The sequence below is a fragment of the Dipodomys merriami genome, unplaced genomic scaffold (genome assembly GCF_024711535.1).
Source record: "Dipodomys merriami isolate MVZ:Mamm:240054 unplaced genomic scaffold, mDipMer1.0.p SCAF_153, whole genome shotgun sequence".
Classification (NCBI taxonomy): domain Eukaryota; kingdom Metazoa; phylum Chordata; class Mammalia; order Rodentia; family Heteromyidae; genus Dipodomys; species Dipodomys merriami.
Window position 1 is genome coordinate 2,814,237 of NW_027202860.1, and position 144,179 is coordinate 2,958,415.

The following is a 144,179-nucleotide window of genomic DNA, read 5'->3' on the forward strand; positions in this document are numbered from 1 at the left end:
GGAATGAGAGAATTGAGTGAACTGACTAAAGTAGCTGAAATATGGGACTCCTACAATACCCAGTTAGGAGGCTTGGAGTAAGGCACAAGGGCAGAAACTATTCCAGTCCAGACAGCTGTCCTGGCCACACCCCTCCTACTGTCCTTAACTGAAAGAGCTGGTCCAGCCAATCACCTACTAGATGCCTGGTTTGTACCAACTGCTTCAGTTGATGACAAGTAGCATCCCTTCTATACTTAATAAGACTAAATGTTTAAGGCCAGATATGCTCAAGGACTTGAGTTTAAGGATTTACTATTATCAAATTGTATAAAGCCTGTCAAGTCTCAAACCCAAATGGTAGAAGAGAAAGAAAAAGGCAAATGTTTATCACAGTAAATTTAGAAAAGATGAAAAGGGGGGCTGGGAAAATGGCCCAGTGGTAGAGCGCTTGCCTTGCATGCATGAAGCCCTGGGTTCGATTCCTCAGCACCACATAAGCAAAAAGCCGGAAGTGGCGCTGTGGCTCAAGTGGTAGAGCGCTAGCCTTGAGCTGAAGAGCTGAGGGACAGCGCCCAGGCCCAGAGTTCAGGCCCCACAACCAGACCCCCCCCCAAAAAAAAAAGAAAAGATGAAAAGGAAGCATCCCGAGTTTCACCACATAAAATTTGTCACTGTCCATTTTACAGGGAGAATAAAGTAAACCTTACCTGTCTACCTCTCAGGGCTCACAGCCTATACCATACCCTCACACACCTCACCCTCAACCTGTGCCCTGAATTGCGATCTCAAGTCTGTCTTGGCTACTCCTCAATGCCTTGTTTCCTACAAGGTGCTTTGATAGTGAAATAAAAGCCCAACAAGGAGAATCAAAACAAATGGGGTTCTAAGTTTAGGACTAAGCAACATAAAAACTTAGATCATCCTGGGTTCTTAATTTTCATGTCTTCTCTTTCCACACATTTGCATATTAGCTTACCCAGTACCCCATGTAGAGCACTTAGTATGGTCTTCCTCAGAGCAATGCAGAGGTACTGGCATGAAACCCGGCTACAAATGTTAGAACAAGTCTCAGGGAGGTCAAATGTCTCCACATGTGTGGCATATGACACACACTCTCTCTCTAGAATCTGTTGTGCTTGTTCCTGCCAGTGCTGTAAGATTTAATATAAACTTAGTGGCTTCAATCCCTTCTCTCAGGGTTCTTTTGAAGTGAGATCTAACATCGTTTCATAAATGCTTTCCTCCTAGAAACACAAGGAGTCATCATCTCCAGTAAGTTGGCAGTACTATTTCCCATGTGGATATAGGACTGGACGAAGATTCCCATTTCCCTGCTGGTTTTCAGCCAAAGGCTTTTTTTGAGTTTCCATATTCCTTGGCTTATAGCCCTTTGTGCTTCAAAGCCAGGAAGGGTAGGTAGATCCTGCAAAGTTTACCCTATGTCTTGCTGGCTATCCTTTCTGCCTCGTGTTCTGGTTTTCCTAATGCTTTTGAAGGGCTCCTGTGAGCATACTGGGCCCACCTGGATAATCCAAGTTGATCATCTTATTTTAAGGTTAGCTGATTAGAGAACTTAATCTGAGAAATCCCTCACAACAGTACCCAGATTAGTACTGAAGAACCCAGAAGAAGGATTGTGGGAGGATTTAGAACTTTGCTTGTCAAGTGTATCTTTAGATGTGTAACTTATGCTGTTATTCTTTCTCCATTACTTGAAAAGGCTTGTTACTTTGTCATTCACTTACCTTCCTTAGAATTGAGTTACTCATAGAAGTGCATAAGTAAAAACTGACCACTAGTTTTTTACATTTTTTATAATAGTTGCATTAAGCAGAATGAGTTCATTGACAATACAAATCAATGTAGGTAACTATGAAGACACCGAAAAAAGTGAAGGTGCTGAAAACAGTGACAGAAGGCACTGGTGGCTCAGGCCTGTAATCCTGGCTACTCAGGAGGCTGAGATCTGAGCATCACGGTTCAAAGCCAGCCCAGCAGGAAAGTCCATGAGACTCTATCTCCAATTAACCACCAGAAAAACAGAAGTGGCACTGTGGCTCAAGTGGTAGAAATGCTAGCCTGAGCTGAAGAGCTAAGGGACAGTGCCCAGGCCGAGTTCAAGCCCCACGACAAACAAAGGAAAAAGGAAAAAAAAAGTGTATACCATGGAATGGAAACTAGTTCAGCCACTCTGCCAGGTGGTTGGTTTGGAGATTCCTCCAAAAACTAAATAGAGAATGTCCCCCTGACCCAGCCATGCCATTCTTGGACATCTACTCAGAAGGTTCCAAGTCAGGCTATTCTAAATAGACACTTGAACATGACCTGGTTCATTGCTGCACTACTCACAACAGCCAAATTATAGACACAGCCCAGATGCCCCACAACAGATGAGTAGATCCAAAAATGTAGTATAAACAATGGAATTTTACTTACCCATTAGAAAGAATAGGATGTCATTTGCAAGGAAATGGGTGGATCTAGAACAAATCATGTTAAGTGAATAAGCCAAGCTCAGAGAGAAATGTGCATGTTTTCTTTCTCATATGTGGAAGCCAGATGTAAAATATATACATGACTCCAGGCATTCACACATGGTCAGGCCAAAGGAGGATACCTAGTGGAGAAAGCCAAAGGTCTAACTCTTGAACATGTAAAATACTATTTATCAAAACAAATTCCAGGGAACTGAAACATGGGTTATTTACGTTGCTATTGGTACTTTGTGTGAGCTTTTTTAAAAAATTCTTGCGGGAGGAGGAAGTACAGAAAAGGAGGGAAGAAGAGTAAACAAATGCAATCATGGTATTCAGTATATACTGTGTGGTAAATGAACTATGGAACTTGTGGGCAGGCACAAAAGAGAGAAAATGGGAGAAAGCAAAAGGGGTGACATTGTACAAGAGAAATGTACACATTACCTAAATTATGAAATTATAACCCCATAAAAATTATATATTATAATTTTTTTAAATGTTGTATGCCAACCAGGCACAGGTGGCACACACCTATAATAGCTACTCCAAAGGCTGAGACCTAAGGATCGCAATTCAAAGCCAGCCAGGGCATGAAAGTCTATAAAACTCATCTCCACCAGAAAACTGGAAGTGACACTGTGGCTCAAAGTGGTAGAGCACTAGCCTTGAGCACAAAAGCTCAGGGACCATGCCCAGGCCCTGAGTTCAAGCCACAAGAATGACCCCCACCAAAAAAAATTGTATGCTAAAGATCACCCACCCAAAGTTATTTGCTATAAGCAAAGAAATAATCACATTTCATTATAAATACACACATTTTCACTAGGCAGTTAATTATTTTTCATCTGTACAAAATATCCCAATAGCCTGTGACCTTAAACAAGACTGTGACATCAAAAATGAAAATTAGTAAGTGGCTTAGTCATAAGGTTTATTTTATTACAACTGTTTTTAAAGTCAGTTATGATCTTGACAAATATTATGGGTAAATCTAAAGCACGTCTCTAATTTCCAAGGTACGAAAGACAATAAATATAGATTCCAATTCAGCCAAAAAACAAGACACTAAATCTAATTGAGATTAGGTAGTGGAACTTAGTTTCAGTATTTCAAATATAAGTCTTATATAAGCGTGAATCTTCAGCTGCTACAAGAACTCATACAATAGTTATTGCTTCATTGACAATTCGGCTAACAGTCCTTCGCTGACAACACATGAGGGTTGAGCACCGATGAGCCTCACTAGAGCCAAGTCTGCTGGTGATGGGGGCCAGTGGAGAAGTCTCCTGATGGCACTGGTCCTTCTGGTAGGAGGACTGGTGTGGGAACGGTGCTGAAAACACCCCGGGTGGAAAGGAAGCCCATTTCCCAACAACCCAACAAATGACCCTGTTTCTTGTAGAAGCGGGGCTGTCACTGTACCGCGGAGGCCTACTTGTGGCAGGTGGCTTTCCCAGCAATGTGGTCTGCTTCTTGAGGAACTCCTTCCATGCTGCTCAGTGTCTCCTAGGAGCAGTGAATTCGCCAATCCTTCATTACACCCAGAACACATTCTTCACTGCTTTCTGTCTTTGTATTAAAGTGAGTCTTGTGAAATTTTTGCCCAAACAATCATTATTTCTTCTTAGTCGTAACGGAGGTTAAATGTTCATCAACTAAAATTCTACAGAACTTCAGGCCAAGCTCCTTTGTCTTGGTTTAATTCTTGGGTAGAGCTGTAAAAAAAAGTTGAAACAATATTTACATACTCCACAAATCTGGGAGTATTAGAATATTTCAGGAGCTATGGGGAGGAGGGAAAGGAATGTGACAGGGAAGAAATTAAACAAAGAAAAACAAGAAAGGCATTCTATGATGACAAGCCACAGAGCTGCCCAAGTACACAGAGGCTCACAGTAGCTCTGTTCTCATCAGCTACTCTGTAAAGGCATTTGAAGGTCACACAGACCCGTCAGCTGTGACAAGACCACAGAACAGAGGTATGAAAACCTGACAGCTCTGACCGCTTGTTGAACTGCAAATCCAGCCTAAAGCACGCAGAGTGCTGACAATGGTCTGCGATATTCGTGCAATACACATGCCAGTATTGGGAACATTCACTGCCATGGAAGAAAGAGATGAGCTGATTACTTTGTGTGTGTGTGTGGGGGGGGTTGGATGTGTATGCACGTGGGCACACATACTGTACTAGGGCTTGAACTCAGGGCCTTGTACTCTTGGGTTAGTTTTTTCACTGAAGGCTGTAGCTCTATCATTTGAGCCATAGCTTCATTTCCAGTTTTGTTGCTGTTGTTGTTATTGTTATTGTTGTTTTTAATGATCTCTCAGGATCTCTCTGCCATGGCTGACTTCAAACCATGATCTTCAGATCTTAGCCTCCCAAGCAGCTAAAATTATCACATGTGAGCTACCAGCACCTAGTCATGCTCAAGGCAGGCCTTGAATTCTCAATACTCCCACCTCAGGCTCCAGAATACTAGCCTGTGCTGCCATACTGGCTTACAGCAACATTTTACTTATTCACAGTGAAGATAACATTATGCGATGGGACTTGAGACTATCGAGAACAAAACGCCACAGAAGCACAGGGAGTGTGCTGCCTTCAAATTCTGTGGTTTTGTGTTTTCTATAACAAGGGCTGAGAGGAGAAGGCTTACGAAGGCTATAAAGTCCTGTCCTGAAGCCCACAGTGAGTCAAACTGGTAATTCAACTGACTAAACAAAAAGCCCTCCCCCTTCCGTCTCCAGACAATTGGGAAAAAAAGGGCTATTTAAAGAGGTCAGGCTTCACCCAAACTGAAAAACTAACTGGTTGATCCATGTTGCATAAAGAATTCTTTTCCTTGTCTGAGAAAAAAGTACTAGCCAATACATTTTCTAGATTCATAGCCGAGCCTCTGTCTGAAAATTTGACATTGATGTACTTTGTTTTCTTTTTAACTTCAAAAGATACAAGAAAAAGTTATATAGAGGACAGTTGTAACTAGAAAAGAATTCCAAAGAACTAAGAATGTCTATTCTTTGCACTAAAATGAAAACATTCATTCTGCTAATATAGAAACCTTTGTGAATACAGTCTTTTACCAGCTGCTTCCATGCTTGGGAATAATTCTCCCCATTTCATTAACCATAGCACCTCTATGCCAGCAAATTAATATAAAGGGTTTTGTTGTACAACATGGGGCCACATTACAAATGATGGTGGTACTTGAAAACTGCCAGGGGCATTTGCTCCATGCACACATGAGTTAGCTCCATGAGGTGCATGTATTAGCTTGGCTCATCACTGTGTGTACCATGTTATAGTCACAATGTCCAAGTATTTATTAACCTAAAGAATGAAAAGATTCTGGTTCTAAGAGGTAGTACTTTTTCCAGGTAAGACACTATAAGATCTAAATGTGCTTACTGTTGATATTGATTAGAAAAGCAAGTGTTTCTCTGGTGCTAATGGGTGTCCCTTTGTGGTGGTTTGAATTTTTTTTAATAGGACACCACGGTTTTTTGTTTTGTTTTGGGTTTTATTTTTGGTGAGAATGGGTCTGAATTCACATTTGTTAAGCAGATGTTCTACAACCTGAGTCATGCACACAGCCCTTTTACTTTATTCTTTAGATAAGGTCTCAGTTTTTTGGCCCAGGGCTGGCCTTGGACAGTGATCCCCTAAGTATGCTTCCCAAATTACTAAGACCACAGATAAGTACCACGGTATCTGGCTTCTGCATTATAAGGTCTTGAGAACTTTTTCCCCAGGCTGGCCTCAAACCAAAATCCTCCTCATCTCAGCCTCTCAAGCATCTGGGATTACAGGATTATACCCGACTAGGTCTCTCATTCTTTAAGATCATATAAATGACCTCTCTCTCTCTCTCTCTCTCTCTCTCTCTCTCTCTCTCTCTCTCTCTCTCTCTCTCTCTCTCCTTTTTCTTTTAAAGCAATACTGTTGTTTGAACAGCAGGTTCTGATTTCATTAAGGAGATGCTCCACCACTGAACTGTGCCTCCAGCCCCTTAGTATATATGTACCATGCTAAAGTGAGCACTGTGAGTGACTACTGTTGAAACTTCCAAATAACAATAAATATTGCTCTTAGGAAGGCAGTGGTCAAGGTGTCTGAAGTAATTTATGCTGCACACAAGACAGGCAATCATCGGGGAGGGAGTCAGAATCCAGACTGCAGATCTCAGCACTGGAGTCACTTAAAGAAACTCCCCAGTAGAGGAACAGGAATAGACAGGACCCTGCTGGTGACCCAGATGCCTAAGTAGATATTTCATGCAGGTAGGGACCATGTCTACCTGACACTTGATGGAAATACCTATAGTATCCACTACTGTTTGCTATTAGACTGTTGTACTAACTATCCTAAAGACAATTTCAGGAGGCAGGCTTCTCTGCCCTCTCACCTTCCTTCCACCTGTGCATCTCAAGGGATGTGGAATCCTGAGCTTGTGACCTACATGCCACACGCTGTCTATCACTGGCTTTCCTTTCCCCAAGACTTTCCTACTTCCTGAACAGATTTTGCCCTTTAAACTTTACTCAATTTTCCTTATCACTCTTCTCTTTTATACACTCAACACACACACACACACACACACACACACACACACACAGAGGAATGCATGCACACATGCATGCAGGTCCGCACGTACACACCTATACACTTAGAACCACACAATAAAATTCTGAATCTACAACAGAACTTAATGCAAAGTCTTAAAACATGCTACTCTCACTTTCTCTGGCAAACATATTAATATGCTCTTGCACACAAAACGTACCTTAAGTCTAAATATAAGACCATTAAAACTGTAAAGTTCCCTGGGCACTGGTGGCTCCTACCTATAATCTTAGGAACTCAGAAAGCTAAGATCTGAGAATTACAGTCTGAAGATGGCCCAGGCAGAAAAGATCCCAGAGACTGACCATCTCCACTTAAAGTGGAGGTATGACACAAATGGTAAAGTACCAGCTTTAAACAAAAAAGCTAAGAGAATAGCATTCAAGCCATGAGTTCAAGCCTGAGAACCATCAGAAAACAAAAGTTCTGAGTTTCTTTAGAATGGGCATTAAGGGCTGGGAAGGTGGTTCAGTGGTAGAGCACTTGCCTTGCATGCATGAGGCCCTGGGTTCCATTCCTCAGCACCACATAAGCAAAAAGAAAAAAAAGCCGGAAGTGGCACTGTGGCTCAAGTGGTAGAGCGCTGAAGAGCTGAGGGACAGAGCCCAGGCCCAGAGTTCAGGCCTCACGACCAGACCCCCCCCCCCAAAAAAAAAGAAAGGGCATTAAGCTACACTGTATTCACAGTATGCAGCAGCGTCTGCAAAGCGCTTCTCTGGAACACCAAGGACAGAATAAGCACTGGGGTCACTCACGCCCAGCAAGTTGCGAGGCACGTATCCCTCCTTGTCGTTGAGGCGAGCCCACCACCACTCAATCTCATCTTCATCTTCCCTGCGGACGATGGTCATGCAGTCTCCCTCTTTCAGAAGAAGCTCATCATCGTTCTGAGGCTCATAATCCCACAGTGCATAAATGACTCCTTTATTCATTATGCCCATCTTCTCCTGAACTCCTACAATCAGGACAGAAAGACACAGCTTGAGACATCCCACTTGGACATTAACATACGTAAGAACGTTTAGCTACATGAAACTAAGTGGGAAAACTCAATGACTCCATTTTCAGAGCAGGAGGGAAAGGCAAGCAGCATATATGTTACTCTAAAAGCAGTTCTAACAACTAGCACCTCATACCTATCTCTCAAAAGTGGCCTTATTCAGAGAACAGAAACTTTTGCCAGTCTAGGAACTTAAAAAAAAAATTAAAAGAACTTAATGTGTCTAGAATATTAACAGAGTAAATGATATGCTTGTCAACTTTCAGCATACTTCCAAGTATAATGACCGAGGAATTCTGAAAGTATCACTTCCTTTTTTACCTGACATTCAGAACAGACAGGAAAAGAAATAAGAAAATCCCACCTATTAAAATGTTCTCCATTGCAGGGCGCCAGTAGCTCAATGCCTATAGTCCTAGTTAGTCAGGAGGTTGAGATCTGGGGATTACAGTTTGAAGCCAGCCCAGGCAGGAAAATCCATAGACTCTCTTATCTCCAATTAACCACCAGAAAACTAGAAGTGGAACTGTGGTTCCAAGTGGTATAGCTTTGAGCAAAAAGAGTTCAGAGATAGCACCTAGGCCCTGAGTTCAAGCCCCACAACCAACTAAGAAAATGCAAAGGTCTCCATCAACGCCCAAATGGAGAAAGAAAGGAAATTCATATAAAATATGTGAGGATATAGAATATAGCATCTCTGACATAAAAGTCCATGTAGCCACTCTAAAAAATAATGAAAAGCAGAATCCTGAATGACTTTGAAAACCAAAAATTGGGGAAAGAAAAAAAACTCAAAAAGCTTACTTTCCACACGAGAATTAACCAAGTTTCAAATTAACTTTTTTTGGGGGTCAGAGGGGTGCCAGAACTGAGATCCAGGGCACCTTCCTTTTGTACTTTGTACTTAAGACAGGTGCACTACTGCTGATTCACACCTATACTTCTGGCTTTTTGCTGGTTAACTCAAGAGCCTGACTTTTTTTGCCTGAGCTGGCTTTGAATCACAATATGAAGATCTCAGATCTCAGCTTCCTAAGGATCTGGGATTAGACATGAGCCACCAGTGTCTAGTCCAAATTAACTTTGAAGCTGCACCTTTCTCCATATATACCTTCCAATCCTACAGGCAGAGGTCAATGAAATGATAACCAGAAACAACAGTCAACTTGCAGGTGATAGGAAGAAAGGAAAGGGAAAGGAAGGGAATTAGACAATAAGGTTTTCAACAATTCCAAGTTAACTTCCATGAAAAGATACATATTAGTCACCATTAAGGCTAAAACCTCACTGCGGGGGGGCGGGGGGGGGGGCGTGGCGGTCTTTTGATTATCCAAAGATTTAAAATCAGCCTACTATGTCAATAGCAGCATTAGCATTTCGCAGCTGAAATAGCAACAGCCATTTCAAGACACACACAAAGATCTGTGACTAGGCTGTCCTACGTTTAGCACCTGGAACCAAGCAAAGCACAGAGATTTTTCCAAAAATTAACACACTTATTAAATCATATCACAGAAGAAGGAGGGGGGAGAGGTAAACAAATGCAGACATCAACACGCTGAGCCTTATGGGTTACGCACCATAGAGAAACTGAGAGCACTGAGTGTAGCCTTCCTCCATTTCCTCACACTTATCTGCAGCAGTCTGCATGTCACTGTAGGTCATAGCGAACACCGCCGCTCCAGATTCCACCAAAAACTTACACACCTGGACATTGTTACACGAGGCAGCACAGTGCAAAGGCGTCCTGTGAAGGAAACACAGCAAGAGTTAAAAATGCTCTCCAAAGTGATTGCCACCTGTTTGGTAAGTTGTATATAAGGAAGTTTTTCCTTATATTTTAACTGCCTTGGGGGCATGTTGTTCTGGGGTTTTCTTCTTTCTCTTTCCTATTGCAAAGTATTATTCCTAGCTCAGGAAACAATAGCAATTTTTTATTTTTTATTGCATGGCTTCTAAGAGTAAAAGAACTGTATACAATCTAAGCTTCCAATATTAGGGAAACAAGGACAGTTCAATGTAATAAGGATTTGACTTATTTATAATGCCAAACCAAAAATTAGGCTACAGTATCACAAAATCACAAAATCTATTATTAACAACAGTAAGAGCTTGAAGGCTCAAGGAACAAGTAGAGCATGTGTGTAATATGCACAAAGCCCTGGGTTCAATCCTACCACCAACGTCTGGAGATGGAGGGGATGGGAGTGTTAGAGCAGCTTAAAGCAAATACATTCAAATCTATCAATGGTGTTCACTTAAAAGATTATTGGAGGTGCAGATAGCTTGTTTTTCTCTTCTATTTCTCTATTTTACACATTTTCCAGAATGGATACATGTTACTTCTATAATTACTTTTAAATGCAAGAAAGTGTCTCCAAGCATTATTTACAACAATGAAAAACTGGAATGATAAAAAGCTAATTCAAATTTACTTTTATGTCTTATATACAACTTATATGAATCTGAAATAATTATTTGTACATAGAAAGGGAAAACAAGCTATAAAAAACTAAATACTAATGCAACTTTTAAAGTTTTTTACTAGTCCACAAAAAGAACTTTCAGCTGTCACCCCTTATCCAGTTTTGCTTTCTAGTTTCAGTTACATGAAGTTAATCAAGATCTAATACTACTAAAAGGAAAATTCTAAAAATAAACCGAAAGTTTTCAATTGAGCCCGGTTCTCAGAAGTGCGGTGAAATCCTGCACCACCAGCCCTGGGACGTGACCACGCCTTGTCCAGTGCGTCCACAGTCAAGCCACCTGTGCTTCGGCACCAAGTAGCCAACTCCATACCCAAGTCACTTTCACTGTATTCCAGTCCCTGTGTCCAAGAAACCTCCATTTTACTCAATCGCATCAAGGGACAAGAGCAGGGGTGCTTTATTACAGTATATTATGTGACTATTTACTTTGTTAAATCACAGGTATGTATGCACAGATTCAAAACACTAGTGCATGTACAGGGCTCAGTGCTACCCTCAGGTTCAAGCATTCCCAGAGGGTCTTGGAATATAGCCCCATATTATAAAGTTTAACTACTGTACTATAATTTAAAGCTTAAATCTTCCTTCTTTTTTAAAAACAAAATGCAAAATTTACTATCCAGTGTATTGTAGTTATTGGGAATAACAGTACCTCATCAGGACCATTATTATTATCATTATCGTTATCGTTATTATTGTTATATGCCAAGTAACATTTTGTTATCCTTCAACAATTATCAGTGTTTTACTAACATACGAGGTGCCACAAAATGTCCCATGAAAAATGGATTCAATGGTCAAATATATTGGTGGAATATTATAAAATTATAATGCCTTCTTAGAAACATGAAATTCATATCAGTATATTAAACACTCAAAAGTTTCAAGGATTTAGACCATGCTTAAATCAGCATTTCTCAAATTTAAGCATGCTTATTTATATATTACTTGGTAACACTTATCTTTACTATAACTTAATTATTAAACTTTTTTTAAAAGTCCATCTACTACTTCCAGAAATGGACAGAAATGACTGCCCTATGAGACATGCTAACTCCTCAAAAACACATAGCATGTCTGTCTACTAACAACAAGAATGGGAGGGTATACACTCACATACTTCATCTTCTGCAACACTGCTCATACAGCACACTCTCACAACTGAAGCTAATCTATGTTAAAGGAGACTTACCATCCATCACTATCTGCAGCATTCACATTCACACCAAACTGTACCAGGAACTTCACGATTTCTGTGTGGCCTGCGCACACAGCATTGTGTAGGGCTGTGATGCCTTCATCATTGGGCAGACTTGGGTCATCAACCTGTAGCATCAACCAGAAGGGTAAGTAAGCTTCACTCCAAGTATTGTCACCTAGTTCCTTGGGGTTAAGATAACAGTAAGAGACTTTGGGGCAGTTTTAAAAATCATAACTAAAACTTATAGAACTAAGAAAACTTTATTAAGAGAAGTTCTAAAAATAGAGCAGAGAAAAGCCAAATTGAAGTAGTTGTTCACTATAAAAATATTTTTAATTAAAAAAATAAATTACATCCTTATAGTGATTTTTATTTATCCTCTGAACTTGGCATCATAAATAAGTCACATTTGCTATGGAAAGGAAAAACAAAGATCACATAAAAATGTTTTAAACGGTAGGCTTCTGAAAAGTAAGTACCATATCAGTAATTCAATACTGTACAAGAAAAATCCATATATGAGCAATGTTTATAGCAGAGAATGTTGTCCCAAAGAAAGAAAAGCACTTTAAGGTTCTAAGTGAAAACTGAACTTCTATGTATCCGTATTTCTATTACATTTTTAAAATAGCACAGCCTATTTTAGAGCATAATTAAAAGTTCCTCTCCACATCCCAAAAAAAGAAATTTAAAAACAGAATTTCTCTATGGTTTAAGTTTTTAAAGGGTCTATTCTGACCCTTAAAAAAATGAAACACAAAATCCTATTTATAGCCATACCTCATAAATAATTCTCTGTACTAGGTCAAATTCCCCCTCCAAAGATGAATCGAGGAGTAGAGCAAGAGGGTTGAATTTCACTCTCATCCCGTGGGCTATGCGCTCAGAGCCGGCTTTACGTAAGTTTGTCCTTTTACCCTGCAATGGAAATGCACAAAAAAATTAAGCCAAAGAAAACAACAAAGAATGAACCAATGCAACAGCGATACTCACAAGACACTATGTTAGAAATGAACTTTACAACTTGGGGGAGGGGAGTCAGGAAGAGGGAAAGTAGGAGAACACGAGGAAGGAGGTAACACTGTTCAACAAGAACCGTACTCATTACCTTATTTAATGTAACTGTAACTCTTATCACCTTTACAATAAAATAAAGTTAAAATTTTTAAAAAGGGCAGAAAAAAGATTATAAAAATATTCAAAAGAAAATAACAAAAAGCTAAAGTAGTGAAAGGAACTTTAGAAAAAGAGAAAGCTTACATATTATAGTACACTGCTTAATAAATTTTCATGAAGTAACTATCCACATAGCCAAGTGGGAGGAGCTTAGCCTTACAAAGCCTGATGGAAGTCCCGGTGAGGACATGAGAATACAAATGGAGCTCAGTATAATCTGAAGTGACAACTAGTCTGGCTATCCATCAAGCAGCACAATCAGCCAATAGTGGTCTTTAAATCGCCCATCTGAATACAGTACAGCAAGCCTCACACTCAAGCTGGGTAACAGCCAAGCTCAGGACTATAATACCTAAGATATACAAATGACCGTTCACTTACTCTTCACAAAAACCCCACTGTCCTTTATTTTACACAAAAGAAAACCAAGGCACACAGCTGGTAAGCAGCAGAGCTGGATTGTAAATGCAGGTAAAGCTGGCTTCCTCGAAGCCCTGCTCAACCCATTTCATACCTCAGTGCTTCCTCTGGCAAATGCAGGCCATTAAGCTAAATAATAAAGTTATTACTTATTACTAGGTATACACAGGAGGATTCCTACCCATCTTAGTATGTTTTTTCAGGCTGAAAAAAAAAAGACATTAAAGACTAGCTCTAATATCTATTAAACACATTCAACAAAATAGAAACACTTTCTAAAGTATGATATATATACTTAATATGCATATGATACATACATGATACTGTGTTTTTATTATATGCTTTTATTTCAAATTGGAAAGCCACAGGTGAATGAAGAACACAAAGTGACGAGCAACACCTCGCAACTGCACCTACAACCCTCAGGCTGGGAATGCTGCTAACAGCTGTCATAAGTGACCAACTTTGGGGGAGAGGACAAGACAGTGCTTCACACAAGAAGGAAAAACAGTAAATCACTTTCCTAGGAAGAAAGACACAGTATCTTCCAAACAAAGTATGATCCTTTGACAAATTCCAGTTTCTTTTCTCCTTCCGTGAAAGTAAAATTTATTTTGACATAACAACAAAAAAAGAGGAGAAACAACAAATAGTCATGGTGAGGGGTGGTCTTGGTCAGTATGGTTTAAACTCTTCTCACATTTAAGACTAATATGAGGAGAATCAAGCCTTAGGACTTAAAAGACAAAATGGTTTAAAAAAATGATAACTTCTATTTTAAAACTTTTTCTTCTCATTTCAAATGTTTTCTGTTTTGTAAGAGTTTTAAATAAATGTCTACTGTAACCAATAGAGTAACTTTGGATAGCCAGAAGATATATTAAGGGATCCAACATATAAAGTATAATTTTTAAACAATCATTTAAAAATGCTATTTTGCTTTTAACACATTTTAAATTCATGACTCAACTATATATGTGAGTATGTATTATGTACCTATCTATCTATGTCTGTAGCTAGATATTCTATGCTTAAAGAATCCAAATGACTTCTAATCAAAATATAGAAAAGCAGACTTTACTCAGACATTATGGAGTTACCTAGTTCTCACCTATTTCAAAGTGACTCGACAAATTTCTAGATAAAAGCCTAGTTCTTAGAAGCAGTAGAGAAGGCACCCCAAAGCCCAAAAAACATATAGTTTTTAAATAACAACGTTAGAGTACAAAGGAACTTAGGGATCATGCATTTGCTAAAGTTCTGAGCTCTATAGGGGAAGGAAGACCTAGAGATGCCCACCACCTTCTGCCCAGTTACCTCCCGGCTACCTTTTCACCAAACTCTTCCAATTTTATACTATTGTAAGATTTCACCTAATACTTCATTAAAAACAAATTTCATTGATAACAAAAAGAAATGTTTGAGAATGGGACACTGCCTAGAAGAGATTTATGCTATCTGCCAGGCTTTACAGGGCTAAGCTAGGAATCAAGTTCCAATCCGGGTCTTTTCATTCCAGTGTTGCTGCCCTAATGTGGATCAGCTAGATGGAGAGGGAAACAGCAAATGAAGCATTTATAGAGATAAGAACAGTAATTGTTTCAGGTTCTTTTTAAAATACAGAAAGTCTTTATACTGAATATACTACATTTTACGGCATCTATTAAAAGCCACTCTGTGCAAGGGAAAGACTTGGAAAAAAATTATATTAAGTGAAGTAAGCCAGGTGCAAAGAAACATAGGTCCCATGGTTTCCCTTATTTGCAATAACTAGTATATGTCTGAGACAAGCAGAAAGGGTCAGATAAGTTGATGTTAGGTGAAATGAACCCCAAGATAAGGATTAAAATGTTTTTTTTTCTTACTGTTTTCTTTGTTGCTTTGTATGTTCCCTCCCCCACGGTATAACCCCTGTTTTCACTGTATTTGATGTAGCTATAATTTGTGGAGGGGAAGGTAAACCCATTTGCAACCGTGAGATGTATAAGACGTTATGTTGAAAAATGAACTTTACAACTTTGGCGCAGTGGGGGGGGGGGGAGGGTGGGAAGGGGATGGGAAGGGATGGGAAGGGGAAACAAAGGAGAAGCAACAATGCGTGATAAGAAATGTACTCATTACCTTGCCCATGTAATTGTAACCCCTCTGTATGGCATTTTCACAATAAAAAATAAAATAAAAAATAAAAAGGCAAGCTGGAGAAGACTATGACCATCTAGTAGGGCATGACAAAGTAACACCTTCCCTAAATGGCCATGAGGCATGACGTTACTTACAGGAGGTAGAGAGACCTGTCCAGTGATCTCAGGTGGGCGCATGCGCACTGAGTCTTCTTCAGGCACTTCAGGCTCCCCGGATGGGTAAGGTGGGGGTGGGTAAGGAGGGTACTCTTCCAGGTACACTTCAAGCAGATGAGGAGCCTCTGGGTTTGCTTCTTCTGCATTATTCTGCAGATTTGAACTGATCTCTGGGACTCCTTCAGGCACATAATCAAGGCCTGGAGAAGGAGCTGGCATGTCACTGTTCTCTGTACTGGTACTTCCCACCTCCTCTGGGGGCAATGACTCAGCAGCCAGGGAGACATCCTCCTTTTCTGGCTCTCCATGTAAATAGGGATTCACGATATCGACCGGGCTTTCTGGGCTGACAGTTACTGAGGTGGATGACTTAGACGGAACCGAGATGGTCTCCATGGCAGCGATGGTTGTCCGCTGGTACAAAAGTTTCTGAATATTTGGTCCATTGGGACCCTCTGGCTCTGTAATAGAGCTACGCTTCTTTAGAGGCCTTGGTGCATTAGATAGTTTCTTTCGTAGGGCTTCCAAGTCAGCATCACTCTGGTTTCGATAAGGATTAGATAAGAAAGGCAGCAATTTGGTTGGGCTGAGTGGTCGAGGAATTCTTTCGTTTTCATGGTTCTCGTGGACTGAAGAAACAGGCTCTGTTTCAGGTTCTGGACTGCCAGGCTTGCCCTGGCTGTTGGAATAAATGTTCTCTGGGTGCTGCTGTGGATTTTGGACAGCTGCAATCACAGGCTTACCATACACTAGTCAGGAAAAGGAAGAGAAAAAGCTCTCATTAGCACTAAACAAAACTAGACAGGAACAGGAACAGTTAACAACTAAAGTCCCTCTTAATTTCAGTCACCACACAACTGCCCCTCAAGCAGAACTGACTTCTTAAAATAACAAAAGACAAAGCAAAGATGAAATCTTTGCATATTAAGCATATTATAGAATCAAAATCCCCTCTGATTTTAAAGGGCACCATTATTTTATGAAACAGTAAGAAAATCTGGCCAACTATATATAAGCAATCACTGACTGTGCTATCCTAATTTAAAATGACAACATGAAAAAGGCTTAGAACCAATAAAAATTTTAATCCATTACAGGCTCAGACCAAATACAAATAGGCACCATCTCAACTTTATACTGTTCAAAGTGAATCACTGAGAAATTATGTTTGGCTTACAAATTAAGAACCACTGTCTTTACCAAAGACATTCCTCTTTAACATTCAATTCTATCAAAATCATCTAGTTCCAAATTATTAGTGATGTTTTCACCGAAGATTCATGATAGAACATGAAGTGGCACTACAATGATTCTTAGATAAGCTAGTTACGGTTTCCTATGTAGCATTGTGTCCTCATTAGAATAGCTTAAAAATATAGCTGTATCGCTTCTGAAAGTACAAGACACAGAGCACTACTGCCCCGGCCCCATTCTCTGAGCACCAACAGTGCCTGGGCACGGGAGCAGAGCAGGTTCGGCCACCCCACCCCACCCCCACCGTGTCAGAACTGCCCCTGCACAGTGCAGTACAGTTTCGGCTCTCAGCAATCGCATCAGCCAGCCAAATAGAGAGCAGTTATTTTGCTGTCTGCTGGCAGCTCTGGGGAAGGACTTCAGCATGCCATCTATTTAGGTAGAGGAGACCAAGAACGTTACCGCTCGCAAAGTGTGGGCCTCTGCTCTGCGTCTTGGTCAATGCACTCTGCACGGCCTGCTGGAAATTCTTTCCTGGAGCCTGATGCTGTGTATACATAGAGTATATGGAACTTGCTGCCACGGTCTGTGGTTTTCGGAAGGCTGGAAGGAGGGCGTCTTTAGAAGGCTGAGGAGTAAAGGGCCGGACTGCAGCAGCAGGTGGACTCTCCTGCTTAGACCCTGGAGAAAGGGTTTGGTCCTGACCTGCAGGTGTGCTGGGAGACAGTAGCACCCTCGGCTGCTGCCCTGCAGCTGGCTTGGGTTTATTTCCCATGGATGTAAGCACTGTTGGCAACTGCTGAGGATTTCCATCGAGCTTAATGTCTAAAGGTGGCTGATTCATTTGTCCAAAATAAGGCAAATTAATCTGTTTGGGTTTTGTAGGAACAGGAGGTGGTACTTTAGCCACATTTTTATTTGCAGCCTATAAAACACACAGACACACAAGGGGAGAGTGGGGGTAAGTTAAAACACTGTATAACTGAGTATATAGGACATCTCAGACAACTTAATTGACAAATATAAGTGTACCATACAAGCATATTAACTCTTTAAAGATATAACAAGTTAAATCCTTTAAAAAGCCTCAAATCTCTGTATTTAAACATATTTCTTAGGAGAACTCAGTGATGTAAGATCCTTCTCCCCCTACATGACTTCCTTCTTGTTCCTGCCCACTTAAAAACTTTTAATAGCTGTCTTTCAAATTCTCAGGTAGCACCAAGAAATAAAGGCCATTCTTGTTCACTAGAACCTCATGCAATCTAGCCAGGTGTTGCTGTGCATGCCTGTAACCCCAGCATCTGGGAGGCCTTACACAGAAGAATCATGAATTAGAGGCCAACCTGAATGACAAAGAGACCCTGTCTCAAAAATAAATAAATAAACTCGGGAAATATTTCTCTACTTCTATTCATCCCTACTTTAACCCCATTACACTAAAATAAATCGCTGTTAACAATTAGAAAGAAGAAACCCACAAGCCAGGTACCGGTGGCTCAGGCCTATAACCTTAGCTACTCAGGACACTGAGCTCCAGAGGATCACAGTTTGAGGTCAGCCCAAACAAAAGACTTCACTAGACACTATCTCCAAATTAGCCAACAAAACACAGGGATGGAGGTGTGGTTCAAGTGGTACAGCAGCGTAGTAAGTATAAGGCCCTGAGTTCAAATTCCAGTACCATCAAACCACACACACACACACACACACACACACACACACACACACACACACACACACACACACACACACACACACACACACACACACACACACACACACACACACACACACACACACACACACACACACACACACACACACACACACACACCCAAAGAAAATTTAAAATTCACCTCACTTGTCACGTTCACCCTAACCTGCTTATCCAAAGTTTAGATCCTGATGGTTAAATAACAATGATTTGTTATGAAGTTGTTTGACCTAACTTCAGCTCCAAATTTCAAATGATTCTCATAAAGCACACTTTGTTCTTCAATGTGCTTACATTCTTATAAAAATTATGACATATGAGTAAGAAGCAAAAACATCATTCATTCTCCAATACAGTGCAAAAGCAAATATATTCAGGCAAAAAATGTGAAAGTAACAGAATGCTATTACATTTTTCTTTTTTTTTTTTTTTTTTTGGGGGGGGGGTCCGGTGGGGCCTGAACTCTGGGCCTGGGCGCTGTCCCTCAGCTCTTCAGCTCAAGGCGAGCACTCTACCACTTGAGCCATAGTGCCACTTCCAGCTTTTTTCTTTTTGCTTATGTGGTGCTGAGGAATCGAACCCAGGGCCTCAGGCATGCAAGGCAAGCGCTCTACCACTGAGCCGCCTTCCCAGCCCTGCTATTACATTTTCTAATGTTCCAGATACACTTTATTTCATTTGGTCTCTTTCACCAATTTTATTTCTTCTAAAACATATGCTGCAGAACTACCACTGCATTTTAACAACTGGAATACTCCTAAGTACCTGCGCATCCCGCAAGATATCCTCACTGCTCTGGTTCTTCCGCAGTGTACCAAAGGAGGAGGGGGCAGCACACTGGTCCACAGTGTCGAACATTGAAAAGGGACGCACTTTCTTCTCTTTCTCCCTCAGTGGAACCTCCCCATCATCCACTGAAGATAGAAAACACACTTTGATATTCAAACCATTTGGACTGAAATTACTTATTCGTTCCTGAGTTTCTCTCTCCTCAATCTCTATTGAAATTCTGTACTCATCAACTCCCCTTCTATTTTGAGCTAAACTGAGAAAAGGATAACCCAAATGCTACAATGCTAGCCCCTTACTTCCTCAGCTAAATGAAGGAGTCATGGACATAAACTATGGTTTATAAACTGTCCCTGACTTTATGACATCAGAATATAAACTATGTAGAAAACAATATCTAATACCTTTTCAATGGCAAAAACAGTAACTATCTGGATGGTGCAGATGAACCTCACCTTGGTCCAGGGCATTCCCAGCACTCTGAGGTACAAGGGCAGCTTGGCTTGGGAAAAGATCTGCATTTGAAGGGCTCCAATCAGGACCACCTGGATGGATTTTAGAGCCTAGAATGCAGAAAAACAGCTACAAATGACAGAATTCTAAAAGCACTTTTACTTATTCTTTCTGTTCAGACTTTGCACCTCTAAAATCAGCTTTAAATTCCAGACTCAATTACCTATTAAAATTTATTTTAAAAAGACTTTTTTTTTCTAATTCCAGGTTTTTCCCACATTTCTCAATGTAACATTAGTTACAGCAGACAAAGAGTCTGAAGCAGCAAAGACCCACGCTAGGCATGCCTGTCTAGCAAGCTCAAGGACCTGAGTTCAAATTCCAGTACGGAAAAAAAAAGCCCAATGTCATTATTCTTTATTTTCTTCATTGTGGAAGAAATAGTGATCACCTAGAAAATAATTTATAAGCCCTGCAGACATACCTTACACACAATACCTTAAGTGACATGTATACAACACAAAGACAAAGAGAAGACTTTTAACCCAAGGCCTTTCACAAATCAGTGTGTTCAGGACTTTTACACATTGATATTTAAATTTCAAATGCCAGCCTTCTTTTAAACTTGGTCTTACAAAAACAAAACTGTAACTCTCTAAAATAAAATTCAACGTAGGTGGCACTACTGATTCACAGCACTTACCATGGCAAAATAACAAAATACAATGAGCTATTTTTTGCATGTTAATAACAGGTTGAAGAAAAAAAAATAACACTGGCTACTACCTTTTCCTTCTGGAGTTCTGAACAGGGTAAAGAATGTTTATGGCTTTTGCCTCCCACAACTCCCCCTTCATTTTTTTTCTTTCTGTTACAAAGTCCTGGCCTGCACCCTAGGACTACATAGAATGTAAAGATTACTAATGCCAGGACCCTGTTACGTTCACTTTTCAACGCTCAAATTGTTTACTTTTATTCTAAAAATCATCAGTACGTAAATTTCCATGCAAAAACAAATGAATATGTAACATTATTCATTTAGAAAATGGATTTAGCACTTAACTTTCTTTAAGATAACACTATTTATATATATACATATATGTATATGTATATATGATCTTTGTACAAAAAAAAGAAATGTTCTCAAGTTATTGACAAGAGATAGAAATTTTCTTTGAAAAGAAGGAACTTGTTTTGTTGTCTTGTTCTGCTGACATAGTCTCTATGTACCCCAGGGGAGCTTTGAACTTGAAATCCTTCTGCCTCTGCTTCCAAAGTGCTGAGATTACAAGTGTGCACCCACCATGCCTGGTAGAAAGGAACTCCTAAAAATAACTTTCAGATTTTATCTTATTTCATTTTCTAAGTGGAATTTTTTTACTCAGGGAAAATGTAAGAAAAAAAAACAAGAACAAAAAAAAAAAAAACCTTTTAACTCAGGCATGGGAAAAATAAGTGTATCTAGGAAAACAAACTGTGTAAAGACTTTGTTTTTACCTTTACTTTGCAAAGCAGCCCCAGACCTCATATTGGGTAGTGTCTGTATCTTCATTGGGCCCTCTGAAGCCTGTAAGACCAAGGAGCCATCAGGCAGGGCTGGTTTCACCAGTAGTTCGGGCCTTGAGGGCATCCGTGGCATGGTAGATGACTGGATATAGGGACCCACAGCAGCCACGCGACTCGGGGCTGACATCACTTGCTGGGGAAGATTTCCATCAGATGAAACCTCAGGCAAGAAGACAGGTCTTTTTGTATTACAAGCTGTACTGGATGATCACACTCAGAAAAGCCTGTGACATTTTCATAATGATTGCTTTCAGAATCTAACCATAGATACCTACTCAAAACATCCCTTTACAAAAACACTCCACAATGTGCTCTCTCACCCATCCTTAATAAAAGTATAAGCAGGACTACGTAAGTAAAACTTTTTAAAAAGTAAAAAAGCAGTGAGTTATCTTCCAAAGATCTAAGACTACTCTTTTTTTTTGTTGTTTTTTTGGAGGACACGCTTACAGGAGAATTCTCTCCATTAGCTGCTTAAGAAAATCTGAACTCATTGGGCAGGTCATCCTTCTCTCCCCTTCTCCCCTCCCTCAACCTGCTCCCTCCTCCCTGGCTCACTGCCCTCCCCCAAACCAGGTTCAGGAAGCCCACTCACTGGGAGATTCTCCCTCTGCTGTAGTGCTGCCTTCTTCTTCCACAGCCGGTCCCTCAGCTCATTAACACGCTTATCCATGATGGCCACTTCTGAATTGCGCTTATTCAAACACTCCCTCTGTTGTTGCAGCTTGGCATTCTGCTCTTGATTCAATTTGTTTCTTAGCTGAATAAAATAGGAAGGAAACAAAAAGAAAGCCGAAAAATAAAATTTCTCCAACAGGTGATCACATGGTTAACTATGACATAACTTCTAAAAATGCAAGTCCTTCTCCACATGCCTCACCTCCTGCTTTAAAATCAAGTGACATGTGTGCAAGTCCATTGGCTGTGGTTATGCCTCAAGTTTCCTGTGTAAGGTAACATCAAGTTTATTCTGGATTCTCTGGGGTTTAGGGCTCTCCTCTCCTTCTACCCGAAGGAAGGCAGCTGTAATCTAGCAACTTCCTGCCACTTCTGAGGACAGAAAGCTCTGTGTTTCCTCCCAGCACTCTGCATCAGGAATCAGCAGCTGTGGCCTACCTGCAGTTCCTTGTAGAGGCGATCGAGCTCAGCCACAGCAGACTGGTTGTCATGGTGGCCGTCGATCCTGCCGTTCTTGAGCATCTCTAGCTGCCGGGAAAGTTCTTCTACTTTTGACACAGCCAGAACGAGCTCCCTCTGTTTTTGTTGGAACAAACTATTCATCTGTTCAATTTCCTCCACTACAATGAGAGGGTTGAAAAGAAAAGTGAGAATGGATTACTTCCCTGGCAACCAAGCTTTACAAGAAACTTTCCAATTAAAAGTAGAAAACTCTCAGAATGTCCTAAAACCAGCCTCACTTCTTTTAGAAGCAAATGAAATCAACACAGACATCTCTAAACGTCTACCATCTGGATGCAGATAGTTGAAGGATTTGGAGAATTTATATATTGACTACTATTAAACATTCAACTCCAAATTTTGAAAACAATGAAATTTGTTCAGTGCTTTTTTTCCCAATCTTATAATGATGGTAGATGGAACTACGGAATCACTATAATTGTAATTAAAATGGTATTATTATAAGTGGAGCTATCATATGAACAAAAATCCTTACCTTCAACAAATTCTTAATTTGAAAAAAAAAAGTTAAAGAAAACTTACAAATTCAGAAGCAATTTTAAAACCATGTCTAAAACACTTAATGCATTCCACTGGGAGAAACTTGTAGTATCAAAATTACATGTAGTAAATTATACTTTTTCAACAAAATCTCTCCCTAAAGTTTAGAGACTCAGCCGGGCGCCGGTGGCTCACACCTGTAATCCTAGCTATTCAGGAGGCTGAGATCTGAGGATCGTGGTTCAAAAGCCAGCCCAGGCAGGAAAGTCCCTGAGACTCTTATCTCCAATAAACCACTAGAAAACTGGAAGTGGTGCTGTAGCTCAAGTGGTAGAGCGCTGGCCTTGAGCTGAAGAGCTCAGGGACAGCGCCCAAGCCCAGAGTTCAAGCCCCACGACTGACCAAAAAAAAAAAAAAAAACCAATAAAGTTTAGAGACTCACCTTTATTCTTACTATAATTCAATATATATTTCCTATACCATTCTGCTTTTTAATGCCAAAATGGCTTTCCCCAAAGATGTCCTGTCTCCTGGGAACAACTTACCAAGTTTCCCATTGCTCAGCCTCTTCTGTTCCACATGCCCTTTAAGTGCTCTCACTTTTTTGAGCTTGGCTTCCTGATTCTCAGCTATTTCTCTGAGCCTCTTAAGTTTCTCCTGCTCAGCAGCTTGTTGCTGTTGACGTTGATCTTGTTGTTTCAAAAACTTCAAGCGTTGTTCCTAGACATGAAACAAATCAACCATCAGGCACAGGTAAACTACTGATCTCAAAACCATCCCACAACCGAGGGTTCAGAGACAGGCGCAGGCTGGGTGTTCTGCTCCCCTACCTATCCCACACGCTGCCGTCCCTAATTCCCTGTTAGGTTCTTCAAAACAGACCCTCCTGAGACCGCACTGGAAGCTCTGTGAGACAGCAAATAGTGATTGTTAAACTAACTTTCATAAAGGAGGAGCTGATGAAGAGTTGGGAGGCAGTATAAGAACATAAATTCAAAAGATGTGGATTCAAATTCAGATCCAAACCCAAGTTCTGACATGTATTCCCTATGGATAAACTATACAGCATCTCCAAGTACAGATTGTGTTTCTTCATCTACAAAGTAGAGAGACTTGGTGATACTTGTTACTATGGTGAAGATTAAACGATCTAAGAAATGCAAATCTCTTATACTACATAAAAGGTAACTGGGAAGAGCCACAGAAAAAACACCTTTCGAAAACTGCTATTATAGTCAGGTATTGTGACTCAGACCTGTAATCCTCAATATTTGAAAGACTCATATTTTGGCGAACCATAGTTCAAGGCCAGTCCAGGAAAAACATCTGCAAGATCCTAGCTCAACTGATAAAAAGCTGGGTGCCATGGTACATACCTGTCATTCCCGCTATGTGGGAAGCTTAAATAGGAAGATAACTGACCACACTGGACCAGGCAAAAAGTGAGACCCTATTCAAATACTAACAAATGCAAAGGGTTGGAGACATGGCTCAAATGACACTGCTAGGCCCCTTGCTCAAACCCCAGCACTAATAAAGAAGCCTACAGCTAGCAAAAAAGCAGCAGTGAGACTGGTTTTGACAGTATAAGCGAGGTTTCGTATAATAGTCTTGTCAAGGCCAAAACTAGGAGTAGTCTATTCATAGAAATTAATTCCCCCAAAATAGCCCCAAATTAAGAAAGATGTCTACTATTCTTATCAAGCAGCAAAAGGAGACAACACTAGCATTGGTGAACTTTAAAGCTGCTCCTGCTGTAGCTCAAAGTGGGTCTTGGCAGTAAAGCAAAAGGCTCTTTATAACCTTCCTAGTTCACTGCCTCTCAATGAGACATAATTCATTTTAATTAAAATGAGGGGTCAGCTCAGGCACAGTGGCATGAACCAATAGTCAACTATTCAGGAGGCTGAGGCAGGAGGATCATGAAAGCCCAAAGGTTGACTCCAGCCTAGGTAGCATAGATACTATGTCAGAAAGGGTGGGGGAAGTCATCATCAAGGGTCAGGAAATTTTCAACATTGGAATAAAGCAAAGATTTCTACAAAGTGCTAAAGCAAAGGAAGAAAGAGCCATATAGCTTATGACTTTGGATTGACAGTATCACGTTCAACGTGGGAAGCTGCCAACTTAATAAGGAATGTGGACTGGAAATGGCTCTACGCTTATGTTAACAATGATGGACTGGTAGGTCTTTGAAAAGAAGATCTTACCTTAGTAGCCAGCATCTGTTGCTGGGCCTCAATCTGTTGCTGCTGGCGAGACGCCATTTCCTGAAGTTCTGCAAGAGTCATATCCATCCTAGGACTACTAACCTATAGATAAAATCACAAATCCAACTTACTATAAAATGATCACAGAGATTTTCTCAATGGTCTACTTGGTAGCTTCCTGGGGCTTGAACTCAGCCTTCTGAGTAGCTAGGATTACAGGTCTAAGCCACCAGTGCCTGGCTCATAATGTTAATTTTTACATTAACATTCATTATGTTGACTTATTAAGAAATAAAACATACTAATATTTAAACACTGTTTTGTTGTCAATTTAAATTGAGTTGTTTCAATGAATAGGGATATAAACAATGATTTAGAATTATTCTGTTCTATAGGTAATTTATAGAAAGATTTAATTTATATAATATCTGATCATATTAAACACAGTACTAGGGTATTAGCAGCAAACTAGAAATCGAGTCATTGAAACATTATTTAAAAATATTTTAGTAGTAAAAAATTCAAGACACAGTGGATCATCAGGAGCAGAATGAGAAAGTGTACTCTTTTAACATTTACTCAATATTGTTCTAGAGAAACAGTGCAGCAAAACAATACATAAGCAGAATTCTGAATGGCAAGGAAGAAACCAAGTTGTCTTTACTCAGAAACAACATACTCACCTATGAAAAAAAAATACTATGAAATCTACAATAAAAGCTATCCAAACTAGTAAGTTACTTAGCAAGATTGCTAGATTTTATATATATATATGTGTGTGTGTATATATATATATATATATATATATATTCCATATTCCTACAGAAATGGAACATTTTTAACCTCGTAATCTTTTTTTTTTTTTTGTCATTCATGGGGCTTGAACTCTGGACTTGGGTGCTGTCCCTCAGCTCGTCAGCTCAAGGCAAGTGCTCTACCACTTGAGCCACAGTGCCACTTCCAAAAATGGAACATTTTTAAATAGAATTAAAATATGAAAGCCTTAGGGATAAATTTAACGTATATGCAAGACCTGTGCACTGAAAATTTCAAAATACTGCTGAGAGAAAAAAACACCTAAATAAATGGAACAATATACCATGTTCTGAATGGAAAGTTCAAATTATCAAGGTGTAAATTCAACAGAATTCCAATTAGAATCCTAGCAGGCTTTCTTGTAAAAACTGATAAACCAAAATTCATAGAGAATGCAAAGCATCTAAAACAGCTAAAACTAAAGTATACAAACAGGAAAAATAGGAAAGTCTCCTGCCAGAATAGGAGCAAATGCTAATAATCTGGATTCTAACATAAAGTATAGACAGGAGAAATATGACTTAGCTAACTCTAATGGTATTAGAAATTCTGAATTATGAAAGGAAACATTTTGATGGTTGCCAATGGCTCACACCTGTAATCTTAGCTACTCAGAAAACTAAGATATGAGGGTTGTAGTTCGAAGCTAGCCCAAACAAGAAAGCTTATGAGACTTATCTCCATAATCCCCCAAAAGTCAGAAATGTAGCTATGGCTCAAGTAATAGTAGAATGTTAGCCTAAGGGAAAACAGCTCAACAGCATTGCCCAGGCCCTGGATTTCAAGCCCCACAACTGGCAAAAAAGAAAGAAAGGAAGACAAAAAAAGGAAAAGGTATGTTGAGAAACTTGCTTACCCAAGCACCAAAAGCCCACATCTATAATCCTAGCTTCTCAGGAGGCTAACATTTATGGATCAAGATTTGAAACCAGCTTAGTTAAGAAAGTCATGAGATTCTTATCTCCAATTAACCAGCAAAAAAACAGAAGTGGAGGTGTGACTCAAGTGGAGGTGTAACTTAGTCATTTGTGAAAAAGCCAAGCAAGAGCACAAAGTTGCGATAGCAACAACTATTGATATGTTTCCATTTTTCTAAAAGTAATGATAGCAATAAATAAAATCACAAAAAAAAACTCCTCTAACTTGCTCAACACTTACAAAATTTAAAGGTTAAAAAGCAGGTTAAAGGACATGGATTTACAATGCCCACTTACGCCATTTTCCTTTCTTCGATGTTCACCAGTAACTTTCACTCCATTCCTCTTTAGATTTGGATCCTGAGATCTTGGTCCACTCACTATATACAAAGTTTAAAAACTATGTGTTAACATTTGAGTTGACAGATAACAGTATCAGTTCCTTTCAGAGTTCTGTTATTATAACTGTTTGATACTTAAAGTTGAATGAATACTAGCCAGGCACAGTGAGTGGTGAGTGACTCACACCTTTATTCTTAGCTACACAGAAGATCAGGAGGATTGTGATTCAAGGCCAGTCCAGGCAAAAAGTCGGAAATTCTACTTCAACCAGTAAATAACTGTGTGGTGGTACTTTCCTGTCATCTCACATAGAGGGAAGCATAAATGGGAAGACTGCAATTCAGACTAAAGTGGGTTTTGTTTTTTTTTTTAAGTGTGGCTTAGTGGTAGAGTGCTTGCATAGTGCTCATGAAGCCCTGGATTTGATTCTTCAGTACTACATAAATAGAAAGAGCCGGAAGTGGCACTGTGGCTCAAGTAGAGTGCTAACCTTGAGCAAAAGAAGCTCAAGGACAGTGCCCAGGCCCTGAGTCAAAGACCTAGGACTGGCAACAAAAAAAAAAAGTAATAAATAAATAAAGCAAAAAGAGCTGGGGACATGGCTCAAGGGGTAGACAAGCCACCTAGCCAACGAAGCTCAAAGCCTGAATTCAAACTGTGGTTACTGCCAAAATACTAAAAATAATTAACTTTAAAAAAAATTTTTTTTTAAATTCTTGCCAGGCGCTGGTGGCTCATGCCTGTAATCCTAGCTAACAAGAAGGTTGGGATCTGAGGATTGCGGTTCAAAGTCAGCTCGGACAAGAGTGTCCATAAAACTCTAATCTCCAATTAAACACAGAAAAACTGGAAGTGGCCACGCTGTGGCTCAAGTGGTAGAGTGCTAGCCCTGAGCTAAAGAGCGCAGGGACAGTGCCCAGGCCCATAGTTCAAGACCCATAACCAACAAAATAAATAAATTTTTAAAATAACACATACTTAAAATGCTAATAACAATGAAGTTAGGTCTCATAATTCAGTCCATTTTGGAAAATCAATTACATGGAACAGTGACTATTAGTAATAAGTGTGTGCCATCTTGCCAACTACTCAACTAGAAAAGCTTCCTAATTCACATAATGAAGGTGGGAAAGTAAATGAAAATAATATACTTGTACCTTACACAGCATCTACAGTTCTTGCTCCTAGTTCTTAGTAGTGAAACCAAAAATAGCACCATTGAAAGAATAGAAAATCACATCTATACTCTGTGTTCATTGTCTGTGTACTACATAGGAATGAAGCAGTTGAAAACAGGACATTTATGTTTGGAATATTTTGTTTATTGGGGACATTCTGTGGTAGTGTATTAGTATGCTGTGAAGTTCTTTCAACATAGTATTCTGCTTTTTTGGTTAAAAAGAACTTTCAAGTGAAAACTCACGTGAATCTCTGTACCACTTACACATCATAAAATGAAAAGTTTGCTGAGCACTAGTGGCTCATACCTGTAATCCTAGCAACTCAGGAGGCTGAGATCTGAGGATCATAGTTCAAAAGCCAGCCCAAGCAGGAAAGCCTAAGAAAATCTTATCTCTAATCAACTGCCAAAAAGCCAGAAGTGGAGCTATGGCTCAAGTAGTAGAGTGTTAACCTTGAGCACAAAAGCTCAGGGACAGCACCCAGGCCCTGAGTTTAAGTCCCAGGACCAGCACAAAAGAAAAGATTCAACTAATCTACACAACACTTCTGTAAACAAGAAAAAAGAGGAGGGGGGTGGGGAACCTGTTCAACTTTAAGACTAATTATTTTCTCTGCTGCCCCCACAGAGCACTTTACTAGTTTCTCCTTAATGTATCAATTACAGAATGAGGGTAAAAGCAAGTACTTTAAAAAATAATTTCATACACATTCTAGGTTAGAAAAAGGACATGGTCAAAGTCTCCCAATCCAAAGCTGGTAAATTAACACCTTCCCAGAGCAGACTGAAGCAATCCTGCTATATATTAATCTAAACACCATGTGGCACTGGTGCTTTGCAACAATGTGCAAACAGCTCTGTTATCTGAACATTATATTTCTCATATTACAGATACATTGAAACTGCCTATTGCACTACAAGAGACTATTCAATAATTTACCCAGTACTGCACAGCAAGATCTTTGAATTACTAGATTACTTAGAAAAGGATATATGTAGTAATGTAAACAAAGAATATAACAAAAATAAGATACAAATGCCAACAACTTAAACATAAAAGAGCTTAGGAAAAAATACATGCCTACCAAGTAAGAGGACAGATACCAGAGATACTAAAAGTCAGGTAAGCCAGCCTGGCAGAGGTGATTCAGGTTCCACTCCTGGCTCTGCCTCTAGGTACGGCCTCTGACGAGTCACTTAACCCTAGCTATCAGGTCTGCTCTCCTTACAGAGGAAAAAAAAAGGCCGGACTGAATTCTGGCTCCCTATTCTAAATTTCATCATTTCTAGTAGTCAGGTTATATATGGACCCTTCTATTAAAACAAGAGTTACTATTAAAACTAAGATTTTATAATTTCTACTAATTAACAGGTTTTACTAACAAGAAAAATGCAGTATGTTCCATTTTTAGTTTAGCAATTCTAGCGCTTTTAGAATTACATGGTAATCCTTCTAGCCATGGCTTTCCCTGAGAAGGGCACGTCTTCACGGATCTCCAGGTGAAGTTACTCTTTCCCTCACATTTTGAGACCTCCAAGGTCACAGGATGGCCATGCCTTCAAGTCTAGTGCTTCTTCTAGCCCACAACTCTCTATTCTATGTATGACTTTCTACCCCTTCCTTACATCCAAAAACTCGGCTCATAACCATCGGTCATTAGTTGTGATTGCATGATTCCATTACTCTCTCAAGGTACAAGTCCTGTCTTCTTCTGGATGACTTTGCCACCAAAAGCTAGCCTCTCAGTTCCATAGCTGAGTGGTCTCCATGCTGAGGCAGGCTCATTTTTAAGGTGACCTAGAAACACCCGGCCTCTGAAAGTTCAAATTCCAAATGTTCTGCTTTTCACCACAATTTATTTTCCAGCTACTTACCTCATTCATTTCTTCTCCTGCTATACCTGTTTATTAATCCAAGTGATGCTTGCGGTCTCTGAACTGTCCTCTTGGCCCTCAGCCCCCTCAGGAGGACATTCATGACTCCGGTCTTCATGTTTCCCACTCAGATTAGATGTTCCCTTGCTAGTGCTTTCTCCCCTGCACACACTTCCCAGTGGGTTTGTTGGGCAAAATCCCAACCAGGGAGGGGTCAGTCTAACTATCATCTCTCACAATCTCCCTGGACAAGCAAAGCACTAGTGCAGAAAAACTACACATGGTTCAAGTCTCTCATCTCAGCTGGCCCCAAAGCTTGCAGCAACCTGGCTTCCCCGTAAGCACACTCTCTTCTCAACAGCAGCTGTCTCAACCTGCCAGCCTATCTCTCTTACCACCACCCCATATGACCACCTCTACTAATGTACCTGTTCCACTGGTTCAACTTCCTAACCTCTCCATCTCAAAGCTCTAGGCTCTTCCCCAGGCATCACATGTCCGTGTCCCCCTTCCCCCCCCCCTCCCCTGGCAACTTCTAATGTACAAAGCTCAACTATGAATCATTCAGAGAATATTACGTACCAGTGTCCCTAATAGGAGGGCATTCATGACGAAGGAAGAAACGAACTTCATTTCTCTGACTTCCAAGTCGCTGAAGAACATCAAACATTCTCTCATTATCATCAACTGGACGTTCTGAAAGAATTGATTGAGAAATCATATTATCGGTAGGTAAAAGGAAGAGAACATATTTGCCACCTATCCTTGATGTAAATTATGGATGCATGAGGTATTTGGCATCATAGAAAATCGTTTTTTCCATTAAAAGAACTCAGAAGAAGCAGAAGTGTCACAGATTTCCCACACTTAACAATCATTGTCATGCCAAGGTGGAGTACTAGAAAGAGATTCAGATCTAGGCCAGCTGTCAAGAGCTCAAGAGTCTAATCTGGAAGGCTGCTCACTCACTGTAAGCAAGCTGTTTAACTTTTGCAATGTATTAGATCACAGGGTCTCCTTGTGAAAGCAACTTTCTAACTAGACTATTATTTTTTAATTATAGTCTTTGATATAGGCTATTTCTAAACTATAATTTTGTAGATATTACAAGTTTAAACTTTCCATTTCCTAACAAAAGGCTGTTTATTGCAATGAAAATATATATATGGCTCTCCTGCAGCAAGATTACCAGTTTTTTCAGTACTTATCTAGAGACAAAAAGAAGGGCACAAGTAAATGCTCCACACTAAAAGGGAGTTTTAGGAGAAACAATGTACACTGAGTTCTCAGAAAAGAACACAGAAAAAATCTTTCACCCTCAGGAAAGGAAGCTGGGTGTAAAACCAAACATCCTCATTGAGAAAGCAAGTGCTTAAAGAAACTACAAACTACCAAAGAAACTACAACATGTCGATTAAATTACACTTAATCAGCCATCAAAGACATGATTTCAGTACCTCAAATAAACAAGGGCACAGAGAATGTGGCAGCCAAACCTTTGGCAGATAATTCTGAGAATTAACTCTGAGCTTAATCTGGTTGTTTGGAATAAACAACTTGTAGTTCTAGTTCTGGCTCTGCTTCCAGTACGTAAAGTACTGGAAAGTATGTAAAGTACTTTTTAGAGAGGTTTTTCTGCTTTAAAAAGCATACAAATGTAAGATTCTCTCCAAAAGGAGAACACTCATATCTGAGGAAATTCTCTTAGTAGGAATGCCCCAAAAACAAACACTGTACTCAAAACACATGAAGTAGATACGTCCTTCCTGCTCGCTCAAGCCTATATTGCAAACTACTCAGGAGGCTGTTATGTGAGGACGAAGGTTGAAAGCCAGCCCCGGCAGGAAAAGCCATTTATTTCCAAGTAAGCATCAAAAAAGACAAAAATGGCACAAGTGGTAGAGCACTAGTCTTGAGCAAAAAAAACCTCAGGGGGCTGGGAAGGTGGCTCAGTGGTAGAGTGCTTGCCTTGCATGCATGAGGCCCTGGGTTTGATTCCTCAGCACCACATAAGCAGAAAAAGCCAGAAGTAATGCTGTGGTTCAAGTGGTAGAGGGCTAGCCTTGAGCTGAAGAGCTGAGGGACAGTGCCCAGGCCCAGAGTTCAGGCTCCACAACTGACCAAAAAAAAAAAAAAAAAAAAAACCTCAGGGACAGGGCCCAAGTCCTAAGCCGCAGAACTGCACACACACACAAAAGACAAGAAGTAAAGCAGGCCAGGGGTTAGGGATGGAAAACTGAAATCTCCAGGACTCTTAAGAATTTACAATCTAAGGCAGAGTTTTAGACTTCCCTATATATGGAAGCAAAGCGGCTGAAGAGTTTTAATAGCAGGAACTGGTATTATCCAGTTCTCATTGTAAGAGATCACTGGGCTTCATTACACACCAACAGTCTATTTGACTCTTACATAAAGAGAAAAAATAATTCAGAGAGTGCAGAAGACCTTCTAGAACATCCAACTGTGGGAAAGTCAACTAAAGATGAATAAAACTTCCTACCCTGCCTGGTAAGAAGTGAGGGCTCAGCTAAAATTAGATGCCATGAATGGAGCAATCTCATTAACACAGTGTATACCTTGCTCTGCAGACATTCTGGCACCTTCAGAGAAGGAAAAGGAAACAGTGGCAGTTGACCCAGCCGTGCAGGAACAAGGCAGAAATGATGGAAACTGCTCCCACCTCTACAAACCCCACTGGGGCCCAAAGGAAGCAGGCCACCCCATTTTAGAGCTCCAAAGAGCTATTGTAAAGAATCTCTTCAAGGCTTCTGATACTGCCTGTGACAGCACCACCACCTCTGCCCCTCTCCCACCTCTGTTCCTCAACAATGACAGCTGTCCCTAAAAAACTATAAATAAAAAAAAAAAAAAAATGAGAGGTCAAGATGATCAGGATCCCTCAAACTTCTAAGAACACCTAAATATACAAAAACTACTTTGAAGCACTATACATTTGACTGTAAGACACACTGGGCACACCGGCCACCTATCCTGACTTTTTGTTAACTTAATAGTGCTCGGCTTCATTTCACTGCAGAAAAAGGAATCAGCAAAGAGAGAACCCTGTCACAAAAGTTGGGTGAAAGTATTGTCTCCTGATGGGCACGTTTCTCTGTGGGTCACCAGGAGTACCCACTGTCACTCCTAGAACCCCAAAATAACAGTCAAAAGAAGTGAAGCACAGGGGGGGCTGGGAAGGTGGCTCAGTGGTAGAGCACTTGCCTTGCATGCCTGAGGCCCTGGGTTCCATTCCTCAGCACCACATAAGCAAAAAGAAAAAAGCCAGAAGTGGCGCTGTGGCTCAAGTGGTAGAGCACTAGCCTTGAGCTGAAGAGCTGAGGAACAGTGCCCAGGCCCAGAGTTCAGGCCCCACGACCGGACCCCCCCCCCCAAAAAAAAAAAAAAGAAGAAGTGAAGTACAAAGCCAGGTAGCATACCAGAGCCACACCATACTTCAGCCAAATGACAGTCACTCTCGCCGGGCTCTTTGCACAGGTCTACCACATCTCTGCAGATTGTCTCAGGAGTCACGGGAACTTCTGTGAAGTGCTGCTCATTGTTACTGAGGTACACAGTCAGAAACATCTGGAAACAACAAGAGACATGTTAGTCATTAGTCCTGTCTGTTGGGTAGTACTCCCCTCCCCTCAACCCCAGCCCTTTCTCTACATCACCTCACTTGGAAGTTCAAAAGTACAACACAGGGGCTGGAAGTTGGCTCAGTGGTAGAGCACTTGCCTTGCATGCCTCATGCCCTGGGTTCGATTCCTCAGCACCACATAAGCAAAAAGAAAAAAGCCGGAAGTGGTGCTGTGGCTCAAGTGGTAGAGCACTAGCCTTGGGCTGAAGAGCTGAGGGACAGCGCCCAGGCCCAGAGTTCAGGCCCCACAACCGGACCCCAAAAAAAAAAAAGTACAACACAACAGCCTGGCTGCCTCAGGCTGAAGTGGAGTGGGGATCCTTGTTTATCCATGGGCACTGCCTGTGGAAACTCTGGGAATCCTATAGTTCAGTCAAAACAGTTCATGCAGAAGGTCAAATCTTTTTCTGCCAGTTTTATTTTTATGCTATTTATCTACCAAGTAGCAAAAATGTCAGAACCATACCTCAAACCAGTCAATCCCTCAGGATTGAACAGATAAAAGATATCTAAAAATATAGTATGTACTGCTTATATGCAGGGATGGGAAACTGGAGACCTATCTTAGAGAAAAATTTAATATATATAAACCTACCTTACCAGCATGAATTAAATAATAAGCAGAAATAATAGCTAATATACTAAAACTTACCTAACCTTGCATATAAACATTTAAGCTAATAGATATAATAGATAATTAACCAAAAATCTTTCTCCTAGTGAAATTAGATTGTGTGTGTGTGTGTGTGTGTTTCTCTTAGTGAAATTAGATATATACATCTATAGATTATATACATACAAGGTAACCAGAAAAATTAAGAGGATATACTGTAAAAACCATAAGGCATATAAAAGGGGGGAAAGCTGTAGAATTTCCCAGTATAAGCGAAGAAACTTTCCCACAAATGATCTCAGGTTTTTCACATTCTGATAAGTGGTACAGCATAAAGATATACAGTTCTAAGGCTTCAAATTTAGCCAACAGGGAAGCACTTAAACTGACAATGGAAAAATCATAAAACCTTGACAACATCACTTGAAAAAAATAAAGATTAACCAAGTTTGCAGAATTCTACCCAGTTGCTGCCATGGCCAAAATACACAGCACAGTTAATGATGGAAACAAATTCTTTACACTTTTGTATTAAGAAGTACTTCGCCAGACTCCCCACTAGCACCAACACTTTCTCTGAAGTTTATCACTTCAAAAATAGTAATTTCCTTGTCAATGAGATTGAAGGTATTTATTAAGTTACAGAAATACTGGCTATCCAGTATATACACTAACCTGTGCTATATCACAAATACAAAGCTATTATGTAACCTAGCAGCACTGTACCTTAGCACACATCATTTTGCAGTGTACTTTTACCCTCTCTCAAACTTACATCAACTCAGACAAACAGAGCAGGTATTCTTTGATCATTATAAACAAAGAAAAAAAAAAGACTTGAGAAGTGATCTACCTGGCTGCTAAGTGAGAAGGTCAGGGTACAATTTTGTTTTTCTGATCTGTCATCTCCTCATGAAACTGTCCCTTCTAGCAAGAAAAATCTTAGGAAGTATCCCACTTAACCACAGTCACCCAAGTTTGTTGGTTTGTTTTAATACAGACCTAGTCTTTTACTTTCTGAAAGACTAACAGCTTTATTTACTTAAAAGCCTAGCTACAAGTCAGAATGATGAACTGTGGTCCTACCAAGGAATCCCTTCCCAAGGGGAAGGCACTGGTCTGCCTGGTCTGCCAGACTCCATTTCTTCTTCTATGTATGAAGATCAGTTCTGAACTGGTTTTAGTAATTATTCTCAAACCTTTGGTGCCCAGCCAGCAATGTGACATTTCCCAGGCAGATCTGATTTGAATGCTAGATCCACTTTTTTTTTTTTTTTTTGGTCGGCTGTTGGGCCTGAACTCTGGGCCTGGGCACCGTCCCTGAGCACAGTCCCTGAGCTCTTCAGCTCAAGGTTAGCATTCTACCACTTGAGCCACAGCGCCACGTCAGACTTTTTCTGCTTATGTGGTGCTGAGGAATCAAACCCAAGGCCTCATGCATGCAAGGCAAGTACTCTACCACTGAGCCACCTTCCCAGCCCAGATGCATGCATATTTAAGACTGCCCTAGGGAAACAAGGACACCTCTCTAAAACTCAGCCTCCTCATCTTCAAATGAAAGTCTGCAAATTCCCTAAATGTTTAATAGGTGTCCACGTACGACACTGACAAGGTCCCAGGTGATCTGCCGGGACGCACACTTGGCCCATTCCCTTTACCATCCCTCACACCGCTTCCCCCACATCCTCGGCTAGACTAGTATTCCCCTCACTACCAGCAAACATACCAGGCAGGGTCCCACATCAGGCTTTGCACTTGTCATTCCTGTTTGGAATGCTCTTCCCCATAGGGCAGCATAGCTGACTGATTTCCTCATGTTTTCATGCAATTGTCACCCTCTCATTTAGGTCTTCCAGCCCCACCCCTACACACTACTCCCAGCTTTGTTTCCTCTACTTGAGATATAACAGACATAGGGGAGAATTATTTGACTGGATTTTTTGTTATGGACTCTGCTCCCCGAATATGAATATCATAGCCTTTGTCTCTACACAAAGGTGTTTGTCTTAGTTTAGGGTTTTATCAGCCCAAAGGGAAATAAGCACATGTGTTATACATCTTGTGCATGCTACTGCATTTTACAGCTGGAAACACTGAAGTGCAGAGAGATGAAAGTGACTTGCCCCGGTCACACAGATAATTAAATGGCAAAATGAAAGAAGTCTGAAACCCAAGCCAGGTTTCCTCCATAGCCCGAGCTTTCAACCCCTGTTATCTTCCAGCGCCTTCCTTAGCAGCACATGAGGATGGGCTCTCCTGGATGTGGACCACCTTCTGTCACTGCCTCCAGGTCTGCCTTTTACACTGATGTCTACCCACATCTTAACTCTGATTTGTTTCATGGTAAATTTTCACTTAGGTATTGCTAGATGGTCTTGCCCGGAGCATACAAACTCTATATATTCTGATCCAAGTGGATTCTCTCATTTCTTCAGTTCACTGAGTCATGTGACTTTTGTCTCAATATTCTTTCTATTCAGTCAACAGTTAAACACTATCTGCAATATGGCCTGAGTTTGTGTGTACAAATACTCTTTCCTCAATAGCTAACACTGAATGCACACAGTGCAAAATTCAGAGAGAGAGGAATAAAGAGCAATTGCTGTGTGGAGAGGGGCATAGGGATTCCATAGGAAGCACCTAGGAACCAACAGCCCAGGCTGGTTCCTTCTTCCATTCTCCTACTCTCTACCTCCTGCCCCACTGGAGCAGCCAAGTATCAAGAGAGCCTATAGAAGTTGTCCTCCTGGCCACAAGGCAAGGCACAGGAAAGGAGAGGAGGAACCCAAGTTCCTAGCACAGGAGCCTTCTGTCGTACTATGCAGAAGGCTCCAGTGCAACAAGCAACCACCTACACAAAGTAGACACATAAGCCTAGTTCTGGGAAATAAACACACCAAACTGAAGGAACCAATAGAAAAGCTGCCACGCAAGAATAAGGTGTCACTGCAGAGGGAACAAGAGGGAAGACTACAGAAAATTAGTTCAATGAGGCAAGTAAGAAGCCACATCTTTATGGGCCAGAGATTCTAAAACTTTGACAAGGACAGAGGGTTGTTGAGATGATTGCTGGCCCCATCCTGGGAGTTTCTGATTCAATGGATCTGGGAAGGGGACTGGAGACTCTCCATATCTAATAAGCTCTCAGACGGAGTGGACACAGTACAGAAACCACACAGAGAACCACTATCTAAGACCATTAACAAGGAATTCAGATGATATGTTATGACACACTGGAGGCAAATCATTTAGAGACAAAGTAGATTAGTAGATACCATGGGCTTGGAGAAAGGAAGAGCTTGAGGAGTGACTGCCAGTGAACATAAGGCTGCTCTGTAGAGTGACAAATACTGAATCAGGGATGGTTGCACAAACCTGTGAATACACTAAAAGCACTGCATACTTCAGACTGGTCAATTTTAGTTATGGTATGTGAATTCTCAATCTAGAAAAGAAATCATGGGGAGGTTTGAATTGTAAAGTGATTTATGTCATTACACACACACACACACACACACACACACACACACACACACACACACACACACACACACACACACACACACACACACACACACACACACACACACACACACACACAGAGGCTGTTTTACATGAAGAGACTACAGGAGAAGTAAGGAAGACCAGTTAAGAAATACATACAGCACATATGAGCTAATGTAGTAACACAGACTGTAGGCAGAATGAAGATGGTGAAAAATGGCTAGATCTGAGTGATACTCTGCAAGCAGAGCCAAGAAGGCTCAATTAAGAGGTAGGATGTAAGATATGAAAGTGGACAGATATTAGAAATGAATCTTGATTTGTTGCCAATTTACTGAGATGAAGGAGGAGGAACAGGCTGGAAAAGGGCCCACAGACAAGGACATGTCACATTTGAGATACCTCCCAGACATTACATAGAGGTCCTAAGACTGGATGAGAGCAGCTAGTGGCAGAAAAGAAAGCTCATTTTTAATGCCTTGAGCAAGTCAAACACCCAGAAGAAGTCCCATAGAGACAAAGATTCATCACTATCACAAGGAAGAAAGGGGGGGAAAAAAGAAAGAAAGAAAGGAAAGGAAGGCAGGTGCATGGGGGGGGGGGTGAGGGAGGGCAGGGAAGAGGAAGAAAAAGAGAGTGAAGCCAGCCAGCCTTGGGAAGTGTAATACACCAGAAACCAAGCAAAGAAAGAGGTTCAGGAAGGAAGATAGGATCAACTGAGTCAATGAGACTTAGAGGTCTCAGAAATGAGGGCTGAGTCATAGAATCTGAAAAGATGCTGTTGACTGCCTTACACAGGGCCTGGCTGGAACAGGCTAGAGAACCTGAGGAAAGAAAGGAGCATAGATAATCAGTACCGATAACTCTTCTGAGGTGTTGTGCTTTAACACAGGTAGACAACTTGGAGCTATACATGAAGGAGATGTTTAGTGAAGGCAGGGTTTTGTTATCATAAAATGGAATAAGCCCCTGTTCTCATCAATAGGTGAAAGGATAAAGAAAATGTGCTCTGTACACAATGGGATTTTATTCAAGCATGAAAAAGAATGGAAAGTATATCATCTGCAGGAAAATGGACCATGCTAAATGAAACAAGCCAGATTCAATAAATCATTGTGTATTTTCCCTTATATGTAGACTCTAGATTAAAGAGAGAGTATTGGGGGAGAATAATGGAAGAGGGGCCACTGATCAAGATGCATTCTGCTCATAAACTGACATGATGAACTGAAACCCCTTTGTACAACTACAGATAATAATTTTTTTAAAGATAGGAAAGTATAGGGGGGACTATTTGAGGAGAAGATTAGCAGAGAAGGGGAGAAGAACAAAAGAGTAATGAGGGGTAAATATGATCAAGGTATATAATATATGTATGAAAATGGCATAGTGAAGCACATTACTTTTTACAATTCATATATGCTAATAAAAAATTTTAAAAATGCTTTCAAGAAAAACACATAGGTATCTTAAAAGTCTACTACATTAAAATGGAATAAAAGTTACTTCCAAGAACAAGGTGATGGCAGAAGCTACAACATGGTTAAACCTTGAAAACATTACAAGTGGAGCCAGGTGCCAGTGGCTCACGGCTGTAATCCTAGCTACTCACAAGGCTGAGATGTGAGGATTATGGTTCAAAGCCAGCCCGGTCAGGAAAAGGTCCCTGAGACTCTTATCTCCAATAAACCACCAGAAAATCAGAAGTGGCGCTGTGGCTCAAGTGGTAGAGCGCTCACCTTGAGCTGAAGAGCTGAGGGACAGCGCCCAGGCCCAGAGTTCAAGCCCCACGACCAACCAAAAAAAAAAAAAAAAAAAATTACAAGTGCTAGAAGTCAGACACAAAACCATATAGCTCACGACTCATCCATATAAAATGTTCAAATTATGTAAACCTATGGAGAAAAATAAATAAACTAATGGTTTTTAGGAGCTAGAGACAGAGGGAGGGAGGGATGGGGAGTGATTAACCTTTAGGAATTAATGGTAATGGTTTGCACAGCCCTGTGAATATACTAGAAACCAATTAATTGTAATTTTTTGTTTGGGGAAGGAGGGTTGGCACCAGGACATGATCTCAAGGGCTATCACTTGAGTCACACTAACAGCCTTGCTTTTTCCTAGTTAACTGGACAAGGCAGACTTTTCTGCCCAGGCTGGCACTGAATTGAGATCCTCCAGATCTCAAGCTCCTGATTAGTAAGGATTACAGTCCTGAAGTACCAGCACCCAGCTGAACTGTACACTGTCTCTAACACAGTTTTCTTAAATGGAGCTCACTGCATGCTGCTTATGCAAAATATAAAAATATCCTGAGGAAAAAAGTTACTCACAGAACAGCTGGAGAATAGTTTAGTATAAATTATATGAAATTGTACATACAATAAAAATTTGAACAAGAAAAAGATTAATGTGACCAGAAATAGATTGAGGTTTTGGTAATGAGGCATAAACTAATGGAAAACATAAGGAAACAATTCTTTAAACTATGTAGTACTTCCAAATACCATCTTCATAATTTTTTCAAACCATATATTAGTTGTACGAGGGGGCAAGGATGGTAGTGCATTGTGACATTTCCATATATACAATGTACGTATGGCTTCTTTCCCACATGGAAGCAAGCAAAATGGTGTTTCCTAGAGCTAAATCCTCTGGGAACCTGTGGCAAGAAACTGACTTTCACTGACTAAGCCATAGATGGGTTTCTGAGAACCTTTGATGTAAATTATTTCCATCAAGAGTCTACATCAGCATTTTCAGGCACACTCATGTCTCAGGACAATAAGCCACTGGGCTTTGGGAAATGTTCCCAATGTGTATAGGTCAGGTAGCAACAAGAAAGATGCTTCTGTTCCCTTGCTGGCAGATGTGGATGACAGATAGCTAAGCTCCTCTGTGTGGCCACGTAACACTGTTAGCTTCTTTTCAAATCATAAGCAACACTTTTTACAGTGTGAGCTGTATGGAAAAGAGATTAAACAAGCAAGCATTTTTAAGAGATAAAAGAACACTCAAGACAACACAAATAAATGCACTAGAAAATATAAATTAAAATGAAGTACCATGTATAGCTATAAAACAGTCTTCAATTAAAAATAGAACCCCACACAGGTGAAGTAGAAGGGAAGTGATTCACTCAAAGACACAATGATGGTATTATCAACTGTTAAAATCACATCTGGAAAATGAAATTCTTTGTGACCTTATTCCCGGAATTTATCCCAAAGAACTGAAAGAAAAGCATTTAATGCTTGGAGATTTATTGTTTCATCTGTAAACAATAAAATGGAAAACTAAATATCCATCATCATGAAATTGTTTAAATTAAAATACACATGCTAGAAAAACTATGTCAAGATACTAATTACCATTTGAGTTAACAGAGTGTTAGAAAAATGTTAAGCTAATGTTATAAAATAGAACTTTAAGTCATAGAGCATAGCCCTTTAAAATAGATGTGAATGTACAAATGAAACTACTTGTATAGAAAACACAGAATTGGCTGGGTGCCAGTGGCTCATGCCTGTAATCCTAGCTACTCAGGAGGCTGAGATAAATCTGAGGATCGCAGTTCAAAGCCAGACCAGGCAGGAGAGTCTATGAGACTCTTATCTCCAATAAACTACCAGAAAACCAGAAGTGGCACAGTGGCTCAAGAGGCAGAGCGTTTGCCTTGAACTGAAGAACTGATGGACAGCACCCAGGCCCAGAGTTCAAGCCCCACAACTGACAAAAAAGAAAAAGAAAACACAGAATTGAAATCAGTGGTATTAGGAGAGCAGATACAGATGTCAAATTAAGTCAGGAGGGAAAGATTGGGAGGATCATAGTTTGAGGCCAGCTAGGGGGGAAAACTTCACAAAAACTTATCTCAACCAACAGCTGAGCACTGTACATACCTGTCATCTTTCTTATGTGGGATCTGGAAGTTCATGGTTCCAGACCAATTAGAGACAAACAATTAAAAATCTGTAAGATACCCATCTCAACAGAAAAAGCTAGGTGTGGTGGTGAATGCCTGTCATCTCAGCCACAACAGAAACAATAAAACAGAAGGAGCACAGTCTAGGCAGGCCTGCGTGAAAACCAAGAACCTACCTCAAAAATCCCAGAGACAGGAACTGGGAAGATGGATCAGAGGTAGAGTGCTTACCTTGCACGCATGAGACCCTGGGTTTGATTCCTTAGTACCACATAAGCAGAAGAAGCAGGAAATGGCACTGTGGCTCAAGTGGTAGAGCATTAGCCTTGAGCTGAAGAGCTGAGGGACCATGCTCAGACCCAAAGTTCACGCCCCACGACTGACCAAAAAAAAAAAAAATCCCAGAGACTAAAGGTCTGGGGGCATGGCCTAAGTAGTAGAGCACCTGTCTAACAAATACCAAGCACTAAGTTCAAAGCCTAGTACTGCCAAAAAAAAAAAAAAAAAAAAAAAAACCTTTAAAAATTTTCAAAGTTGAAATATTCATAAAATAATTTGCACCTTAAAAGTCACACTTAATGATTAATGCTTGTTTCTACCTTTTTTTTTTTTTTTGGCCAATCCTGGGATTTGAACTCAGGGCCTGGGCAGTCCCTGAGCTTCTTTTGCTCAAGGCTAGCACTTGAGGAATCGAATCCAGGGCTTCATGTATGCTGGGCAAGCAATCTACCACTGAGCCACATTACAGTCCATTTCTACCTCTTATTGCAATCAATCTCCAAAAAAAAAAAGCTCAGGAGAAGATAAAGCACCCTCACATATTCTGCATAGTACTTCATGCCAAAGGTAGGCTTCATGCCAAAGACGTAGACTTCCAGAAGTCCAAGAACACAAATCTGATGTCGAATTTTAAGAATCCAAGGGCACAGATAATTTTCATTTAAAAAGCATAGGTCAAGCCAGGGGCCGGTGGCTCACACCTGTAATCCTAGCTCAGGAGGCTAAGATCTGAAGATCGCAGTTCAAAGCCAGCCTGGGCAGGAAAGTCTTTGAAGCTCTTATCCAATAAACCACTAGAAAACTGGAAGTGGCGCTGTGACTCAAGCAGTAGGAGCACTTGCCTAGAACTGAAGAGCAAAGGGACAGCGCCCAGGCCCAGAGTTCAAGCCTCACAACCTGGGGGGGGGGGGGGGAGCATAGACCATAGATTTATTTTATAGCTCCATTGTTATAGACTCATGGTAACTATTATGTCACTGATGGAAGAAGTAATTCACTTTCTGTTTTTTTTTTTTTTTTTTGGTCCGGTTGTGGGGCCTGAACTCGGCCTGAGCACTGTCCCTCAGCTCTTCAGCTCAAGGCTAGTGCCCTACCACTTGAGCCACAGCGCCACTTCCGGTTTTTTTCTTTTTGCTTATGTGGTGCTGAGGAATCGAACCCAGGGCCTCATGCATGCAAGGCAAGCGCTCTACCACTGAGCCAACTTCCCAGCCCAAGTAATTCACTTTCTAAGAGACATTATTAAAGATTAAAATTTAAATGACCTCTCCAAGAGCAAATACCAAAAAAAAAATTGGCTAGAGCATTTACAAGAAATTTACTTTCAGTCAGAGACTTGTTTATTCATTTGATTATAAAAGTCACATGAAACTCCACAGAAAGAAAAAAAGGAACTTGAGGTGAAGATGCTGTGATACAGACAGGAAATAAAGCTTTTAGAGTTGTCACCGATGAAAACTGGAATTTACCCAAGGTTTACTTAGGAGAAAAACATATATATATACCTTGAAAAAACTGTCCTTTAAAGAAAAAAATGAACCATCTATGAAAAGAATACCACAAATCCTCCTCCTCAACTTCCACAACAGGAAACTCCCTAACACCTCAAAGTATGGAGTAGTGAGATTAGAACAAAGCCTGAGGGGGGTGGGTTCTGAGTCTGGTAGATCCTCAGTGGAAAAATTCATGGGAGCTAGCCCTTTGTTTTTGTATTTTGTTTTATCCTCATGAAGGTTGAAGGAAGGTTCCAGAGTGCTTTCTGGAGAAGAATGCTACCGAGTCTCCTTTACGTTCACAGACCATAACTCAACTGCTGTCTTAACACTGACAGAAAAGGGACTGAACTAAGAAACAGCTACATCAGAGGAGAGTGGTTAAAGTTCTTGTCTAGCACATGCCTGGGTTCCACCCCCAGCATCAAATACACGTACGTGTACACACACACACACACGCACGCGCACGCACACACACACACACACATACATACACACACACACACACACACACACACACACACACACACAGCGACATCAAACAGCTTCTATCTCAAACTCACACACCAACATTCTTCCCAACCAAAGAGATCTAGAAACTAGATCCAAACCATCCTAGTCTTCTGGGACATTCTGCCTCCTGCTCCTCAGGGATGAGCTGGCTGTCCACTCTGCTCCTGTGGCCACTCTGCCTTCAGGAAATGTACACAGGGTGGGGTGCTCAGGTTCCCTACCTTGAGCATGCTCTGCCCTGGTTACAGATGAGGCTGCCCTTTCTATGCAGCTCAGGATCTCAGCCCAAACTGTTCCTTTTGTCCCCAGATTCTGAGTGGACAAGCCCCTGACACATTCCATCTATGAGCCTGTCTCTTGGAGACACTCTCCAACCTTCCCCATGATGGGTTCCAGCTTCAACATGGTTACTGGACACCACTGCTCACAAAGGCTTGGCATGCTGTCCGAGTCTTTTGTCCCACCTACTTTACTCTTCAGGCCACTGAACTGCTTTTTAAAATCCCCGTCTATTTCCACGAGTGACATCCCTGAGTGGCCTGGTTTCTTTCATGGCATACTTTCTGCATACATGCATCAGTTTCTACCAGCCAGATCTGCGTTAAAGCAAAATCATAGATTCACACCCAGTGGATTTTTTAATATCATACACTATTCCTTTGGGAACCAATTGGGGAACCAAAAAAAGTATGTAATCTTTAGTATTAATTGGATCCATATTCCATAAAAAAATTACATGTGGAAGAAATGTCCTGACTTTCCATTCACTTAGAATGCATAATCATTTTCTAAGATAATTAACATTTGGGTGAGGGAGAATACAGCAAGTTTGGTTAATTGAAGCAAAATGTCAGTGTATATTGAAAAACACAAGCTACCTGTTGATCATAGCCACTGGTTAACATAACCACTGCATATACATAGACAGGCTAACAGTCACCTCTGTACTGAGACTTCCACGCCAGACACTCTCTCTCTCTCCTGATTCTGCAGCTTTCTCAATCACAACTCCTGACTTTAAGGTCTTTGATTCACTTGTCCATTTATGTTTATTGAGCACTGCACATATGTACAGTTTAGGTCATGAGAATACAGTGATGAGAAAGCTTGCCTTCTTTGGGGCAGAAAGAAAAGAGAGTGCTCTATAAATTAATATGATGGGAATCAGAAAAGTGAAGTGAGAAGAATAACAAATTGTGATAAGAAAAAGCCAGCCAGTCTGGGGGAAGACATTCCACGAAAAGGCCCTGCAGCAAAAAGAACAGATAGAACCACAAAGAAAAATCTAAATAACCCATACTTTCCATCGCTTCTCTCCCCAGAGTAGCTTAATCTGTTTCCTAGATAGGCACTGTCCCTTAGTGCCCAGGATGACTCAGAGGTTATAAAACTTCTTCTGCTACAAAACATCCAGCTCCAGAAGTAAATGTTCTCTTTGCCTCTGTGACCACCAAGCACTGCTCCCCTATTCTATCCACTCCCCCCCCAATATACTCAGACTTACCCACAACAAATCTGCAACATGTATCTACTCAAGTACACTAAAGATACTCTGAGTCAAAAGTCTGTGGAAGATGGAGACCTTAACAGAATACTAGAACAAGACTGTCAGTACATTTAACCAAGACACATTTATCCATAAATGGTATGTGGTATTGGTTCAAAGTGAGCTTTTCTGAAGCCATATACTGTCTCAGGTGACAACATGTTCCAGACTATTTGGACATAAACCAAGAAATGATTTTTCTTTCTTTTTTACTTATTTATATTTTTGATGGCACTGAAGTTTGAACTCCAGACTTCTATCACTTGAGTCACACCCCAGATGAATTTAGAGAGAGATCTAATTCCAAAGCAGAACACCTAGAAGAAGCTACACGGCTTTCACTGGCTATCAGAAACAATCTACAAATAAATTAAAGACCCAAAAATATGAATTTAATAATGAATTCTTGCCCTGCACAACTATTTTATAAGATTAATGTAGGTATGCTTTCTCCTAACCTAAGCCATGCTGCTTATGTGTCTTACATTACATACAAGTGTTGTTATATATAGCATTCTGGTTTTCACATTTATTCACTAATAACTCTAAGATGCTATGAGTTAGCTAATCCATTACTTCTAATTCTTTCCCTTCTACCCACCCTTCACAATGGATGTGAAGGCAAGAACTGCCAGCACCAAAGAAAATAAAGAAACAACAATACATATCCATTCATAACTTAATAAACAATACTGATTATATCCTTACAACATGGCAAACACTGTGCTAAATGCTGAGAACACCGGGATGAAAAGGCATGAGGCACCCACACCCTGAAAGAGCTTACAGAGCCATGCCATATGAGAACTTCCTCATGGTATACCTAAGGTCCAATGAAAACAGAAAGACACAGAATCAAAGTGATTCTGGAAATACTACTGAACCAGGCATGGTGGTGCTCACCAATAATCCCAGTACTCAGGAGCAAAATGAAAGAAAGAAGTGTAACTTCCCAAGTTAGCCCAGGGAATCCTCAGAGACACAAAGGGGGCACTACACAGATCTCCCTACATGGTGAGACACAGCTCCAAGAAAGGCTGAGGGAAATGGTGACCACGTGCCCTTCTGTATGGGCAAGGCAGGAAGGCTACTTCTCTGGCATCACAGCCCAGCATAACTACCAACTCTAATACTGAGTTTTCTGACCATTCCACAATATGGCTGAAGCTTCTGGAATGGAAATGTATCCTTGAGACAAAAAGGCTGAAATCCACTGGGCTAGATAACAAAGAAATTTCCTTTTATGCCCTTCAAAGTCTGTCTTAAAAGAAATCTGGAGAGGGAATAAAAAACGAAGTAGCTGGGAAGACCACCAGGGCAGCACAACACTGAATGGGTTGAAGAAGCAGTAAACAACAGTTGGAGAAAAAAGGTATAAGGTATATGTATGTAAGAAAGAAGGTATAAAACAGATTTGATCAGAAGCACCAGGACTGAAGACAGGGATTAAAGGCATGAGTATCCAACAACTACAGGAGAAAACAGGAAAAAGGGCTAAGGTAACACTCTGGCTAATGAAAAACTACAAGATTCTCGCTACTTAAACAAATGTTATCCAAAACAGCCCCCTTCTTTCAAGAAATCAACCCATTTTTTAAAAATGACCTACATCTAACAATTACCATCTAGTTCTTTTTGTAATTCAGAAAAACATGTACATGAAGAGACCATTAAATTAAAGTAGGCTCTGGTCTGATTTTCTTCAATATGGAGGGGGGAGAGGAGGAGGAGGGAAAGTCAAAGAACATTTAGGTGGAAGTAGCCAGAGTATCACAGAGTGGTCATGAGTCAAGAGTAAATTGTTCTAAAGCATAAGGCTCCTTTAAGAAACCTGATATGCCTTCTGTAGCTTGAAAGAACACAGTGACAAGCTTAAATTTAAACTGCTCTGTGTAGCTCTCCAGGGCTCTCAGATGAGATTAAAAGGATGAGTTTTCCCTTCCATCCACAGGACAGGATCTTCTACTATTCCTGGGTTTCACCAGTCACTTAGAGCAAATCAGTAAAGCATTATAAAAAGTAACAGTTTAAGTCCACAACCAATTTCTCCCAACAACTGGGCATAAATATCTATTTTCAACAGCTTTCCATAGACTTTCTATGGTGGAATTCTAAGCCTTTCCCACTCTTGCCCTTCCTTGCCTATGTCTTTCACATTGGTGCTTCTAGGTCACATTAATCTTAGAACAAAGCAAGCTTTCCCTATCAGATTATGCTACTCTCCAACCTAAAACAACTCCAATGTCTACCCTACTCTTTCCCTAGTCACAGCCAGGGAAAATCTGCTGCCAACTCTTTTACTTCAGTTCCTCCCACTTCTCCCCTGCCAACTGGCCTCCCCTAGCCTCCAGTCCAGTGGTTCTTCTACCCCGATCCCTAGGAATTCTTCCCTACTGAAATGCTCTCCCTGCACATCTCTAAGGACTGACCGCTTCTTAGCAGTCAAGTCCAGCTGAAATGTCACCTTCCTGACCACCTAAAGTAGCCATACCAGTCACTGAGCCCAACTCAGTTAAGTAGGACTCATCCTTTCACATTTTTCATTAATGGTTATTTCCTGTCTCCCTCACCTAAACTCCTCATAAACTCTATGAAAGTTAAGCTCTTCAGTGTTGTGCTCTTTTCTGTACTTAGGACATTTAGAAAAGGAACAGAAATACAGTGGATACGACTAAATATTTGTTCTACAGGTGATACTCAAAATAGTCATCAGAAAACAATCAGTAAGAAAGAATGAAGAGATATGATTTGACATGATTTCCTCTGAGATAAGTTCCTAGCGTAATCCCACAGAATTTGTGACACAAACAATCCTGAGGCTGCAGGCAAAATGTCACCCATCTCCATCTTCAGGTCCTCTGGCACCATCCAAACAACCGGAAATGGCTGGGGAATGGGGGTAGCAATGATTTCCCAGCAGACATTCTCTGTTTCTCCAATCTCCCAGCATCCTTTTGCACCTCTGCGCTTTTCCTTCCTACCTTCCATCATTGCCCTCAAGCCCTACTTAAACATACCACAGCAAAAAAAAAAAAAAAAAAAAAGAGTATTGTTTAATACCCCTCCTACAAAAGCTAATTCCCAAACCTGTTTCACTTTACCTGCAGCTGGGGAACATTTCAGATCTCCCCAGTAGTATGAGTTAGAAGAAAAAACACCACCACACGAAGTTTCTTTGCCCATGGGCAGGTACCATCACATCATTACATGAAACTCCTAAGGGACTGACCAATGTTAATGAAGATGTCTGTCTTCCTTTTTCTACTTCAACAGTAATTACAGTTATAGTCTGAAGTGCAATATTTGAAGCTACCATAGCCAAAAGATGATATCAAGACTACTGATTGCTCTGCAAATATATCTAAAAACACTATAACCCAGGTATTTGTGATCTTGAACAGGGTATGGGTTTCTATCTGGACCCGGCTCAAATCTCATTTCAGAAAAAAGACCAAGAGCAAATTACTTAAACCCTCTAAGCTTCAAATTCTTTATCTGTTAAGTGAGAATGAGAAGCTCTACTTCACAGTATGTAAAGGGGATCAGATAAGACAACCAAGAGAAAGCTCCAGTAGAAGCCTTTGGCCTAATCTGGGAATGAAGTTAGAGAGCAGGGCTTCCAGCCCACCTGGGGCTGGAAGTTTCTTGCACAAAGGAAGATCCATAAATTGCTGTAACCATATTTCTTTCACTATTAGTAACTCAGAGTGGTATAATCATGACCTATCTACTATTTTTCTATGCCTGTGCCCTAAGAGATATTGAAACCTACATAAATCGAAATAAAGGTAGTACTGTTATAAAGCTGATTCTAGAAAAATAAATGGTGTTATGTGTTCAAAAGTTCACTAGTTATTGACAAGAAAACAGGCATTTTCACTGAGAATTCGGTTCTATTATCATTCAAATTAATCACTATTTTAATACATTTTATGCAGAAGACAAGATAAAAATAATTACAGTCACTAACTCTATGAAACTTTCTTCCTTCTCATTGTTTAGAATTTGCCTTTCAGAGGTGGAGCTGTAGCTCAAATGGTAGAGTACCATTCTTGAGCAAAAAAGCTGAGGGAGAGCTCCCTGGCCCTAAATTCAAGTCCCAGTACCAGCACAAAAATAAATAAAATATGCCTTTCTTCCATAAGACAAATTTCCTCTGACAAGTCAGTATGCTCAGTGTTTTACTCTGTCCCCTAAGTACTTCCTGCTCATCTACAGATCTCTTTAAGGACCAGAACTTCTTGGCTTACCCCAAAGAGATGTACAATTTTCAAGTTTCACCCACCACTCCAACCTAAGTATATATTTCATACATAGCCATACTATCTGTTTTCTTTTCTCAATTCCAACTGATTAAAGAAAAATGTTCTGTGCGGTACCTAGCGCGCTATCAAAACATAAGTGTTTAAATAGTGTTTGGCAGCATTAAACGGTATGAGCTGAGAGCTCCCTGAATTCCTAAGCTCTTACATTACATTCCTATTCTTTGAGATACCTGCTGGTTTACAATACACGATGAGAAATCCCAGCAGCATGTATTGCTAGTTCCTCCAATTAAGCTTCAAGACCTGTTCAGAGTTAATGTTAAATCAGCTTTAGAAAGACATTTTAAGGAGTGGCACACACTTGGTAGATTACCAAAGGTGATAAAGTCACAGTATTCCTTAAAAGCTTCACAACAGAAAGTTTTGTCTTACTGTTTTTACTGTCTGTTGGGGGGAGAAAAAGGGGAAAGAGTTGCTTCTAGGAGCAGTATATGAAGAAATGACCGGGCGACATTGTCCAAAAAGAAATATCCTCACCACCTAAATTATAAAACAGTAACCCCTCTGTATATCACCTTTATAGTAACAATTTTTTAAATTTAATAAAAAAAAGAGTAAGAGACCATTCCAGATAAGGAAATTCTCTTTAATTCTGAAATCAAAAGTAAATGCACTTTAAGTTTCTTTACACAATCTAAATTTAATTTCTCTGAGACAAGCAAAATTACAAAAAATTTAAAATGTGTTCCATATTTAATATAATCAAAGTCATAAGGCAACAAGGCTACAGCACATGAACTGTGAGATATTTTTGCATATTTTAAAAACAGATGACTTAGCAACCCTTGACAATTACAATTATATAAAAATAGGAACTTGACAACCTAATCTACACTTTATTCTGAAATAAAACCTGGTCTAAGCTAACTTTCTACATTATTACTCAATAGCAAATAATTCTTTCAGAAGACCTCATAATTATATAAATGCAGTGTTCTGAATCTGTAACTTGAAAGACTTTGGTTTTCACACACAATTTCCTTTTGGAAAATATGTACAAAGCTTTGTTGTTCCCAAGATCCATCTTAACCAACAAAAACCTGTCATTTCCACCATCCCACCTATACAGGTGACATAAGTAAGAAGATCAATGTCTAGAACCAGCTAGGACATAAACACAAGACTCTGAAAATTCAAACTCCAATACCACAAGAAAACACACCAAAAAGGTAGAATTTTGAAATTAACCAAAGTGTTTAAAGAAAAATTACCAGCTATAGTTGTACAAGTTACACAAAGTCAATCCATAGAAATAAAAATTCTACTGATTAAGTATCAAATTGCTAAGAACAAAAAATATACAATGTCCCAGTCAGATCTTAAAACATATTTTAAAAAATCACATCTCTGTATGCTGAAAGGTAAAATGCCATAAATTTTCAAAATAAGCCATGATCAGTTCAATTGGGCTTTTTAAAACAAACTAGTATAGCTGTGTGCCATTGGCTCACACCTATAATCCTGGCGACTCAGAAGATAAGAGACTGGAGAATCATGGTTCCAAGTTAGTCCAGGCCAACAAATACAAGAGACTCATCTCCAATTAACCAGCAAAAAGCTAGTAATGAAGGTCTGGCTCAAGTGGTAGAGTAGAAAAAGCTTCCAGCCTTCAGGGAAAAAAAATATCTAATAAGCAACAGTTCAAGGACCCAAGTTCAAGCCCCAATACCAGCAAATAAGTAAATAAGGTATTATTTTCTGGAAACTATTGTCTTTGTAGTTTGTGTAATGACACTGCGTTTTATTGCATGTTCTACAGTCACCACCGAGCACATGAGACTAACAGAATTCAAATTAATTTCTTTAAGTTTGGTCCCTTGGTGTACTTAGCCACATTTGCAGGGCAGTAGCCACATGAGGTTGGTGACTATTGTACTAGACAATTCATACACAGAACATTTCTAGTATAGGTATACATATGCCAAGTACATGTCATTTCTTACCAGTAAATGACACACACAAATTCAAGCACTCTGGCAGTCTACTGTATTTGGCCTAAATACAGCATGTCGTTTGTGAAATTTAAGATTTTGGGTTTTTTTTTAATTTATCATTTCAGCAGCAGGAACAGTAGGAATTTTCATACAATTATCTGAAAAGAGCAATGGATGCTTTGAAAGTTAGTCATGCTCTAACATCAAAACATACTTTGATTCGAATCTAACACTTCACAAAATGAAAGTAATAAAAAAAAGATACCTAACATAATTCAAATGGCTGAAAAAAACTTTGGATAAATGTCTCCATCTGAAAAATCAAATGCAAAGACAGAATACTACAGAGCACGCTCTCAATGTACAAATAGTTCCCTTTTTCTGAAGAAAAATAAGGTGTGAAATTTGAAAGATTAATCAGTTTCTCCTACTCAGCTATAGAAACACCACAGAATCAGAGATACTAAACATGGCAGGTATCTGAAAATGAGAGTAATTATCATTCCCTCTGCAGTACCCTATCATTATCTCTATTGTGGTTAGCAGAGCTTGCCTATTTATTTTTAGTTATCCTACTGAAATGTGTCTTCTACTTCTGGTTTGGGGTCCAATTATCACTTCATGTCCCACTTACACCACTTGATTCTGTGCTATTTGGTGAGAAAACACATGAACACCATTTATTTGCACATTCTTAATATATAATGCTTTTCAAAACAAATCAGAGAATGCACTTAATTCTACAGAACTGTATGTTTAAAATGGTTAGAATGGGCTGGGTACATGGTCCAAGTGGTCCTAGGAAGTGTAGGCCCCGAGTTGAAACCCCAATACAATCCCCATCTCCCAAAAAGGGTTAGAATGGTAAGCTTTAAAATTATACATATATATATACACACAATAAAAAAGTATATCATGGCAATTAGTTACATTCTGAGATTATTCATCTTTTCATATTAGGCATGCTTTTCCTGAGAAATTGGTTGGGGTTTTCCAAAATAATAAATACAACAAAACCTTATTCACTATAGAATAAGAATCCAATCACATTAAAAGCTAAAGATACCAACAAAACACCTTTATTTTTAATTTTTTGAATTATCTTTAGTTTACAAAGAATTTTTTTGGTCCAAGACCAGAACTCAAACTGAGTACCAGATGCTTTCACTCATTTCAGTCATTAATACTCTACCAACTGAGTAATGCCTCCAACCCACTGAGTATTATCAACATTACTCCCACCCCCCATCCCGCCCCCATCATTCTCCCTCCATCTCTCCTAACCTCATCCATATAGTCACCTGGTTTCATTTCCAGTCATCTTGTCTCTCCTTCCCCTACACCTCCCTCCTTGACAAAATGTCTTTCAGTTTCCAGGTATTTATTTTGTTAAACTGTTACTTAGTTGTTCAAAGGAGTTACACCATTGGAATACTTCCCACCCCTTAGTCAGCATGGGGGGGGGGTAACTGGGGGGGGGGGGGTAACCAGGCTGGAATTTAAGGCCTTGCACTCTCATTTGTTTTATTTTTGTTCAAGGCTGGTGCTTTACCAACTGAGCCATATCTCCACTCCCAGCTCTAACTTAAAGAGTTAGAGCACTTGCATGTGCAAAGACCCTGCTTCCCACCAATGAAAAATAATTTTTTTCCAAGCATCCCAAATACCACAGTACAAAAGCCCATATAGCATGAATAGAATAACATGAATAACATAAATAAAATTTTTTCCCATATTTATGTATCACAGCATAAGAATTTCCAGTTTAACCAAGCTAATCATTCAGGCAGTTTTTATCTAAAACACTCTAAGCTGGGCTGTAACAGTACCTCTAATCAGAAAAAAACACCTAACTGGAATTAGCATCCCATCCTCATTTGGGAAAAGAAAAGAAATAAAAAATTAAAATAAAAATAAAAACCTTTGGTCACTGAAGTTAGTAGGAGCTGTTCAATCTTAAAGGGGTTAGTCTGACTTCAAAGTTGGTGAGCTTGCCACCACAACACATCAAGTCTGTTAAGATTTTAGCCTAACATCAGAAAAGCAGTCTGAAAAATCTTATTCGTGAACTGAATTTTGTCTGGAATCCAATTTTTTAAGAAGTCTAGTGATATGATATGAAAGAATATGTAGTTGGGGGAAGGAAAATGTCCCCACATTTTAAAAGAAACCCCAAGAGATACCTTGACATAGAACTAATCCCTAAAGAAGCTATACCACAACAAACACCTGTTCTCTCTTCCTTGTTTTACACACACACACACACACACACACACACACACACACACACACACACACACACACACACACACACACACACACACACACACACACTGCTAAAGCAATTTCATGTAGAAGAAAAGTAAATTCAAGGGACAAAAAACCCTTCAGCCTTACTCCTGGCACAGATTTTGAGCATTCACACCATAAACCTAACTTCATAACCCGAAGAGGCAAAACGCTTTTACCAATTCCAAATTCCTTGATTCCTAGCCGGACAATCCATCCCAAACCAATCCAAACCACTTAGGGTTTAATCAAGCTATGTTTGTCCAGTACGTTCAAGTTTTGGGTTGTCCTCCATGACACAAGTTAAGGGGGGCCAATACGTGGCTGGGGGGGCGGGGGGGAACGTCCATTGCACAGGTTCTGCAAAAGCAAAATGAAGGTCGGTCTGTTCCTTTGTTTTGGACAAACGGAGCCATAAAAACCTGGGCTTGCTGCCCCGGCTTCCGTGGGAACGGAGCGAACGTAATTTCCACGAGGCTTCGCTCTCCCAAACCCCTGCAGAAAGCCACCGCGACCCGCCAGATTTTTCTGAGCTCGCTTAAGAAAAAAAAGAGAGACATTTATTGGAGTAGCGTCTCAAACGCACAGTTCACCTGTGACCGGGAGGCCACGCCAAGTGCCGGCGGGGCACCTACAGAACGCACTCATCCCCCGCCCAGCTGGGGGGGGGGGGGTCCGCGGGGAACCGGGCCCCGACGGTTCTGCCGAGAACTCAAACTTCAGAGGTTGCCTCGGCTAAAACTCGTCTCCACCGAGAGGTGAGAGAGACCGGGCTGCGCGGTCTCAGATCGAAAGCCAAGGGAAACGCCGGGCACCCTCTTCCCAGGTGCTGTTCCGTCCGGTACCAAAGTTTAGACAATGAGAATGATCCAGGACCGCGTCCACGCCGCCCGGCTCCGCTCCCCTTGACCTTCAAGACTCGGGGCTCAATCCAGAGCCGAGAAGTTTCGAGGGGCGACCCCACCCGCGCGCGGCTCAACTAACTCCTGGGCAATGTTTGGTTTGGGGGTGGGGGGGTGAAGATCCTCCCAGGGTAGCGCCGAACCCCCCACGCCAGGGATCCCGAGAACTGGAGTTGGCGCCTCAACCTCGGCTCAAACTCCGGGGGTTCGGATCCCCTGACCCCGGGGACTGCACTCCAGGCTCGCCCGCGACGCGGACCAACTCCGCCCACGGCCCCCCGCCCTCGCGCACTTCCGGGCCCGACGCCGCGGTCCCCCCCGCACGCCAACCCGCTCACCGGCATCATTGTGGATCCGAACCGCATGGAAGCCGGCGGCCGACCCGCCGCCCGGACGAGCGGAGGCGCCCCGGGGGGCGGGGGGCGCGGGGGAGGGGAGCGAGGGCGAGGCCACGCGCGACGCGGCGGACCTGTTGCGAGGCAGCGACGTGCGGGTCCCCTGGCGGGCTGGGACGCCACCGAACCCGGATCCCACCCTCGGACGAGCCCTTCTTCCCCCCGCGACGAACGCGGCTTTGTCTCCGCACGGCTCTCGACAGCCCAGGGGTTCTCTCCGTCCCTCCGAAACAACTAATCCCAGCCAGGCCCCCGCGGAGCTGCCCTGACCCCGCCCCCCGCCGGCCCCGCCCCTCGCGCCGGCCCCGCCCGCGGATCGCCGCAGGCGCATGCGCGCACCTGCCGGTGGGCGGGACACGAGGGTTCGCCATTGGCCGAGAATGCCGTCGGGGGCGCGCGGTGGAGAGGCTCGGGGACGCGCTTTCTGGCGGAACCTGAATGCTGGTAGGCGGAGCCCGGAGAACCACAAACACCGAAGACAACAAATGAGCCCGTGGATGCGTGCGGCCATCATCAGCTTGGGCTCCTCCTTTGAGCACGGTAGTTGCACCCCTTACCTTCGGATCCTTGGGCTAGGTGGAAGCGACTGCCGGAGGCGGCGGGGACCCGAGTCGTCCCGACAAAATGGAGATTGGCGAGTGTCTGGATGCTTCCTCTCCATTGCCATCGTCCAGATCCTAACTTAAAAGTTCCATGGTAGCAGATATGTCAAAAAAATGTTATTTTTAAAGTACTTCGGTTAAAGTGATGGGGTTTTTGTTGTTTTGTAGTCGGGTTTTTGTTGTTGTTGTTGTTAGGTATATGTTGACACAAAGTAAATAATAGATATAAAGCGGCTTTCTGAGGAGCTTTTGACCTTCTAAGGCCGTGGGAACACACTCCCACATGGGAGATCCTGGCCTTTTGTAGGATGGAAAGCGAAGGCCTGGGAAAATGGCAATGACTTCCTTTAAAAGAGTAGCCAAGGTACTTACAGAACCCTCTTCCATCAGGTGCGGACAGATGTCATGCACCTTTCCTCCTAGAAGCTTAGTTCTGGGTAAGTCATCCACTCAGAATCACTTTTCTTTGTTATACATGATTCTAGAAAATTAAGATGAGTCGAACACCAGAATGTATGTAGTTTCAAGAATGGACAACACAGGTATGGTGCCACTGCTCATGCTTTTGGAGATCAGGAACATCAAGTTGGAGGCCAGCCCAGACCAAAAGTTCCCCGAGACCTCATCTTAATGAAAAAAACTAGGCATAGTGGTGCACAGTTGTCATCCAATGGAGTTGGGAGCATAAGTAGGATCCAATAATATACCTCTCAGAGCAAGAAAAGTGAGAGCCTACATGAAAAGTAACTAAAGCAAAAAGGAATGGGAATATGGATAGTGAGTGGTGGAGAATCTGTCTAACAAGTAAGAGGTCCTGAGTTCAATATTCAGTATCTAAAAATACAAATGACAGCTTTTTAACCCTACATATCCCTCACCAAAATCCTCATCAATCACCCTGTTGTGCCATCCCAACTACTATCTCTGGAAATACAACTTTTGGCAGATTCAATTAGAACATAGCATTCTCAAAAAAAAAAAAAAAAGCTGAAGTCTAAGTATTTTAGGAGGATTATACTTAGTTAAGTAAGAGAAAATTGTCCCTGCATTCATTATTTAACAGAATCCCAACCTAAGTACTGGAGATAAAAGAATGAAGAAAACAAAAATCCAATAGATAATAAAGTCAATGATTAAGAACATTAATAGCTAATAAACCTCTTATGGCTTAGGATAAAAGTAAAAAAGAGGGGTGGGAAGGTGGCTCAATGGTAGAATGCTTGCCTTGCATGCATGAGGCCCTGGGTTCGATTCCTCAGTACCACATAAGCAAAAAAGCTGGAAGGGGTGCTGTGGCTCAAGTGTAGAGTGCTAGCCTTGAGCTGAAGAGCTGAGGGACAGTGAACAAGCCCAGAGTTCAAGTCCTACAACTGACCAAAAAAAAAAAAAGTAGAAAAGAGTAGGAGGTTAAAGAAAGAAAGAGTCAAAAGAGGCGATTTTAAATAGTTAAGGCAACCTTACAGAAAAGGTGCTGTGGGAGCACAGACCTAGGAGATGGCAAAATGAAGAACGTGATTACATGAGAAAAGACCTCCAGGCAAAGGGAGGAACCCACACACCCTGAGAGAGGAGCCTGCCTGGTGTATTCCTGGACCATTTGGGAGACCAGACTAGCTAGCACAGACTGGATAAGAAGGGGAGTTGTAGAGATGAGGCAAGGTGATACAAAGGATCAGATAATGTAGAGACTAGTGAGCTATTATAAGGAATTTGGCTTTCACTCTGAGTGAAATGAGGAGCCCTGGGAAGGTTTTCAGCACAGAAGTGCTGTAAGCTGACTTGTATTTTAATAGGATCCTTCCAGCTGTTGTAAAACACAGACTGAAAGAGAACCTGTTAGAAATTTTTACATTAATCTAGGTAGAAAATGATGGTTTGGACAAAGGTCATATTAGTGGCTGTGGGGGAAAAAAAAAATAAATGGATTTGGGGTATATTTTAAAAGCTTGAGACCACAGAATTTCCAGACAGATTAAATATGGGATATAGGAGAAGTCCAAGATTTTTTTTTCTAAAAGGTGAAGCTTACCACTAGTTGCTAAGGACCGTGTTTTATACTTAGATAATCCCAGCTTCTTAGGAGGCAGAGATAAGAGGACCATAAACACATTTGGAGAAAGCAAGTATTCTTTTGTTGTTAACCTGCAAGTTGATAGGATCTTCCTTGCACCAAAAAAGCAAATTCTTACCCATCACTAAACCTTCAGTTCTGAATGAAAAAATCCTATCTCATTACCACCTCAAAACTGGTCACACACAATATCAAATTATATTTACTATGAACATTTAAAACCTTGGCTTAGCAATAAAAGTATTCCAATGAAAGCAGAAGTAAGGAGGAAAGACCTGGAATAAAATTCTTTACTGTTTGTTTTTACAAATGTCCTGCCCAAGGGAAGGGAGGAAGGACAGGATAGCAGCTGGCAATTCCTCCTGAAACTCATTTCCAGCCAACTGAGAATTCCCAGCTGCCATGGAGCAAGGTATGTTTCTTGTTTTTTTGTGGTTTTCATCACCCACTGCATAAAGCCAAGGAAACATTGTGTATTCTTTGGTCCCATTCCCTTAGATTCAGTAGCACTCCACTCATGACCCTCCAATGAGTTAGCTGTACCTCTCAGGTTTCACTTTCTCTGCACCCCTCACCTTCACCTTATTCTTCCTAGGGCCTTTACTTGGTTCTCCTCACCCTGTAATTCTTATGTGACTCCAAGAAAGATAAATCAAATTACCTCACCCCTCCCATGGACACAGTATACTTAATCTAGCTTGAGTTCAAATGTCTCTCTTCCCCTGTCACTCTTTGCCATTTCCCTTCGATATTTCAAACGTGAATCCCTCCCCTCTCTCCATCTTACTCAATAAAATAGAGACTATAAGGCTTGCATTCCTGCCATTTCATTCCTTCAGCCCCTGACCGCTGCCCCCCTCCCCACCCACTTTTGTTGATTTGTTTTATTAACACACTCTTGCCTCTATATCCAGGAGAACAACCTCCAGGACTCCCCTTGACACCCAAATCTACAAATGTTCCAAGCTTCTTACATTATGAAGAGCTAGGAGTGTTGGTTCACACCTGTAATCTCCTTGTGATCCCAGTACTAGGGAAAATCTAAAGGTTAAGGCTAGCCCAGGCTATGTAGTAAAAAATACAGCTTTTGCATCTAACCTGGCACACATTCTCAAGTATATTTGAAAGCATTCCTGATGCAATATAAATTCATCAGAAATACTTGTCATACTGAATTATTCAGAAAATAATGCAAGACCAAAAAAAAAAGTTCATATGTGTTTCAGTTCTGGTACAATTTGTTCTCTGGGTGTTTCCCGCCCCCCTCCCTGGAATATTCTCACTTTGAGGTTGATGGAACCTGCCTGTTCTAAGCCTGTGGACGTGGAGTGTACTCACGTGAGCCAAGTTCTGTTCCAGACACTAAGGAAATAAAGACTCTTCTTTATCTGAGCTTATAGTCCTAGTTGGGAAGCTAGCTGATAAGCAAATGAATGAGGTAATAATAAATGCTATGGGGGGGGGGGTAGGTAATCAAACAAACATGAGAACAGTGTCTGTTTTCGACAAGGTAGCCAGAACAGGCTTCCAGGGAGTAAAGCAAAGGTGAAGCCAGACTCTGGCCAGTGGGAACTGCAGGACAATGGTCCCGAGACAGTCTTGTCTTTGGTACCTTAAGGGAATAGTGAAAAGGGCAGTGGGCCGGGGTGGAGTGAATAGGAGGGGAGGGGTAAGAGAGATAAGAGAGATGGAGGAGGTAGCCCCGGCCTGGAGCAGGAGGGCATTTAATGTTCCAATTATTCTCACCAGGCACTCTACCTTTACACATTATGTGTGTGATACATATTTTTGTTGGCTTGTATTATTAGTTATCCAAAAGGGGATTTCATCATTATATTTCCATATTCGATAGACTGGCACTCTAGCACTTGATCCATAGCTTCACTTCTTCTGTATTATATTTTTCAATTCATTTTTTTGTTTGAATTTCTTTGTGGTACTGGGGATTACACTCAGACTTTCGTGCTTGCTAAACAGAGTCTACTGTGCTTCTAGTCCATTTTCACAAGTTGAGGTAGGGTCTCTCTTTATGCCCAGGTGAGGCTGAGCTGCAGGCCTCCTACTTGTGCTTTCCCAAGGAAGGCACCAGCCTTTGCAACCCAGCCATTGTGTGTCCGTCCCTCATAACTCAGATAAATGTCCTGTCATTGTTTGGGAGGGAACTCAGATAAATGTCCTGTCATTGTTTGGGAGGGAATCTCAAAAACATTGATGCCTAGGCTGACTGACCTCAAACCCAGATTCCCCAGTCTCCACCACCAAGGTAGCTAGGGTTAAATCTTGATCCACTATTTGACCTGTTATTATTTTTAATTGACACATAATAATAGTAGACATTTACAGGATAGAGTGTAGTATTTCAATCCATGTATAAAATGTGTAAAGATCAGGTCAGGGTACTTGATATACCATCGCCTCAGACACTTAGCATTTCTTGGTGTCAGAACAATGGAAATCTTCTCTGCTGGCTATTTTGAAATATATAATCAATTATTGTCAACCATAGTTATTTGACAGGTTTCTTGGCCTACAAATTTGTTCAGTTCCCTCTTATATAGCCCTCAGTAAGAAAGAAAGATGGAGCTGAAGTTTATATCCTTGCCTTAAATATATACTCCCCACTTACTCTATATGGCCATTTCTACTCCTGTTTTAAGTTCTTACCTAAATGTTGCTGTTGAAAGTCCTGTATGACATTTCTCTAAAGGAACCTGTCAGTACATCTCAGCTACGTTCCATACTACCTTGTTGTAGTTCTTACCACTCGTCATAGCAAAGTCTACATCTGTCTCTCTAATTGGACTCAATGGCAAAAACTACTTGTTCGTTTGTATATCTGCAGCCCTACCATTGGGCTTAGGGCACAGAAAGTGCTTGATAAAAGTACTTTAAATATATTTCCTATGCTCTCTTCTCCCTTGGCTACACATGCTGTGATTTGATTCCTGACTCCTGCAGTAGCTGCAAGCAGGTCTTCCTACCCTACCACTACAGTGCATTCTCTACCCAACAGGCCACATCTGGCCTCTGCCTGTTTCTGTATGGCCAAAAATGGTGGTTTCCATTTTTAAATCAGGAGGGGAATCAAAAGCAGATTGTATGGCACATAAAATTATGTGAATTTCAAATTTCAGAGTCGGTAAATAAGATTTTGTTGGAACACGGCCACATTTGCATTTGCTTTTGTCTGGGACTGCTTTCTAGCTATAACAACAAAGTTGAGCAGTTGTGACAGAGACCGTATGGCTTAAAAAACCTAAAATACTTATTTTCTGGTTGGGCAAGGTGGTGTACATGTGTAGTTTCAGCTGTTCTGCTAGCTGATGTGAGAGTATTGCTTGATCCCAAAAGTTCAGGGCCATTCTTGGCAACACAGAAAGACCTTGTCTCAAACAAACAGAAAATCTATGTTATCTAGATGTATGATCTTTTCAACACACATATAATCATGTCACTCCCGTGCATTAAACCCTTCAGTTAAAGGAGTTAGAGGTATGGGAGGGTAGGACAAAGGGTAAAAGTGTTGAAGCCTGGTGAGTGATATCTGGAGTTTTATTCTTTCCTGTCTCCCTGTGTATGCTCTAGATTCTGGAATAAAGTCTCTCTTTAAAAAAGGGGGGGGGGTTGCTGGGAAGGTGGCTCAGTGGTAGAGCGCTTGCCTTGCATGCATGAGGCCCTGGGTTTGATTCCTCAGCACCACATAAGCAGGAAAAAAAAAAGGAAATCAGAAGAAAAAAGTAATTCTTAGATTTCTGTCTGTTGTGGTAAGGATAAAAGGACTATTTCTTAAGCCGATACTGGTACTGGTGGCTCACACTTGTAATCCTAACTATTCAGGAGGCTGAGAACTGAGAATCACAATTCAATGCCAGTTCAGGCAGAAAAGTCTTTGAGACTGTAGATCCAACAAAAAGCCAGAAGTGGATGTGTGGCTCAAATGGTAGGGCACCCACTTTGAGTGAAAAGACCAAGTGAGAGCATGAGGCCCTGAGTTCAAGCTGCAGGACCAGTGTCAAAAAATAAATGCTCCATAACATGGCCTCCAAGACCTGCTTTGGTCTAGCTCTTACTACCACCCTCTGAGAGCGTCCGGGTAGGGAGGAAGCCTCTTCATATTGATGACAAAACATTCAAAATTGATAACATGGTAAGAAATTCAGTGCTTCGAAGGCTAGTCTACAAAACTGACTTCAGTTTGATTTACCTTGATTGGATTGTGAGTTGCTTTGCTTTGTTTGGTAACCAGTGGGGCAGGGATCCATGACTTCTCTTCCATTGTCAGCTCGCTCTCCAGGACCTCACCTCCCCTTACTCACCACCTCTGCTTCTCAGCTCATTCCTCCTCTGACGCAGGTCTGGCTGAAGTCACCAGTGGCCTTAACTCACTGACCCAGTAACTGTGTTTTGTCTTCGTCTTTCATGACCCTCCTGCCAGGGGCAGGAAGCTGTTACTCATTCCTCTTCCCAGCACATGATTTTCCTTTGACTTGAATGACAACATCTTGTGGTTTTCCTTCTACCTGTCTGATAACCTTTGAAGATTCTTTGTTCTTCACCAGCTTTTATGTGTTAAAGGTCTTTGACTCTCAGTCCTAGCCACTTCTTGTTTTCATAGACTGCTCTCTTCCTAAATAAGTCATTTTTTTTTCTTTTTTGAGATAAGATCTTACTATGTAGACCAGGCTTGCCTGAACTCAGGATCCTCCTGAACTGCCTTTCAACTGCTGGAATTACAGGTGTGTGCCATCACAGTTGGGTTTTACCTACCTTCTTAAACTTCATCTATACGTGTGTCCAGTTTTTAAATTTCCAACTCCAGACTGTTTCTCTGGCCTCTAGAACTGTGCTATTCATTAGGTACATTTACCTCCTTTTTTATTTGGAGAGAGGGCCTCATACAGGCCAAGCATATGCTTTCTGACTGAGCAGTACTCCCAGCCCATATGTGTCACTACTGAGTACTTAAAATGTGACAAGTGCAACTTAGGAACCAAATGTTTTATTTTAATGGCCACTAATAGCTAAAACATTAGTGTAGACATAGAATACTTACCTCATCACAGGAAGCTCTATTAAAGAGCCCTGGATATCAGTATCCAGACACTACCTACTTGACTACTTCCTCTTACAAAGACATTGTAAAAACCAACACACATAAATCCAAACACATCATCTCCCAAGAGCCATTGGTCACCAGCAGAGTTGGCTGCCATCCGTGTTCTCTCTGATCAAAAGGGTTTTCTTAGCTGGCACCAGTGGCTCATGCCTGTAATCCTAGCTACTCATGAGGCTGAGATCTAAAGATTGTGATTCAATGCCAGCCCAGGCAGGAAAGTCTTTGAGACTCATCTCTAATTACCCACTAGAAAACCAGAAGTGGCACTATGACTCATGCTAGCATGAGTCATGCTAGCCTTGAGTGAAAAAGCTCAGGGACAGCACCCAGGCTCTGAGTTCAAGCCCCACAACAACAACAACAAAAAAAAAAAAAGTTTTGCTCTAAGGAATGTACATCTATTTCTTCCTAGTCTATATTGAAACACACTATGTTAAATCAGAATGAACTTTTTTTTTCTGTCCTCAGATCTCAGCCTCCTGCGTAGCTAAGATGACAGGCGTGAACCACCAGCCCCCAACTAGAATGAACTTTTTTCTAATAATTTTGAAACCATTTTTCAAGTGGATTATTTATTCCTAAATATCCTTAAAGGTCTGTGTATTGAACACGTGATCCCCAGCCTGTGGCACTGTTGAGAGGTGGCAGAAACTTCAGGGGGTGAGGTTATTGGGTTGTGCCCCTGAAAAGAATATTGGGAGCCTAGCCCTTCTTCTTTCTTCTCTCTCTTCCTGGTTACCATATGGTGAGCAGCTCCTCTACAACATGCTTCCACTATGATGTGATGCCTCAACACTGGACCAAAAACAATGAGGCCAATTAACCATGGAGTGAAACCTGAAAAATAACTTTCTTTCTTTTAACTTGCTTGTGTCAGGTATTTTGTCACAATAGCTGAAAACTGACTAACACAAATACCTATGGGAAACATACTGTGTTTACAAGTAGGCAACACTCCTTTTGGAGAAAGCCAATTGTTAAAGTTCCTGATACTCCCTTTTACCTGATACCCCATGTTTCACTAATGATTTTTTTTTTTTGGTCGGTTGTGGGGCCTGAACTGTCTTCTTGGGCATTGTGCCTCAGCCCTTCAGTTCAAGGCTAGCACTCAACCACTTGAGCCACAGTGCCCCTTCTGGCTTTTTCTGCTTATGTGGTACTAAGGAATCAAACCCAGGGCCTCATGCATGAAGGCAAGCACTCAACCTCTGAGCCACCTTCCCAGCCCTAACAATTTAATTATTGAATGAATGTAATATGTTCTACTGTAAGTTTTTCTCCAAATAAAGATAAAACAATTAGAAAAGAAAGAACTAATGAGATTGTTTTCTATCTGGCTATTCAAACCCTATTTAGGTAGAGTCCAGAACTCAATTCTATGAACTGTTATTTGTAACACTTAAGTTAGTTATTAATGGATAGTTGAGAATACTACCTCCTACCCCCTATTATTGTAGAATGTATATTGGTTGAGGACGAATAGCATTTCGAAGTCTATGATAAACTCAGACTTTGTTGCTTTTGTTAAAGATCAGAGAGAGGGTTCTAAAGTAACCCACATGAAACAAAAAGGCAAGTAGAAGACTATATATCCAAAAGAGGGAGCGAGTAGCATCTCTATGGAGTAAATTTGCACTTCTAACTTGCGAGTTCCCAAGCTGTAACCACTGAAGCATTTGTTTTCTTATTTGTAGTCTGGAAGAGTTTATAAACTGATTTGGAAAAAATATAACTCTGTTCTCATACATACTTACATTTGAATAGAATAGAAAAGACATTTTTTAAAAACTGAAACACATTTTGTTAAAATAATTATGGGTGTATATTACAAAGAATTAGCTATACAAGTTCTCCTGGTACCAGGGCTTGAACTCAGTCCTCATACTCTCCCCACTGGCACTCTACCACTTAAGCCACACCTCCATTCCAACATTTTGCTTGTGAATTGGAAATGGAGTATCACAGCCTTTTCTGCTCAGGCTGTCTTTGAATTATGATCCTCCAGATCTCCCCCAGAGTAGCTAGGGCTCCACACATGAGCCACCAGCACCCAGCTTAAAGGCACTAAAAAAAAAAAAAAAAAAGAATCCATGGGTAGAGAATCAGTAGCTTGTAATCCTAGTTACTCAGCAAACTAAAATCTGAGGATCACAGTTCAAAGTCAGCCAGAGGAGAAAAGTCCATGAAACTCTTACCTCCAATTAACCAGCAAAAAGCTGGCAGAAGATGGAGGAGTGGCTCAAATGGAAAAGTTCTAGTCGAGCAAAAAAGGCAAGTGGTAGTGCAAGGCTTTGAGTTCAAGCCCTAGCACTGGCACCATAAATAAATGAAGGAAGGAAGGAAGGAAGAAGGAAGGAAGTCTTGCAAGCAAAAAGATTTCCTCTAAGAAAAGAGATGCACAAACAAGGCCTATTATCCCACGGGTGCTATCAAATCTAGCTTCACCTAATTCCACGTATCTTAACCTCCACCCATCTTATCTGAGACTGCAATCCTCTGACGGGCTGATGGAATGCAGCTGTGATACTTCAGATTAGAAAGTATCACAAAAATTCTTACAGCTTCTCACAAGTATCAGCAGAGATCTATTCAGTCTGAAGGGCCCACACTTTGCTCCAAGGGAAGCATGGCCAGTAGGCAGGAGCCATCTACAGGAGGCAGTGCAGAGTGGCTAGTCAGGCTGTGATTCAACTGGTGTATGGATGAGAGGGGGTGTAAATTCAAACCAGAATCCTTACTGAGATAGTAATCAGAAAGTAAGTGGCAGATGACCAAATTGTGGGCTGAACAAGCTCAAGTTGCCAGACAAGTTATCATAAACAAGAGAGAGCAAAAAACCCCAGTGAAATATAACACCACAGATGAAGCCAAGGGAGAGGTGTTCTGACACCTAGCTGTGTTAAATGAACTCACTGTAACTCAAGTCATCTGGGATGCAACTGCAGGGTCTTGCCCCAAAGAAATTGTATTTTGTCTTAAAGGGCTAGACCTCTCCCTCAATCCAACGGCAGAGTATTTTACTCTGGCTCATTGGAGATTAGTCATGTTCACAAAGGGGATTGTGGAATGTTGACTTCTCTCTACTTTCTGGTTACCATAAAATGACCTTTGGTTCACCACCACACTGTCACCATTTTGTCCTGCCTGCCACAGGCCCAAATCAACAGATCAAGCAACTATGGATGGAAAATCCAAAAGTGGGAGCAAAATAAACCTCCTTGCTTTTTAAGTTCATTATCTCTAGTTATTTGTTATACTAATGGAAAGCCAAGAATACAATTTCTATGTTTTCATGAGTTATCTCTAGGTAGTAAGTCAAGGTACACACCCACCCTGAAATCTGTAGCAGTAGCTCTCCCCAAAAATTCTGATAAATTCCCTGCTAATGTCTTTCACTATATGATTAGGAAAAATCTATGACTATTAATAACACTGCCTTTTATTGTTCCATGCCAGCCCCTAAAGTTATACAACATGCAATACCTTATTAAATCACCACACCAAACCTACAAAGTAGATACTATTAATAGTATCAATTTAAAGATAAATTTTGACTTAGATAAGTAACTTGTACAAGGTCACATATTACTGAGACATAGTGACCGGTAACCTTAATTCAAAAACCTCAGTCTTTATCTTTTAAGTCAAAGTTATACACAATGTAAAGTATACATGTTTTGGTTTGGTTTGTTTTTTTGTTTTTTGGGTTTTTTTTGCTAGTCCTGAGGCTTGAACTCAGGGCCTAGATGCTGTAACTGAGCTTCTTTTGCTCAAGGGTAGCACTTTACCACTTGAGCCATAGTCTCACTTCTGGCTCTTTCTGTTTCTGTGGAATCGAACCCAGGGCTTCATGCATAGTAGGCAAGCACTCTATTAATAAGCCACATTCCCAGTCCTAAAGTGTGTATGTTAAGGGCATAATTTCTGAGTTGTGGAGAATATGTAACCCTTGCAAACCAAATCAGCCTGTTACCTTTCTACTCCTTCATACATACTAATCTTCTTTCTGACACTCGAGACTAGTTTTGCTTATTCTAGAATGTCATATAAGTAAAATTAAGCAGTATGTACTCTTGTGTTTGATTTATTTTGTGCTTTAGTCCAATGAAAGTTTATTTTTTGTAAATATTTCATTGTTACAAATTGACTCAATTACTTTGTTCGTTTGGTGCTAGTCCTGAAGCTTGAACTCAGAGCCTGGAAGCTGTTCCTGAGCTTCTTTTGCTCAAGGCTGGCACTCTATTACTTGAGCCACAGCTCTACTTCTGGCTTTTTTTCAGGGGGAGAGGATAGCTTTTAGTGGAAATTAGAGTCTCACAGTCTTCCCAGGCTGGCTTTGAACTGTGATCCTTAGATCTCAGCCTTCTGAGTAACTAGGATACAGGAGTGAACCACCAGTGTCCAGCTCAATAATTCAAATGTTACAACCTTGCAAATTATAAAACAATAAAAGTCTCTTATCCCCTGGGGCCATCTTGCAAACCTATTTTGGTGTTTTATTGTTATATTCTTAGATGTCATAATTCGACATACTTTTACTCTGAACAGATAAATGAGTTAAAAGTTAAGCATCTCTTGCCTTAAAGAGACATTTCAAATTTCAAACTCGTTTTACATGCAGTTTTAAAAAGTAACATTAATGAGATGAGTCCTCACTTGTACAAAGCAGAAGTTATATCTGTTTACTTCTCACATTATCTGTTTTTAAAATTTCACCCATCCTTAGCTTTATTGAGGTATAACTGACAAAACTATATGTGTCTGTGTATTCAAAGAGAGAAGGATGATGCTTTGATGTAAATATGCATAGTGAAATGATTATTATGATCTACATGGGAAGTGTAAATTGGAGGATTGTGGTCCAGGTCCCCAGGTATACTTATAAGACCTTATCCAAAACATGGTAAGAACAAAAAGGACTGAAGGCATGCCTCAAATGGTAGAGAAGCTGCCTAGAAAGTGCAAAGTCCTAAGTTCAACCCCCAGTATAAATTAAAGAAAGAAAAAGAAAGAAATCCAAATTTGATAGTGGTGACAGTCTTAAATGTAATAGTATTCATAGTAGGTGTAAATGGTAAAACAGCATTTAAAAGATAGACTGAGCTGGGTGCGAGTGGCACACACCTGTCCCCCTAGCTACTCAGGAGGCTGAGATCTGAGGATTATGGCTCAAAGCCAGCTTGGGCAGACAAATCTGTGAAATGGTGTAGTGGTTCAAGTGGTAGAGTGCTAGCCTTGAACACAAAAGAGGCTCAGGAACAGCACGCAGTCCTGAGTTCAAGCCCCAGAAATGGAAAATAAATAAAATAAAAAATATAAAAGACAGACTCAGTTGGGCATGGTGGGGAGGAAGGGGAAAGACTCAGGTTAGATTTTTAAAATCCAATTAAATGTTCTTCATTAAACAGACACTTTATCACCTATTAAAAATTTAAAATAAAATTTGAGAGAAGAGAATTATTTCACACTAAACTCACTAAGAAATGCCAAGGAAAGGGCTGGGAAGGTGGCTCAGTGGTAGAGTGCTTGACTTGCATGCATGAGGCCCTGGGTTCGATTCCTCAGCACCACATAAGCAGAAAAAAGCCGGAAGTGGTGCTATGACTCAAGTGGTAGAGTACTAGCCTTCAACTGAAGAGCTGAGGGACAGCACCCAGGCCCAGAGTTCAGGCCTGGCCCCACAACTGACCAAAAAGAAAAAAGAAAAAAAAAAAGAAATGCCAAGGAAAAATGCCTGTAAAAATTATATTGACACATCTCTAGTACCAGCTGAAGCAGAAAGATAACTTGATCCCAGGACATTGAGATTAGCTTAGCTAACATAGCAAGAGCCTCTTCAGAGAGAGATAGAGATATAGATAGAGAGAGAGAGAGAGAGACAGACAGACAGACAGACAAACAGACAGATAATTGATAGTAGATAGATGATTGATAAATGATCAATAGATGTTGTGTGTATATGTATAATATGTTTTTCAAAGGCTTCTTTATGACCACTTGTTTTATTACTCTGTACATTTAAGTTTTAGATTTTACCTTTTATGTGTTTTTTTATTTAAATAGGGTGCAGTCATAATACAGGGACTTGAAGGAGCCAAAACTAAGAAAGACAAATAAAAAGTAAGCAAACCAACGACCTCTTACTGTGTGGAGAGAGAAAAGCGGATGGCCACAGTTCCCACGCACGCACGCACAATGAGCTCATTATAGTGAGTGCTGCCTGGTGCAGAGGAAGAAGCCTGCGCCCATCAAAGGGGTCAGAACAAGCTTTCTGGAAAAGGTGGAACAGTAGACAGAATTCTAAAAGGGACCTTCAAGTGAATTTGCTTAAAATGCTTTATATACATGAATGAAAATATCACAATGAAGTTTTGTGGGGGTTTTTTGTTTTTTATAATGACTACACATGTGAAAACATCCTCTCACCCTTGCGTATTGTTTCCTCCTTTGGTATTGAAGGAACCTGGGAAAATGAAGAGGTCATAACCAGGTGCTATTGACTCATACCTGCAATCCTAGCTACTTAGGAGGCTGAGGTTTGAAGGTTGCAGCTTAAAGCCAGCCTCAGCAGGAAAGTCTGTGAGACTCTTATCTCCAATTGTCTTCCACTGAAAAGCAGGCACTGGAGTTGTGGCTTTGAGCTAGAGCTTTGAAAAAACAACAACAACAACAAAAAAAAACGCTTTGACAGTGCCAAGACCTGAGTTCAAGCCCTAGTACAAGGCTTGAACACACAAAAATACACATGCTCACATAATACACATCATTCGCATTGTGTTGTTGCCTCATATTTAAGTGAGTCCAATTTCATCACAGCTGGTGATAGAAGTGGAAGAAACTCGCAGTATGAGATGGACCTGACTGGAAGGGGCCCTCCATTGCTGAGATGGAAGGGGCCTCTAAAAGACCTTAGCGCAGCCTCTAGCCAACAGGCCTCTTCCTAAGACCACTCAGACCTGAATTTGGCTAAAACTGTGAATGAGCCTAGAGATTTGTCCACAGAGTCTCCAGATGCCATCCATTCCTGCAGACACCTTGACTTCTGCCTGGTTGACCCTACACAGAGAACTCAGTTGAGCCTGCTCGGACCTATGATTTTCATAACTTCTAGGTAATATGTGGCTATTGGTTAGAACCAGTCTATTAGTTCATTTGTGTTGCTATAACCAAATACTTGAAACTGAGTAATTTATAACAAGTTTGTTGGCATTTGTTGACTCACAATTCTGGAAACTGGGAAATGGTAAGTCAAAATACTGGCAAGTTCTGTACTCAATGAGGTTATACTCTTGTTCCAAGATAACACCTTGAATACTGCATCCTCCATAGAGGGGTAGGCTGGATGCTCACATGGCTGACAACAGAAAGGGGAAAACACTCTCCCAAGAGAACTTTTAAACTCTTCAGACATAAATTCACTTGTGGAAGCAGAGGTCTCATGGTCTGTGTGTGTGTGTGTGTGTGTGTGTGTGTGTGTGTGTGTGTGTCTGTCTGTCTGTCTGTCTGTCTGTCTATCTGTCTGTCTGTCTGTCTGTCTGTCTATACTGAGGCTTAAACTTAGGGGCTGGGACAGAGTCCCTGAGTTTCTTTGCTCAAGGCTGGCACTCTATCAGTTGAGTCACAGCATCACTTCTAGACTTGGGGGGCTAATTGGAGATAAGAGTCTCAAAGGATTGTCAACCTTGACTGGTTTTGAACTGGGATCCTCAGATCTCAGCCTCCTCAGTAGCGAGGACTACAGGCATGAGCCATCAGCATCTGGCTACGTCTCTGCCTTTTAAAACCCCACCTTACCATACCATTACACTGGCAGTTTAATTTCAATGTGAGTTTTGGAGGTACCATACATTTGTTTGTTTATTCATTTACTATTAGCTTACATCAGTTGTATGTAATATAACTAATAGCATTAAGGGGGAGATGGTTACATTTATACATATGTACAATACATTTCCATCTCACTGCCTCTGCCATTCTCCCTTTCCCCTTCCCCATTTCTCCATCTCTCCTTTCTCAAAACAAGTTCAACCGTTTTCATTCTATTTTCATAGACTATAGTATGCAAACAAGTATGCAAGTAGAGCAAGCAACCTATTTTAACCATATGCATCCTCTTTCATCCTTTTTGAGCCCAAACCTTTCCCACTAGTACCCACTTCCCAACAGAGCCTAGGTCTCTTCCTTGTCTTCCAACTTCCTATTGATCAACAGCTTTCATTGAGATTCTTTATGCTGTTTCCTATATATCTGCAATCGATTGCAAAAGTCTTCATCCTCTTTCTTTCCCCTTAGTTAGACTTATGTACCTTACATTTAAAACATAACAGCAGCTGTGTATTAATTTGCTGTGTAGCAACAGAAAGCTAATACAAGGGACATTTAAACTATCCCTTGAGAGATGGATAGGACTTCAAAATATAGAGAAGAGAAAGAAGCTCTTCAGGCAGAGGGAAAGCATGACTGGAAGTAGAATTGGGAGTATTCAGAGAGAGCAGTCCATAATGCTGGCTAACTGCTCTCAGTTTTCCTGTAAAGTTTCCCAGTTTCAAATACGCTCACAAAGACCTGGAGCGCCAGCTCAAGGAGTCTGGCTTTTCTCCAGAGTATTATGAAGAGATATTGAAGACTTTCAAGCAGAGGGATACATGATAACAGCTATTTATTAGGAAGATTAACCTGACATTAGATGCAAAGTAGTTGGAGCCAGAGATACAGAGACAGGAAGACTAATTAAGGAGCAATCACAGTTATCCAGTTACGAGGCACTGGGGACCCAGTGCCTCCTCACATTCTCCCAGCCTACCTGAGACTTCAAGAGGCACACAGTGAGCTTTCTGCTGACTGCCCCAGGCTTTCTCTAAGAATTAGACAGCTCACAATTCGTCTATTTGGCATAGACAAATAAAGCCCATAAATAAAGGGTTCCCCTCAACCAATGAGAAGCAAAAGTATTTATCTTCCATCCTTCAAGTGGACTATTCTAGAAGGTGTTCCTACCCTTTCTGCAAAGTCCCAGTGGAATCTCTGCTCCATGGCCCAAGGTAATTTGTACCTCCAATAATGTGTCCAATTATGAGCCTTTTCTCCTTCCTTATCTCATTTGCTCTTCTCACTTCTACTCCTTGCATCCCCGTCATTGAATCAGGCTCTGCTTTGGGGATCATCTGCACTGCTCCATCGGGGCAAGAGGGCCCACCTGGGGCCCGCTGGTAATATGAGTGTGAAACCGACCTAAACACTGAACGATGGACCCAGCAGGAATGGGATAAGTAAGAGCCCAAGCTTTCAAGACAAGTGTCATTCACAGAACAAAGCAAGTATGGGGGAAGTGTATAATTTTTATATACCAACATTATAACATGTTTTAGTACACTAATAGGTATACAGCTAATCGTGTGTACATTATGTATGCATGTGCTATCATGTATGGTCAATGTGTATGATTAAATCCATGCACTGTAATTGTTCATTCACATTCTATAGCCTATAGCTCCTTGTGATTTGTCATAAAATACTATTTCTCTAACCAAAGTCATTTCTGCAGTGAGCACAGAAAAAAAAAAGTCCGAGATAGTAACTCACAGCTCTTAAAATACCATGATTCCATGGACCCAGTGCAGGCTCTGTGCCACATCATCTCTCAGGCCTTTGCCTACAGCCACATGTCCATTGAGACTGTGCCACTCATGTGCCCAGACCCAATCTACAAGGACCAATAAAGAGCTGCATTTCTAGGGAGATGAATGTGAGACTTCATATACCTACCTCCAAACAAGCAAATGCAACAAGAAGAAAACTCATGAAAACTATGTGACCTCAAAAATCTGGAAATAAAAACAATCTTGGAGCCTAAGTTCTAACAGCTAGAACTAAAGATGAGACTTTAAGGCTTATCAAATATCTTTTCTTCTGGCTGATTCGAAAACTAAAATGACATTATTTGGAATTGCATACAATGAGGGATCTATTTCTGACTGCTTGACACTTACTGAGCATATCCACAAATTCCAGTTTATTAAATTCCCACAACTCAATGTAGTAGTTGTTATATTTTTTTCTATTCTACAAAGAAAAGATCTTGAAGTTGAAAAAAGTAAAGTAATCTGAGTCAGGTAATTAGAGGAGCTGTAATTTAAAAAAAAAGTCTTAATTCCAAATCCCACCCTCTTTTTACTATGTAATCTTGGCCTACTTGGGGGCTTAGTAGCCACGGAATGATGATCACATTTCCCTTTGGGTTAACAGTCCTAATATCTTATCTCATCCTTGTGATTACATGGACTTTTTCATGATTATTTTCTAGAACACCAAAGCCAAATGGTTTGCTTAAATCATTGTGGATCAATACCAAGTGAACCCTAAAAGAAGTGCTCACAATACCTCCTGATCTCTACCCATGTATTATGTTTCTGAAGGTGACTCCTTCTATCTGGTCATCATCCCTCTATCAACCTGCCAACAACTCTGAAGTATTCATTCACTCTGAGCTCTTAGCTGTATCTGCTTCCATCCACTGGGATTTCCACAAAGACCTTTTGCCTTAGTATCCTAATGTTACAGGCTTATTCTGGTGCTTATGAGGGACTGAAAGGGGATTTCCACTGTGTGATTCTAAAAGTTTTCTCATGAAATTCTCACACACACACACACACACCCCATGCACACGCACACACACACACACACACACACACACACACACACACACACACACACACACACACACACACACACACACACACACACACACACACACACACACACACACACACACACACACACACACACACACCATGGTGCAATTCTGGAAATTATCTCACCAGTTAGGAGTTAATGATTCACATAAAAAGCAATGGTCAAAGGAAACAGCTCTTTGTAGCAAAGCTTACCTGCTCCTTCTGTGGAAGAGAAATGGAAATCAACATGGGAGAACATGCTGTGTTGTCTGAGAGCATAGACTAAAATTTGCCCCTGGTGTGTCTTTATTACTGTAGCTGAGGAGACTAATCAAGGCTGCTGTGAAATGGAGTCATGCTGATTTCTGTTTTTTTTTTCACTTACAGCTGGTGCTCTACCACTGTAGCCATATCTCCACTTCCAGCTTTTTACTGGTTAGCTAGAGATAAACCTCTCATGGGCTTTCCTTGACCTTTCTTTCACTCATATCTCAGCTTCCTGAGTAGCTGGGATTATAAGCATGAACCACCATCGCCTGGCATGATTTCTTGATCTAAATACCAGACTAGTCAACTTGAAAGAAATTCAAAGCTGAAATCTCCCAAACTCAGCCCAGACAGTAATCCACCTCTCAGACTCTGGAAAATTTGACACTGTGTCATCTACCAGGCCAACAGAACGATCCCTTGGTGTGGTATTAATCAGTGATACTAAAGCTATCTAAGGGAACAAGATGACAGAGGAACTGCTCTAAGGGAAAATACAGACAGGGAGGCAAAAACAGCCTTCTTCACCAACATTCCCCCCCCCCCTTGCCCAAATCCCTGCATCTGAAATCACTGAACAAACAACCATCACTGAAGAAGCATCTGCTGATAAGAAGAGAATTTTTCAGGCATTAAAGGAATACAGCTGGCATATACTCATGGTCAGAATGGTCTTCTTGTTCAGGTTTCACATGTAGGAAGGAGTCCTTTGTTTTTAGTACCGGTCCTGGGGCTTGAGTTCAGAGCCTGGGTGCTGTCTCAGAGCTTTTATGCTCAAAGCTAGCATTCTGACACTTGTGCTACAGTTCCACTTCCAGCTTTCTTGGTGGTTAATTGGACATAAGAGTCTTACAGACTTTCCTGCCAGGGTTGGCTTTGAGCTATGATCCTCAGCTTCCTGAGTAGCTAGGATTACAGATGTGAATCACAGGTGCCCAACTGGGCCTTCTGGTTAATAGCAGTCACATAAAAGTCCTTGCCATACAAATGGTAATAGCACTCTCTCTCTCTCTCTCTCTCTGAAAACAAACAAGGAATGGAAAGAAAGCCCTGGTGTGAGTTGTCCTGGATTCTAATGGATGCATCCATCTAATGTCAGCTTGGCAGGCCTGACTCTATTACCAAAAGAACGTAGAAAATCCAAGTGCGAAACCTATATATTCAAGGACTGAGCTGAGCTTAAAGCTCTAGGCCCCGTGAGGTGCCAGTGGAGTCCTGTACATACCCACTGTGTTCCCAGCAGTGATGACCCCTTCAAAAAGAGGAAAAACAACAAAACAAAACAAAACCTCTATATACCAGGACACTTAGAACTCACACATGTGTTAAATGATACCTTTTGTCAAGGCCTTACTCAGATTTTTTTTTTTTTTTTTGTCAATCATGGGGCCTGAACTCTGGGCCTAGGCGCGGTCCCTGAGCTCTTCAGCTCAAGGAGAGCGCTCTACCACTTGAGCCACAGCGCCACTTCCAGCTTTTTCTGCTCATGTGGTGCTGAGGAATCAAATCCAGGGCCTCATGTATGGGAGGCAAGCACTCTACCACTGAGCCACCTTCCCAGCCCCATCAGAAATAGTTTTTAAGTGTACCCACAAAAGTGTTTTCCCTTCCTCCTATAATGAGCCTAGTACATTGTACATATAAGTAAATACCTATTTTTCCAGTCTTCAGCCTGCTTTATCCCTGCTTTTCTCATCTCTTTGTATGTGGACCCAAACTTGGGTCCTCAAGGTAACAATCACGGTCTTTGCCACAATTCATCTATGCAGACATTAGGAAAAGTTGCCAAGAAAGATGCGGGCTACTAAGACTCAAGGCTGTAAGCACCTGATGTGTACAGCCAGGACCTGTTCCATCCTCAGCTCACCTTTTGGAGTCATGTATCTCTTAGCTCCTGGGCCTGTTTTTGCTTCCTCTATGACTGCTACCTGCCCATCTCAGCAACTCATGCTGCCTTCTGATTCAACCAGAATAGGGCTCAATCCATATCTAGCTTGAGTCCTCCGCCTGCCCAGGAAATCTCCCACCCATTCCTCCTCCTCACAGTGACACTCGGGACATGTAAAACCCAGACTCTGTCTTTCCTAAGAGAGTGATGATAATAAGCACTGTCTACACTGAATATTTTTGTCTTCAAGTACCTAAAGTAGCAAAAACACACGAGACATGGCTTAGTATTGCATAACTGTTAGAATTACCTTGGCACAGATCAGACATGTATTTAAAGGAATCTTATTGCCTTTAGGAAAGAAAAAAACTGACCTTACCTCTAATCCTAGCCATTCAGACACTGAGATCTGGGAATGCATGGTTCAAAGCCAGGCTGAGCGGTAAAGTTTATAATATTGTTCTCTACAATTAATCAGCAGAAAACAGAAGTGGAGGTATTGTGCCAGTGGTAAAGCATGGCCTTTAGCAAAAAGGCTGAACAAGAATGTGAGGCCCTGAGTTCAAGTCCTGGCACCAAAAAAGCAGAAGCAGAAAAAGCAGAGAAGAGAAGAAGCAGAGGAGGAGAAGGGAGGAGAGAAGAGGGGAGGGGAGGGGAAAGGAGAATTACCTGACCTGACTGATCAAGGTCCTGCATGATCATCCACATGGGATGTCTCCTGGTTCCCATTGCTAAACTGAAGCTACTACGCTCTGATCTCTACCCAGATCCCAGGTAGCACCTTCTTATATCTTTGTTCACATGCTCCCTTCTCTTGGATTAGCCAGGCACAAGTGTGCATGTGAAGCTAGTCCCTGTAAGACACCTACTATGCACCAAAAGGCAACAGAAGCTTGAGCAGCCAGTAACAGCCCCCAACAAGAGTCATACCTAGGATCATTTTCTCAGAGGCCCTTTCTTTTTTCTTTTCTTTTCTTACTATGTAGCCAAGCTAGTCTTGAATGCATGATCATCCTGTCTTGGCCTTCTGTGTACTGGGATTGCAGGAGTGAGCCACCATACCTGGCTCTTGAGTACTCTTTAATAGCACACACCCAACTCTCTCCCAGCTCCTACCAGTAAGTATCTCCTTGTTTTCTCTCTTCTGGAGGTTTAATTCCTAAAGAGTTTTCTAGTCATGGCTTGAACTCCATTTTTTATTATTCTCTTCTGTTCTGCCCATCTGTCTTCAGTTTGGGGCACTGTTAGCTCTCATTAGCAGGGGGTGGGGGGGAGTGGGGGGGTGGGGGGGGACCATGACTGAAATTCCACCCATTAGCCCTTCCCACTCCTCCAGGCCCTGCTAGGATGCTACCTCCCCCACAAATTCTTTCCACATTCTTTAAGCTAGAGGAAGCTCCCCCTTATCTGGACCCCTAACACACTTGAATTATTCCTCTCCTACCATTTCTTTATAACTTTTTATGCACTTGTCTTAACGCTTTTTATTATGAGAGTTCAAGTTTGGTAAAACCTTTTTTTTGGGGGGGGGTGGTCAGTTGTGGGGCTTCAACTCAGGGCCCAGGTGCTGTCCCTTTTGCTCAAGGCCAAGTGCTCTACCACTTTGAGCTACAAAACACCACTTCTGGTTTTCTGGTGGTTAATTGAAGATAATGAGTCTAATGAGTAAGTGGGCAGAGCCCTTTCAGAAGCTGCCTTCTAGAACCTTAGAACTCGAAAGCTGATCTTCAAGATCAAGTTTAGTATGAGGAGAACAAGGAAGTACAGATACCTAGGCCAGTTTCCCACCAATTTCAGCATTTCTCTGTGGCCTGGAGACCAACACTGGCTTCTTAAAGACCATGTAAGGGTGACAAGAAGATGGAATTAATAAACTCCTTAACTCCCCACATCTGGGGACCTAAGAGTCTCACAGACTTTCCTGACCAGGCTGGCTTTGAACATAGATCCTTAGATCTCAGCCTCCTGAGTAGCTAGGATTACAGGCATGAGCCAATAGAGCCTGGCTTCAAGTTTGGTAAAATTTAAATTAATTTTTGTTTCCTTCCCATCCTAGAAGCACAGAGCATTGGCTACAAGAAATCCTAAATAGTTTGCTGAATTGATGGATGCATAAATGATGCATTCACTTTGAAACTAATTTCCAAGGTCTTGATGTAAAAATTTCACAAGTCAGAACAGGCTATCTCAATGTTTTAGGAGATAAGTCCACGAACAGTTATGGAAATCCATAATCACCAAAAAAAAAAAAAAAAAAAAAAAAGAGCCCAGCAGATTGGTGTGTTGTAAGCTTTCTTTTTCTTTATTTCTTTTTTTTTTTTTTTGTCGGTCATGGCCTGAACTCTGGGCCTAGGCACTGTCCCTTAGCTCTTCAGCTCAAGGCTAGCACTCTACTACTTGAGCCACAGTGCCACTTCCGGCTTTTTTCTGCTTATGTGGTACTGAGGAATCGAACCCATGGCCTCATGCATGCAAGGCAAGCACTCTACCACTGAGCTACCTTCCCAGCCCCTGTGAGCTTTTTTGTAAGCAAGAAAGGTAAACTAGAAGCTTCTTGTTAGCAGATACATTCTACATACCAAGTGAAATGTAATGTTCACATAATGAGCTATATTTTATACTCACTTGAATGAAGAGTCCTATATCCTAAAAATGCTGTCTAATGAGTAAGTGGGCAGAGCCCTTTCAGAAGCTGCCTTCTAGAACCTTAGAACTCGAAAGCTAATCTTCAAGATCAAGTTTAGTATGAGGAGAACAAGGAAGTACAGATACCTAGGCCAGTTTCCCACCAACTCCAGCATTTCTCTGTGGCCTGGAGACCAACACTGGCTTCTTAAAGACCATGTAAGGGTAACAAGAAGATGGAATTAATAAACTCCTTAACTACCCACATCTGGGGACCTAACCATTGCTTGATAGCATGGCTTCCTGTTATAGGGAATAATCATTTAGTTGACAATGCTAATCTTGTTGTTGTTGTAACTGGCTGGTTAGGATTGCATGTGAGGTGTCCGTCAAACCTATGAAAACGTTGTAATTTTGGTAGTGAGGAAGGAAAGAAGTTCAATTCTAAGCCTAAGCTTAACTTCCTAACAGCTGGACATGAATGAGTAGAAGCAAAGTATAATATTAAAGGGAGACTACACTAGTGGCCAAAAACCAATTTAACCACTCATGAACAAATGAGCAAGAACCTTACGTTTTGTTTTTGTGTTGGTCCTGGGGCTTGAACTTGAGGCTTGAAATCAGGGCTTGAGCCCTGAGTTTTGTTCAAGGCTAGCACTTTACCACTTGAGCCACAGCTCCACTACTGGCCTTTTTTTTGGTGGTTAATTGGAGCTGAACATCTCACAGACTTTCCTGACAGGCTGGCTTTAACCAAAATCTTCAGATCTCAACCTTCTTAGTAGTTAGGATTACAAGCATGTGCCACTGGCACCCAGCTAAAGTAATCTTTTAAATTTCCTGTATAACATTTAGTCTTGAGCAACGTAGTTTTCACTGCACCTATTTTCATGAAGCAGAAGAAAAATCTATGTCTGTTGATATAATGACCTTGGAAACCCTTTTGCAATTTCTTTCAAATCTGAGCACATGCATACCCAATGACTAAGGTACATATGCAATAGAAATGCAAATGTGTATTCACAAGAGACTTCTACGAGAATATTCATAGAAGTACTATTTATAGTCAAAAACTGGAAAGAACCCAGAATCCCAGCAATGGTAGATTGGGAGAGAAACATCATGTAGCTTGCGAGAATGAGCAAAGCCTACTATTGCCACATGCCACAACACAGTGTTGCACAGAAGCCAGGAAACAGCAGTATACCCAGCATGATTTCATTCATATAAAGTTCAAAGGGGGCAAAGCTAATCCAAGCTGATGGAAGGGCAAATCTGGGAAGTAACAGAGAAGCAGTAATAAGCAAGACCTCACAACCAGCAATGCTCTCGTCTTGATCCACATGGAGATAAACTTTTTTTCCTTCATTTCAATAAATATTTTATATGATGAGAAGCACAAGAAAATAACTTTATTTATATGATTTTGGGCATGTATGTTGTACTTTAATGAAAGTTTTATTATAAAGATACCCTTACACTTGGACCAAAGTAATGACAGGATGAGCTACATGGCCATCACCACAATTACATTTCTAAAAGGAGCCACATAAGTAATTGAAAATATGAAGTGCTTGATCCTAAATCCTTTTATCTGACAATAATTGTACATCAGAACAAGCCATGTATAAGATCAGGTCTGGCTGATCTAGGAAGCTCCTAGAGGAGGAGAATGGAAGCTAATATTTGGAGCATCTGAATTCATTAGAATTCGTTGGTTTGTTTGTTTGTTTGGCTAAAATGACATTCATTAAAAGCAGAAATCCAAATTACAGACAAATACTTGCTAAAATTATATACAATCTATGCAGACACATTATGAAAGGTAGAAAATGAATTTGAAAGAATTAAAACAGAATGAAGTGTTCATTAGGTTTTGTGTGAATGGTTGGTTCATTTCCCAGAGGAGAGTCTGTCCATCTGGTAGGCATTCCAGCACAACAAGGAGGACCAGATGGGCACTGAAATAGGTCAGTCCTGTCAGGGGAACAAATACTCAGGATAGGACTGATTATCAATGCTCAAGGCTGGGTGCTTAGCTTAGGTCGGGCTGGGCTTGCTTTGCGTGCACCACAATGAATTAAAGGCCCTCTGGTGGTGAGTGAGAATATTACAACTCAGATGATTCCTAGCAATAAAAAACAGCAGAAATTAAAACTAACAGGCTGAGCATCATTTATTGGTCAGCTTCACAGGCATACTTACATGTCCTCTTCTTCTCCATCTTTGCCATGTTCCTTGGTCATGTTTTATCTCTTTTGGTCTGCATGTCTCTATCATCTGTCTTTGGAAAGGCTATGTACAGAATACATGACTAATGGACACCAGTGATCAGGATTTGACACTTAAATTGGCAAAACTACCCCTTTGCTACAGCACATTATCTAATTATCCTCTAGAAATAGGACAATATGTTGTATTATTAATACTACAGGTCTGTCTGATTTACAAAAAGACATTATATTTCACTATCATTTTATAGGTGGCGTAGTATGACAGAACACTATTCTTGACACAATCATCTTTAGTAATTAAATAGCCACATTTAATTTCAAGTCTTTCTGTTGTTGTTGTTGTTGAATTATCATTAGCAACCCCCAAGAGAGAAACCTATCTGACTGCAAGAACAGCTTCCCAGGTGACAAGTCCCAGTGGGAAAGGATCAGGCACTAAAAATGTGAAGAATTTCTCTTTGGGAAGGAACTTTTGAGTGTGGTGTCTCATTCTCTGTGCATCTCTCCCTTGTGCTCCGCTTTCTTGGGCCTCATTCCTTTTGTTTTTTTTAAACACCTACTTCTGTAAATCTTTAGTTCCTGATTACACAGTAAATCATTCACCATCTCTTTGTCATGAAAACAGACAAATTAAAGCAGGAGCTGGGTACACTTCATTCTCTTTCTTTCTCATCCATTTGGACCACTTTGGGTATGCAAAGGCTAGAAGTATGAAGCAGCATACAGGAACCACTTGTTAGTAAAGATGTTAGTAAAGTTGTTGGTAAAGATGCAGGATGTGAAGTTGGAAAAGGTGATCAGGGAGGTCAGGCCCCTCCGATCTTCTGGTCTACTTCTGGCTTTGAGAAGTCCCTGGATTCTGTGAACCCTAATACTTGCCTACTCAAAGGTAAGGTATGTATTAGCTTTCCCATATGCTTCTCCCAAACTAGCCTGTCAGGGCCTATTCGGGAAATGTTGCAAATCATCTTCCTTTAAATACATCTCATCACAGCAATGAAAATGCTTATATTTCCTAAAAGTAGTTAAAAATTAGAAGATATACAAAATATCTTCAGATAATGTATAGCATTGGTCTAAGAAATCCTTCCGTTTAACTGGGTTCTAGCATTTTGGGTTTTTTTTTTTTTTTTCCTTTCTTGTCCTTTCTTCCAGTCTTGCAGCTTGAATTCAGGGTCTGGGTTGTGTCCCAGAGCTTTTTTCCTCAAAGTTATTGCTCTACCACTTTGAGCCACAGCTCCACTTCTGGTTTTTTGGTGGTTAATTGGAAATGAGTCTTTTGAGCTGGGCTCCAGTGGCTCATATCTGTAATCCTGGTTACTTAAAATGGCTGGGTGTTGGTGGCTTATGTTTATTATCCTACTTAGGAGGCTGAGATCTGAAGATCATGGCTCAAGGCAGCCCAGGCAGGAAAGTCCATGGGACTCTTACCTGTAATTAACCACCAGAAAACCAGAGTGGCTGAAAGTGGTAGAGTGCTAGCCTTAAGTGAAAAGTCTCAAGGACATTAGTCAGGCCCTGAGTTCAAGCCTAATGACCGACTTAAAAAAAAAAAGTCTCATGGACTTCCCTGTTTGGGAAGATCCTCAGATCTCAGCCTCCTAAGTAGGATAATAATCATAAGCCACCAACACCCAGCCATTTTGATTAGCTTTGTTCTCCCAGTTCTTACTCTGCTTTTAAAACAATGTTTAAAACATCAGATAATAGTTAACATCACCCATAGTGGTGACAAACTGATTGTTAGTATGAGTTTCCCCTGGAGGTAATGTACCAGAAAGTGGAATATAATTTCTGGGCTATTCTCACTAAAATATGTGTGATACAAGCTGGACATTGGTGGTGCATACCTGTAATCTCAAGACACTACGTGAAAAATAACTAAGGCAAAGAACTGAGGGCATGGCCCAAGTGGTAGAACATTCATTTAGCAAACATGAGGTCCTGAGTTGAAACACCAGTACTCCACCTGCCCCCTAAAAACGTTCAATATGAAACAAACCCACACTAAGAAACACTCTACAAGACTACACTTGAGCTCTTCCGCCTGCTCCCTCTCTCCCCCAGCTCTGCGATCACTCCGAGCTCCCGCTGAAGCCAGCGCCGCTATCATGATCATCTACCCGGACCTCATCAGCCACGATGAGCTGTTCTCCGACATCCACAAGATCCCGGAGATCGCGGGCGGGCTGTGCCTGGAGGTGGAGGGCAAGATGGTCAGTAGGACAGAGGCTAACATTGATGACTCGCTCATGGGTGGAAATGCCTCCGCCGAAGGCCCCGAGGGCGAAGGTACCAAAAGCACAGTAGTCACTGGTGTGGACTTCGTCATGAACCATCACTTGCCGGAGACCAGTTTCACAAAGGAAGCCTACAAAAAGCACATCAAAGATTACATGAAATCACTTAAAGGCAAACTTGAAGAACAGAAACCTGGAAGAGTAAAGCCTTTTATGACAGGAGCTTCGGAGCAAATCAAGCACATTCTTGCTGATTTCAATAACTACCAGTTTTTTATTGGTGAAAACATGAATCCAGATGGCATGGTTGCTCTCCTGGACTACCATGAGGATGGTGTGACCCCATTTATGATTTTCTTTAAGGATGGTTTAGAAATGGAAAAACGTTAACAAATTGGGCAATTATTTTGGATCTATCACCTGTTACCATAACTGGCTGCTGCTTGTCATCCACACAACACCAGGATTTAAGACAAACGGGACTGGTGTCATCTGGAACTCTTCATTTCTTTTGACCATGGTTTATTTGGAGTGGAGACATTGTTTTTTAAGAAAAAAAAGAATGTCATGTAGGTTGTCTAAAAATAAAGTGCATTTGAACTCAAAAAAAAAAAAAAGACTACACTTGAAAATCAAGATTTTAAAGACTTCTAAGCAGAAGTAAGAATGGTCAATATGAAGTAAGGAGGCCAGGTCTGGCCGGTGCCATATTGGCCACATGGTGGATGGTAGGGTCTGGCATCTTGTCTTCATGCTGGGAGAAGGAACCCACCCCCCACCCCATCACCTGCCTTCCAGGTAATGGGCATGCCTGGACCCCTGGAGGCAGGGGCAGGTACTTAGCTGATTAGTTACTGAAAATGTCAGTCCCATAGCTGGGACTGGGAATTTCCTGAGGATCTGCCCCCTGCGCCGACCTATTTAGGCCCGGACCAGCCTAGCCGCTGAGGGCCTTTCCACGGGTGTCTCTATGGTTGTGCATTGTATCCTGGCTCCTCTCTAGTCATCATGGCTTCCCAGTTCAGCTCTCCATTGGAGCTGAACTGGCTTGTTGGTATTGTTTTTGTTATTCTTTTCCTCTTTAGCATGTTTCCTAGCTGTGTTATGTGTATTTGCGTGCTGCAGTTGTAACAACTGGCAGCCTAAAGCCTGTTAACTGTATAATAAAGACTCCAATATTGTGTATTTTAAAATGTGGCTTCTGGATGATTTACCTTACAACAAATAGACAAATGAAGAAATGTTCAACATCTCTGGCTACAAAAGAAAGGCAAATCAAAACAACACTGAGATTTCACCTCACCCCAGGCAAAATGGCTATTATCAAGAAAACAAACAATTACAGATGCTGCCAGGGTTGTGGCCAAAAGGGAATGCTACTACACTATTAGTGGGAATGTAAACTTGTTCAACTATGCTGGAGTGCAGTATGGACTAAACATAGACTAAGCATAGAGCTTCCCTTTGACCCAGCAATTCCACTCCTGGGCATTTATCCCATAGAACACAAACAAAGCCACACTAAAGCTACCAGCACAAATATGTTCATTGCAGCATTGTTTACCATAGCCAAGATATGCCCCTCAGCAGATGAATGGATCAAGAAAATGTGAGATATATATATATATATATATATATATATATATATACATATATATATATATACAGTGCCATTCTATGCTTCCATAAGAAAAAAATGATATTATACAATTCATAAGGAAATGGAAAGACTTGGAAAAAATTACATTAAGCGAAGTAAGCCAGCCCCAAAGAAACATACAGTTCATGGTTTCCTTATTTGTTGTAACTAGAAAGTGCCTATAAATCTACAAGTAAACACACTGGATGGTAAAAGACAGAAAAAATGAACTTGGACATGATAATTTATACAGGACTCTAGACATTCACACAGTGAGAGTAAAGGAGCGTATTCTTAGGAGAGGACCACAAAGGTTCAATAGCTACAGGCATATGATCATATAAAATAATGTTTATCAAAATAAACTCCAAGAAATGGAAACAAAGTTTTACATTATTTTGAAATTCTTTTTCCTCTCCTTTGTCATTGTTTTTTATTTCTGTATCTTGTCTTGAAGGTATTGTAAGTTTATCTGTTTTGGGGATGGTAAGGAGGAGTACAGAAATGGTGGGACAAAGGGTGAACAAATGCAGCAGTGATACTCTCTAGATACTGTTGAAAATGAACTATACAACCTGTGGGGGAGGGGAGCTGGGTGGGAAAACCTGGAAGAAAATGAGAGAAAAGGTGATACTGTTTAAAAAGAAACGTACTCGGGGCTGGGAAGGTAGTTCAGTGGTAGAGCACTTGCCTTGCATGCATGAGGCCCTGGGTTCGATTCCTCAGCACCACATAAGCAGAAAAAGCTGGAAGTGAAGCTGTGGCTCAAGTGGTAGAGCGCACGCCTTGAGCTGAAGAGCTGAGGGACAGCGCCCAGGCCCAGAGTTCAAGCCCCACGACCGACAAAAGAAAAAAACAAAAAGAAAAAAGAAACATACTCATTACCTGACATATAACTCTAACCTCTCTGTACATCACCTTTACAATAAAAATTAAAAAAAAACAATAAAAAAGAAACATTAAATGAGGGGAAAAAAACAAAAGCTAAGTTGTTCTCAATTAAAGAAGTTACAGTTATCTTGATGGCATTATTGAGGCAAATGGGAAAAATATGGATTGGATATTAGATAATGGTATCTAGCAAGTCAAACTTCCTGAAGTTTTATTTTTGTTTGGAATTAAGGAAGAGTATTTGTTGTTGTTGTTTTGAATTGAGGAAAGGTATTTCATATTCTTCTGGGGGCAGGGAAAGTGAATCACATAAGGAAGGTCCAAGCGGATTTCAGTGTCAGACAGAAACTTGGGAGCCTGTGACACTTTGGCTTACATCACTTAAAATCCACTCTGGATTCAGAGAACTTTAGGCACAATATAGAGGTCAGTTATGGGATGGAAGGGAGAAGAAACAGGGTCCCTCAACTTGTAAGAGGAGGAAAAATTCTAGTGACCTGGAAATAAGAAAAACATTGGAAGCATGTGAAATTAGCCTTATATAATGTTCATTGTCATTTAAAACATAGTCCTGCATGATCTGCCATGATACAGAACCCCCAATCACTCACCTATGTACAGTTTAGACTTATTGCTGCCCTTCTGGTAATATTGAGTCCCATTCACTTGGGTGAGGCTGTGGCATGTTCATGCTCCTCACCCCCCCTTCTTGAGTTTTGAGGGTTGGCATGGTAACAGGAAGGGCAGATCAAACTAGGTGTCTGAGGAATGACCAACAGTAGGTGGTAGGTCAGAATCTGCTCTCAGAGCATTGTGTTTAGAAAGAGCAGAGCAATGACGCAGGTGGTCCACAAAATCACAGTAAGTATCCAGGACTGACATGTTGTCTCAGGAAATGCTGTGAAGGCAGGTGAAGATTTACCTGTAACACTCAGAAGTTCAGATAGTAAGCATGAGGTAATTGTTTAGCTGAGTGTGAGGCACCAATCACTAGGCCATAGCTCTTCGGCAGACTGTAGTCCTTGAATTAAGTTTTGAATTAAGAAAGAGTTTTTTGTTGTGGTGGTCCTTTTCAGTAGATAGGAAGAAAGGCAAATGCCCAGGTTTCAATGCAAACTAAAGCACGTGAAAAACCACATGGAACCAGTCATTAGAGGCAGCTCACAGGCACCGATAGGTTTTTATTTTTAAAAATTGTAAGACCAGGGGCTGGGAAGGTGGCTCAGTGGTAGAGTGCTTGCCTTGCATGCATGAGGCCCTGGGTTTGATTCCTTAGCACCACATAAGCAGAAAAAGCCAGAAGTGGCTCTAAGGCTCAAATGATAGAGTGCTAGCCTTGAGCTAAAGAGCTGAGGGACAGCGCCCAGGCCCAGAGTTCAGGCCCCATGACCAACAACAACAACAAAAAACTGTAAGAACAAAAAAATGGAGGTATGGCCCAAGTGATAGAGCACTAGGCTTGAGAGGGAGAAAAAAAAAAAAAAAAGCCAAGCCAGGAGAGCAAAGCCTTCAGTTCAAGTTCCACTTCTGGGGAAAACAATTGTAAAAACAATATGGGTGCCCTTTTTTTTTTTTTTAGTCATTTGAGATATTTCCAGTTTGGGGCTTTATGAATAAAGCTTAAAGCTATTGTAATATTTATGTATAAAATATTTGTGGCTATATATTTCCTTTCCTTCTCCCTCTCTTTTTTCCTTCCTTGCTTCCTTGCTTCCTTGCTTCCTTGCTTCCTTGCTTCCTTCCTTCCTTCCTTCCTTCCTTCCTTCCTTCCTTCCTTCCTTCCTTCCTTCCTTCTGTAATACTGGGAATTGAACCCAGATCAAGAAAATGACCTTTTATCACTTTCCAATGTTCTTGACATGTACAAATATAGCATTCATTAGCCATCTAAATAATTCACCTGTAGAATAATTATCAAAATGACACAGTGTAAGTTGCCTGATCATTAACACCATCATTTTTTATGTTGACTATAATCTGTGTGTGCGCGCGCATGTGCATATCCATACTGGGGCTTAAACTTAGGGCTGGGGCAGAGTCTCTGAGTTTTTTTACTCAAGGCTGGCACTCTACCACTTGACCCACAGCATCACTTCTGGATTTTGGTGGTTAACTGGAGTCTTATGGACTTTCCTGCCTCCACTGGCTTTAAATTCAGATCCTAAGATCTCAGCCTCCTAAGTAGCGAGGATTACAGATGTGGGCCACTGACAACCAGTTGTGACTATAGTCATTTTATTCTACAGTTGAACTAATTTAAGATTGTCAGTGATTAAGCTTTGGGTTTTAAATATGTCACGTGATTTTTTGTTTTTGAACATGCAGAGGTGATAAAATACACATTTCATTTTCTTAGTCAGATTTCCCTTGGAGCCTTCCAATTGGCTCAAATAAGGATAGACTTTTACTTTGAACACGTTGCATGCTACCATCCTGGGATCTTTTCCCAATCATCTCAGATTGATTTCACCTTTGCCTTGGATCTTGCATTTTCTCTCCTCTCCTCTCCTCTCCTCTCCTCTCCTCTCCTCTCCTCTCCTCTCCTCTCCTCTCCTCTCCTCTCCTCTCCTCTCCTCTCCTCTCCTCCCCTCCCCTCCTCCCCTCCCCTCCCCTTCCCTTCCCTTCCCTTCCCTTCCCTCTCCTCTCTTCTCCCTCTCCTTCTCCCTCTCCTTCTCCCTCTCCCTCTATCTCCCTCTCCCCCTCCCTTCCCTCTCTCTCCTTTCCTCCCACCCTCCCTCCCTTTATTTTGGTGGAACACATCCTTTAGTAGCTTTCTGATAAAGGGTACAGGGCAGTAAATGTTTTGACACTTTAATTATCTGAAAATGCCTTTGTTTTCCTTTCACACTTAACTGAGAGGTTAGCTGGACATCACTTTTCTTCCAAACTTGGAAAGCAGTACTCAACTACATTTTAGCACTCACCATTGGTACTAAGAAATCCAAAGTCACTCCATTTCCTGATTATTTTTTGTCATCTGATTTGCTGCTTCTTCTTTCTAGAAACTTGCAAGCAAGCTCTTTTCTTTGCTGTATCTATGGAATTTCCACCAGTATTCTTTGCTGTGGGGTCTCTTACTGTGTGTGGTCTCTTCCATCTGGAAATTCAAGTCCTTAACTTCTGGGATCATTTTCTCTTCTATGTTTCTGTAACTACCATTTTTCATCTTTTCTATATTTTTCTTCTTCTCTTAGTTCTTCTTTCTGGAAAATTTTTTCAACTTGACCTTCCAACTTTCAAATAGGTCTTTTCAATCCTGCCTTGATTTTAATTTCTAAGAACTAATATTGGTTCTCTGAGTTTTTCCTTTAAAAAGAGTATCCTGCTCCTTTTCCTGGATATAACATCTCCCATTTTTCCTTTAAGGTGCTTTTTCCACTTACTGCTTTGGGTCCTTGACTTTCACATCCAAGGCCTTCCTTGGCTAGGTAGTAACTGTGTGCTCAAAATTAAGAATTGGGGATAATTGCCAAAAAGCCCAAAGCCCTGTGTATTGTTTCCCAACCGAGAGTTACTAGAAGACAACCCAAGGGGGTCATATTTTAGGGTCCCCTAGAAATTCCAGAGGTCATGTTCTGTATGCTAGCCTCCTAGAGCTAAATCCAGAAAGAGGGAAGGAGAGGGCTGATGTCAGCAACAGTTGCTTTCTTCAATCCCCAGTCCTAGGATGTGTCTGTTGTCCCCAGTACAGAAAGATATTATTGTACTCTCCCCAGAGGAACACCCTTCCTATCTTCAGTCAGGTTAGGCCAGTCAGACCTTCAGCATGGAGTGGGGAAGGCTCTAGAACTTTGGCTGCTTTGCAGTGCTTACCATCAGCCCTCCTGTGAGCCAATCTTTATTTCCAGAGTGTCCAGTTCCAGAGCCTCGCATCCAGGAGCATCCTTTGTCATCTGACTTTGGTCATCACAGAGAAAACACTATGGGTGAGAGATGTTTTTGTGGAGAATGTCTGGTGTAAAGAGGTACTTGCTCCTGGTTCTCACATGTAAGAAGTTATCACGTATTACTGGTAGGTTGTTCACTGAGTCAGTCTTGAGCCTTACAGGCCTCTCTCTTCTTGAGGAATTCTGCATGCTACAGATTTGCCTTGAATGTTTAAGAATCAACTTATTCCCAACTTCTTCACAGCTATCACCTTACTGCACTTCCCATGGGTAGGCAGACTTTGTTCCTCTAAGAGGCATTGGAGTGAAGGCAGGATGATCAGCCACGTGGGATCATCCGAGGTATCCTGTGTGATCATCCGAGGTGTCCTGTGTGACCTATCTCATGTGATTTTTCTAAAACTACTGATAAAGCTCTTGCTTTCTGACATTTATAGGTATAACATTTAGTTACTGAAAAGAAACAAACAAAAATTAAATGGGCCAGCCTGTGAATCTTCTAAATACACATTACCTACTCTGCTCCATCTGTCAGGTTAGAGGTATTGACAGCAATAAACTCATGTTATTCCAATTTTCTGACTTAATTTTCAGTGGAATTTGAATAGATATTAGCAAAACAGCTGTTACTTGGCAGTGCTGTGGAAAAGGCCAGTAAAATATGAGAAAGGAAATGGTAAATTTGTGTTTAAGGTGCAGTAAGAATTGGAACTAAAGAATCCAAAAGGAGATTTGGTGTAAATGCAATTATATAAAAACAAAAGTACAGAAATCTTACTAGGACAGGGAGTTTATAAGCATAAATGGACAATCCTAGAAAAGATCTGAATAAGGAAATAAAGTTAAGGCAATGAAATGAAGAGCTCATTATGTAACTGTTGGGAACTATTGCCAGAAGCAAGATGAAAAAGAGAATGAAAATCTGGGGTTCCGCCTCTCTGAGTAAACCTGACAATATGTCCTAGTTGGATTCAAAGAGGAAAAAGAGTGTTTTCCTGAGACCTTGTATGTGTTATCTGAGGCCTTCCTTTTTCTAAGCAATCTAATGTATTGAGTATCTGATTCAAGACACAAATCCACTAATTCATGGTTAATTCATGGTTAATTTATGGGCTCCTGTCTACTAAGTCTACTTAGCTGTTACATAACTTTATCTACAGCTCATGAATATATCTGAAGTAAGCAAGATAGATTTAAATTTGTTCTTTTTTTAAAGGGCAGGTTTATTTTTTTTGGGGGGGTCCGGTCATGGGGCCTGAACTCTGGGCGTGGGCGCTGTCCCTCAGCTCTTCAGCTCAAGGCTAGCACTCTACCACTTGAGCCACAGCGCCACTTCCAGCTTTTTTCTTTTTTTTTTTTTTTTGCTTATGTGGTGCTGAGGAATCGAACCCAGGGCCTCAGGCATGCAAGGCAAGCGCTCTACCGCTGAGCCACCTTCCCAGCCCCAGGGCAGGTTTATTTTTTGTTGTTGTTTGTTGAGTTCAGTTTTTGCAAGAAGTACTGTAAAAATAGAAATGGATGGTAATCCCGAAAGATTTCAAACCCAGCTATCACTTAGTATTGTCTTATACCAATTAATTTAGGGAAAAGACTTCGGGGGAAGAAAATGACCTGTAAAGTCAGGTATGATATAGAGTTTAAATGACGAATAGCAAAAGCTTACATCTTCATTCCAATTGCTTAGCAGATGATTAAATAATTTACCAAGTTGACTGAGGCAACATGTTTTACATTTTATTTATAAGAGTATGCCAGATACATCTTAGAACAATGCCTGGAAAGTCTGTCTGATACCCGATAATTATTGTTTTCCTATTAAATATGGAAAACCAAAAGACACTGCAGATTACCACTAGATCTAATCATTCATAGAAGCAAGAGAAACCTGAAGCCCAATTCTTAAGTGATAGACAATGAGTCTAGATTAGCTATAAATTCTTTATAAAATCAAGGAAAGAGCTGGACTCCGGTGGCTCACACCTGTAATCCTAGCTACTCAGGAGGCAAAGATAGGAGGATCAAGGTCCAAAGCCAGCCAGGACAGGAAAGTCAGTGAGACTCTTATCGCCAATTAATCACCAGAAAACTGGAAATGGTGCTGTGGCTCGAAGTTGTAGAGCACTAGCCTTATGCTGAAGAGCTCAGAGACAGTGCTCAGGGCAAGAGTTCAAGCCCCACAACCGATAAAAATGAAAAAAAAAAAAAAACGAACCAAGGAAAGAAAGAAAGGAGAGGAAGGGAGGGAGGAAGAGAGGGAGAGGTGGGAGGGAGGGAGGGAAGAAGGAAACAGAAAAGAGAATGAGAGAGAAAGAGAAAAGAAGGAAGGTTAAAAAGTAAAGTGAGAAAGAAAGAAAGAGAGAAAGAAAGGAAGAAAGGAAGGAAGAAAGAGAAAGAAAGGAGGCAGAGTACTTGCTTAGAATGTATACAACTCTAGAGTCAATATACATCACTATGGGGAAGGAGAGAGGCGAGAGAAAGGGAAGGGAGGAGTTCAGTTTTCCAAGTATTTAGGTCCTTCAAGTGAGGTTGTAACTCAAAAAGAGTTAAATACCCTCTAATAGCTTTTCCAACCATGCTCTTTTTAAAAAAAAAATTGGCTTATACTCTTTCTTCTCTCTCATTTCAAAGATAATCAGGAAGTCTCTTAGGATAAGGTTATTATATTCAAGTCTTGCCAAAAAAAAATGTGAGAAAAGAAACTCCTACTTGATTGGATCAAGAAGAATAATTATACTTCCTAAAAATAAGTTGAGTCTGAGCTGTGAAAATGAGAAGGTTTATGAAGAAGAAGGTCAGAGCTTCCTTTTTGGACTCATGTCATCACTGTGTGATTTACTTTAATAGTTGCCTGTCATTTCAAGCCAGATGACTCAGGGACCTGGTCATAACTTAGGGAGCATTTTATCTGTGGTCACTCCTGCCTATGAAGAAATGATTATTTAGTCACCACAGAGAAATGCTCATCACCAGTTATTGTTCATCCCATAACCTCCTGACCTGCGCCCAGTCAAAAAGATTGATGCTATTCTGCTTTTAACTCCACAGAAAGACCAATTTTAAAAAGAGACCTTGACATTGGAAAATTATGGCTCAGTTCTGATGGTCAAATGAGAAAATCTGTTTCGAATTTTACTCTTATCAGTTCCTAAAACTGCAATATGGTAAAGGATCGTACTAACTGCCCTTTTCCCACTGAAATTGTCTTCCCCCAATACAAGTTTAAGGGGAAAGAGTTAATTGATGCTTTGGGCAGAAGATTTATGAGATCACCAATAGTGTTTTCCTTGTCAACACAGTATGCCATTCTTAGAGCTATTTTCAGACGGTATCAGCAGACTTTACCAAGAGTCAGAGCTCTTCTCTCAGTAGGAGCTCACAGTGACATCTGACTGGCAAGCTCATGTTCATATGCTCCTAGATTTCTGATACGCCCCTCAAAGTACTTCCCATCCCAGTGCTCTGATTGGGGACCCTTGTCCTGGCTGCTTTATCAGCTTGAATTGGGAACTTTTTGTCTGTCCTTTAACTACTGACTTCCTTCCCTGGATATCTGACCCACTTTTGACCTCTTACAACAGTGTACTCCTCAAAACTACTCTGCATGCATACAGCTTTACCTTCCACTTGATTCTTTCTTCTTTCTTTTCTTTTCTTTTTGCCAGTCCTGGGGCTTGAACTCTGGACCTGGGCGCTGTCCCTGAGCTTCTTTTTGCTCAAGGCTAGTGCCCTACCACTTGAGCCACAGCACCACTTCTGGCTTTTTCTGTATATGTGATACTGAGGAATTGAACCCAGGGCTTCATGCATGCAAGGCAAGCACTCTACCACTAAGCCACGTTCCCAGCCCTCCACTTGATTCTTATTTGGTATGTGTGGGTTGAACTTAGGGCTTCATGCTCTTTTGAACTTGGGGCCTCATGTGTTCATTTAGCTTTTTTTTTTTTCTCAAGGCTAACACTCTACCACTTGAGCTACATACCTCTACTTCTGGTTCTTCTCTGGTTAACTGGAATAAAAGTCTCTCAGATTTGTTTGCCTGGGCTAGCTTCAAACTGGTATCCTCACTTCTTGAGTTGCTAGAATTACAGGCATGAGCCACTGGCACCCAGTGCCATTTATTTAGTTATTAATTTTGATTTAGGAACCCCTGGACCATACCAATACTTACAGTCTGGGGAGAATGGCAGCATTGTTGGATTGAAGTAGAGTTAATGGGAACAGACAGTTCCCATATGGTATTCCATGTAACTGTTTACATGGAAATGTGACTTGTGGTGTGGCCTTAGATTTCATAAATGACATAGACTAGCTTGGAAATTTTAAAGAGTAGCAAACTTTTCAAACTCAGGTCACAGAACACAGAAGCCCTTCAAGTGTATGTTTGCTCACAGGGCAAAAATATGTAGTCATTGTTGCTGGACCAGTGATATTTGTCATTCATGCCCCAGGACAAGTTCAAGACCTGGGCATTGAGAAGCTACCAGAATTCTAAGGTCTTTGTCAGTTACAAACACAAATGCATAATACCAAAAAATGCACACATTTCCATTTGTGAAACTCTTCCTGTAGGTGTCTATATGTGTTAAGATATTTAAAATAACAAAAGTAGTTTACAACAAAAGACCAAAGTTGCAAGGGTGAGCAGAATTTCTCTATAATGGATAAATAGCCATGGTACAGGCCAGGGGCATAATATACTCAAGAGCAATTAGAAGGCTTGGTTAGAGAACTTCCTAGACTGATCAATCAGTTGGCTCTGAATTTCTGTGTTAAAAAATGAGGAGGGCATGTATGTATTATATGTTAGCTCTTCCAATTCCAAATAACTCTTTGACTTGAAATGGAATAATAGGGCTGGAAAAGCCCTTGGAAGTTACTTAGTTTAATCATTAATCCTTCAATGGCACAGAAACTGTGCATTAGCTTGTGCCATTTCCAAACAACTTTTAACAGGAAAAGGATCTTTACCTTAACCTGTTACTATCCTCTTTATACTGTCTACTATTCATACCAATACAAGCCTACTGGACCACAACCCTTTTTGAAATTTGTTTCTGGTAGGTTCTTGCAGTTTTGTTCAGGACTGGCTTTGGACCACAGTCTTCTTTACAGATGTGTAGCTGGGATCCCAGCATGTGCCACCACCACCCCTTACTGAATGAGGTGACAGTCTTTCGTAGTAAGTGGCTGGTACTGAGATGTTCAGAGATCAAAATTGTTGAACAGACTTGTATACACTTAGTGTCTGATACTATGTCTGTGCTGTTTGCTGAGAGAAATTCAGCCAAAGCATGGGATTTGCCAATGGATGGAAAGCTCAAGGCCATCCTGGGCATGTTAGTGAGATTCTAACTTAAAATTATATATATATATATATATATATACACATATATATACATATATATGTATATATATGTATGTATATATACATATATATATATATATATGTATATATATGTATGTCTTGAACTCTGGGCCTGGGCGCTATCCTTCAGCTCTTCAGTTCAAGGTAAGCATTCTACCACTTGAGCCACAGCACCACGTTTTCTGGTGGTTTGTTGGACATAAGAATCTCATAGACTTTCCTGCCCAGGCTGGCTTTGAACCACAATCCTCAGATCTCAGCCTCCTGAGTAGCTAGGATTACAAGTGTGATGAGCCACCAACACCCGGCTCAAAGTAATTTTTTATAAAAGGCTGGAAATATTAGCTCAGTGTCTAGTATGCATGAGACCTTGGGTCTAAACTTTAGTACCACATACACACAAGAAGGATGGGATTGCTATAGTCTATTAGAAGAAAATAGCAAATGCTTACATGACTTCTGGCATAGTCCCAAGTGTTCTCTGTACATTACCTCACATTATATTTATAGTAACTTGATGAGGTTGATTATCTTGTTGAAATTGGGATTGTCCTCAAGTCAGTCAGCCTGAAAGTACCAGCCACACCAACAGGCAATCCCAGGTAATTTGGAGGATACAGAGGCAGGAGTAGTAGATAACTATTGACACCAAGACTAGGGCTCACTAGAGAAATGGACAGTCCTTATCTAAAGTTGCTTCAGGACTCTTTAATAGCTGGAGTCCCCTGCAAAGATTCCAAAGGGATGATAACATTAAGATCATGAACATGTCACACCATATGCCTCACCAGAACCAGGTTCCTATCACATAGCCAAGCCTCTGTGAAGAACAAGTGTTTGTTATGGCACCCTTACTCTTTTTGTCTTTTTAAATAGAATGTATTAATTGTCCAAAGCTGCTTCATTATGGTATTTCTTTACATTCATACAATACATTTTGATCAAATTTATCCCACGACTCTTTGTATCTCTCTATCCCCCCTTATTAGGCCTTTCAAACAGGTTTCATGATTTTATTTTCACAAATGTATACAGAATAATTTGATGGTATTTAACCTATCCTTTTGTCTCTCTCCCTCACCATTTATCACCCCTGAACTCTCTCCCCTTATCTTCTGTTTTACACCTATATTTATTTTCTTTTCTTTTATTGTTTTGGTGCTAGTCCTGGGGTTCAACTCAGGGACTGGGTACTATCCTTAAACTTTTGTGTTCAAGGCTAGTGCTCTACCACTTGAACCTCAGCTCCACTTCTGGCTTTTTTGGTAGTTAATTGTAGATAAGAGTCTAATAGACTTTCTTGCCCAGGTTGGCATTTAATCATAATCCTCAGATCTTAGCCTCCTGTGTAGCATTACAGGTATGAGCTACCAGTGACCAGCTTCACATAGTTTGGGGGGGCTAAGATTCCACATGACAGAGAACATGTGATATGTCTTTCCTTGTCTGGCTTGTTTCACTTAACATGATGGTTCTCAGTCCCATCTATTTTCTTACAAATAACATATTTTCATTCTTGTTTTTGGTTGAATAATATTCCATTGTGTACACACTATATTTTCTTTATCTAATCACTGGCAGATGAATACTTAGGCTGATTCCATAGTTTGGCTAGTGTGAACAGTGTGGCTATAAATATAGGTATAAAGGTATCTCTATTATATACTGACATATATTCCTTTGAATATATGCTTAGGAATTGTATAGCAAGATCATATAGTTTTTGAGGAAACTTCATACCAATTATATATTTTCAGAAATATATGATAATCTCTATGGTTTTCTTTACCCCATAAAGAAGAATTTTTAGTTACTGGAGGAAAAGATTGTCCAAGTTACAAAGCAGTATATGTTAATATGCTAAAATACTGTTAGTAAATTCTCTATCAAAAGAATAACATACAAAATAGGCAAATTGAAGCCAGTGTTTTTCAATGGAAAGAATTCTGTGCACTCTGAATACTTCGGGAAGTTTTTTCAAACTATAATCATGATGTTGATATCATCAAAGATACTGCTGTGATCTAAAGGTATGTGACAGAAGTGGTTTACGGTAAGAGTTTAGAATGTGTTCATAAAATAACTGTTATAATGTACTCTTGACCAACAACTGATTATTTTTCACTCTACCACTTGAGCCACCCAACAACTGATCCTAATGTGTTATTAAACACATTATTTTTCACTAAAAAAAGAAAGAAAGATGGTCTTTGTTGGCTGGTTAAGTATATTAATGGCCTTTCAACAAAATTTTGATCTTAGGAATTCCTTTCACTTGAAAAAGTTGTTTTTGACTCTTTGGGGCGATCATTACATGGCTGGAGTTTTATGCTTGTAACATAGGAAATGGAAGTTTAAGAGGATAAAGCCATTTTTCTTTGGTCATTACTATGGGGACAGGCTAGTCTCCATGTCTTTGGATGACAGCAGATTTCTGCTGCTGCTCCAAATCTCAATATTTCAGAGGCCCTGGGAAGTAGTTAAATGGGAACGGGAAGAAAATAACAAGTTTTACTTAAGCTTCCAGTAGATCATTCTGGATTCGAATAGAAATCCAATTTTCAAGAAAGGGAAGGGGAGGGGAGTGAACGGGGAGGAGGAAGAGGAAGAGTGGAAGGAAAGGAGGAAAGGAGGAAAGGAAGGGGAAGGGGAAGGGGACAGGAAAAGAGAACTCAGAACTCCTGTAGGAAAACTGATGTTTTTCCACTATGAACAGTTATTCCAGTTTCATGACCTTGGTAATTCTGAGGTTTTATCCTTTGACAGACTTCCGTTTGTATGAAGCAAACTGGACCTTCTGTGTTTCTGTAGTCTTGGAAAGTCAATTTTGTCTTTTGTAGATATTCTGTCTCTGGGTCTTCCTTGGACAGTAATAATAATACCTACCTCCTAAATCTATTGGAAAGATGATCTATAAATGCTTAGAAGGCACTTAGCACACTGAGAAACTTTCATTATGTAATGCAATGTGCTGATAGCTCATACCTGTAATCCTAGCTACTCAGAAAGCTGAGATCAGAGGAGGTTTTAAGCCAGCCCAGGCAGAAAAGTCCGTAAGACTCTTATCTCCAATTAACCACTAAAAAGGAGAAGAAGTGTTGGTAGAGCTCTAGCCTTAAGCAAAAACAAAACAAAACAAAAAGACAGCACTCAGGTCCTGAGTTCAAGCCCCAGTACAGTACCAGCTTACACATACAAAAAGTAAGAAAATGGAGAAGTATAAGAAGGCTTCCCAGAGAAGGACAAAGTTTACCTGGTGTGGAAAAATGGTGAAGAGAGACTAAGGGAAGAGTGTGAGGAGCATGATGTGAGGAAGTAAATGAAGAATACCAAGCTGGCTTGGAGCACAGGACTGGGGGCGGGGGGCGGGGAAGGGGGAGGGAAAGGGGGGAAAGAACACTGAAGAACTGTGTACCCTTGAACCTCACTGAAGCCCTGCTCTTCATGAAGACAACTGAGAGCCTGTGCCAACGTTTGCACTCAATGACATGATGCAACTGTAACTCTTCTGTAAGACTTTTTTTCCAAAAATGCATTCGAAGCCAGGGTCACTGTATATCCCGAATCACTGTTAGACATTTTGCTCTATTTTGCAAGCTGCTTGCTGTCATTGCTGAAAATGGAGCACAGCACTGCTTCCTGCCCACATCCACCAGCCTCCCTAACAGTGCGTGGCTGCTGTTTCCCGGCAGTCTGCTTGGCGACCACAATGGAAGTCATTTTGTAAGCCAATTAGAGAGGCCACAATTCTTCTTAGTATCTCCTAATAGGTTTTTGTTTCTGCCCATCTTATTTGAGGTCAGACCACTTTAGCTCATCATATAATTGCTGCTTAGCAAATTGTGTGCTATGAAGCATTCATTCAGAACTAGTTTTAGATCGCTACTATCTTTGGACATAACAATCATCAGGAAGTAGAACAAAAGCTTGTTATGGTTTGGAGAAATGTCCCCAAAAGATCATGTATTAAAAGACTGAATCCCCAGTCTTTGGTGTTATTGAGCTGTAGTAGATCCTTTAGGAAGTGGGGTTTAGTGGAAGAAAGTGAAATCATGGGGGCAGGGGTATTCTTGAAAGGCCCTTCCTCTTCCCTCTTCTCTCTTCTTTCTTCTCTCTTCTCTCTTCTCTCCCTCCCTCCCCTGCTCTCTCTCATACTAGGGCTTGAATTCAAGGCCTAAAATCTATCCCTTAGCTTTTTTATTCAAGAGTGGCCCTCTACCACTTGAGTGGCAGAGCACTAGCCTTGAGTAAAAGAGCTCAGGGACAGTGTGCAGGCCCTGAGTTCAAGCCTACAACTCAAAAAGAAAAAAAGGCAAAGCCTAGCAATATGTATTTACACAGAATTTTCAAAAAAGGTGTCAAGATGATGCAAGTGAGAAAGGGAATTCTCTCCCATAAATGGTACAGGGAAAACTGGATAACCACATGTAAAACAATTAAACTAGATATTAATCTTATTCCACATAAAAATCAATTCAAAATGGATTAAAGGTTCAATGTAAAACCTTAAACTGTAAGCTACTAGAAGAAAACATTAAGAAAAGTTCCGTAGGTCCAGGCAATGATTGTTTGGATATGTTAAAAAAAAAAAATACAGAGGCCAGCCAGGCACTGGTGGCTCATGCAGGAGGCTGAGATCTGAGGATCACGGTTCAAAGCCAGCCCGGGGCAGAAAACTCCGTAAGACTCTTATCTCTAATAAATCACTTGAAAACCGGAAGTGGCGCTGTGGCTCAAACGGTACAGTGCTTATCTAGAGCTGAAGAGCTGAAGGACAGTGCCCAGGCCCAGAGTTCAAGCCCCATGACAGACAAAAAATAAAAAATACAGAGGCAATCATAGGCACATGTGGAAATGTCACAATGAAATTCTCCTGTACAACTAATGTATTCTAATAGAAAGGATGACATTGTCCAAAAAGAAATGTACTGTTTTTAACAAAAAAAAAGAAATGTACTCTTTACCTGACTTATGTAATTGTAACACCTTTGTATGTCACCTTTATAATAACAATTAAAAATTTTAAAGCAATAATACACAAATGAGATTATATCACATTAAAAACTTTTGCATAGCAAAGGAAATAATCAGCATTGTGAAGAGACAGTGTACAAAATGGGATAATATATTTTCAAATCATTCATCTTACAAACAACCAATATACAAAATACATAAGAAATTCAAATGACTCATTAGCAAGAAAACATTTCTTTAAAAAAGAAAAGGAGGGAGCAAAATGTGAGTAGGTATTTCTCAAAAAAAATATATAAATAGTTAATAGTATACCTCACCAGTTATCAGGCAAACGCAAATTAAAACCACACAAGATGGTTTTAATCTACCTATTATGTAGGTATTCTAAAGAAGAAGAAAAAATGTCTAAATGCCTTGGGCATGTAATAAATTTTGTGTGTTCTTTTTCCTATAATAAAAGAGGAGAGTGAGGCACTGGTGGCTCACACTTGTAATCCTCGCTACTCAGGTGGCTGAGATCTAAGGATTGAAGTTCAAAGCCAATCCATGCAGGAAAGTCTGTGCAACTCTATGTCCAATTAACCACCAACAAACTGGAAGTAGAGCTGTGGCTTAAACTTGCTAGAGCACTAGCACTAGCCTTGAGCAAAAGAGCTCAGGGAAAGCACTCAAGACCCGCCTTCAAGCCCCATGACTGGCAAAAAACAAAAAAAGGAGAAAAAAATAACAAGTATTAATAAGGGTGTGAACAAAGAGGAACTGTTGATGGAACTGCAAATTAGTTCAACCAATATAGAAAATAGTTCTAGATCGGGGCGCTGGTGGCTCACACCTGTAATCCTAGCTACTCAGGAGGCTGAGATCTGAGGTTTGTAGTTCAAAGCCAGCCCTGGAAGGAATGTCTGTGAGACTCTTACCTCTGAATTAACCACAAGAAAACTGGAAGTGACACTGTGGCTCAAGTGGTAGAGCTGAAGAGCTGAAGCATAGCGCCCAGGCCCAGAGTTCAAGCCCCACGACCAACAATTTTTTTTTTAAGTTAAAAGTGAATCACAATATGATCCAGAGGACTACTGAGCATCCAAAGAAAATTAAATGAGTGTGAAGGAAATGAAATGAGTGTGAGGAAGACATAGCTGTACTGCCATGGTCCTTGTAGCACTCCTCATAATATAGTCAAGAGGAGGAATCAGTGCAAATGTTCAGCAGTGGATGAACCTGGAAGACATTATGTTCAATGAAATAGGCCAGGCACAGAAAGACAAATACTTCATGATGTCACTTACATTTGTAATCAAATCAAGTTGTTTTATAAGAGCATAGAATGGTGGTTTCAGGGATTAGTTATCTGGGGGCTGCAGAGGTGTTGGTCAAGGGATACCAAATTTCATTTAGATAGGAGCAATAAGTTCACTAGATCTATTGCACAACATTGTTATTACAGTTAAAAAGAAAAAGTGCTGTATTCTGAAAACTGCTGAGAGTAGATTCTAATTGCTCTTAACCACAAAAGTACTAAGTCACTCAATCGCTCTGTTCCATTTCCAAAATTCATGCTGTACACTATATATGTGTACAATTTTTGTCAATTAAGAATGAAATAGCCCGTTACTGGTGGCTCATGCTTGTAATCCTAACTACTCAAGAAGCTGAGGTCTAAGAATCCAGGTTCAAAAGCCAGCCCAGGCAGAAAAGCCCATAGAACTCTTACCCCTAATTAACCAGCAAAAAAGGCCAAAAAATAGAGGTGCTGTTGAAATAGTAGTAGTCTTGAGCAAAAAAGCCAAATAAGAGCATGAGACCCTGAATTCAAGCTCCAAGCAGGCCTGGTACGCACACACGCACACATATGTGCACACATACAAATAAAAGAAAAAATTGAAGAACTAGAATTGATTTATGCATATGTCTAGAGAGCGTGACTTTTACTCTGTAAATTATTAGTCTGAACCTTGATTCTCTTTTGTAGCTGTGCTTTGTTTTGTAGCCTCTGGACTCTCTGTTTCCTTCTAATTAAAAATATAAATGCACATAAAGTTTTTCTGCCAGCTAAACCACTTGCCTGCCAAAATTTTTGATCCTGTCTGAATCTCTTTATCTTAGAATTTTTCTCTCAGCCAAGGAGTCCATAGCTTTGTAGGTGTGCTTTAACTGTTCATGACAGTTAAATTTTATTTAGTAGCTAGATTAAATCATTCAGTCAGTATTGGGAAAAGAAATTGGGCTCTTATTCTGACTTGGACACTAATTCACTGCATGTTTTCAAATAAGACATTTATACTCTGTGAATATGATATTTCTCATCTGCAAAACAAGAGGATTAAGTTGATCTAGACAATACCTAAGGTTCTTTCTACCATTAAAATTTCACAATCTAGCCAGGTACTGGTATCTCACCCTTGTAATCCTAGCTACTCAGGATACTTAGATCTGAGGATCATTGTTTCAAGAGAGCCTGAGCAGGCAAGTCCATGATACGCCTATCTCCTGTTAGCCACCAAAAAGCCAAAAGTGGAGCTATGGCTCAAGTGGTAGAGTGCTAACTTTAGGTACAGAAGCTCTGAGACAGCACCCAAGACCCTGTGTTCAGTCCTAGGATCAGTAACACACACATACACACAAAATTCATAATCTGTGATCTCATGTGCCTCAATGAAGATGCTATGCCTTGATTGACTTGCCTTGCCAAGTCACCAAACTCTGAGAGGTACACTGATTGTGACAGAAAGCTTCTGACATGGTTCCCATATCCACCTTCTGGTGTCTATACCTTCACATAGTCCTTTACTTCTCAGTGTGAGCTGGACCTATCACCTTGCTTCTAGCTGACAGAATACAGCAAAGGTAATAAGGTGTTTCTGAAGATTAGGTGCAATTCTAGAGTGTTAACTGATGCTAATCCTATAATAATCACATGGAATTAGAGCAGAGTCTACATATTTAAGGGCACAGACTCCGACAAGTCTGACTGTACTTCAAAAGTCAGCCCAAGTGGGAGTCTCCAAGCCATTAGCAATTCTGAGTAATTGTCTACAAGTTTGGGGAGTTTTTAACTATCTCCTTAAATTTAATTACTCACTAGAAAGATCACAGAACTCAGAAAAATATTACTATAATTTTATTGTGAAGGCTATAAATCTGTACCAGTCAAATGAAGACATACAAGTGCAAAGATGGAAAGGACACTATACAGAGTTTCCATAGTCTCTCACAGTTGAGTCAGGACTTATCATGTTGATACATCAGTGTGTTCATCAACCAGGAAGTATACCCAAAATTCAGTGTCCTCCTATTTTATTTGCATTTCATTGTATAGACATGACTGACTGAATCACTGAGCATGTGATGTAACTGAATTCAATTTTCAGCTTTATTTACTCCCTGAAGATCAAGTTGAAAGTTCTAACACTTTTCTTGCATAGATGGTCTTTCTAGCATAGCAACCCCCATCCTAAAACTACAGAGACCCCCATATTGAGTCACCTTGTTAGGTAACTTAGATGCAGTTGAAGGGCTCACTCCTATAATTCAGGAAATGCCTCGAATTTGGAGGCTATCTCTCAGGAGATACAAGGAAAGACCAGATGAATTATTTATAACACAAAACAAGTGACTCAGGATTATGACTTGTCTGACAAGTAGAATGCCCCTTTTACTTGCTCTGGTGAACAAACAGCAAGATACTGAATGAAGCTTCCATTAACATCACTAGAGAGATTAAAACACATCAATACCATGTGAGTAAGTTAAAGCAGATGGGTTCCTAGGTGAGCCTTTGGATGAGACCTTTGATTCTTGCAGATGACATACCTAAGTCCTCTCCAAGTTCCTGACTCAATAACAATATAATAATACCTATATGCTGTTCTAATCTGTTACATATGAAAGTGATTTGTTAAATAGTAATATGTGTAACTAATACATGTTGTGACCAAAATCCAGTGACATCTTAAACACATAGGACTAGAACTTAACAAATAAATCTACTATAATAGTAGTAGATTTCTGTTATAGCAGAAAACTATCAAGAATATGAGCCTCTTGTTGGAAAATCTTGGCCATAATCCTAATAGCTAACAATGTTTGTTCATCTTAACTATATGCCAAGAGTGGTTCTAAATCCCTGACATGTATTATTTCACTTAAATTTTTGTAATTTTTAAAAAGTTATTTCATTAGTTATCTATAGTGCTAGTTCTGGACCTTGAACTCAGGGCCTTATACTTGTTCTAGCTTGGTTCTTTCTCTTAAAGCTGATGCTCTATCACTTGAGCCACACTTCCATTTCTGGCTTTTTAGTGTTTAATTGGAGATAAGAATCTCATGGACTTCTTTTTTTTTTTGGGTCTGGTCTGGCTTCAAACTAGGATCCTCAGATCTTAGTGTCCTGAGTAGCTAATATTACAAGCCTGAGCCACCAGCTCTGGGGACGGGAGATGATTCTTTATTGTTCCTGTTGCAGATAAGAAAATTGGAGCACAGCCTTTTATCCTAAACAAGAAACAAGTCAAGATTTGAATTCCCAGTGGCCAGAATTTAGAATGAATGTGTTAAAATATTAGACTGCAATATCTCCAATAAATACAGATTACAAATAGGTTAACTGCCTATTAGTTCTACAGATTAATGGTTCAAATATTCCTATCCAAACAAGTTTTTCACCATCAAGTTTTTAATTTCTATACTTATATGTATTGTTTGCAAAGAAGGTATAACGTGTTAAAAATTATTTTATAATAACCCATAACCAGGGCTGGGATGTAGCTCAGTGCACAGTGCTTGCCTAGCAAGTGTAACATCCTGGGTTTGATCCCAAGTACATAAAAGAGAAGACAAAAAAATTTAGTTAAAAGAAATAAATCACCTATAACCAAAATAAAAGCAAGTGAGCAACTGAAAACCACACCAAGAGAACACAAAGACATTAAAAAGCCAGAAAAGGTTATACATCAGTCATAAAAGCCACAAATCCCACATTTTAATATATATTTTTTATTGTAAAGATACTGTACAGAAGGGTTACAGTCACATGACTAAGGTAAAGAGTCCATGTCCTATTGAGCATTGTTACCCCTGCTATGTTTTGCCCCTACCATCCCTTTCCTCCCCACCTCCCCAAAATCCAACATTTTAAATGTTAAAAATTCCCAGACAAATTCAAAGTACATATGATCAGTATTGCATGGCCCACAGTACTCTCAAAAGATTAAAGCCATTATTTTCACAGGAAAAGAATAATTATCACAGTTTGAAAACAGAAAAGAAAGTCCTGTTGACTCTAACAAAAGAAATACTGTGCAATATAGTAACCAGTCACTACAAAAACATCTACAGAAGGTGGAAACAATGCCATCCCGCTTCCTGCAGGTGGCTGAACACAGGCACGGCTTTTAGGATAACCAGAGAAACTGGAGGAAATGCCTAGACTTTCCTCATCTTCCTTTTCTTTCTTAATATTAAGAAAAACAACAACAAACAAACATCCTCCTGCTTTTGATACCTGCTCTTTGGTAATTTGGGTGTATGTGTAAAGGCTGTGAAGTTTGTAGCTGGAAGAGAAGGCTAAATACAAAGTCATTATTGTAATGTGGGTCTTAAAAGGAGGAAGACAAGAGGGAAGAAAAAAATTCCCTAAATAAATAAAATGGCTTTCTTCATATTGACATGTTAAGCCCCCTCAATAGAAGGAGGGGAGGGGGGAAGGGAGGCAGCAGAGGAGGAGGAAGAGAAGATAGAGGCATTCTGCTATCCAGTCAAAATTTAAACATCTCTGTTAAGACACACTAGATTCCAACACCTACATCTGTTCTTTTTGCTATTTCTTTGTGATTTTTAAAATCTTTGCTATGAAATTTAAACTCCTATACTAACCTCAATAGCCCTGCTGAGGAATGTCCTACCCCACACAACTATTTGAAGTCTGGTGAGCCTATTTGAATGTTCATCCTTTCCTGGATCCCTATAACCTTATAAAAGAAGCCATTATATGATTGTGGAAGAACTATTAAAAATAATATCAAGAAGCCAAGAGATAGAAAACAAAGACATGAGTAATTACTTTGATCTACGATGATTAAATTGTTTGGTATCCATAAAATATCAAACACATAGAGTGGAACACAATGAGCCAAAACACTGCTCAATTTCTTCCCAGATGGTTAGCCCTCTAATCTGCCATGATTTTTAGAATAGACAAGTGATTCTTAAGAGTAAGGACTCCTTTCCCCCCTCCCCAAGTAAGGGAGATAGATAACTGTCAGAACAGAACCTGAAATTCCTATCATTCTCCAAAGAAGATCAAGGCATAAAAGTTTAAAACCATGAGCTCCACCAAGGAAAAGGGGAGGAGGAGGAGGAGGAGTTGGAGGTCAGCCTTGGCCACATAGCAGTTTCAAGGTGAGCTTGTACTACATATCAAGACTCTATCTCAAACAACAAGAAATATAAACGTAGCTTAGTGATAGAATGCTTGCCTAGCACACACAAAGCCCTGAGTTAGAATCCCAGCACTGAGCGGAAAAAAGTGAAAAACATTGTACCAGACAATGGACCATGTCTAATTCTTGTTTATGTCTCCTGTGTTTATGATTCTATTTGTACAAAAAAGTTCTAAGACAAACAAAGCTAATTTATGTAATGGAAAGAATATTTGGTTGATTGAGGCAAGGGAGTGGAGATGGAGAACAACTTTCCACAAGGGAACTTTTGGATTGGTGGAAATGCTCTTCATCTTGATTGTGGGACTCTTGTCAAGCTATACAATTAAAATGGGTGTATTTCATTACATGTGAATTATACCACTCTGATTCCTCTCCTTTATCTAATTTTCTGTGGATTTGTTTTCATCTGTTTGAAGGATATCCAGTATCTGATGTCTTTTTACTATCTTTTCCTCTTTTACACTGGTTCAAGCCTCCTTCTCTATCAATTGACATGGCAAAAACACAACAATTGATTTCTTATACTCTGCTGAAACCTGTCTCTCCTTTAGTCAGTATTTCCCATTAATTGGCTCCTCTTTTATCTTATTGCTTACAAACCTAGGCATCAGTCATCTTTGATTCCTTTTTTTACCTTATCTACCTCATTCAATCCATCAGCAATCCTCTGTCTCTTTCCAAAATATATCCATAATATGTTTCTTTACATCTTCACTGTCATCAGTTCAGTCCAACTCAACATTATCTCTGCCTTAGATTATTAAAATAGCCATTGACCAGTCCACCCATCTCATTTAATATTTTCCAATTTAATATCCACAGAAAAACTGACTTTTTTTCAAATCAAGACCTTTTATTTCTTACTTAAAAAAACTACTACAATTACTTTCTGGAGTCCTTAGAATAAAATATAATCTTCTTGTGACCTAGTAGATCCTATATGATCAACTCTTACCTATTATGCTACTTTTCACTATTATCCAGCTTTCTTTGAGAAGCACCAAGTTCATTCTGCCCCATTGGCTTTGCATTTGCAGTTCCCTCTGCCTGGGATTCTCTTGCTTGGGACCCATGATGATTAATCTTATGTGTCTGCTTGACACATATGTGTCTTTGGAACACTTACAATGACCTAAAAGCCCATGGTTCCCACTTCTGTTCTACTGCCTGTGCTCTCTGGCCTGCGCCTACAAACTCATGGGAAGTATTCTAAGATCAATTGGCAGAGAAAGGTAAGATTCAGGCCTGGTTTATAAATTGTGAATTGTTCTCCATAAGTAAGTATATGAAACATTGTAGTCTCTTTCTGTGATGTCCCTAAAATACAGTAAGATCTCACTCCATAGACAGAACTTCTAAGTGAATACACGACAGCTTCCTTGGCTAGACATACAATTCTATACTGATTGTTTATGACTTATGGTTTGGCTGAATGATGAGGAACTTGGCATCAATTGGAAAACTGATATGACAAGGAAATCTGGGAAAGAAGCATATTGATGGATTTTCTTAAAGAAGAAAATGGAAATACAGATTCCATGGTCTCCCTTATTTGCAATCATTAGTATACGTCTATGATAATCTTATCAGATGAGCAGAACAGCTCAAGAGCTATGTACATATGACCATATAAGATGATGCTAAGTGGAATGAACCCCAAGTTGGACAGGAGGTTTTTCTTTGTTGTTGTTTTTAATGTATTATGTGATTTTTTTTGTTTTGTTTCTTTTGTATGTTCTTCTTCTTATGGTATATCCCTGTTGTAACTGTATTTGATTTTGGTACCTTGCATCTTGTATATATGTTTATCTAATTTGGAGAGGGGAAGGGGAATAACAAAATGCTGAAACAAGGACAATGAGCCATTGAAACAATGATACTCACAAGACACTATGTTGGAAATGAACTTTACAACTTTGGGGAGGAGGATGAGGAAGGGAAGGGATAGTAGAAGAAAAACAAAGGTGGGGGTAACAATGCTGAACAAGAAATGTACTCATTACCTTACACATGTAACTGTAATGGCTCTGTACAGCATCTTTACAAGAAAATGTTTTTAAAAAGGAAGAAGAAGACGGATGCAATTAATGCACACTAAAAGAAATGGCAAAATGGATGCCAGCAAAGTGAGGCAGGCTGCATTGGAGGGGGAGCTACTGAGGGAAAGACTAATGGGAGGGGTGCAAGAAAAGAAATAAATATGGCTGATGTCATTTGCATGTATGAAAATAGAATGCTGAAATCGGTTGAAATTGTTTTGGGAAAGGGAAAGTGGGATAAAGTAATGAGAGGATGTGATTGATGTATGCATGTGACAAATGTCACAGTGGAACTCCACTTGTATAATTAGTGTATGCTAATCAAAAAGAAAAAAAAGTGAAGATAATTGCATCCCATGTGAATGCTCACCAAAAGTTAACCTCAACAGAAGATTTCCTTTTCTTCTTTTCTTTTCATTTTGCTATCAAGTCTCAAACTTGGTATCTGACCCTTTTGCTCATGGGCTGGTGCTCTACCAGCTGAGCTATGCCTCCAACCCCTGGAATATTTTTAATAATCAAATTGATAGGTTGAACCATTCTATGGCTACCTGTCTTTCTTCAGTCACCTCTTTCATTGCCTGGTGATTTATGAACAAAATGGTAGTAGGAGGTTATACATGGTTCATGCAAGATGGGCTTCCATTCACTATGGCTCTTCTGGCTGTAGCCACTGCTGAGTGCTTACTATTTGTCAGCAGTAAAGACCTGCCCCAAGTCCTTGGCATGGTATTGTTCTCTGAGATAATTAGCCAACCTGTGGCAAGTTAGTTATATTGGGTCACTTTCATCATGGAAGGGGCAGTGTTTTGTTCCTACTGGAAGAGACACTAATTATCAATATGAATTTGCCTTTCCTTCATGCAATGATTCCTGCTAAAATTACTATCTATGGACTTAGAGGATAGCTTATCCATTGTCATGACATTCCACACAGCCTTCTTCTGATAATGGAACTCACTACACAGCAAAGGAAGTGTGACATGTTTCCACCATCCTGAAGCTGGTAATTTTCTTTTTTCTTTTTTTTGTCTGTCGGTCATGGGGCTTGAACTGTGGGCTTGGGTGCTGTCCCTGCACTCTTCAGCTCAAGGCAAGTGCTCTATCGTTTGAGCCACAGAGCCACTTCTGGTTTTCTATTAGTTTATTGGAGATATGGACTTTCCTGCCCAGGCTGCTTTGAACCATGATCCTCAGATCTCAACCTTCTGAGTAGCTAGGATTACAGGCATGAGCCACCAATGCCCAGCACTGAAGCTGGTAATTTGATGAGAGTAAAATGGCCTTCTGAAAATTCTTTTTTGTTGTTTTTGGTTGTGGGGCTTGAACTCTGTGCCTAGGTGCTGTCCCTCAGCTCTTCAGCTCAAGGCTAGTGCTCTTCCACTTGTGCTATAGTGCCACTTCCGGTTTTCTGAGTGGTTTATTGGAGATAAGAGTCTCACAGAGGGGCTGGGAAGGTGGCTCAGTGGTACAGCGCTTGCCTTGCATGCCTCAGGCCCTGGGTTCGATTCCTCAGCACCACATAAGCAAAAAGAAAAAAGCCAGAAGTGGCGCTGTGGCTCAAGTGGTAGAGCGCTAGCCTTGAGCTGAAGAGTTGAGGGACAGCGCCCAGGCCCAGAGTTCAGGCCCCACGACTGGACCAAAAAAAAAAAAGAGTCTCACAGACTTTTATGCCCAGGCTGGCTTTTAACCGCAGATCTCAGCCTCCTGAGTAGCTAGGATTATAGCAGGCATGAGCCACCGGTGCCCAGCTCCTTCAGAAGATTCTGTTACAGCAACAATTAGTGGCAATGTCTTGCAGATATAGAGCAAGATTCTTTAGAAAATTGTGCATGCTCTTAATCAACATCCAATATACAGTGCTATTTTTCCTGTAGCCCAGATACATGGGTTCAGGAATCAATGGTCAGAAATGACAGCGGTATCACTCACTTTTACCCAGATTATTTCTTAGTAAGACCACTTTTCTAGCAAATTCCTCCTCCTTCCTGTGCTCATGACCTTCTGCTCTGCTGGCCTAGAAGTCTTAGTTCCAAAGGGAAGAGTTCTTCCAGCAAGAAACATAACTTCCATAGGACTGGAGTTACTACATCCTTCTGATCACATTGGATAACTCAGACTTCTAAATTAATGGGAAAAGAAAGGAGTTAGTGTGCTAGTGAGGTGACCCATCCTAACCATCAAAGAGAAATATTGAACTACAGTACTACTTCATAATGGAGGCAGGAAGAGAACGTATGAAATATAAGAGATTTCCTAGTATTACCACAGTAAGGGCAATGAAAACCTATAGTAACACAACCTACTCATGACCAGTCTGTCAGGTAAGGAACTCTGACCAGTTGAGGTGCTTCATCAAGGCAAAGGATATGAAGACAGGGTCATGAGAAAGGACAGATATAAATTTCAGCCACAGTTATAAGATCAGTTGCAGAAAGAGGGACTGAAATTATCACAAGTATTTTCTCTTTATTATTAATATATCATGTGTATACTAAAGAAATGTTTATTTTCCCTCTACTTCTCATCATAGGATTTTTTAATTTTAGTAGTTAAATGTTGTTAATTTTATAGTATATAAAATATGACATATCAAGGAGAATAGCAAACATCATTCAAGAATTTTACCTCATTTTCTGAGAATGTGTTGCCTTTTTATTTTTATTTTTAATTAATTAATTTTTTTTTGCCAGTCCTGGGGCTTGACTCAGGGCCTGGGCATTGTCCCTGAGCTTCTTTTGCTCAAGGCTAGTGTCCTACCACTTGAGCCACAGAGCACTCTATTACTAAGCCATGTTCCCAGCCTGGTTGTTGCCTTTTTATCTGTATGCAGGATAGTTATATCACGTTAGAAGTGATTGTATAGTTCCTATCTTTCCTTGAATAGTACATTTAAGGAGATGCCTACAGGTAGCCAGGTGTAGCCTTGTTAATTTTAGATTTGTTACAGTTAGGTCTGGGAAGGTGCTCAGTGGTAGAGCGCTTGCCTTGCATGCATGAAGCTCTGGGTTCGATTTCTCAGCACCACATAAGCGGAAAAAGCCTGAAGTGGCACTGTGGCTCAAGTGGTAGAGTGCTAGCCTTGAGCTGAAGAGCTGAGGGACAGTGCCCAGGTCCAGAGTTCAGGCCCCACACTGAAAAACAAAAAAACAAAAAAACTTGTTACAGTTATATAAGTCAGAGAAAGTACATACATCATAATAATATTTTTGTTTTGTTTTTGTTTTTTGGTCGGTCATGGGCCTTGTCCTGGGCTCTGTCCCTCAGCTCTTTGAGCTCAAGGCTAGTGCCATACCACTTGAGCCACAGAGCCACTTCTGGTTTCTGATGGTTTATTGGAGATAAGAGTCTCATGGTCTTTCCTTCCCCGGGCTGGCTTTGAACTGCAATTCTCAGATCTCAGCCTCCTGAGTAGCTAGGATTACAGGCGTGAGCCACCGGGTACCAGGCTATATAATATTTTTTTAATGTAGAACCAAGTACTTCAAGAAGTAATTTGAGAGCTGGGAAAGTGGCTCAACAGTAGAGTGCTTGCCTAGCATGCATAAGGCCCTGGGTTTGATTCTTCAGCACCACATAAGCAGAAAAAGCTGGAAGTGGTGCTGTGACTCAAGTGGTAGAGCTCTAGCCTTGAGCTGAAGAGCTGAAGGACAGTGCCCAGGCCCAGAGTTCAGGCCCCATGACCAACAAAAAAAAAAAGTAATTTGAAGTTAAAAGCTATATGCACCAACTATGTATTACATCATCTATAAAAAATTAAAAATAGGCAAAGTGTTTAACACTTGGTAAATGGATAGGTAAATTCTAGATATTAAAATTAGCAACTACTGTGGTCTGAATTTTTGTGTCTTCCTAAAGTACATATGCTGAAACCTAATCACCAATGTGACAGTATTAGAAGAGGTGATTAGCTTCTGAGGATAGTGCCCTCATGCATAGAATTGTTAGCAAAGGGGCCTAAGGAAGCTTATTTTCTCTTTCACCAGATAAGGACACTGTGGGAAGGTGTTATCAGTGAAATAGAACAAATCTTCACCAGACACTAAGTCTGCAAGTGCCTTAATCTTAGACTTCCCAGCCTCCAGAATAGGGAGAAATAAATTTTTGGTTTTTGTAAACTACTCAGTTTATGAAGGTTTTTTTCCCCAGCTTATGTTATTTTTGTTTTAGCAACCTGAATGGACCAAGTTACCAACCTTATATTACATCAAAGGAAAAAATATGTATCTAATGTGTTATACAAAAAAAAGAATAAAATCTCCAAGGATCTCACTTTGTTTATATTTATAAATATATTAAATTCTAGTATAGAATAAATTACAGAGAATCTGCTGTGTTCAAATGGTAGAAATATTGTTCAGTTACATTTAAAAGTTTTTCTTTAATGTTGATCTGATAAATTTCTATAAGGAAAAAAAATATTTGTGCTGGTCCTGGGCCCTGAACTCAGGACCTGAAAGCTGTCCCTGAGCTTTTTTTGCTCAAGGCTAGTATTCTACCACTTGAGCCACAGCTCTACTTTAGCTGTTGGTGATTAATTAAGTAAGAGTCTCATGGACTTTCCTGTGTGGGCTGGCTTTGAACTGTGATCCTCAGATCTTAGCCTCTAGAGTAGTTAGGATTAGTCATGAGGCACCAACACCCAGCTTATATAAGAAAATTTTATATCATGCAAAATAATGTATACTCTCAGGTCTTGACATCATTATTTACCAATATGTAGCTAAAGGAATAGTTTTCCAAACTTGCTGGGCCCTAAGAACTTAAGAGTTTTCCTGGACTCAGTCCAGCCAGATCCACTAAACCTAAATCTTCAGAAGAGGTATCAAGGAATCTTTATTTTTAAATAAGCACTCATGTTTTAGCAACCACTAATTTAGGGTACTGAATGACGTCATGGTGACCCGAAAGAGTCAATATAACCTTCAGTCCACAAATTGATTTGCTACCCTTAAGTATATGTTTCCCATTCCTCTTTATTCCCTCTTATTAAAAAACCACAACGTAGCTCTTCCAGGCGCTCACAAGGTACCAATGTTCTCAAATAATGCATGGTATCAGAAAAAAAAATTACAGCCAGACGTGGATTACTCCATGAATTATAAGTAAAAAGTAGACCAAGATACTATTTATGCCATCTGGAGGCAGAAAGAAGAAATCTAATTTTTTCCTTAAGTAGCATTAAAGTGATGCTTTTCATAAGAGTGCTCATACAAATGTCTGCATGCATAGAGAGTGAAGATTCACTTTTAAAAGGATATTCTATGGGTTTCCTATGGGAGAGTTCCCATTATATATTTAGAACATGATTCCATTGATAGAAATTCGATTTCTATTTGACCTATCAAAAAGTATCTAACTTTAATGAAACAAGCTAGAAAATGAATACAATTTCAATTACATTGTAATCAGTTCTTTGAAGTGATAGCCAATTCCTAAAGTAGAAAAGTGGAATTACTATCTATTAGGAGATAAAATGATCACACTATAAGTACACCAACATCTCAGAAAGAGTTATACATAGAGCATATGTTGAGTGCTAAATAACTTTTGTTTTGGCTTGGGTTTGGTTTGAATGTGTCTACAAGGACACATTCAAATACAATACAAGATATTAGAACCTTTAAAAGTGGAGCCTCATAGAAAGTGATTATTAGGTTACTGGAGAGATTGTTATTAAAAAAGCAAGACTGGCTAGGTGCTGATGGCTCACACCCATAATCCTAAACTACTTGAAAGGCTGAGAACAGGATGATCTCAGTTCAAAGCCTGAGCAACAAAGTAAGTGAGACCCCCTTTTTAGCCTATAGCTGGGCATTATGGCATGCGCCTGGCCTCACAAGCTACTGAGAGGCTGAGACTGATAAGCATTGTGGTACCAAGCAAACCTGTGACTAAAAGCCAAACAGATTCTATCTCCACATGGAACCTGGACCTGTGGTGTGACCCTGTAATCCCAGTGTTACAGGAAGCCTATACTAGACAGTGCCTCAGATATAGGCCTAGGTGGGAAGCAAGCCCTGGTTCTAAAAGCAAGCAGTGAAAATCCCTCAAAGCCCAGAATTCAAACATCAGTACTATTGAAAAATAAGAAAGACAAGAAAAAGCAAGACCAACACCCTCCCTCTCTCCCTCTACTCCCTGTGTCCCTCTCTCCTTTTCCCCCCTCCACACATACACACATCCCTTTTCATTTTTGGACTTACAAGGATATACCCTAGCTGAACTGGAATCTGAGATTCTCCTTCCTGAGCCTTCTGTGTGCTCTTTTAATTTGGCCTAATTCCTTAGTCTTTGTCTTTCATGCCATTAATAACTTGGAAGAACATGGGCTACTGATTTAAATATGAGCCTTAAAGCAAATTATACATCTTCATGTATGAAAACATTATGCTGAAGACTCATGATCTCCATAACTTGTGATACTCATTTTTGATGATGGTTCTGGGGTTTCAACTCAAGGCATTAAACTTGCTAGGCAGCTATATTCCCAGCCCCTGTTTTGCTTTTAGTAGTTTGTTTTTTCCAGAAAGGATCTCCTGTTTTTCCTCCAGGTTGACCTAGGACATCCATGATCCTCCTACCTACATCTCCCAACAGCTGGGATTACAGCTGTTGGCCACCACATGTGGCTCATGATGTTGGTCTTGATCACTTGATTATAATTGTCCACCATATTTCTTCATTATAAACTTGTTTTGTCTTTGTAATTAATATATAATATATGGAACTTAGTTTGAGACTCTAAATATGCTTCCCATCATATTTTAGATGCTTGTGTTAGCATCTTTTGACAATTCTTATTTACATCAATACTAAAATTTATTTTCATTTAGTGCTTTATTATAAGATGTGCACCCATCATGACTATCAAACCCTATTTTTCATCATTCCCAACACAACCATTGCACCTATTAACCATCACTTCCCTTTCACACTCTCCCCAGTGTTGGCGACCACACACACACACACACACACACACACACACACACACACACACACACACACACACACACACACACACACACACACACACACACATATACTTTTTTTTTTTTAGTTTCCTAATTCTTTTTTTTTTATTGTGAAAATACTGTAGAGGGGTTACAATTACATGGGCAAGATAATGAGTACATTTCTTATTTGTTTTTTTTTTAAAACTGCATTTTTTTTTTGTCTTTTCTTTTTTGGTACTGGGGATCCAACCCAGGACGTTGCACTTGCTAGGCAAGTGCTTTGCCACTGAGCTACATCCCAGCCCAATGAGTACATTTCTTATCAAGCATTGTAGCCTCCTCCTTTGTTTCCCCTTCCCATCCTTTCCCATCCTCCCCCCCATCCCCCCCATCCTCCTCCCCCACTTATATATTTCTTGTCGCAATAGATTTGTCTAAATCATGTTTCGTATAAATGAAATTAGACCAAAAAATGGCATTTTGTGCATGACTTTTTCACTTCCTGTTTCTAAATGTTCATCTACGTAGTACTTTTGACATTTATTCCTTTTTATTTGCCTAAATCAATTATGACTATAGAAAACGAATAGTGAGATTCTATCTGCAATGTTCCATTTATATTGATTATGGCAACATTGTTTTGCTCATCCTTTGTCAAGAAGTTCTTTTTTTAAGATACAACGGCACCAGTAAAGTTCATTTTAACTTTGTCCTCGAGTGCTTTCCAATCTTAAATAAAAGGGCCTAGACAAGCACTTTTCTGGAATTACAGTATCTTTTTTCCTTTCCAGCAAACAAGACCTCTCTTTCCGCCTGTCACCCCAGAGGCTCCACCCTCTTCCTCTGTTGCCCCGCCCCCTCGGAGGTTGCAGGAGGCGGAAGTGACGCACAGGAAGTGTTCCTGTTCGCCCTCACAGTTGGGAGGGGGGGGAGGAAAGGAATCAAACTTCCAAGATGGCGGCGGCAGAGGAGCGGATCGCTGAGGAAGGAGGCGGCGGCCACGGCGATGGCGGCTCCTCTTCGGCCGCCGGCTCTGCTCAAAGACAGCCCCCTGTGCCCTCGTCCCAGGCCCCGCAGTCGGGGTCACAGGCACCTCCGGCGATGGCTCCGGACCAGCTGCCACAAAACAACACGCTGGTGGCGCTGCCTATCGTTGCCATCGAGAACATCCTCAGCTTTATGTCCTACGACGAAATTAGCCAGCTCCGCCTGGTGAGCCCCCCGCCGGGACCCCGCCGCCCTCGGCTCGGGGCCGAGGTCTGGGAGGGACCCCGTCCCCCGGCCCGCAGCCGCGCCGGCGCCAGCCCGGAGCGCACCCCTCCGGCCGGAGGCCGCCCCGGGGCGCGCGCGGGTCGGCGGGAGGCGGCCGGTGTCGGATCGCGCCCCGGGTGCGCGGCTGGGGGCGCTGGGCTTCGCTTTGGGGGTGTCCTCGCGCCCCGCCTGGAAGCGGCCGCGGAAGTTGGGCTTCCCATCTTCTGCTCGGTCTGAGCGCGAGCCTTCCCCCCACCCTTCCCCCGAGGGGTCTCATCGCCTGCCTTTATTATCTATTTGTGATCGACCGATCAGTCGATCGATCTGTATACCGCCCCTCCGTCCCCCGATGGAGTTGGGGGGGAAAAACTCACAAGTAAGCCGATGATCCCCGGCAGGCTTGGTGTGTCTTGCAAGAACCACGTATTGTTCCCCCATCCACACAGGCTTGCCTGTTGGAGAAGATGAGGTAGGGGTTGATCCATTTCACCCCAGTAGAAGGGTCTGAGGAAATTAGAATGTGTGTGTGTGTGTGTTGTGGCTCTAACCCCAGCGCCCTAGTTGACCACTGAAGTATACAGCCCTGAAAAATGACCCTTCTGGCTTTACCTCGCCCTGACACATCGCATCCAGTGAAGCAACTTGCCCCTTGGCAGGATTTTTTTTTCCTCTCTTGCAATTCATTTTTTTTTTTTTTTGACTAGTGCTGTCTTGACGCCCACCCGTTAGCAGTAGGAGAAATTTATTTATATCTTAAAATCACAGTTGTTTATTCCAAGATCTGAAAATAATACCAAATTTGCCTTCTGAATTTCCACTTCAGCCCAGAGGTTTCACTGAAGGTTTGATAAATGTCTTACTTCAGACAGATACTCTGCTTCCTTCGCGTGTCACCATTTATCTTTAAGTGGTCAGGAAATTGAAGGAGGTGGACATTTTGAAGTGATTGCAGAGCAGTTTTGTGTAGACACTAAATCTACTTGAGATTGTTTGAAAGAGGACAAAGACATATCTGAACGTGCTATGCATGTCATTTTCTTATTAATCAAAATATATCTTAGTGTGGTTTACAACAGTTTGACTGTAACTGATTTGTTAAAATATTTGTTTTAAAGAAAGCTTATCATTATTACCTCAAACTGATGGGCGGGTTTTTTTTTCTAGTCAGCACAACAATTGGACCATGCCAGCCATACAGCAAAATGCAGAATTTCTTCCATTGAAAATACTTCACAATTGAGTATCTCTCATTTTCAAAGCGTTTCAGCCTAGTAATTAATGTACAATCTTAAATACTCTTTCATATTTTTTACTAAGAGTAATGTTTGACCAAAATTGACAGAATTTCTGCATGAGCATAATATTTGAACTGAGCCAGTCATCCAGACAATGGCTTTGTAAAGCTTGAAATGTTTACAGTTCTGTTTTGAAAGTATTGAAAAAAACTGACTAGTTATTCTTGGTTTTGAGGGGTTTTGTTTCTTTTTGTTTGGGGGGAGGATGAAACTCTGTGACTTGTTCATGCTAGACATGTAATGTACTATCAGTGGCCCTCATTTTACTTTTTTTTGAAGTTAAAACATGTTTAGAGAGGGAAAAGCAGCCCATGCTAGGAGACAATTTTAATAAATGGTACATTTTCCAAATGCAATTGAAATATTGAGTTTCAGACTTAATTTTTAAGCAGTTATCTCTTTTGGGCTTTTAGGTTAAAGGTTTATAATTTCAAATATTTTCCTTAAGAAGCTTCCACCTCCCAGAACAGATTCTACAACCAGTTTTAGGTCTGCAAACAGATATTTTTTAGTAATTAGGATTCTTTTCCTCCTTCCTTTACTTACAGTTAATGAATGACTCAGACTAAGTCATGGGAATTTAGAAGTGTTTGGGGTTTTTCATTGTTTTGGTTTCTGAATGTAAACTTACAGTAACATAAAAGAAAGATGTGCTGGTCACTAAGTGTCAGCATTAATTTAACCATGATTCTTAAATGAAACTGACAGAAAACACTGACTAGTTAGGTGCTTTATGTGTTTTCAATTTAAATGGCCATTTATATGTAAAGAATTGTTTGGGGGAAAATGATTTAAGTATATATGCAAGTATCCATTGTATGTTACAACATAGTTCCTCTCACTATATTTCCTTGGGTAGAGTTAGGGCTGAATGTGCTTGAAATGGAGTGATATTAAGAACCAGATTACTTCCCATAGAGCTAAATGTCAATGATTTTGGAAGCTGATGAGCTGTTTTGTTCACATGTTTTGTTTTTCTTCTTTCCAGTTTGCTAACTTGTTTTATTATATAAGAAAGGACCTTGTTCACAACTGTTGTTAGCACTTGCTTAAGAGGACAGATACACAATTCCTTTACTGGTTTTTCAGTATTTTTCTTTAAAGGATTTTCTCTTAGGTTGAAGTTGCTGCAATAACATTTTCAATTATTTTTGCAAGTTAGTTGATAATAGGATTTTTTATATTACCAAAATAATTGAAATTTCACTCAGTCCAGAATTTGAATCTCAGTCCAGACATTTCCAAAGGACTAGCTGAATGCCTCAGTAAATTGGATCATTTTCTGTCATTGTGTTCCAAGAATATATCCAAAGCCTGGAAATTCCAGGTATAAAGAAATAATTTTAAATATTAACTCCTCCAATGCATTTAAAATTTTAAATACTTTTGAAAGATAAAACATGTACTTTGAGTTCTTTTCCCAGTAAAACAGATTTGTGCTGATGGAGTTCCTTAACAGATACATAAGAGACTTTGAAATAAGTGGCAAAGTATAAGAAGTTCAAACCTAACTTGGAACCTGTAGCTTTGATTCATAAACACAAGCTTCTTGTCTACTGTAAAGAACAAGGGAAGGTTTTTAAAGGTGTTCTAGAGACAGATTAGTAGTTTTTCTCCCTAGTTTTTCTCCCATGTTTCAAATGGATAGATATAAACTTAATGGAATTGTTAGTGGTTAAGAACAGGAATTTGACTACAGATTAAATTGAGAATTCTTACTTATTAACTGGAATGAAATTTTCCAGTCAGCAACAAAGTATATAAAGTCATGCTTTGTTCCAAGATGTTTGTCTTTTTAAACTGTTTTTAAACTGTTATCAATAGTTTAAACTGAGGTGGTGGCTCACACCTGTAAGCCCAGCTACTCAGGTGGTGATTAGAAAGATTTCAGTTTGAGGCTAAGCCCAAGCAAGGTTAGCAAGACCCCATCTCAGCAATATAGTGTGATGGTACATGCCTGTAATTCCCAGCTACACAAAAAAACATAAGTAGGATTGCTGTCTAGAACTTTGGTAGGGGAAGGGGAGGTTAAATTAAAGTGAGATGCTGCCTTTTTGAAAGATAAATCAGAAAGATCTGGGGGTATGCTCAAGTGGTAGAGGGTATGCCTAGCAAGCAGGAGTCCCTGAGTTCAAGCTCCACAGTATTGGAGAAAAAAAAAGTTTGAACTGAGGTGTCTAATAGGCACTTTAATAATAGGTTCTGAGTTACATGAAGAAAAATCATCTCTCAATTTATTTGAAACTGTAGAAGCACCAAATGAACACCTTTTTAAATACTGGTTTCCATTACACTACTTTCTTGGTACTAAGATAGTTTTGTTTCATATTTTAACTTTTGTAAAATCAGCATATATCTGCCACTGCATGTGTATTATAACAATACTTTCCCCCCAGGAGAGCTTTACTTACAGCATGCTTTAAAGTCTTTTAAAATCCAGAGTACTATCTTTCAAGGTGGCTAAAAGAAAACTATGCTTTGAGTTACAGTTATTAGACATCACCTAGTGTGACCCACGCTGTCAAGAGTGAGCAAAATTGTAGGTTTCCCAGATTTGTAGTGTAACTAATTGTCTTATGGTATTAAGAAAGACCATCAAGGTACACAAATCTAAAAAGATTATAACTAAATACAAGTTAACAATTAGGTTAGAGAGTACTATAAAGGATAAACACAATTTAAAAAAAAATGGCACTCCTGGGCTTGAACTGAAGGCCTGGGCATTGTCCCTGAGCTGCTTCTGCTCAAGAATAGCACTCTACCACTTGAGCCACTGTGCTACTTCCAGCTTTTTCTGTTTATGTGGCACTGAGGAATCGAACCCAGGGCTTCATGCATACTAGGCAAGCACTCTACCACTAAGCTACATTCCCAGCCCCAAGAACAAACACATTTTAAATCCTGAATAAGCTAACTGAGAAAAAAATAGATGTATTCTCATATAATAAAGCAGCAACTTAAGGACCTAAAATAAGTATCATTTTGCATAATAATTTATTCAGTAGGTTCTTTTATTTTGAGATTTGCATGTTTTGTAATTTATATTGTTACTAATCTTTTAGTCCTAATAGTCTGTTAAAAGGAGAGAGGTGTACATCGAAAAACTTATGACATATAAAGCCTCTTATTTTAAATTTAAAATAGATTAAACTTGATGAGCATATTATATAAGGGGATCCAGCTAGGTGTTGTGGCACACGCCAGAGTTACATACTTGTTTGGCAAGTGCAGAGCCCTGAATTCAAACCCGGTATCACTTTAAAAAGGGAAAGAGAAGAAATGTGGTTTTGCATTGGATCACAATACTTAAAACTTAAGAAGCCAGGTGCTGGTGGCTCATACCTGTAATCCTGGCTACTCAGGAGGCTGAGATCTGAGGATCACGATTCAAAGCCAGCCTGGGCAGGAAAGTCCACGAGACACTGATTTCCAATTAACCCCCAGAAAACCAGAAGTGGTACTGTGGCTCAAGTGGTAGATCACTTGCCTTGAGCTGAAGAGCTAAGGGACAGCGCCCAGGCTCAGTTCAAGCCCCACAACTGACCCCCCCCCAAAAAAAAAAAAAAGAAAGGAAAAAATAATACAGTAAGTGCAGAGTCCTGAATTCAAACCTCCATACTGCTAAAAAGAAAGAAAGAGAAAAGAAATGTGTTTTTGCATTGGATCATAATACTTAAAAGGTAAAAAAAAAAAAAAAATACAGGCTATTCACTACAACAGTAATCACATTTCTTGTTTTTTCTTTGTGTTTCTAGGGTCAACCATTCTTTTAAACTGAGACATAGTATTACATACTTTTTTTGGGGGGGGGATTTTGTTTTGTTTGAGCCAGGGTTTTGCTGTGTGTCTGTGTGTCCCAAGCTAATCTAGAACTCATTATTAAACCCAGGGTTGGCCTTGGACTCAGCATCCTTCCCTATGTCTCAGATTGCTAGAATTGCTGTGTCTTAGATCCCTAGAATTGCGGGCTTGTATCACAATGTCTGGCCCATTTGGTTTTCTGACACAAATACATTGTATCATGTTTGAATCAAGGTAAATGTATTTCCTCAAACCTTTATTCTTCCTTCCCCTGCCCTCTCTTTCTTTGAACCTAGGACCTTGTACTTGCTAGGAGGTGCTCTACTACATCCCCAGTCCTTCCAGCCTTTCTACTCATCATTCTACCCTTTGCTTCTATGAGCCCTGATAATTTTGACATTATCATTATCTTTGTTTTGTTATTATTAGTCTCCATATTTTTAACTTAACCATCTTAGATTGTCAAATTACTAAGATTTTTGTTTGTTTGGTTTTAATCAGAGAAACTTTTTTTCCTTTAGTATTGGGAAAATCATTAATATACCTCTAAATTTAGAGCTACGCTTTAAATGAGGTTTCTTTGGTTTTGTTTTGGTGTGTTTTGAAGAGCCTAAGACTAAACCCAAGACCTTTGGGCATTCTGCCACTGTAAGCTATATCCATAATCTAAGTGAGGTAATCTAGAGGTACAAGTTAGCATGCAACATTGTTAGCAATGATCATTAAATTACTTGCCTTGGGAAATATGGTATATTCCTGTTTTCCTATGGTCACCTTGCTTCCTTCTGAATCTGAAAACAAAAGTCATATATATATGCTTTTCTATACTGTACTGTCAGGGTTTATTGAACATCAATGAAAGGAGGACCAAATTAAAACATTGATTGTCTTATACTAGCTGCTAATGCTTTGCATATTTTTGACATTGACTTTTCTAGCTCTGTTCTAATTTGTCTTTGGGATTTCCTTTCTTCTGATCTGTTTTCTCTTTTACTACCTTTGATACTGTGAATGTCATTTTTAAAGCTTTATTTATAAGCCTTTTTTATAATTGACTTGTTCCTTTGATGTTCATGTACATTGATTTCAGTTATCACCAGTGAAATTTTCAGAACCATATCTTTTTAGGAGTCATATTCTAATATTACAGTGCTCATTGAAAATAAGTCAGCTGACTCTCCCAGTGCTAGATCTTTCAAAAGATAAGTGTTCTTTTCATTTTATTTATTTATTTATTTTTGGGTCCGGTCATGGGGCCTGAACTCTGGGCCTGGGCGCTGTCCCTCAGCTCTTCAGCTCAAGGCTAGCACTCTACCACGTGAGCCACAGTGCCACTTCCGGCTTTTTTCTTTTTATATGTGGTGCTGAGGAATCGAACCCAGGGCCTCAGGCATGCAAGGCAAGCGCTCTACCACTGAGCCACCTTCCCAGCCCTGCTCTTTTCATTTTAAAATTATTTTAAAACTATCATTTGGTTTCCCTGCTCAAGCATTGGAAATTCTTAACATAGTCCATACACCTGCTAAATCTTGAGAAATATTTATAGGCCTTTGGTTGCTCATTCCAGATTTTATGCTTTTGCCTGCACCATCACTTAGAACTCTGTAGTCCTTGCTCCCTCCTCCTTTTTCATGTGAGGTCTCCCTTTCTTGACTTGATGTGGCTGCTCATATTCTCATCAACCATACTTCCATACTTACACTAGTTAGTGCTCATGTTTAATTGAATTTCTAGATGATTAGTAAAAGATATGTAAACCCCAGAATTCGTAGAATTAGGCGTATTACATAAAACAAAACTCAAAATAATTTTAATCATTCCTTGAAAATTATAATAGTAATTGCCCTTATTCTTTTTCTGTAAATAAGTGATTGATAAAATTTTCTTTCCAAGCTCAAATACCAGTACTGCCACAAACACATCATTGCATAGCCAGATATGGTACACCAATAATCCTGGCATCTAGATGCTAAGTAGGATCACAAAGTTCAAAGTCAGTCTGTGCTGCATAGTAAGACAATGTCTCAAAGGAAAAAAAAAGTATATTAAAATACTTGTTTCCAAGAAATGGTTGTTTTTGTTTTCTTTTCTTTTTGTCTTGCTTGTCTGTCTTTGAGATGGCAAGGGGACCACAGAAATGGAGGGACAAAGGTGAACAAATGCAGCAGTGGTGCTCACTGAACAGTATGGGAAAATGAACTGGGTGGGGACAGGAGGGAAAAGCTGGGATAGAACAAGGGAAGAAGTGACACGTTCAAAAAGAAATGTATTCTTTATCTGACTTATGTAACTATAACCCCTCTGTATATTACCTTTAGAATAACAATTTAAAAAATTAGAAAAAAAAGTTTCATCTCAGAACTTAACAAGATAGAGTCTACAAGGACAAGAAAGTGTTCTACAAGGTTATTAAGGATACTTTTTTTTTTCTTTTTAGTGTCTCTCCATGTGACGATCTAATTTGTCAAATGGCTGTAACAAAAATTAATATTAGAAGCCAGGTCCTAGTGGCTCAGGCCTGAAATCCTACCTACTCAGGATTGCTGTTCAGAGCCAGCTTGGCAGGGAAGACTGAGACTCCAATCTCCAGTTAACCACCAGAAAACCAGAAGAGCTTTGGCTCAAAGTGGTAGGGCTAACTAGTCTTGAGCAAAAGAGTTCAGGGACAATGCCCAGGTCCTGAGTTCAAGCCACACAACAAACAACAACAACAAAAATTATAGTCAAGTTTTACTTACCAGAGGCAGTCTGGTATTATACATCTGATGTGTTTTTACTGTGAAATATGGAAATTTAGCTCTTATTTCCTTCATATCATACACATGGATGAACTACCTTATTCTTCCCTTAATAGTATAACAAAAGTTAGTTTTCTCATAAAGTTCATTGTGGTTATTCAGGATTAGGGTACAGAGTGTCTGAAGTTTGGTCCAGGAAACCTAGAGCAATTTCAAAGATCTCTTTGGGTCCATAAAATCTAAGTAACTCTTGTTTTTTATGTTTTTACTTAATCATTTGCAAGCATATAATGGATATTTCCAAAGTGTAAAATAATATCCCTCACTAAATAGTTTTGGAAGGAAAACTTGTTTTGATTAAAAACATGTTAGTATGTGTTGGGCTTATTGGCCTTTTTATACCGTATCCTCAATAAATACTGATAACTTGTTTAAAATCTTTGGAAAAAGTTTTACTATATTCATTTATCATAAATTATTCAGTACTTAAAATTTGTTTTTTAATTATGAGATGGGAGAAACATTTGCATACACTTTAGAGATTGGAAATACATATTTGCTTCAGATACAATATATGTGGCATACTATGTGGCAGTGTGGTATTAATGTTAGAATATTAAAGTCTAAATAAAGTTCAGCCCAATTTGCAGGAATTTTGGTCTTTACATTTTCAGGAGAAAGCAGACTTATCGGTGGTTTAGTCAGCATTTCATGTCCACAGTATGGATCAAGCATGTGGATGCTGTGAGAGAGAAAGAAGCATAAGAGACACTTCAGCATAATTGACTTGGTCTTGATAGGCAATCACTTCAGTGACTTGTATTTTCTTTTTTTCTTTCTTTATTTTATTTTATTTGTCAGTCCTGGAGCTTAAACTCAGGTCCTGGGCCTTGTCCCTGAGCTTCTTTTTGCTCAAGACTAGCACTCTACCACTTGAGCCACAGCACTACTTCCAGCTTTTTCTGTTTATGTGGTACTGAGAAATCAAACCCAGGGCTTCATGCTTGTTAGGCAAGCACTCTACTACTAAGCCCCATTCCCAGCTCTAGTGACTTGTATTCTCAACGTCCAGACTGATGACTGAACCATTACAAAATTGTTAGGGATCCAAAAACAAGTTTTAGGTACTAGAGTTAATTAAGAAAAATACTAGGCTATCTCAAGGTAAATAAGTGGAACAAAGATTTAAAATTAATAATAAGATACGCTTTATTGAACTAACAACTTCGTATTGTAGCTCAAAGTTTACCAAGTGATTTAACATATATTTTATTTAATCCTAATAACTGAGTTAAATAATATCCACACTTATCAGCTTTTAAGTGGTAGCTTCTTGTACAAGAACGTATATAAGTCTAGTGGTTTATGCCTATAATCCTAACTTATCAGGAGGCTGACCTCTAAGAATCATGGTTCAAAGCTACCCTGGGCAAGAAAGTTCATGAGACTTTTATCCAATTAACAACTCAGAAAAAGCTAGAAGTGGAGCTGTGGCTCAAGTGGTAGAACACTAGCATTGAACCAAAAAAAAAAAAAAAATCTCAGAGACAGCACCAGGCCCTGATTCAACCCAGGACCAGCACAAAACAAAAAAGCAGACTGGACTCATACCAACTGTTCTGACTTCTAGTCTTTGGCTCAAGGGCTCAGAGTAGTTGCTTGTTGCTATAAACTGGAATATTTTGGAGGACATAATTGACCCAAATCACTAGGAAAAAATAAGTATTCTCATTCTAGTTATATATTATGTAAATTTTGTGAGGTTACACTTAAGTCTGAATTACACATTTTTGGCTGAATGGAAATTGTTCTTTCAAACTATTGAGAACCTTCATGTACATAGTTAGGACTTCAGTTTTCCCACACTATATCACAGTTTGGTTATTGTAGCTTCATTGTATATAGTGATCCCTCACCTATTATGGAAACTACATTCTAGAAACACCCCTCCCACTCCCCCCCCCCCCGCGGTTTCCGCAATAGGTGAAAATCCTTGAAGTACCAATAAGTGAACCACGATATAGTGAGGGTGAGGGACAACAAAATAACCCTGCTACTTTGTGGATATTCACCCATCGTGGGGGGGCCTCTGGGCCGTAACTCCCATAATAGGTAAAGGATCACTGTACTTATTACCTAAAGTGAATGACACTTACTTTCTCAGATTAAGAATAATTTTTTTTAATGAGATGTTATAAGAATACATGTTTTAAGAGATTCACCCGGACTGGGAAGGTGGCTTAGTGGTACAGTGCTTGCCTAGCCATGCATGAAGCCCTAGGTTTGATTCCTCAGTACCACATACAGAGAAAAAGCCGGAATAGTGCTATAGTGCAAGTGGTAGAGTGCTAGGCTTGAGCAAGAGAAGCTCAGGAACAGTGTCCAGGCCCTGAGTTCAAGCCCCATGATGGACCAAAGAGAGAGAGATTCACCCACTTACACTGACTTAAGATTCAGACAGCAAACTGTGTAACAATAGTAGCACCCAAAATGTTCAGTCATCAGATTATCTAAATTCATTGTTAATAATGTGGTTATTGACTTTTTTTTGGTAATTCTATTTCCCCTCTCCCTCATAGGTTTGTAAAAGAATGGACTTGGTCTGTCAGAGAATGTTGAATCAGGGATTTTTGAAAGTGGAGAGATACCATAATCTGTGTCAGAAACAAGTTAAAGCACAACTTCCAAGGTACGTTATAGCAAGCTTTGACATTAGTTTATAGTTGGAGCATGTTGTTTATTTTTTATTGTCTCAGAGTTTACATGTTGAATAGTTTTCAACTTTGTAGCAAAGGATAGATTTCACTATGATTGCTAAGACAATTAGGTTGGGAAACAGTAGTGTTTTTAAAAATTGAGTGTAGTTGGCACACGTCTATAATCTTAGCACTCTGTAGGTTTAGGCAGGTGGATCATGAGTTCAAGGCCAACCTGGGTAATTGAGAGACATTGTCTCAAAGAAATAAAAATAAGCTGGGTGCTGGTGGCTCAAGTCTGTAATCCTAGCTACTCAGGAGGCTGAGATGTGAGGATCACAATTCAAAGCCAGCCTGGACAATAAATCACTAGGAAAAAAACTGAGTGGTGCTGTGGCTCAAGTAGTAGACTGCTTGCCTGACCTGAGGAGCACAGGGATAGCGCCCAAGCCAAGAGTTCAAGTACCACGACCAACAAAAAAACTGATGCTGGGACAACTGAGTAACTACATGTGAAAAAAATGAAGTTTGGTGGTTGCCAGTGGCTTATATCTGTAGTCTTGCTACTCAGCCTAAAACCTGGAGAATCACAGTTGGAAGTCAACCCAGGCAAAAAGGTCTTCAAGACTCTATCTATAACCCAAAAAATGCTGGACTGGAAGAGTAGTTCAAGTGGTAGGGACCAGCTGAAAATAAGAAGGCCAAGCAAGAGTGTATGTAAAATAGACCATTGACTTCTTTTTTTTTTTTTTTTGGTTGTGGGACTTGAACTTAGCTTGGGCGCTGTCCCTGCGCTTTTCAGCTCAAGGCAGGCGCTCTATCGCTTGAGCCACAGCACCACTTCCTGTTTTTTGAGTGGTTCATTGGAGATAAGATTCTCATGGATTTTCCTGCCCAGGCTGGCTTTGAACCGTGATCCTCAGATCTCAGCCTCCTGAGTAGCTAGGATTACAAATGTGAGCCATTGGTGCCTGCCATGGACCATCAACTTCTAAGAGTAAATGTCAGTAGTAAACTCTTGGATCCTTAGAAGAAGACATGATAGTAAATCTTCATGAGTTTGGAATAGACAGTGATTTCTTACATGTAACACAAAAAGTAGATGGTGTGGTGGTGCAAGCCTGTAATCCTAGCACTCAGGATACTGAGATAATGGAAGGTATGAGGCCTGTTTAGGCTACATAGCCTTGTGTATACTAGGCAAATGGTCTATAATAGCTGTCATTATGTGTGTGTGTGTGTGTGTGTGTGTGTGTGTATGTATACGTGTATATATACATGTGTGTACCTATACTAGGACTTGAGCTCAGGCCCTTTTATACCTTCACCTGGCTTGTTTGCTCATGGTGGGTACTCTACCATTTCAGCTATACCTTTAGCCTGGCCTTTTTGCTGATTAATTGGAGATGAAGTCTCCTCATGGACTCTTTAGTCCAGGTAGGCTTCAAATGGTATTTTTCTGATTTCAGCCTCCTGAGTAGGTAGGATGACTACCAGTGGCTGGTAAAGAATGGATTTTTTTTTTCCCATCAGCTTTCTCTCTCTCTCTCTCTTTCTGTATCTTTAGTTACCTTTAGTTGCACAAAAGGTTACCATTCAATTAATCAGTTTATGTCAGTTGATAACATTCTTTGTCAGTGAGTGCTAGTTCTTATCAAGGATGTCTTCATAATGTGCTTCATTTATCAGAACAGTTAATGATGGCATTGAAGAAGTCTAAATGACTTCATTGAGGAGTTTTTCAAAAAATAATTTTATTATTATAAAGGTGCTGCACAGAGGGACTACCATCATTAAGGAATTTTTATTGCTTCACATCCTAATCCACACTACTGCTTTTTAATGGTTGCTGTTTTATCTTTATTATTATTTTAGGAGAGAGTCAGAAAGGAGGAACCATTCTCTAGCTCGTCATGCAGACATCCTTGCTGCTGTGGAAACCAGGTTGTCACTCTTAAATATGACTTTTATGAAGTACGTGGATTCCAATCTCTGTTGCTTCATCCCAGGAAAGGTAAAATAGACTCTTGCCCAGAATAGCTGGATTGTGGTTGTATGTAAATTTAATTGTTAGAAACCTACAAAATGGTATTTGAAAGGTTTGAATTGTTCCTACATCTCTGAAAGAATGAGTTTGTTTAACTTTTGTACAGTTATCAATGTGAATATGTATCATTCATGTGGTCTTTATATTTGAAATTCTGATTATAAAATATACAGAGGCTCTGGTATTCTATAAAGAAGCTTAGTAAGAATTCATACTCAAAAAAATGTGAACTTTTAATGTTTGCAGAGATGCCAGAGATATTGCAGTGAACAAGATAGGGATTGTCCTGCCTTCAAGATTGTTATAATTTTTGGGAGGTGAAGTAGGAGGACAAGCTCATTTTTGTTTTGCTTGAGAAATATTTCATAATGACAACTTTATAAATTTGCAAGTCTGACCAGAATAAACAGTTCTTCGGTTTTTATCCTTGCTTTTATTTTTAATTTTAGTTTTTCCTTTTTTTAATTTCCTTTTTAAATTTTATTGTAGAAGTGATGTAAAAAGGGGTTACAGTCAACATAGAACAATTCTTATACATTAATACACTCAGAGCTAAGTAATGGCCCTCTTTAACAAAGAAGTAAGTGTATTACTAAGTTAATAAAATCCTACCATAGCTAGGTGCTGGTGGCTCATACCTGTAATTCTAGCTACTCAGAAGGCGGAGATCTGAGGATCGCGGTTCAAAGCCAGCTTGGGCAGGAACGTTCATGAGACTTTCATCTCCAATTAACCACCTGAAAACCAGAAGTGGCGCTGTGGCTCAAGTGTTAGAGCGCCCACCTTGAGCTAAAAAGCTCAGGGACAGTACCCAGGTCCATAGTTCAAGCCCCATGATCAACAACAACAAAATTCTACCATACTGCGTGCTCCTTAAACCTTTTGTAATACCTCATTTCTTTTTTTTTTTCTTTTTTTTTTGGGGGGGGGGGTCCAGTCGTGGGCCTGAACTCTGGGCCTGGGCACTGCCCTCAGCTCTTCAGCTCAAGGCTAGCGCTCTACCACCTGAGCCACAGCTCCACTTCGGGCTTTTTTCTTTTTGCTTATGTGGTGCTGAGGAATCAAACCCAGGGCCTCATGCATGCAAGGCAAGCGCTCTACCACTGAGCCATCTCCCCAGCCCAATACCTCATTTCTTGAATTAAGAATAAATTCAAATGACATATGACTATGAACTTAAAAAAGTATTTTATAGTTTGGTTGATGTCTGACAGAAAGATTCCTTAGCATGATTTAGAATTTATTAATACTTAGTAAAAAGTGGAAGTTCTTTTTTTAAAATTATTTATGGATCAAAAGCATTGGCAATATTGTATATGTATTGTCTCCCAGTTTTAAATTTTCTATGTTTATTTTAATGGAATCCTATCATAATTTTACTCAAAATATTTCTCAGTATTTGGCACTTTCTTCAACTAACCTAACAAATGCTTTTGTGGGGGCTATAGAAGTATGACCAACAAGAAACTTTAGGTTCTGATACCTAAGGCTTAATACTGAAAGGTCCTTTTAACCACTATATGTTGTTTTCTCCATACTCATAGTGTTGACTGTATGTCTCATTTTGAATGATAAGAACTTTAAGGAACATCCTGACGTTTTTGTAAGTAATGAGTAGAGCAGTTATGACCAAGTGCAGGGGAGCTGCAAAGATCAAAATATTTAACATTAGGCCTTTACAGTAGTTTCCATTACATGTTCTAGTTCGTCAAGAAATGATTGGATTGATGATCCTTAGCATTTAAGCAAATGAGATTAAGTCCAGTTGAGTCCTATTCTTTTCTGGTAACCATTTGTTGACTTCTCACTTTAAACAAAGCCAAGGTGGCAGTGGTGGACGCTGTCTAGTATTCGAGATGTAGTTGGTCCTCATAGCATTTCCTGAGCAGGCGTATCTTTGTCCCTGGCATACCTTGCCTTTTCACTTTTACCTCATAATGTGGATGTCTACTAGCTTTTTCTCTTGTTGCTGATTTTGTTTGTGAAACAATTTCTCATTTTCAGAGCACTTTCCATGTGTTACTTGAAGACTAAGAAAACGCGGGCATAGAGACATTTATGTGGTGATTTAGACAAATCTTATTTCTCTGTTGTTTTCTTCTGGTTTTCTTTACTAGTACCTGTTTTTTCACAGTTTATTCTGTTTCTGGGTTTTGTTTTGTTTTCCAGAAAACCTATACTTGACTGAAAATGACCAAAAAATTACTTTTAAAATTCAGATACGTCTTTTTATACTTAATTCATCTTGGATTATTTAATTTCTTGAAAGTACCTTCTTAAAGCTTATGTCTTGCCTAAAAGAAAATAGGTATATTCACAATTCTTATGTTACTGGTACTTTTCGTTTTATTTAGACTAAATTTGCTAACTTATTAGAGTTGGCAATGTTTGGATTATTTTGTTATTACTCTCATTTTTGTTTGTTTGACTTTTTGTTTTTATGGGACTTTTTAATTTCTTACACTTTCAGATACTACCTTTAAAATATGAAAAATGTAATACTTAATTTTCACATACTGGAATAAGAACATTGTGTTAATCATCTATCCATTATGGTAACAAATTTCAGGGATGAAAGATTTGGCTCAAATGCCTATTGCTTTGGGCCTATGGCCACATAGTATATTATTATGGAAGCATATGAAGTGGAGGCCATGGTAACCAGAAGCAGAGAAGACAGGAAGAAGCCAGCTCTTTAAGGACATGTCCCAGTGACCTAACTCCTTTTTACTAGGTCCCACCTCTTAAAGGTTTTAGCCACTTCCCAAAAGCATCCAACTAAGGACCAAGCCTTTAACACATGGACCTTTAGGGGATTCTTCAGATCCAAACTATAGTAAATATTATAAACAATAGTGTTCTTTCTGCCTAATTTATAATTTGGTTTATAATTTCTCTAGCAAATTATTCTAAGATGGCATCCCTGAATTATGGAAGTTAAAAGGACTTTCATACTTCATAAGAGCACAACTCATTTTTGGTGATATATATGCACATATAATATATATGCATATGTATTATACATACATATATCCATTTTGTTAAAACAGCTTTTTATTTCCCAGTTATTGAACTGAATATTGGTAACAGCAACATGTGATTTAAGTTAGATTGCCCTATATTTATCACAATTTTGAGATTCTTGCCACTGATACAGGGATCAGTAGAAAAACCAAATAGTGAATATTTTTGGCCCTGTGGGTCATATGGTCTCTCACAGCTATGAGAGACAGTTATGAACAGCATGTAGTAAATGAATGTGTGCCTTATCCAGGCTAAATAGAGGTATAATTGGCCAACCCTGAACACTACATTGATATTCCATTCCTCTTCTCTGAGAACAAAGAAAAGTGTTCTAGATGGTTAGCTTGCTCCTGTGTGCATCTCTCAAATCTTCAGTTTGTCATATAGAAATTTAACTTTTTAATAAACTCACATTTGCATCTGCAGTTTGCACCTACTGAAGTATGAGCAGTGATGTGTATGTGTATGTGAGCAGTGATAGTGAACTATTTTGGAAGACGCGTTAATGAAAAAAGAGATGGTCCCTGCTTTTTCTTATCACAAGTATCCCTGATGACCCATTTTTGTTGTTATTGTTGGGAAGGTTGGGGTTTTTTGTTTGTTTGTTTTGGTTTTGGTTTGGTTTGGTTTTTTTGTTGGTGGTGGGCCTTGAACTCTGGGCTTGAGCACTGTCCCTGCGCTCTTCAGCCCAAGGCAAGCACTCTACTGCTTGAACTACAGCACCACTTTCAGTTTTCTAGTGGTTTATTGGGGATAAGAGTCTCACGGACTTTCCTACCCTGGCTGGCTTTGAACCATGATCCTCAGATCTCAGCCTCCTGAGTAGCTAGGATTACAGGTGTGAGCCACCGGCACCTGGCTAGGGTTAGGTTTTTTGTTTTAGTTTTAGTTTTTTGATTTGCTCTTGTGCCGGAGCCTGCCGGCAACGAAAGGGAAGCCTGAATTAGGTGGCGAGGATGCGGAAAAATAAAGACATAAGACAAAGGATGGGGTCGGGAGGTCTGCAGCTCAAGACTGCAGCACCATTTATTTTTACCTTTCCCTAATATATACTATTAGAAGTCAAGAGATAACATAAGGTTACAGTAGTCCAGAAAAACAAGGAAATTTTCAGTAAAAACAGAGTGCAGTAAAAATAAGACACAGTCAACTAGTAAAAAGTAAAACAAACTTTGCAGACATAGCAAAGCAATCCCGGGCACCTGGTGTTTTTTAAGTAAGCCAGTTTTTGTACTTGCCTTCAAGTGAGCACCGGGGTCAAGATGACCTTTAAACTTTACTGTCAGCTCCCAACACTCTTGCTAGTACTTAGGTTTGCATTTTTGGTAGTTCAGCTTTCTTACTTATAGTTGACACTTTACCATTTGAGCTATAACTCCTCTTCCAGCTTTTTGGTGGTTAATTGGAAATAAGAGTCTTGCAGATTTTCCTGCTCAAGCTGGAACCATGATCTTCAGATCTTAGACTCACAAGTAGCTAGGATTACAGATGTGAGCCAATCTGGTCATCATCTTGGCTTTTTACTGATTAACTAGAGATGCAGTCTCATGAACTTTACTGCCCAGGATAGATTTGAATCATCCAATTACAGCCTCCTGAGGAGATAGGATAGCAGTCATGAGCCACCGACACCCAGCTAGCTATCCATGTGTTCTTATTAAAACTGTGGTCTACAAGGTAGGATTTTTCATAGTGTAAATACTTTTTAAAGTCATAAGATTGCCTCACTATTCCTAAATAGACCTAAAATCTACATATACTGACATTTACTAAGTATATATAATTCTAGACTGACAAGGATCATTATATTACACTGAGAGTCTAGAAAGTGCTAAGCACTGTGAGTTTGGTCCACGTATTCTTCTAGGGTATGCTTCTTTTAGTAAACAGATGTTTACTCTCTGAAGGAGAAGAGTAAGCAGAGTATAGAATTGGTCCAGTGTTGGGAACTGGCTGCAGAAATGGAGTGGGAGGCAGAGTGCTGGAGATTTGGTAATAGAATGGTTTGGATTGTTATTCCACAGTTCTTGTAGGGTAAAGACCCATTGGAATTGATGTTGTATTCTATAGTGAAGGCATAGGAATTACTAAGGATACCCTCACAGGGATTAACATTAACAGCATAAATACCTGAGGAAATTCATTTACAGTTTAGCAAGAAATGAGGGAATTGGGAAGCAATGTATGTCATGCCTTAGATTCCTCCATTGCAGTTACTGTTAAATTGAAAAAGAATTTTTTGCTATTCTTTCCTGATAGCAAGAAAGTGTGATCTGGGGAAACTATTCTAATCCAGGGCAATTCTTAGTGAAAGAGAACTTGAAGGAATAGAGCAAGAGAAAGTGGAATCAGAATGAGTTTCCTGAAGTTTTGGGGAATAGAATATGGTTTTGAGGATTAGCAGAGTATGAGTATGGGTTATTTCCCCAAACTATCACTATTCCCATGCAGGATTTTGTTTTTGTGTTTAGTCCTCTAGTTACTGTAGCAACTTTTTGTACTTGGTCACAATGTATATGATTGTATCTCCCCAATTACTCTGATTCCCTTCAGAGAAGAAGCCATATTTTGTCTTGACTCTTTAAATATACTCTTAAATATAAAGTATTATGACAGCCAGGCACTGGTGGCTCACGCTTGTAATCCTTGCCACTCAGGAGGCCAAGATCTGAGGATCCAGGTTCAAAGCCAGCCTGGACAAGGAAAGTCTGTGAGACTTGTAAAACCAGAAATGGCTCTATGGCTCGAAGTGGTAGAGTGCTAGCTTTGAGCTCTTTAGAACACTGTCAGAGTACGGTCGCTGACAGCTCCCAAGCCCCTAGTTCAAGCCCCACAATTGTACAAAAAAAAAGTATTAGAAAAAACCCAAAAGCTTATATTGCATTTATGTATACCAGTAGGTTATATTCTCCATGACCAGTATGAGTTAACATACCTGGTAGGCCTTTACATGAATTGCAAAATAAGTGATCAGTTCTATGCCTGGTTAGCTATTTTAAAAATAAGTAAATAAATTGGTGCTAATGAGAATTCATTATTTTAGGTGATTGATGAAATTTATCGTGTACTGAGATATGTCAATTCTACCAGAGCCCCTCAACGAGCTCATGAAGTCCTTCAAGAGTTAAGGGATATTTCCTCCATGGCAATGGAGTACTTCGATGAGAAGATTGTTCCCATTCTAAAGAGGAAATTGCCAGGGTCAGATGTGTCTGGAAGACTCATGGGCTCTCCTCCAGGTATCTCTTGATTATAATATCTTCAGTTTATAATTAGCTCTCATGCATAATTTTGTAACTTTTTTTGTTAAGATAGCATTACTGGGTAAAAAGTTATATGTAACTTTTATTCACATACACACACACACACACACACACACACACACACACACACAGATTTTGATTTGTTTGTCAGTTTTTCAAGACAAAAGTATTCCAGATAAAACTTGAAAATACTCTTTAATTTTTTGAGACAGGATATTATATAACCTTAGGCTGATCTTGATTTCTTCATCCTCCAGTCTCAGCTTACAAGTGCTAGAATTATAAGCATGTACCACCAGACCTGGCTCCAAAATATTCTTCATCTATATAATCCAGTAAATTATTTCTGCCGCCAAAGTATCTGGCTGCTACTTTGAAAGACAGGACATATAAGACTGTTTTGCACTCTTACATTTCTATTGTAGTTATTTTGTAAAAGCTTATAAACCCACTGAGATTTATGTCCTTATCTATGAAAGACTGAATTGTTTGGTATCCCTAATCCTTGCAAATACTTTAGAGGGCCAATTTAATAAACCTTTTTGTTTTATTCAGATTACTCCTTGCATTTTTCAGTGCATCTCTGATTTAACAATAAAAACCTATGGCATCTCAGCATTAATGTATTATATTTTTAATAAGTACATATTTCCTTACAGCACTGTCGAAACTATAAAAGAATATAGTATGTGGTATATGCAATAAGGGATCATACAATTTCATATAAATTCGGAGAATAAGGCAAGTCCAGAATCCAAATTTAATTCTCCTGGGCAAGAGAAATACATTAAAGCAGTGTTCAATTACATGCCAAATATGGCAGAGTCTTAAGGAAGATAAAGTCAATATTGGCTGGTCTGAGTTGTTAAAAGGTAAGAATTGGTTAAGCCTTAGAGTTGGGTGAGAGAAGAGGAATATACTTCAAGCAGTGAAAATATTATGGTTATTTATTCCCACAAAGTTAAAATTAGCATGATGGGCTTAAGGAATAGATTCAGTTAATTCTTGTAGAGAACTTTGAGGAGATAAGAATTTTTTTAATTAATTAGATTAAGTTAGTGAATTCTAAGTCCATTTTCTGTTCCAGTTTTATCCCTCTAAAAGTTTAGTTCCAAAGCCTTCCTGTACCATGTCGAATTCTTCCTGATCATGTGTGATGAGACCTGCTCTTTGGTGGAGTCCTTGCTGTTTGGCCAAGTAGAACCTTTGCATTTAGCTACGTGCAGAATGAACAGTAAGAACATGATAGGCAAGTGAGAGGACCTGAATTTATCGCAGTACTGCAATGAAATGAGGAAAGCAGGAAAGATGTGTACTTTTTTGTTATTACTAGACCTTGAACCCTGGGTTTGAGACTATACTTGGTGCTCAAATGTTTGTTTATATAAATGTTTATCTTATATAAAATAAGATAGATTGAAACTTTTTTTTTTTGGTCAGTTATGGGGTTTGAACTCAGAGCCTAGGCCCTGTCCCTGAGCCTCTTTGTGCTCAAGGCTAGAACTTTACTTGAGCCACAGTGTCACTTCTGGGTTTTGAGTGGTCAGTTGGAGATAATAGTCTCCGAGGGACTTTTTAGTCCAGGCTGACTTCAAACCATGATCCTCAGATCTCAGCCTCCTGAGTATCAAGAATTATAGGTGTGAGCCATCAGTTCCCACTTGAAAATATAATTTGGGGGAGCAGGGGGAGTGGCTGTGTTTACTACTAATGGGGTTTGAACTTAGAGCCTCTTGCTCTTGCTTAGCTTTTTCACTCAGTGTCAGTGCTCTACCACCTTAGATATCTCTCCAACTTCCTGTTTTGGGGCTGGGAAATTAGAGATAAGAATCTCAGATTTGGCTGCCCCAGCTGACTTCAAACAGAGATCCCCAGATCTCAGTCTCCTAAACAGCTTGGGTTATAGGTATGAGCCACTGGGACCCAGCTAGAAAATAATTGTTTTCTTGCTAGGTCCTAAAAATGTTTAACAATATTTACGCCATTAAATTATCTTCTCCATTAATTTGCTGGCAGTCTACATGTTGCCACATGAGCAGGAAAATAGCAATTCAAACTCATTTATAATTAAAGCAAAGTATTTGATGAATCCATTAGAAGAAATCGTTTGCAAACAAGAAATTGATACTCAGCCGGGCGCTGGTGGCTCATGCCTGTAATCCTAGCTACTCAGGAGGCTGAGATCTGAGGATCATGGTTCAAAGCCAGCCCGGGCAGGAGAGACCATGAGACTCCTATCTCCAATAAACCACCAGAAAACCGGAAGTGGCGCTGTAGCTCAAGTGGTAGAGCGCTCGCCTTGAGCTGAAGAGCTGAGGGACAGCGCCCAGGCCCAGAGTTCAAGCCCCACGACCAACAAAAAAAAAAAAAAAGAAAGAAAGAAAAGAAATTGATACTCTATTTTAATGTAAGTCTAAATAGTGCTAGTAGGGAAACCTGTTAAGTGATGGGTTTTTTTTCTCCAGTTCCAGGACCATCTGCAGCCCTAACAACAATGCAGCTCTTCTCCAAGCAAAACCCTTCAAGACAAGAGGTTACCAAACTCCAGCAGCAGGTTAAAACCAATGGAGCTGGGGTGACTGTTCTCAGGCGTGAAATTTCTGAGCTTCGCACCAAAGTGCAAGAGCAGCAGAAACAGCTTCAAGACCAAGACCAGAAACTGCTAGAACAGACCCAGATCATAGGTGAACAGAATGCACGATTGGCTGAGCTGGAACGCAAGCTACGTGAAGTAATGGAAAGTGCAGTAGGAAACTCCTCAGGGTCTGGGCAGAATGAGGAGTCTCCTCGGAAACGAAGAAAGGCAACAGAAGCCATAGACTGTCTTAGGAAATCCAAACGTCTTCGGAATAGGAAGTAACGTCTTTGGAATATGGTTCTAGCTCCAGAGGAAGACATTAAGGCTTGGTAGCTTAAACAATTATGCATATCAGGATGCTAAGAGAAACATGGTGTCCTTAGGTTTCTAGGCTTTCAAAACTCAACTTACACTTGAACTCTTACAGTTGGGACATTCTTTTCCTGCTTCTGATGGAACTGATGCACAGAATGTTTTTACTTTGCAATAGATTTGTACTAAACAGACCCATGCTATAATGTTTGGGGAACTAACTTCTTTCTGTGCAGATAATGTTTAAAGTAAGTTTGTTTCTGCATATATGCACATTACATAAGGATTTTAAACCCAGTCTTGACAGACTAGATGTTAAGTTTAATACAGAAAATGTCCTGTTCACTTGAAAGAGGAAAAAAACCTTTTTAAATGGACACTATCTTGTTTAAAAAAAAAAAACGACTTTTTGTTATAAGTGACCTTTTCGTCTGGAATGTCTGAAAAGTAGTTGATGCTTTTTGGTATTGAAGTAATGGGTAACTGAATGGACTTCCATAGTATTGACTGTAGAAGGAGCCTCTACAGTATTGACTATATATTTTTATAAACTACTGGCAAGGGATGTCTCCAGTTGTTATATACATGTTTTCAGTTCTCTTTGGGGGCCATGTCTTACATTCGCATGGATGGATGCATGCATTGCCTAGTCAACTCACTTAAAATGCTCTTGCACTGGTATTGATCTTGAACCTCTGTACTTATCCACTTTTTAGAGTGGCATCTTTGTTGACTTAGCGCTTAACATCTTCCACCACAACAGCTTGCCTCTAGGGGGAGAATTGTTAGTCCATTTGTCCTCCAGTTTTACAGGAACAAGAGAATCTTAAAGCCCATTGCTTTATTCTCTGTAGGGTTCAGGCATGCTGTCCAAGGCAGAACCCCAAATCCAAGGCTCTTTCTATTGGGATCTCCAGGAGCTAGTACTGATCCTTACTTATCACTGTGTGCTCATGGAATAAATGTGGTAACTCAGTAGGGGACCCAACTTTTTTGGAGGCAAGTTTGCCACTAAAGGAAATTTCATTGAAGAAAATTGTACCATGAAAAACAATTTGATCATTTCATTTCTGGGGGATGACCTAAGAGAAGCTTTTTTTTTCAAATATTAATTTCATGCTTTCCTTAAACTTTAAACAAAAGCTTTAAATTTTTTTTTGCACTCTTTTGAGCTTGTAACTGGAAATGCATGTCTTGCACTGTTCAACCTTCTGAGTGGTCACTTTAACAACTTCCAAATTGTGTATAATAGTTCTTTTCTCTAGTTGTATGTCTCTGATACATTCAACTTAATCACTGTTTTAGTTTTATCTTCATGAGCTAAATTATGTAGTTATTTTTCTTTTAACTTCTTTTTAACAACTGTTGCTTTGAGCTTCAGTTAAAGTAAATTTAGTTGTAATATAGAAAACTGTCCCTTACTAGGTAGGAGTTGACACTTGTGTAAAACCTAAGGTTTTGGTAAGTACCAGAGTTGAAGAATAAAAGCACAAGATTATTGCCTTTAAAAAAAAATCCGTCCAGCATAACATGGTTATTCATCCTTTAGGTAACCTTACCAAATGAAACTTTCCATTTTTAATATTGTCCTTAGCTTTTGATCATTTCTATGTGTTGCTCCATTTATTCTGTAGTATGTTTTCAATGAAAAAAAAAGTAACATCCAAGTGTTTTATGGTTTGTTGAGAAGGTAACTTTAAAATAAACAATGTCGTAGAAACATTTGTCAGCCAAGGTCATCCGTAGAAGTCCTTGTCTGGAACTCATTTTTTCAGCGAGTCTCATTTTTTTTTTTTTTTAATCGGAGGATTTAGCCATATTACTGTAATTTTGTATTTGTAGGAGGCCTACTGGAATACTCATACTTTAACAGTCTACTTTTCTGGTAGCAGGAAGACTTTTTAAGTATCAGAGCACAGGTTTATAAATTATGATCCTTATGCATCAAAGGGATATAGCCACAGAATATGTCTTCAATTATTAAAAGTTTTCCTGACTTTCTTTTTAAACTACATCCAAATAGCCTAAATGTATCTAGTCTTCCATTAGTTTCATGAGCATATGACTTTGATAACGAATATATACACTATTAGAAAGTAAATTTTCTGTTCCCAACCCCAGATTTCTACAGCATACACCTGTAGACCCATGTTTTTAAGGTTGAGTTGTACTTAATGCATGTATATTCCCTCACGAGGAGAATAAAGCACTACAGTTTTAAGTCTTACTCAGAATAGCTAAAACATATTAGGATATTGCCTTCACCATTTATCAAGACAACCATTATGTAGAGGTTTTCGCTTGTATTTAGGGTTCTACAAATTACAAATTATTTTGATCAACTAAAACTGACATGTGATGGGAAAATTATACCTAAGAGAGAACACTTTGTACATTTCTAATTTAAATGCTGTGAGTTGTTATAGTACAACACTTCATAAAGCATTTCCATCATCTGCCTTAGTTGTTTTTTAGAGGAAACTTCTGTTTGGGTCATTCCCACATAAAATTCATGGTACAAAACTACACACATGGATGAAAATGTGAAAAAGCATCTATAAGAAATGAAGGACTGCCCCCCCGCCCTTCCCCAAATGGATCTTCTGCTTCTCTCCCACATGGATGCCAACTTGGTTTTTGCATATCCTGAGGTTACATAGAACCTGTTTCTCAGCCTTTTGATGTACAGAGCCTGGAAATGGGGCAAACGCAAATGTATTTGGGGCAATCCTACTGTTTAAAGACTATTGGAGTGCCAACAGGTCTAAAGCCACTGATTTTGGAAGCAACTTTTTTGTAAGATATATTTTTTGAAGTACTGAACTTTACAGGGGCTTGCCTTAATCTCTAGTAATTTCAAGATGTATGCGCTATTATTCTATGTGTTAAAAATGTTAAAATATTCTATGTAGCCCCCAAAGTGGGTAAAACAGAGTATAAGTAATGCCTAAATAAATAAGCTAAAAGGTGTCACTACAGCTGGATTTTTGAAAGAAAATGGACATGTGAGAATAGGCTATGCGTCATAAAAAAAAAAGAATGGCACCTTAGGATTGCACTATTTTATGCATTATTTTATATGCCATTTCATAGCCTGCACTTTAATCTCCAAAGAAATGATGTATGGTGTCCCGTTGTTTCTTATTAGTAATGAGCTTTTTCCTAAGACAGGGCACTTAATTATATTTTACTATACTGAATTAGTTTCTTGGAGGTGGATTCCTTTTTTTGAGTTCTCTATTTCCTTAGCCATAATGTTCTCTGGATCTGGGAACTCCCTTTTGTTTATTTCAATTTTAATTTAATGTAATATAAATCATACTTGGTGGTCAGCACATGTGTATGTCCTCTTCTAGCAATGAGTACCCAATTGTTACATGTATCAAACCCTTTAAAAATAAATGCTGTCAGATTTGAAGGCAAGAATAAAAGGCCTGAAAAGAAATGCCCTGTATGATGCAATTGCTTAGAAATGGCTGGTTCTAACAGGAAACCCAGCTGAACATGCTGTCCAGTTTTTGACTCAGAATCTTTCTAAATTCTTTGATAAGGACACAAAAGTTCTAAGTTAAAACTATTTATACCCTGTCATCTGCAGGAAATCATTACTTTGAGCAAGCACTGATTCCACAAAATGACATTAACAGTTGCCTACCCTGATTCTCCCTTTGAATAGAATACAGGCACATGGGTGATAAGTAGGACAGCCTCAGATAATGGCCTTTTGTAAATTTCTAAGACTATTTGGTAGATTTCTGAACTTCGGAGAGTAAGTCCAGATCTTTCCTGTTGTGTCAGAAGAAAACCATGAGGTTTAGAAGTATATTTATCTTAATACGTATATTGCCAAAGTCTAATGATCCATATTCAAAACTACCAAAAGGTTTGAGGTGTTAAAAATTCCTTTATGTGGTACCATGTCTGTTTAACTTATGCTTCTGAGCAACAATAATCACTAGATTACCTTCTGGAAATTTAATTGTTATAATCTAATCAATCATTGGAACACAGAAAACACCTCCTGGTCACACAGCAGGATACTGAAATAAATGTGTTATTACCAGTGATGCCTGTTTTCTTTGTATTTCATGCATAAGAGTTGGAGCTCTGCATTAGCAAATGCCTTTTTGATTTTGTTTTTTGATGTGTATGTGTGTGGTCTTTTTGAGACAGGATCTCATGATGTGACGAACTGAAAATTGTCCTGTCTCATCCTTGAGTTGCTGGAATTACAGGTGTACCCCAGCATGCTCAGCTGTAGCTACTGTCTTGGAAGCACTATACCATATGTGTTTTACATATTGTAGATTTTACCACAGCCACATAGAAAGCAGAATTTACTCCACATAGGGTAGTTGAACTCAGGTAAGCAACTTATCCAGTGTTAGACAAGTAATTTCAGTGGAATTTAATCGACTCATCTACCTAGTTTTGTTCTTTGTGCTGCACTGGACTCTGCTAAAATTTCTGGGACCTATGAGACACCAAACTTCACATGTATATGATTGTGCTACACACCCAGTGGAAGTGGCCACTTCCAATACCAAACAATGCAAAGAAGAGAAGTGTAGAGACTGGCGGGGGAGGGGGGGGCGGGGATGGCTCAAGTTGTAGACTGCTGATCTAGCAAGTGTATGGCTTTGAGTTCTATCCCCAGTACTACAAGAAAAAAAAAATGCATATGAACTTAAGATCAACAAAAGACTATATTCAAAGGAAGTAGTTTTTATGGCAGTCGTTTCAGTGTAGGCATAGAAGTAGAAGAGGACTTTGTGTGTGCGTGTGCCAGTGCTGAGGCTTGAACTTGGGGAGTTGGTGTTCTCCCTGAGCTTTTGTTGCTCAAGGCTAAGACTCTACCAGTGCTCTATCACTTGAACCACAGCTTCACCTCCACCTCTTGGGTAATTGGAGTTAAGAGTCTCATGGACTCTTTTGCCTGGGCTGGCTTCAAACCATGAATCTCAGATCTCACCCTCCTAAGTAGCTAGGATTACATGCCAAAGCCACAAGCACCTGGCTACAAGAGGCCATTTTTAAGACTTCTTAGGACTGGAGCTCCTATTGAGTATAATACCTGCTGTTAAATGACTACCAATACTTAGACCCTACCAGGGAATAATGCAAAGTCTTCACAATTCCTTCTCGCTTCAAAGCTCATCAATGCTCATTAAAATCGCCTTGCCAGGTGCAAGTGGTTCACACCTTTAATCCTCGCTACTCAGGAGCCTGAGATCTGAGGTTTGCAGTTTGAAGCCGAGGTAAGTCCATGAGACTCCAACTAATCACCAAAAAAGTCACAAATGAAGCTGTGGTGGCAAAGCAGTAGCCTTGGGCAAAAAAAAAAAGCTCAATACAATTTCCATTCCTTGAATTCAGGCCCCAGAGTGTGCTTGTGCTCTCTCTCTCTCTCTCTCTCTCTCTCTCTCTCTCTCTCTCTCTCTCTCTCTCTCTCCTCTCTCTCTCTCCCTCCCCCTCCCCCTTTCTCTCTCTCTCTCTCTCTCTCT

At 40.1% G+C, this 144,179-nt stretch overlaps 3 protein-coding genes across 7 annotated transcripts; 2 read left to right on the forward strand and 1 right to left on the reverse strand.

Moving 5' to 3' along the window:
- Positions 1 to 3,364: 3,364 nt before the first annotated feature.
- Positions 3,365 to 56,012, reverse strand: LOC138827296 (apoptosis-stimulating of p53 protein 2). 3 transcript variants are annotated; one of them, XM_070022801.1, is made up of 18 exons: positions 55,838 to 56,012; positions 33,843 to 33,990; positions 30,988 to 31,101; positions 27,306 to 27,388; positions 25,276 to 25,377; positions 23,611 to 23,785; positions 22,502 to 22,683; positions 21,981 to 22,145; positions 21,317 to 21,545; positions 19,822 to 19,929; positions 19,343 to 19,491; positions 17,323 to 17,785; positions 15,646 to 16,415; positions 12,554 to 12,691; positions 11,765 to 11,898; positions 9,664 to 9,830; positions 7,839 to 8,038; positions 3,365 to 4,174 (listed from the first exon to the last, which is right to left on the reverse strand). In XM_070022801.1, exons 2-18 carry the CDS (start codon positions 33,988 to 33,990, stop codon positions 4,133 to 4,135), a joined length of 3,369 nt encoding a protein of 1,122 aa, XP_069878902.1. In that variant the 5' UTR covers positions 55,838 to 56,012; the 3' UTR covers positions 3,365 to 4,132. The 3 variants fall into 3 exon arrangements, with proteins under 3 accessions (XP_069878902.1, XP_069878903.1, XP_069878901.1); XM_070022802.1 differs by having other exon boundaries at positions 17,566 to 17,785; positions 55,707 to 56,012; XM_070022800.1 differs by having other exon boundaries at positions 55,707 to 56,012.
- Positions 56,013 to 56,031: 19 nt separating this feature from the next.
- On the forward strand, positions 56,032 to 84,096 carry LOC138827297 (translationally-controlled tumor protein-like). Of its 3 annotated transcripts, XR_011372033.1 has the most exons (5): positions 56,032 to 56,303; positions 56,756 to 56,802; positions 58,760 to 58,848; positions 63,100 to 63,172; positions 64,021 to 67,052. XR_011372033.1 is itself a non-coding variant. In XM_070022804.1 (2 exons), exons 1-2 carry the CDS (start codon positions 58,839 to 58,841, stop codon positions 83,867 to 83,869), a joined length of 573 nt encoding a protein of 190 aa, XP_069878905.1. In that variant the 5' UTR covers positions 58,824 to 58,838; the 3' UTR covers positions 83,870 to 84,096. The 3 variants fall into 3 exon arrangements, 1 of the variants encoding a protein (XP_069878905.1); XR_011372032.1 differs by lacking the exons at positions 63,100 to 63,172; positions 64,021 to 67,052 and adding an exon at positions 69,616 to 71,029; XM_070022804.1 differs by lacking the exons at positions 56,032 to 56,303; positions 56,756 to 56,802; positions 63,100 to 63,172; positions 64,021 to 67,052 and adding an exon at positions 83,307 to 84,096 and having other exon boundaries at positions 58,824 to 58,848.
- A 32,499-nt stretch (positions 84,097 to 116,595) lies between these two features.
- Positions 116,596 to 142,742, forward strand: LOC138827298 (F-box only protein 28). Its single transcript, XM_070022805.1, has 5 exons — positions 116,596 to 116,882; positions 127,335 to 127,444; positions 129,327 to 129,465; positions 135,566 to 135,761; positions 138,251 to 142,742. The coding sequence occupies exons 1-5, from the start codon at positions 116,625 to 116,627 to the stop codon at positions 138,643 to 138,645; spliced, it is 1,098 nt and encodes a 365-aa protein (XP_069878906.1). The 5' UTR covers positions 116,596 to 116,624; the 3' UTR covers positions 138,646 to 142,742.
- Positions 142,743 to 144,179: the final 1,437 nt, after the last annotated feature.

Bases quoted from the DNA above. Each gene is read 5' to 3' on its own strand.
- LOC138827296 (XM_070022800.1), bottom strand. From the start codon at position 55,733: ATGCGGTTCGGATCCACAATGATGCCG. The intron at 31,102-33,842 runs GTATGCTACCTG...CAATTCTTTCAG, and splicing joins TGAAGTATGGTGTGGCTCTG to AACGTCCAGTTGATGATAAT. The intron at 22,146-22,501 runs GTAGGCCACAGC...TATTTTATTCAG, and splicing joins GCCTCTACAAGGAACTGCAG to CTAAGAAACAAATTGAATCA.
- LOC138827298 (XM_070022805.1), top strand. From the start codon at position 116,625: ATGGCGGCGGCAGAGGAGCGGATCGCTGAGGAAGGAGGCGGCGGCCAC. The intron at 116,883-127,334 runs GTGAGCCCCCCG...TCTCCCTCATAG, and splicing joins AAATTAGCCAGCTCCGCCTG to GTTTGTAAAAGAATGGACTT. The intron at 135,762-138,250 runs GTATCTCTTGAT...TTTTTTCTCCAG, and splicing joins ACTCATGGGCTCTCCTCCAG to TTCCAGGACCATCTGCAGCC.